Source organism: Solanum dulcamara, chromosome 4 (assembly GCF_947179165.1).
Source record: "Solanum dulcamara chromosome 4, daSolDulc1.2, whole genome shotgun sequence".
NCBI classification, from domain to species: Eukaryota; Viridiplantae; Streptophyta; class Magnoliopsida; order Solanales; family Solanaceae; genus Solanum; species Solanum dulcamara.
This window is the reverse complement of record NC_077240.1, coordinates 24,075,092-24,219,270: the sequence shown is the minus strand read 5'-3', so window position 1 is coordinate 24,219,270 and position 144,179 is coordinate 24,075,092. Positions and strand designations below refer to the sequence as shown.

Genomic DNA, 144,179 nt, shown 5'->3' with positions numbered 1-144,179 from the left:
CACTACCACAAGGTGATCCTATTTCTTCTTTTCTCTTTACTCGTGTCATGGAGGGTCTTAGCAAGATGTTTGTGCAGTGAAGCAGATTGGATCTTGGGTTTTCGAGCGGACGGTAGAGATCATGGGAATCTCCAAGTACCCTTGAAAAGTACTAGTGAAGTATTTGATTCAAACATAGATGAAATTGCTAGAAACCCTTTTCCTTCTTCTTCTTTTTTTTTTGGACAAAAAGAAATTGCTAGAAATATAATAACGGTAAAGAAAGAAAGAAAAGAAGAAATTGCCAGCTGTCCTGTCTCCAATTATAAAGTACTAGCATCTATCACTACCACAAGGTGATCCTATTTCTTCTTTTCTCTTTACTCGTGTCATGGAGGGTCTTAGCAAGATGTTTGTGCAGTGAAGCAGATTGGATCTTGGGTTTTCGAGCGGACGGTAGAGATCATGGGAATCTCCAAATCACTAACATGTTATATGCAGACAATACTTTGACCATCTGTGACTCAGAGGAACATCAGATTTGATTTTGGGGATGATTCTAACTTTTTTGAAGATGTCTTGGGGTTACACATTAACTTCACAAAAAGTTCTCTTTCCAGTAAATAAAGCCAAATATCAGTCAACTTGCCACTGCCTCAATATCAGAACTCTTCCCACGAAGTATTTGGGCTTGCCTCTGGGAGACAAATCTAAATCAGTGACAATATGGAATGAGATGATTGAGAATATGGATAAGATGTTGGCAAGCTGGAAGCAGCAGTATATTTCATTAGGGGGCAGAATCTCTTTGATCAACAGTGTGATCAGCGCACTTCCTATGTACACAATATTTCCCTTCCTGGCTCATTCCTCGGTTCTGAAATGATTGGACAAATTGAGATGAGACTTCTTTTGGCAAGGAAATAAACAATCTTATTTGTTTTGGCTTGTGAATTGGAAATGAGTGACCCGACACAAAAGGAAAGGAGGACTGGTATCAAGAACCTAAAGAATCATAATGAAAGCATGTTGATGAAATGGCAATGAAGATTCAACAAGGAGGTGAATGCACTTTGGAGGAGTATTTTGGTAGGAAAAATCACACTTGGAGCACCAAAATCTCTACAGCACCTCATGGTACCGGACTACGGAAACATATCTGAGGATATCAGAACAAATTAGAGCCACATATGGGCTTTACTCTTGGTAATAGGAGGAAAATCAGATTCTAGGAAGATGCATGATTGGGTCAGGCTCCCCTAAAAGACCTCTCACGGATATTTTCAGCAAATTGCAGTACTTAGTTCAACACCAGGGTGGAATCTCTTTCTCAGAAGGAATAATAGTGATTGGAAAGTGGAAGGACTATACCTTTTGCTCCAGATATTAAGCAATATAATTTTAGATGAGAACAAAACAGACTCCAACAGTTGGAAAAGACATCATAAGGGTCTCTTTTCAGCAAGAAGTTATTACTACATGCTAATTTCTAGCATAGACAGGGTTTTATGACCTTGGAAAAGATATGGAGAAACAAGGCACCTTTGAAGGTCTCTTGTTTTTCCTGGATCATTGCTTGGGAGGCTTGTCTCACCTAAGCAAACCTGCAAAAGAGGGGATTTCAGTTTGCAGCAGATGGCCACTGTGTCAAGAGCATTCTGAAGGAGTTTGCCTCCTCTTCCTGCATTTTAGGGTCACTAGCCAGTTGTGGAACATGTTTTTGGTAATAGTTGGCATGGGTTGACCCGTGCCAAAATCCATTATTGAGTTCTTGCAAGGATGGAAAGAGATCTCTAAAGACTTGGAATACTAACCTCTGGCCATTTGGTGGACTATCTGGCTTGAAAGAAATAGCAAAAAAAAAATTAAGGCAAAAGAGAAACATTTACAGTTTTAAACAGAGATGTTTTCTTCTTAGCTTTTTGGTTCAATCTGGTGTTGCCCTTGAACTAGATGCAATGCTAGACACTACAGAGGATGCAAAAAACTGTAATTATGCTTTATTCATTGGCTTAGTGCAAAGATTATTTTGAGAAAGGACTTAGTGCAAAGATTTATAAGATCTTTTCTTACTGATAAGAAAAGGCATCTACAACTTACAAAAATAGGCACGGAACACATGGTGAGAATCTTCAAATAATTGAAAGCTAACCAAAATAAAGTGTTTTACAATTACTTATTTCATATAATTGTTCCTGTCTCAGTTAATAGAAGAAAGCACAAGAAAAGAGAAACTTAAAGAGGAAAGATTCCAGATGCTTACATCTATTTTAATTTTAAATTGTGTGCTGATGTTCTCAACTAACTTCCTGGATCGTGACCTGAAAATATAATGGCACAAATTTCAATGAGTCCACAAGAAAAAATAATAGCCAATTAAACATCCGTTCAAAAATATAAGTACAAAAAAGTTAAAGATCTTCACATCAAGGATGTCTTTTTTACTGCATTTGCTAATTTTCTGGTCATCCTGGATTTTTTCTTCTCTTTATTTTGAGGGAACAGGCATGGGGGAGGGGGTGCATTTGGGAAATAAAAAGGAGAGCTAAATGACTGCAACTTTAATAATATTGTTCTCATGTCACTACTTTTACTTAATAATAGCAGATGAAAACAGCACGCTCTAGACATTACTGTATCTGAATGGTTACTCCCTTAATCAGCAAAGTTTCAAGGATATATATGAAATAACCAATAGCCTGAGGACAAATCAATCTTTGCTTTCTCTGAGCAAATAAACTGCTATATATTTATATAGATATCCTTCCTTTTAATATTCAGTATATACAGTACTTGATCAAGAAAAAGTCAGTAGTTTTTTTTCTACTTCCTTATTACCACAGCAAGGTTGCGATGCTACTAGATCACCTTTCAAATTAGCAGCAAGCCAAAAACAGCTTTACTAAGGTTCAATCTGTTTACAGAACTAAGTGATAGGGAGAGTCAAATATAAAAGCTGGAAGAAACTTGGAGCTGGATCAGAATTATTTTTTATTTTCTCTTGAAATTGGTAACATGAGCGGATCCAAAATTTAATCCATAGAGATTGCCATCTCCAGAGAACCAGGTATACGGTTGAATGCCGATATATAAGATTTTTAAACTAATAGGATAAGTGACACACAAGGCTTCAGCAGATAACCTGAATATGAGCTTTGTGAACTTTATATCACCACATTTGTGGTCTAAGAACACATGAGAAACAGAAATAAATTGTAATAGTGCTTAGATAAGTGGCAAACCATCACAATAATACTGGGTTTTTTTTAATATGGTGGTCAGGTCTAGGCCTTTTATGCGCACTTCGACTATTTCACCGAGTATCTGCTGGGATTTAAATCTTGGTCTCCGAGGTTTGCACCCACTTTATTGACCACTAGGTCACACCCTCAGGCCTCAAGTGTCACAATAATACTGATGGTAAACCAAAATTGTTGTCAAAAATGAACAAATTGAAGCTTACTTACCCTCGAGAAGTAAACTGCTCCCGATCATCTAATATCAAAACTACTTCATAAACATCTTTAAATTGCTCGCCATTGACCAATGGTGGCGCCGCCAAGAGATTGGATCTAGTTTCCAGACATGGTATTTCCTCATCAACAAGCTGAACACACAATTGAACGAACATATTAAAAACAGGAAACAACCTAATATTTTTTATGCATCTCTTTAATCTTCAGTAATACATCTTAATGTGTCATTTAACTCAGATAAAAGCTAGTATCACTCTGCACTTACAGTGGATGAACAAGCTCTCAAAGTATTTGAACAATGTGCAAAACCAGCACGACAAGAAGGCTTTGCACTATTTGCTGTTCCATTGAAAGTAGACTCGGATAGTCTATCTTCAACTCTAGTACTGCCAACTTGACCTGGTCATTGAGAGGCACTAAAGTCATGAAAAAGGACACTTAATTATAACTGTTTTATTCAGCACCTCTAACAATCCAAACTATGAATTCTTAAATCCCAGTATTAACTATATAATCAACACGAACTTATCTAAAGAGAGTCAGAAAACAAACCATAAACTTGCTCTTCTCGAAGACGACACAGAACAGATGGCCAGATTAACGATATATCTTTGTTCTGTGATGTTTCTAACACTTCAGAGTAAGCCTGAATTACTTGTTCCTTGGAGAATCCCATTTGAACAAACTACAAGAACTCAATCAACATCAGCTGCCCAGAACAAAAGACTAAGAACAAATTGATAATAAAATAAGTTCAACAAATGCCAGCATTACTTCAAAAAGAATCTTAAAATAAGAAAATGAAACAACTTTGAAGCATCTTAAAGTAGAACTCAAGGAACAACTTTCAATGGAAATAATAAAAAAGGTTGCTGAAAGCAAATAGTTGTGTATAATAGAATAGGCTAGAGATGCCATATCACTGACTGGATGATGATAGATACACAGCCTTTGTCTTTCAACCCTCTCAAAGAGATAATCAAGGATGAGGACTGTCATCAAATATTGGACCTTTAGATCTGCTTGGAGGTATGCCTAAGATAAAGATGCTACAGTAATTTGGTGAATCGTTCTAAGATCACAGAAATTAATATTTACTCAGTCATTTTCCAATTTTTATGAGAACTCCGTACTAATACATCAACAACTCCAAGACTTGAACAGGTGGAAGGACTTACTTAGTAGTGAAAATATAATAAGGATTGAATTCTTTAACGCATTCAAACATAATTTTTGAGTGGAAAAAAAGGGGATATCTGGATGCTCAATGCTTAGAAAACAACTTTTACTGCCTCTGCAGCAAACAATAGCCAAAAACAGACCTAATATTAGCAGGATACAGGAATTGCTTTACTTAGTCTAAAATGGTAGTGGCAATGATGCTGCAGCCATCACCTTAGACCATAAAAATCGCATAGAACATGAACCAGATTTGGCAACTAGCAAGCATTAAATAGAACGGTTTGATGTTTACATATTTATGTTTATCATGAAGACTGATGAAAGCAATAAATCCAGGTTGCTGCTAAACGAGACACCTAGATGTAAGAGAATTTAGGGACTCAATAGTTGAGATGGAGCATTTTTTCAGAAGAGGGTGGCAGGTCTTAATATCAGCCTTATGAAATATGCAGTCTCAGAAAATGAACTATCAAGGGATATGCCCCCTTCTCTTTTCTGTAGAGAAGTTCCGTTTACAATAGCAGAAAGCAATAATTCTATGTAAACATGACTCTCTTCAGGGCTTTGAAGTTCCATTACATTAAAAACAGTTCAAAGTTTTGGTGCATGCTCTTAAAATGTACTCAAAGCTCATTCATAGTAACCATACCGTGATGCAAAACTAAAGAAGATCCTTTTTACAGAGTACTTTCTTATGGGAACACCAGTGGAACTAAAATTCACAAGAAGATCATAAACTCACTCTCGCTCCTTTGTTTCTGTTTACTCAATTACTTAATGTGTTAGATATTTCTATTAACATATGTGAGAGAGTGTAGCGATCAAAGTATTCGTAATGAGTGATGACTGGTCAATCAGTGATCAAACAAATCATAGCAGGATCTGCCAGTCTACGCAATGGAATACCCATACTAGTACATCTCTGCACTTTCTGAAGCTTTTGACGTCACTATGGCAGCAGTGAAAATGACAAGTGAGGCTCTGATGGAAGAAAATTATTACTAAAACATAACAAGGGGTATTAAACTACCCATTGCTATTATTATAAATTTAAGAATCATTGATCCAAAGTAGCACTTTTAAAACAGATATAGTACCCTGTCAAGAGATTCAGATGGAATGACATTCATTTTCTTTTTGCCAGTTGATTGAGATAATGGCACTGCCCTTTCTCTCACATTGTCAGATGATTGAGATAATGGTACTGCCCTTTCTCTCACTGAAGTAGTATATCGAACTTCCATATTTGATAAGTTGCTAGTTGTCGCCTTATCTGGCTTGTCCCTTTTATTCAAATTCGAAAATCCCATCAAAGATGCCGATATTTCTTTGGATTCAGCATTTCCTGACCTCAAAAGACACTCCTGCGCAATCTCTTTGCCTTCTTCTGTCAGCATATATCTGCACTTGTTGACAAAGGATGCCTGGTTATTACTAAGTCAAAAGATCAGGAAAATAAATTGATTGAGCATGCAAGGATACACACTTGCATAGCAACTAAAGCACAATATGACTGTGTTTATAAGATGATGGTTCCTGTAATATGGCTGCAAAGTAGTGCCTTTACATATCTACAAAGTTAGCAGGGTAGATCTCAATACATCTCGTTTTATTAATGAGTGCAATTGATTAACCATTAGGAACGCTATTTACCCCTCACCCCTATAACCAAGAAAATCTCTCATGTGTTTGATTTTATTTTATAAGATAAATAATTTTATTGACAATTGTGGGAACCTTGTATACAAACCATATACCAAAAGAAGAGAATCTACACCAAAATACGATTCTCAACAAAAAAGGCTCGATCCTCTATACAAATAGGGACCTCGTGAGTACATCAAAAAGAAACTAGAGACAAAAACTACTTTGTACTTTTACAAAAACTTGCTCCACCCCTTCAAAGACGCTCCTATTTCTCTTTCCAAATAACCCACATGATTGCTAGGGGTGCACACTCCATTCCCTTGGGCTTCTCTTCTCCCTCATATGAGTCCAACTTTGCAAAGCCTCCTTCACTATGCCCAGCATCACACATTGCAACCCAAACAAGTTAACAACCACCCTCCATAATTGATAAGCCACTTTGCATAAAATGATCTACATATTTGCTCCGACTTTTGCACATAAAGCACCAACTACCATAAGTGATCATCCTCTTTCCCAGGCGTTCCGATGTTAAAATCACACCCTTTGCCGCTAATTTACCAATCAGACAAAGAAACACACCTTTCTCAGAGCTCTAGGGATCCAAATGGAGTTATGAAGGAAAGAACACTCCCCTCACAAGCAAACTCTTATAAAAAGAACTGACAGTAAATAAATGCCCGCTGTCCCCCCAACTCCATGCATCCAATATGTTGTTTGATGTATCCAACCCATAAAAAAAATTCAACCAAATTGTGAAATTCTTCCATCTCCCAAAAGGTTTCTTTTGAATCTCAAGTACTAGACTCCCAGTGAATTACCCTTCGTAGACCTATAAATTTATTTGGATTGTCATCTCTCTTTGACAGAAAACACGACATAAATTAGGAAAGGCTTCCCTCAACTTGTTCTCCTCGCACCACTTATGTGCCTAAAAACTAATTCTGCTTAGAAGTATGTCCATTAAAGTCTTCCTTGCCCCTTCATAATACTCCTCCACACTCCACACCCAAAAGGTGTTGTAATATTTTTAGTCTTCCATCAAACTTCCATGACCCCATACTTTTCTGCTACCACCCCCTCCAAAATGCATTCTCCTATAGCCCAAATCTCCATATCCACCTCTCTAGTAGAGCTTTTTTCAACATCTTGAGATCTTTCACTCCAAGTCCTCTCCATTCCTTTGGAGATGTGACAACTCTCCAATTTACTAGATTATACTTCATATATCTTTCCGTTGTGTCCCATAAAAAGTTATGTTAGAAGTATTTCCAACCTTTTAGTCATTTTTCCAAAGGTCTGGAAGAGTGATATGAAATATGTAGGAAATGCCAGAAAGGGTATTTTTTATCAGTACATCCTTAGCCTCTTTCAACAAGTACCTCTTTTACCAGCTCACTAGTCGTTTCTCCACTCTCTCAAGTCTCAATCATTGAATTCCACACTGCGAGATCTCTGCTTGAAGCACCCCAAAGGTAATCCCACATAGGTAGTAGGTAGAGTACCCAACTTGCAATTCAACACATGTTCCATCTCCTCAATACTATCCACTACTCTCACCGCTATAATCTTATGTTTTCTAAGGTTGACCCTAGGGCCGGACACAACCTAGAACCAAATAAGAATTTGTCTCGATTGATCTACCTGGGACACATCTACATCACAAAAGAACAACATGACATTCGCAAATAATAAATGAGTAATTGTCACATTGTTATGCCCTCTAATAGACGCATCAAAACCCTTCAATTGCTCTCCATTGATCATCTTATCCATCATCTTGCTCAAAACTTTTATCACCAAGATAAATAGCATAAAGGATAAAGTATTCGCTTGTCTCAAACCCTCGAGCTCCAAAGAAGCTGCAAGGACTCCCAAACCTCTCATGTGTTTGATCTAGGAGAGGTACACACTCTTTGGAAGGCCTCATTGCTTCAAGTTTCAGTCGATCAATTATACAACTCCGGGAACTTTCTTTCCATTCTCATTGGAGGGGGGGACTACAATTGTCACTTTGCCTTAAGGTTGTGAATTATGGAGGAATATTTTGAAGGGACGGGATGATTTTAGCAAAAGCATGGCTTTTAGGGTAAGGGGAGGAAGGAAAGTAAGCATTTGAGGCACAAGAGTTGTGGGTACAAAACTTTGAAAAAAAAACATATATATCTACAGAATTTTATACCAAAAGGAGATGAAGTTCAATGTTTGGAGGCTACAAGATGTAGCTTCTGAGACTTGAGGTTTAGAAGGAACTTTCAATATTGGGAGGTATCTAAGTTCCAAAGCGTGATCAATTTGCTTTATAAACAAAGAACTTCACAAGGTAGCCACAATGTATGGAGGTGGGATGTCATGAATAAAGGAGTTTTTTCAGTTAAATCATTATGAGAAGCTTTTGAATAAGGAGGTGGTTGAATTCCATATAAAACGGTTGGACTAATAAGATTTTGAGGATGGTGTTATTTCACTTGACTAGCAACTAGAAGAGTGATCTTGACGGTTGAGAATATGTGGAAGAGCGAGGCCACTTATGTTAGTTGGTGCTTTAGTTTCAAGGGACCGGGTGAAGATGTCAACCATCTCTTTCTACATTGTCGAGGTTGCTTAAAGGTTATGATGAGAAGTTCTTAACTGGTTTGGAACTATTTGGGCGATACCAGGCACTGTGAAAGAGGTAATATTCCGTTGTAATTGTGGTCGAATGATTAAAAGGCGTAGGACTTAGTGTGTTACTCCACAAGCACTTGTGTGGATTGATTGGAAAGAAAGAAATAGGAGCACTTTTGAAGATGTAGAGACGCACTGTGCACATTTGATTAGTTGCTTTCCATCTCTTGTTTCGTTTTGATGCACCCATGAGGTCCCTTGTTGTATAGAAGATTGAGTGCTGCTCATAAAAGATCATATCTTTGTGTATGTTTTCTGCATTTTGTTATGTTTATTGCATACAGGCTTCTTTGTCCAAATAATGAAACTTATTTAAAGGATACTTTAAAACTCACAAGGGTTATGTGCAACAGAATCCAAACTGATGGAGGTAACCCATAGGTCCCTTCTAAAGTTAAACATGACTTTCAGATCTTAAAGCAAGCTGAAATTTCCTAACATGCACATAAACTACCTTACAGGAAATGAAATGGCCATTTACATTTGAAATCTAAGTAAAGCAGTCAACCAGAGTTCCAGAAAAGAGCATAATCAAAGACATGGCAAGCATACTTTGCAGGGCAGCTCGACTTAGCAACAAGTCCTTTGCTTATTAAATTTGCCATGCAGCTCCATCCGCTGTACCAGTCCCTTGGTGAGTTAAATTGTCCAGGTTTTCCTTTCCCTTTCTCGGGTCTAATTCATTGGCATATAGCATGGAGAAAAGAGCACAAAATCCACTTAGTACATACTAAATTATATGCTGAACGAAAAAGGGATTAAGTTAAGCAGCAACAGGCATACCCTACAGGTGCACGAGAAAGGCCACTAGCTTCAGTAGCATCAATAAGCTCCTGCTTATGCATAAATTTTTCACCGTTTGTTGTACTCCTAGATCAGGAAATTTTCATTGCTGAAACAGCAATTTATTGAAACAAAGCAAGACAGACAGCATAAATTAGTTTTTCACCTGTACAGTGTGATCAGTAAGGCATAGGCCACAGAATTCTTCTGAGGCATGTAACGCTTTGTCCCCTTGTTTTTCTTCCCTGCAGATACGGGAAAGAATTTAATAACTTCCAATTGATCCAACATTCATATCCACCATCAGAATGCAAAAAAGATCAGATAAATAAAGTAATTAACTAAGAAAACTCAACTCCACGTACACAAAGTCTTGCATTGTTATGTTCTACTCAATTATTGATGTTTTATTTCAGAAAACCACCAGAACAGTCAATCAGTAAGCCAATAAACAATGGGTCTAATTATCACGCATACAAATGTAAGCTAATTTGGCCGTTAACTAAAATTGCTGAGTTCATAAGCAGAATCTATAGTCAATCAGTTTATTATGAAAACTCGTGTGAATTCAATAAATCGGTTAAACAACCAAACGCATTTGAAAAGACAAAGGAGCATAAGCTAATTTTCTCAAGAATACACTACAATAGCGTTACAAAGGCTCCATCTTTATACGTTCTACTATCACTACAAAGACTACACCTTTATACACTCTACTATCACTACAAAGACTCCACCTTTTTCCGCTAAGTAGTGCAATGATCATACATGATAATAGGCAGAAAACAAAAAATAACTTCAAGATTTACCTTTCTCGGTGGAGTCATCACTCTCCTCGGACGACGAAGCACCGTGATCATCAGCTTCAAAAAACCCTTTCATTAGCCTCACCAACCATTTTCCAACACCCCTAGAATTGAAAGCAAGTCAAATAATAAACACATTCCAATGTTAACTCATTTCATTAACTCAAATGGGGCAAATGGGTTTTAAGATTTTACTCACTTGATCTCAGAGAACTCTTTGAGAGTCTTAATCGGGGTTTTGGACTTGCAGAGATTGGTATATGCTTTTTGGAGAGTCATCGAGATATTTTCCGAAATACCATTAGGGCTTTGCTCCATTTCTTGCTTTTTATTCCACATGTACACTGCTAACTCTTCGTTCTCCGAACACACCACTTTCTTTTGATTCTCCATGTTTGTTTCTTCAAGCCAAGAAGACGACTTGTTCAACCTAGGGTTTTGGGTCTTTTCCAATGCAAATTCAGAAGATTTTGATGGAATTTTTCATTCCAATGTTCTGTAATTTGTGTTCAAACGATAGGTTTTGGGGATATTGATTTTTTCTCTTGGTGATTTGTGATTTGTGATTTGTGATAGGAGGAGGAGTTGAAATGGCGCCAGGACTCGATTTCAAAAGCTGAAATTAACACTGTAGGTTCGATATCCACATTCCCCAAACAAAATATCTATAAATGTCATATTCAAATATTTTGTAAGAAATATATTATGTATAAAATATTAAAATATTTATAATAATCATCATTTATCTCATGAACATAGTAAATTTCAAATACTAATAGCTAAAATATATATATATATATATATATATATATATATATATATATATATATATAAATATTTAATTAGTGACCAAACATCAATAGTTTTTTCTCGCGAAATTAAGACTATATATTTAATTGGTGCTCGTAAGTTATATACAATCTCAACTTCGTAAGGAAAGGCTATTATTGGTTGCATTTTTTTTTTACGTATACTCTTTTAGTTTTACATAATTTTATTTATAATAGCTTAATGAGATCTAAATATTAAATATCAATATACATATATAACAATGCCTCACTATAGCATAACTAAAATTTCTAGACAAATATTATCAGCTATAAAAAAGATCTCACTAATCTATCTTTTACAATATGAAGAATAGTCATTTGGGTCCTTGGGTTGTTGGTTCTTCTGTTGTCCTTGTGATATATGATTTGACATATTTTTTTAATATTAAAATGTGTTCTTTTAATCTTTTCATATATAAAAATACATTATATTTTACTATTAATATAATTATATTATTGTCAAATAAAAAGTAGCTACACGAATTAACATAGCACGTGATTTTATTTTATTTTTTGGTTAATAATTTTTTTTTATTACCAAGTATGAAATGGTACAAGTCAAAAGTTTAACAAGATGGACATGCCCAACTCTTGAATATCCAAAATCACGTATCATCATCTAACAGTACATACTAGGAATAACAGTTTAATATATAATGTCTATTTAGTGGTTTTAAGACCTCATTTGTTTGTACTTAATATTATAAAAAATAGATATTTATATTTTTTAAATTAGTATATTTTAATTAATTTAATTATAAAGCTAAAAGTATAAGATTTTTATGAACATCATGAAATGTATGTTTGACAAAAATGTTAATATTATAAATATACTGTCATAAAATTATTAAAACATTTGACAAAAAAATAATCTATCAAGTTTAATTAAAAAATAAATGATTTGCAATGTGAAATATCAAGTCAATACTACTAAAATAAATAAAATTGAAAATATGACATAAATTCTAAATTTAAAATAAAAAATTTAACATAATATTCTTATATCAAATTTCAACACAATGTACATAAATATGATTTAAAAGAAAAGAAAAACATAAGTCTATAACCTTATTTAATAATAAATTTTACTTTAATTTAAAAATTAGAATACTAACAAAATTACGCAAATAAAAAATAGAATAATAAATAAATAAATAATATAAAAATTGCATGAAATCACATGAAAAAATAAAGATTGGGAATGAGAAGAAAATGAAATATAAAAAATAAAAAAATATATATAGGCGATTTCAGGGTTGGTTGTATTAAACTATTAAACTTATTCCCATTTTATTTTAATTTAATTTTTGCTATTTTAATTTTAATAGTAATAATAATTGAAAATAAAAAATATATATTGAAAAAATAAATAAAATAGGACAAGTTTTGGTTGTTCTAAAGAGTTGGTATAACTGATGAAGAGAATCATGTTAAACAAACAAACAAATATATGTCATAAGGGCACATGATATCACCAAATGATAACACGTTGTGTAGCCTTTATACACTATTCGTGTTGAAAGTGTTATAAGTTTTGAATAAAAAATATTAGAATAATAAAAATATTTTATAAATAATAGAAATAAAAAATAAATAAAAATGAAAAAATATAAATATAAATAAAAGTAGAATTTTAAAAAGTTTCATGTAATTACATAGTGTAATTACACCAATTTCTTACCCTTTCTTGGGAATTAAAGAGTGTAATTACTCTCCTTCAATTACACTCAATTCTCTCTTACCAAGTAATTACTTGGTCTACCAAACATATCAAAGTGTGTAATTACACCCAATTACATCGTGGTTTTTCAAACAGGCCCTAAGTGTATTTCTTTTCATAAAGATTTTAAGCATTTAATGGATTTGAATAGTTCTTAATCATTAAGATCTAGAGCATGGTCTTAATATCATTAAGAGATATTATTGTGTTGATAATATTCACCATCACTTTATCTACACTTATCAGTCATCACCATCATTACCGTCATCTATCACCAACCACCTCTGTCATCACAATCATCGTCGTTGCTAACTATTACTGTTAGTTGCTACCACACTTACCTCCTCCATTGCCACTATCACTGTCTCTGTAGCCGATGCCACATCCATCACCACTATTACTATTTTAGTCAATTCGTACTATTAAATAACTCGGCCATCACAACTAGCACCACCGCCAACTACCACCATACATTATTCGATCATCACCACCATTGCCACTTCCACCACCGCCATCAGTTACTACCATACTGTAGTCAATCTCTATTATCAACCACCTTTATCATCATAACTAGCGTTGTTACCTACTACCACAAACCTATCACCACACATTCTTCAGTCACCACCATCAACACCACCAACTACTAATATTAACCAATTTCATTATTATAACCACTAACACCACTATCAATCGTCGTCATAATAATAGTCATCACAACACCAACCACCTCTACCGCCACAATGATCACCACTATTACTACATATCTCCACCATCACTAGCAAGTATAAATGTTTTATTTCTTAAAATAAAATAATAATTTTATTTTATTGATTCTTTTTAATATTTAACTAATTTCTATTTGAATTGTGTATTAATTATGTACTTTCAGATATTGAAAAATAAATAATCTTAATCATTCAATGTTTAAATCTAGAAATAACATCTTAATTATTCAGATGTTATTCAGATTCAAACGTCTAAATCATAATAAAAACAAATGAGGCCTAAGTGTACCCTTGTCACGACCCAAATTCAGGTGTGATGCTACCTGTCCTTTCCCATCGAAAAAGTCAATTGAAAACCTAATATTTCAATAAATAAAGCAAAAATAGTCTAAATAAGTAAATAATAAATAAAAGCGGAAGTCTTTCAACTTAAATACCCCCAAAGATTGATTGTCACATTTACAAGCCGCTAAAGAAAAGAAAACTGAAATGAAATACAAGTTTTAGTATGTCTTCAACTCTCAAGTAGAGTAAAACATAAAAGTATAGGAAATCTGAGAGTATGTTGAATGTCAATAGTTACCTCTCCCAAAAATCTTGAAAGCCTCGAATGATCAGAAAGAGACGGTGATCAAAGTCCACGCTCAGAACCTACACAAGTGTAGAAGCAAGGGTGAGTACCAAACAATGCGGTACCCAGCAAGCTAACCAGAAAAACTAAGTAAATCTAATAGAATACACAAACTCTTTTTCCAACCCAACCGAACCTCAGAGTATCTGGGATTTACTAGCGAAAACGAAAGTATATTCAGACTTAAAACAAGCTCACAATCATCAAAACATTGAAACTAATTCAAGTTCTTGAAAACCCCAATTTCTCCAATTCAAAAACCTCAATTTCATGGTAAAAAACTTAAATAATCAATGGGTAATCAATATTTGATATTAGAATCACTTACCCCAAAGTTTTCCCGCAAAATCTCCTCAGAAAATTACCTCTCCGAGCTCCAAAATCACCCAAAATGGTGAAATAGGCTAAACCCCGAACGCGGATCACTAACTCCGCGAACGCGAAGACTAATGTCGCAACCCTCCACGAACGGGATCTCCACTCCACGAACTCAGAAAATAAAACCACTACACCCCGCGAACGCGGCCAAGGTTCCACGAACGTGGCGAAGGAATTTCTTTCCCTCCGCGAACATTGCCAAGGCTCCGCGAACGCGGAGCAGAAACTCCCAGGCACCAGATATTAGCAACTCTACTAAGTCCAAAAATCTCGAAATCAACCCTCGAAAATCATTCAGAATCCCGTATAGACAAACCTTATATGCAACCCTACTAAACTCAACATTTCGGATTCAACGGACATCAGAATTCGATTTCAAGGCCTCCTTGACCCGAAAACCAAAAAGTCGCAACTAAATCAATATTATACCTCATAAGACTAAAATGTCCACGAAGCTTTTGAAAAATACACAGGAACTCTCCCTAGGCATAAAAATCACCCTCCGAATCCAAGGAGTTGTCGAAATTCAATTCCAAGCGTCCGATCCTCAAATGTTGACCAAAGTCAAACCTATGGCCAAAAATTCAACTATTTCCAACTCAACACATCAAATCTATGATATGACCCTGAATATGATTCTGTCAACTTTCCTAGACCAATTTCAACGTTACAGAATTGATGGAATCGACGGAATTCCGTTTCGAGACTCAAAACTTCAAATGACCTCAAATATCACTTTTGAGTCATTCTAAACCTCTAAAACTCAACTTTTCAAGAAAACTACTGAACCAACATCAGATATCAATCAAATATGACTCGGAGAAACTATCGAAAAGGGTAAAATAGTCGTTTTATAAAAAATTTCAAAAATGACCTTTAGAATCATTAAAGCCCTTAAATAAATCTATTCGACAATTTGCTCGGGAACAACTTTAATTCTTTGTCAGCATAGTATAACTAGATATGGATTTATTAGAATTGTACTAGTCTTTTTAATTTTTAATTAATGAATTATGAAAATCAATTGAGATTTTAAATTTAGCAAGTATTTTTATTTTCCTATATAACATAAAAAGTATAGAAAAAATATAATTTTGCATACTTTTATTTATAACAATCAAATGAACTCTAAATATCAAATATTTAGTATACATATATAACAACACGTCATTATAGCAGACATAAAATTTCGAAACAAATATTGCCACCATAAAGATATTTTATTGTAGTTGACTTTATTTTTGATACACTTCTAGTATATAAAATTCAAACACTTCTACTATGAAAATCCTATATTTACACGCATTTAAAATGAAAATTTTACACTTACCCTTTACGAGGCATATCCAATTACAAATATTTTAAAAGAAAACTATAAGTATTTTTTTTAATGCAATTTAAGATAATTTTAAAGCGGAAAAATAAATAAACAAATTAAATTAAATGAGAAATTAATATATAATAAAACATTACAATCAATAAAAATGCAAATATTTTACATGTTTAAAGTGTAGAGAAATTACTACTACTAATTGATATATCTTATTAAGTAATTTGTATATTTTACTTTATTTCTATTTTGTTAGTCAAAATACTTTTTTAATAATATATATATATATATATATATATATATATATATGCGCAAACGGTTTATAAACTTTTTTGTGATTTTTTAAAAATAGTCCTTTATCTTTCAGTTATGACTCAAATCATTCTTATTTTTTTCACATGGATTATTAGTTTTGTCATAATTTAGTATATAGAATATTCACTCATTTTTTTCATGCTTAGTAAAAGCACTTCATGTGACACAAGGTAGAAAGAAAAGTGCTCCTTGTTTTATTCAGTCCAAATATTATTTTAATTAAATCAAGAATCTATTAGCCCGTTTGGATTGACTTATTTTTAAGTAGCTTATAAGTTAAAAACTGCTTATAAGTTTAAAAAAAAGTAGGTGCAGGCAACTTTTTTTTTTTGACTTATAAGCTGTTTTCAACTTATAAACTGCTTAAAATAAGTTCATCCAAATAAACTCAACTATTTATTGGGGCTTATTTTAAGCACAAAATGACTTTAAGTTGGTCAGTCAAACACTCAAAAAAAAACTGAAAACAGCTTATAAGCAGCTTATAAGCCAATCCAAACGGCCTCTATATTTAGTTTTAGAATTATATTAATTTACGAAAAAGGCATAAATATCCTTTGAAGTTGTAACGAAAAGTCACTTATACACTTTAACTACTGAGGTGATCCATTACACACCTATACTATCCAAAAGTGTAATTATTTACCCCTTCCTACACCCAACCCCAAGCACGTTTCAGACAACATTTATTAGCGCGTCACTAGCGATTTTTTATTTTTTATTTAATTAAAATGGTCCTCCAACGGTACTTTCTTTGATCGCAATGTTAAAACCCTTGACCCTAATTTTTAACCAAAAAATAAAGAACCCTAAATTTCTTCAAAGCTTAGTTCAAGCCCCAAATTAAGATCAAACTCAGTTCTTTTCAATGAGAATCAAAAGTAACTTTTTATTCTTTTCTCTCTTTTCCATTTTAATTCAATCCTCTCTTTTCCGTAAAATTTATAATTTTTTTGATACTGAGTTGGATGAATTTTTTGGTATTGAGTTGCTATAGTTTTTTTTTTTATTGAAGGTGCTATAATGACTCGAATAAACCTGACTAAGTTGAGTATGCAAGAGGAAAATCATGAATTGGAAGTGGTGCGATGAAAATATGGATTTGTTCTACCTTTGTTGACCTCTTGGACCATAAAAAATCTTGGTAGAAAATAATGGAGTTGTCCTTACTATGGGATAAGTTAAAAAAAAAAATTAATATTTGATCTTCAAGAGTCATAGATTGACACAGATGGAGCATGCAGAAGAAACCCAAATGAAAACACATATAGTTTCTGTATAAAAAATGAATATGGGAATCTAGTATATGAAGAAGCAAAGAGGATAGGAATTGGTACAAACATGGAGGTAGAAACTATAGCTATTCTGAAAGCTATGAGATTTTGCAAGACCAATAACTTCCAAGGAGTATTATTAGAATCAGATTCTCTAACACTCACAAAAATGATCAGAAAGGAATGGAAGGTTCCATGGCAACAAGTAAAACAAATAAAAGAAATTCAACAAAGCATGATATTCATACAATCAGAGATAAAACATATATTCAGGGAGTCGAACAAATTAGCAGATAAATTGGCAAATGAGGCATACAATCAAGAAGAAATAATCCAAGTTCAAGTCTACAATCAATTATCAGCAGAGTGCAAACACATACTAATTGCTGACAAGTCTCAAATACCCACATTGAGAATTAGAATAAGAAAGATCAGGGTTGAGGAACATCAACATGACCAAAAGCAATATTTACAAGAGATTTAACATTAGAGAGTACCACAGCTATGCTATCTATAGAAAGAGTTGGTACCACCTATGGATATACACATCTGTGATAACTAAGCTACCTCGCCTAAGCTATGTCAGCTTACAAAAATTGATACCAGCAAAAGACGAGGGCCTAAGAGTTAGAAAAGAAAATAAGGAGCAGTGGCTCGGAAAGAGCTTTACATGGAAGGTCAAAATCACCATAACCACTCCTCAACATCAACATCTGAGGAAAAATGAAACAAGTCACAAAAAAGGGCAAGGCAAAAATCGAAATAGGCACAGGAGGAAACTCTTACAGAGTGCTGCTTTCTAAGCTCACTTGACTTGGCACCTCTATTGATTCCACCTAGGAATCCATTATATCTACAAGAATGCACCTCTACAAGGAAGAAATAGAAGCTTAGAGACATAAATAAGGAAGAAGCAAAAAGTTAAAACGAAAGTGGTGATACACTCTTGTGAGCTGAATCGGAAAGGAACCACCAACTTCATAGTATGTGTTAATGACCCAAAGCACGAGGAAACGGAAGAACAAGCTGAACAAGCTGGCCAAAGCTCCGAACGGCGCCATTTTTGCTAATTGGACAAGAGCTCAAAAAGGAAAACCTTACTTTGTAGGAAACTTTATAGAAGAATACAAAGATTGGACTACATTGGTCAATACTTTAGGCTTTTTGTTTTGTTTGGTTTTTTCGGTCTGTTAGGATCATTTTGTACAGCTCATTTTATTGAATAAAAGGGAGCTTTGAGCTCCAACAATTAATTAAAGACAAAAAACAAGAGTCATAAATTGATTTGCTTTGTTATTTTTTTTCACTTTAGAATACTAGATCATGCAATTTTTAACTTTGAAAGAATGACTATATTGATCCAAGATTCAAATTTGTGATTCCAAAATTGTTGGAAAGAATTGTTGAGCTTGAAGAAAGAGTTGAAACTTTAGAAAAGGTTGACAACAAGTTTACTAGGTCGACCAACTCTGTGGAAAGCAAAATAGATATGAACAAGATAGAGTCGAAGCTGAACAATTTTGATGATGATTTGAAGAAGAAGAAAGTAACTGAGAAGAAATGGAAAAACAAATTGGCCAAGTCTAAGAAAAGGGAGAAACAACTTTGGATTGCTCTCATGTGTGTTTGTATTTTAGGTATAAGTTTTGTATTTCAAAACATATTTCCCCTGAAAGGAGATTCAAGGAAGTTTTCATGATCAATTTGTGCAATTGTATTTGCAATGTTGTAAGGGGTTACAGGTTAAGGTTTTGTAATGAACATTTCCATTTATGTAATAAATATTCCCTTTTGTATAATGAACATCTCCTTTTATCCAGATTTGTGTCATATATGTTGGGATCCCCTATTTGATTTTGTAAAGAAGTGAGGTCTCATAATAACCTGTCTAAAACATCCCAAATAACTTGTACATTTAGGTTATGTAGTGAGATCTTATACTAAGATGTAGTCACAACTACCATCAAACTAAATAAAAAAAAGTCATTGTTAAATAAAGGAAAGTCATAGCTGCATAATATTAACCAAAAAAGAAGTTAAAGTTGTTACAATCATAACTACCATCAAACTAAATTAAAATGCAGTCACAACTGTCAAAAAATTCAAACTAAATTAAAATGCAGTCATAACTGCCAATTCATTGTCCTACACACTATCACAAATGTAGTCGCAACTGTCAATTCATTATCCAAAACACCATCACAAATGCATTCACAGCTGTCAATTCAATGTCGTAAAATACAATCACAGTTACTAACTAAATATAGTGTAAGATTGCATTAGATGCTGTTGGGTTGAGAATTGGAGCTCTCTTAGCTCAAATGTCCAGCCTTGGACCTTGTCTCACTTTGCTTTTTCCCCCTCATTTCTTCAAGTTGCCTTGAGGTCATAGCTTGTTTTCCCTTTCAATTCATACCACTTGTTGGTTTATACCTAAGATTTCTAGTGATAAATGTTGAAAACTTCACATTTTTAAATCTTTCACTGGACATTCCAGGCTGCACAAATGAATACAAATAATCTTAGTTTGTGTTAATAAAAGATAATAAAAGACAATAAACGATATGTAAGTATAGAATATTTATATTAATAATAATTGCACCATTTTGTGTATGTAGTACCTCCATTCCAACCATTCTTGATCTCTTAGTAGCATAATCCTAAAAAAATCAATGAAATTTAGGTAAAATAACTGATTTAAAACTTATACATGAAGTAAAACTATATCACCTTTTCTGTTGAACCCCTTGGTCTTTCTCTTCTAGATGGAGAATTAGGTGTTGAACTTGAGAGAGGAGTAGGTGTTGATCTTATGGGAGCATTAGGTGTGGAACTTGGACAAGCAACAGAAATAGAACTTAGGCCAGCAGCAGGTGTTGAACTTGGGCCAGCAGCAGGTGTGGAACTTTGTCCAACAAAGCTTGCACTTGTGCCAGAAGCAGGAGCACCAGCAGGACACTTTCTTTTATTGTGACCTTTGCTATGACAAGTGTTGCATGACATCTCAAGCCCTTTTTTGAATAGTTTTCCAATTTTGTTACTTTCACCTTGCTCTTTCCTCCTAGTTTTGATAGGCCTTCCCGGCATCTTCCTAACATGAGGTGGTATAACAAAGATGTTTTGTGATTCTGGCCATATTTTCATATTCTGAACTGGTTGAATGAAGTAGTTGTATGTCTTTAGGTAAGTTTCTCTGTTATACCAATGAGAAATGTAGTCAATTGGTTCCAATTTTATGTGGTGATGAGCATCTATTGCATGAGGACATGGTATGCCTTTCAACATCCATGCTCTCCAACTACAGGTTTGTCTATCAATATCCACAACATGTTTGTATGCTCCATGAAATACCTCATACCTTGTGTTTGAATTTCATTCAATGTTGCATTTCATAAACTTAACAGTGTTCTTTTGCAAAACTTTCATTGCCATTAGAGAAATGTTACTGATCCAACTATTACAAAACTCTCTCATCTGTCCTATTCTTTTTATTATTTTTACCCTAATTTCTTCAAGCATAGTAATTATAGTCTTGTGCCTTGCTGCTAATATTCATGCATTAAAATATTCAGCTATGTTATTGTCTACAATGTCATATTTTGTGGTGAAATTAAAGTAAACCTTGCTCCATCTTTTTGGGTTATAATACAACAAATCATCAACTATCTTATTTTCCAACCTTTTCATATAGTTAATGTTATCCTTTGACTCAGCCTAAAAAATAGACCTTACACACCTCTAGAAATAATTTTTTCTCTCAATATCTCTTCAAGTCTTGGACCAGTTGGCAAGAATGTGTCCAGCACACATTCTATGCTCAACATTTGGTAAATGAATACCTATTGCATTTTCAAGATCCTATAATAGTCATAATGCAAGAATCAAACTAGTAGTCATAAAGCAAAACTAACAAACATAAACCAAGAATCATAAACCAATAAACCAAATAGTCATAGACCAAGAATGAAACTAACAGTCATAAAGCAATACTAATAGTCATAAAACAAGAATAAATCAATCTTAAAGCAATAAATCAAAACTATCATAAATAAATATTTAGTTATAAACCAAGAATAAACCAAGAATGAAATTAACCCTTTGAATATCTGTTATGACTGTGATATTTGTTTCCTCATTAAGCTTGACTACACATGTACTACCTGGATTAGTTCTTAGCAACTTATCTCTATAGTCTAAGATCCTTCCAAACTCAAGAACATAGTCACCCATTAACTCTTGTAAAACTTTGTTTCTTGCTCTCTTATGTTGACACCCAATTTTGATCATCCACAATGAAAATTAGCTATCGAGTTTCTTTGAATTCGAATATTTTGAAATAATTAGCTTTTATAAAATATAAATATATATATATATATATATATATATATATATATTCATATTATTCTTAACTATTTTTATCTTTATATAAATTTTAGTATAATATACATATTTCTATATAAATATATCTTTGATTACTATTTATGTGATTATTCGAAAATTATCTCAAAAGATTTTATTTTTTACTAAATACAATTTTAGTTAGGTTAGTTTAATTATGGTTTGTATTTTTAAATTTTTTAGTTTTTTCTAAAAAAAAAAAAAAAACTAAAAATGCACTTCTCCCACATCGAAAATACATGGAAAATTTGGGGTTTTTGGAGCCTACATAAAGGCTCATATTCTCATTAGGAAGAGGAGGAGGTGGGAGGTTTTTTTAGCCACCCCAAAGTTAGAAATTTTCTTAACTTGGTTAAGATTTTGGACTCTTGTCCCCAGCCTTAAAGTTATGAAAATTTCTAGCTTTCAATCTATATTTTTCTTCAAGGAAAATAGGAGATTGAAGTCAAAAATTAGGCTAAGAACAATGTTCTTATAACGTCGAACCCACGAAGGTTCGAGTCTAAATTTTTAATTTTTTTGTAGATTGGAGTTTCATCAAGCTCTTGGGTGGTGGTGAAGTTGCCTTCCGCTCATCGTCTTCAGTCTTGTTGCCCGAAAAGAGGTAAAATATTTCTCAGCTTTATTCTATTTAATTATTTCATATTTTATATTTAGTTGATTCGTAGTCTTATTTTTTTTAGTTAGTATGTATATAAGAATAATTAGATTAATGATATAAATTTGTTATAGTTAGCATGTGTTAGGATTAATTAGCTAGAATATGTTAGGATTATTTAATGAAAGCACTTAGTTTTATTCATTATTTTTCCAAGTAGTTTGACACTATTATTATTATTATTATTATTATTATTGTTGTTGTTGTTGTTGTTGTTGTTGTTGTTCTTATTATTGTTGTTGTTGATTACTATTATTAATATTATTATTATTATTATTATTATTATTGTTGTTGTTGTTGTTGTTGTTATTATTGTTGTTGTTGATTACTATTATTATTATTATTATTATTATTATTGTTGTTGTTGTTGTTGTTGTTGTTGTTGTTGTTGTTGTTGTTGTTGTTGTTGTTGTTGTTCTTATTATTATTATTATTATTATTATTATTATTGTTGTTGTTGTTGTTGTTGTTGTTCTTGTTGTTGTTCTTATTGTTGTTGTTGTTGTTGTTGTTGTTGTTGTTGTTGTTGTTATTATTATTATTATTATTATTATTATTATTATTGTTGTTGTTGTTGTTGTTGTTATTATTATCGTTGTTCTCATTATTGTTGTTCTTCTTATTGTTGTTGTTGTTGTTGTTCTTATTATTGTTGTTGTTGTTGTTATTATTATTATTATTGTTGTTCTTATTATTATTATTATTGTTGTTCTTATTATTTATTGTTGTTCATGTATTATTTATTGTATTTATATTGATTCGGGTTGTAATAATTTAGTTACTTATGTCAGTTATACTTTCTTAGATATTAATTTTAATTTGTTTTAACCTAATTAGATTCCCCTAAAGATAAACCAATTCATGTTAATTTTGCTCTTTAAATGATTTTCTACCTTTACTTAGTTATTTGATAAACTTTTACTTTTTTTTATATACATCTATATTATTTTCAATGTTTAAGTTTAATCATTTTTTCTAAAAAATAATTCTAAAGTCTTCATTTCATTTTAAATTAATATTTTTAAAAGTTAGTCAAATAATTTTTTAAATCGTCGGATAACCGCGCGTTAGCGGCCACTTTGAATGCTTAACACCTTCTCAAAGTGGAAATAAGAACCTCGTACCTTTTTCTCTGAATTTTTAAGACTTAAATCTGTTAGGGTCTTTTAAATTAAGTTTTTTTAATTTCTTTAAAAAATTAAGTGGCGACTCTTCTTTTACTAAAATTAATTTTTTCTTATAAAGATGAAATTAATTTTACACTTTGTCCATTTTTCGACATAACATCCTACACATTGTTCTTCCAACATATAAATACAATTCTTTTTTAATAATCTATTGAAACTCAAAAATTTTAATATTGGGTTGTTCCTTTATCCTCTTATTGTAGTGACTGGATAGAAAATTGCTATTATAAAGCTTATTCCTATTGGTGGGGCCATATTTGTGAACTAGATTATAGATTTTCAAAACAAAATTATATGATCTAGAATCAAAGCTAGTAAATAGCAGCCAAGGACAGCCAACTGTACACCTAACCCTTACCCTAGTTGGTTCATTAATATACATTTCAATAGCAATATGCTCATCAACAGTATATTTGGTAGCAACAGTTCTAAATTCATTAACACTTTCAAATACAAGACCCAATTTCCACAATATTTTCAGTGAGGTTGTATCAAATACAACTCTTTTCAACTTCTTTCTCCTTCTTGCTTTAACTCCATGCTGAACCTCTCCCTCATCATCACTGTAATCATCTGGATATGTTTTAAAGTTGGCAGCTTCATCTGATGGATAGTAACGCTCATAACGCTCCTTCTAAGTTGTTTCTATTTTCACCAGTAGATTCATCTACCCAGCACCAGGCCCTTTTTCTGTTCCTAACTTCACAATGGAGCATTTTCTTCTCTTTCTTTTTCTTTTTTCCTCCCTAAAAATTCTTAGCTCCTCATCTACATCACTCTCATCATCTAATCCTCCATTTAATGACTTTATATCAGAATCTTGTGCAGTAAAAGGATTGATAGGGGTAGGAGTTGGATCAATAGAAGGATTGTCAGGGGTACGAGTTGGATCAGTAAAAGGATGGTCAGGGGTAGGAGTTGGACCAGTAAAAGGATGGTCAGGGGTAGGAGTTGGATCAGTATAAGGAGGAATATCTGGAGCAGTAAAAGAGTGTACAAGAGAAGAAGTATTTAAAGCAGAAAGGTTAGGGTTTGCAACATTTTCTTGGGCCTTGTTGACACCCAATTTTAACCGACCTATAACTACTTTTGGATTGCTATCCTACAAAGTAGCATTTTTCAAAACTTATTCCTTTTATTAAGTAAATGAGTTTACATTTAGTTTTATCCAATAAACCGCATATTTTGACATTTATATTCTACGACATTTTGTTATTGTTATTATTATTATTATTACTTTTATCTTTACTATTGGTATTCTTAATTAAAAAATTAAAGTAACAAGCTTCATACGTTTAAATATTTTTACGTGCCTATTTAGTATATATTACATATGTGTGTGTATTTTCTTTATATAAGAAATATTACTTAACTAAGTATATTTTATTAATTTACTTATTCATATTAATATGTGCACGTTGCATATCTATTTTAATACGTCTTATATACATGTGCATATAAAGTTATTACTTAATTAAGTTTATTATATATTTTAGTTAATATATATGTTATACATCTATTTTAGTATGTATTATATATATACGTGCATCATATATATATATTTGCATAGTATATACATAAGTATTTACTTTATATATAAAAATTATTACTTGATAAGTTTATGATTTTACTTATTCAATATATATATATATATTATGGTTATTAATTAGATAACAATCTATTCAATTTTTCTCCATTTTTATTTTAAGCATAGTCCTCTTTATCCAATTTATTAAAATTCTAGCCAACTAGATTCCAATTCATTTCAACTCTAGCCTAATTAAATTCAATGTGGCCTAATTTTAAATCTCTCTTTTAATCACATTCGTTCATTTATAATAATCAATGACCACGATTTAATCCATCCTTATTCCCCTATTTCTAATTACCAAACCCTGAAAACGCTTTCATTTTTTTTCTTCTCAAAAGAGAAGAGGACCACGACTCTTTGAGGCTGTTTGGATGGGCTTAAAAAAATATAAATTTTATGTATGAAGTGCTTTTAGAACTTTAAAGTGCTAAAAGTTATTTTTATAAATAAGTAGTTAAGTGTTTGGTTAAAAGTGCTTATGCCGAAGAAATGAGGAAAATAATGTGAATTTTAGGGTTAAAAGAATAAAAAGGGTAGTTTGGAACTTAGTTAAAATATAAGGGATATAAAAGTAATTTTCATGGTCAAAGAAAATGACTTTAAGCACTTATAAAAAAAAAGTTAAGAATTCTAACTTTTCATTTTTGGCTGACTTTAAGAACTTTATGGCTTAAAGTTACCATTAGACAAACACCACAATAAGCTAAAAAGGGCTTATAAGCCCATCCAAAGGGGATATCTCTCTCTACTCTTCATCTTCTCCGAAAGAAAAGAACAAGCAGCGCCGCCTCCTCATCGACACCCTCACTACACGCCACCTCTTTCTTCTCTCCACATCGCATCTCTCTCATCACCGTCTCTCCTTTTTCAATGAAGTCTCTCCATGGAGACGAACATCGGCGAACAACCACACACTACCAACCGCCTCCATCTCCAGCGAACTGCTATCCAGCGACAGCTCCTCAACACCAACGCCGTTGCAACCTAAAGACAGCAGCAACATCTAGCGGCGGCTCCAACTAGTAGCTCCGCTGCAACCTGCAACCAACAACAACAGCAACACATCAGCCACAATGAACAACAACCACGACGAACAACAACCACGGCGAACAACAACATCACCCAACGGCTACAGCAGCAAGACAACCACCATCTCACCTCCATGCAGCGGACGCAGCAGCCACGGCAAACATCAACCTAAAGACAGCAGCGTTGACAATAATACAAAACCCGGCAGCAGTCAAACGACCTTTCGAAGCTTGATATTTGGGCATATATATTTTGGATCTAATCGGTTCAGAGACGGATAGGGTATATTCTATTTCATCTTTTTATTTCTTGGTAATTTTAAGATTCATAGATGTCTACTCATTTTTAGCATGCTAAAATTGGAATTTTTTTTACTAAAGTGTGCTTATATTGTAGCTTGTGTTTGCATAATTATGTTCAAATTATCTGCATATGTGACTATGAAGGTTTGACAGTAACTTTTACCATTGTTGGAAGGTTCAAGTGTTTGGCTCGACATTTGGCTTCAAAATGTTTGATAGGTTCTATTGATTTTGATACATAATTTGATATTAGCAAATGTCACTTCTCTTTAAATTAATTATGTAGTTTGATTTTAGAGGTAAGGATGATTTTAGTATGCATAATCACACTCTAATTGGTTCAATTATTTGCCTTCTTGATGTTCCTTAGTTAAATTCGAATTTAGTTTTGTTAACTATTAATCTGGATGTCTGTTTGATTAGTTAATTGATAAATGATATCTTGTTTTCTCGATTAGATTTGGGAAAGGTTTAATGTTTCACTGATTGTGGCATAATTTTTTGATTGAAATGCTTGATTGATGGGAAATAATTTTAGTAATTAATATTTTCTTAATTTGCTAGCATGTAGTAATTGTTTTGGCATTTATCATAATTAATCTTGCCCTTTATTAAAATTAAATAAAGTTAGTACCCACTACTTTAAAATAAAGTTTAAAATAGTTTTATTACTATAATTATTGGGATGGATGATTACATGTCTACTACTTACGTAATATAATTTTATTTTGTCCTTGAAATTTAGCTTTCCTCATTTTCAAGTAACTTGTTGTTGCAATTTAAACAAATTTTTATTTTGGATTTTATAGTAGTTTTTGTTTAATTTTTTTTTAATTTAGTCTCTATTCGTTTAAGAAAATAATTCTTTCACATTTATTGATAATGGTCTCTCTTGCCATAATTTTAGGTCTTTGTTTTGTTGTGCTTCTTAACTTTTTGACCAATTTTTGAATTATTTGACCAAACAATTAATTGATTTGGTTGTTGAAAATCTTGACAGATTTGTTGTTGAATATTGCTTGATTTTGTTGTTGAAATTTGGGTATCCCTTGGTGATTTTTGGCTCCTCTTATTGACTATTTTGGGAAAAGGTCTAACTAAAAGTAGTAGATTTCTTGCTTCATGATTGTTTTGATTATTATAAATGAGTCTGACTAAAAGTAGTAGATTTCTTGCTTCATGATTGTTTTGATTATTATAATTGAGACTACATTTTCCTTTTAAAAAAAGATATAGACAGATACAGATACACACAGATAGAGTGAAGGATATACACACAAAGAATAATACAAGAACACAAACACAAAAAGTAGGGAAAGAAAATAACGAAAATATTTTTGCTTTACATTTTCTTAGCACCCAAAACGAAAAGAAAAACAAAAAGAAAAGGTTTCTTCTATACTTTAATATTCTGTTTCTAGTTCTTGGTATCGCTGTTTAGATTTTTATTTGCTTGTTCCTCCTAACCGAAATATTCAGGTTAGTCCCAACTTTTTTCTTTACATGTATGCATCTATTATTTTTGAAATGTATTCTTATCTTTATTTGATTGCTTTGTTAAGATAAAATTGTATAATTATGGTATACCTCTATATTATTAGTATACTACTTGTAATTTTTTTTATGCTTCGACAGGGTTTGAACTTCAACGTTCAAGACATGAAGAGTTACCAACGAAAGTTTAAGACGTCATTATTTCGTTTACATATTTTGTATTATTTTATTCACTTACCTTTTATTTTAGTTTGTAATAATCTTGTAAATTATACTCTCTATAATTATAAATTAATTGGGGACTACCTAAGGGGGTGATGAATCTATGTGCTACTTGTATTTATTTTTAAGTTGTCCTGATCTATGTGTGTGTGTCGGATAAATATGGATTAATTGATCATAGTTATTAAAGTCATGCTATTTCATCATTTAAACTTAAATAATAATTTATATGTGATTTAATAGACTTTGTTTATAAGCATACACTTAACTGTCTATCATGCCTCTTTAAAATGGGATAAGTCTAACTTCAAATGGCCTAAGAATATATTAGTGAACTGTTAAATTCTTATATGTTCTTCTTTGTTTTGCCGAATTCTATGTTTTGTTCCAAAAATGAGATAATCAGTTGTAGTGACATTACTAATTTTCACGTGCATAAAATTGATAAATATTATTAATACATTAATTCATATAAAAGGTCATGTCTTTAAGATCTACTTACCTTAACACACTCAGCATATTAAGCATATCAGTAAACAAGTTTGTAGGAATTATTCAATATTTCGGTGTGTCTTAGATAGAAGTCATGCCTATAGACTATTTATATAAATATTTTAGTACGTTCTTGAAAATTAGATACCATACCTATAGGTAGGGTCTGCATCGGTCGGTTCGGTTCAGTTTTATGTATTATCAGTTTAGTTTTTGATTTTTAAATACGCTAAATCAATAACAAACTAATAAGATATTTTTACAGGTTTTCGGTTTATCGGTTTTTGGTCGTTAACGATTTACCCAATAAGAAAATGCTCATAAAATAAATGTATGACTTCACATTTCTCTAATATTTTCTGGTAATCCTATAAATGCTTTGATATACTGAAACAAAAAAGATAATGAGAAATTACATCAATGAGAGCATATGTAGTACGAAGACTACAATTACATGTTACAATCAAAATATAATATGAATTTCTGATGTTAATCAAATTACATACGTTTACGAACTTGCAAAAGGTACAATTACAAAGTAAAACTAAAAGTAAAACCAAGCAGTCAAACAAGACAATCTTTAATCTTTAGATTTTGTGTAAAGACTAAAGCGGCATAGTGTAAAGTAGAAGTACTGTGAAGACTGTATCATACTATTATATTAAATTATTACTAATATTTAATATTTATGAAGAGTAAAGTAGTACAATACTATATCTTAATGGGTTATCGGTTTACCCAATAACACAATACTAAAAATCGATAATGAACCGATAACCTGATAATTTTTTTTTATAAAATCATTAAGAACTCATTAATCCAATAACTCAATAGCAATAACCCAATAACATTTTTTTCGATTCGATTTAGTGGTCGATTTGATTTTTGCACACCCCTACCTATAGGGTTGACATATTATAAAATAATATCAGAAACCACACCCCCTTAAGTGTCATATAATATTTTTCAGCATGATAAAAAAAAATATTATCTTAATATGTTTTATCAAATCTGAGGTATAAAAATCGTGTATGTAAAATCTCATCGGTTTCAAAAATCAAAGCAAAGTTTACATTTATAATTTTTTTTAAAAATAGGTTTCCTAATATTTTCTTTAAAATTAGGTGGCGAATCTAAATATTTTTCAACATCAAAGGCATAGTTATTGTATGTTGCGAACTATTTTGACTAGTTCGAAAATAGGGTGCAATAGGCCTCATGGGCTGGTTAAGCATCAAAAAACACATTAGGGGGGCCACTCTTTTGAGATGCTCCCTCACCTCCAATTACTACACATTCCCTTTGTAAATATTCTAATTCAGGTGGGACTAAAATAGGATCTCCAACTAAGTGACATACAAATGCCTCCAAAATATCTCCATTAGTCAAACATTCAGAAATTATATTAGTATCATAGTCTGATTTAATATCTAAAATAGCAGTACTCTTAGGTAGTCTCACATTTAGTAGGCATTGTGTCACGACCCAACCCCGTAGGCCGCGACTGGGGTCCGACTTGAACCCATGTATATACGTTTATCAGTTGTGGTCAAGTCGAACTATAAATAAAATCATACCATGTAACAGAACCATATTGGGTGATAATATTTTCATAAACTTGTAGCCTCTTTCATTTGCATCACACCATGAAATGGCACGCAAGCTGATACGACTGCCATAATATAACAACTCGTACCATATATCATAAAGACCCAGCTGAACCAAACTGACATACACAACCCACATATACATGTCTGCAGACCTCTAAAAATATTGATGACAACATATGGTGGGACAAGGCCCTCGTCGTACCCCTGAATAACAAAATAATGATATACATCAGCGGCCAATGCCAAAAACTAGGCTCCGATATAATGGAGCCTTTTCCAGCCGAGCTGAATGGAATCGTAAGCTGATGGACTCCCAAAACCTGTATTTGTACCTGCGGGCATGAAATGCAGTCCCCCCCCCCCGAAAAAAGGGGGTCAGTATGACATATGTACTAAGTATGTAAAATATAACATAATTCAACTGGAAGTATATCTAAAATAGAGAAGTAAGGGATAAAATATCAAATCAAAAACTTGTACCTGTATCATGTGAATCATAAAAGTATGCATGCTCAAATTATACAATATAGCCGGCCCTATCTAGGATCCGATGAATATATCTGTAGGACCATCATAGGCCCAGCGCCATCACCACCTTATTACAACACATCATCATATATATACATACATGCCCGGCCCTCTAGTGAGGGACTCAGTGAGTTTTTCATGTCATTGCATTATTATGTCCTCGTATAGTGTATCGGTCCCTTTAGTGAGGGACTCGGTGGATAATGCAGTAAACTGCGCACGTCTACGTACCCAGCCCGGGATTCGATGATAGAAGGATTATAGTATGCACGAGTAGAGTAGTGAGTAACCATATGCAATTTAAAACGTTATCAGAGACTTGACCGTATAAGAAAATTAAACTTTCATCTAAGGAACCGAGTAGTAGTGTAATCATCTCGAGTGTGCTCTAAATACCATTATGGGCTATATCAACTGTAATCTCGGGAACCTTAGACATGTATTAACATAGGGCCAAATCGTTTATGGAATCAGAAACACTTGGTATCATATAGTTTGTACTTCCCTTCATGTGGTCATCCTGTACATATCTCGTACCCGGCCCATCCTGGGGCTCGGTGAACAACTATGGCATCATAAACTCACTTTTATACCAAGTACATATCAAAAAAAGGAGAGATATATTTCCACACCTATGCCAAAAATATGCCAAGAGAAAGCTTCACATACCTCTTACAAGTTACTCTTTATCACGTTCGCCTCGTCGTCCTTTGAACCTATTCAACACGAAAGCAATACGAATATCAACCATCCCTGACTTTTCATCATCTTAAGTTGCACACGAGTATTCATAGAACTCATTTCCTCGCTCGTCTTCTCAACTAGTTCTTTAACTAGTTAAGGAGTTAACGAAAATCGGGCAACACCTCCCCTATAACATGCCCTATACGAATTTACAATTAGATCCCCAATCACTACAGCCAACCAACAACAACAACCTGCATCTCATATACAAAAAAAACATGGCAACATTACACAACATAATCTCCAAACAACTTGCCAAAAATTACGATACCAAAATAGGGTTTCTAGTCTTTATTTCGCAAAACCTTTAATTATATGAAACGAGGGGTCATGTGGCTAAAAAAAGCTGCACCCACACCTCTTTTAGAATAATTTTAGGCCCTGTAACACACCCCCACACACCTGCAGCAGCACGCCATAAGCACAACACCTTGCTTCGACTACAATTTAACTATAGCGACTCCAATTTAGATTGTCTTCAACGTCAAGCATTTCTATGACATTTGCACATTTCCAGCCACCTATAGGGAGTGTAACACACTCCATAACAACACCATAAAGTCCAAATTGAAAGGAGAAACCTTACCTTATCCGAAATTGGCCAAAACTGCCAAATTATGACTCGGAACTTCTCTAAACGTGCTGAAATTGAGCGGACTGTTTGTACCACTTCCTTGCTGCCCCCAAATGGAATTTTATTTTATCAAACACCATTATATAACTGTGTAATACCTTAAATAATTAATTCATGAAATAAAATTGGGCCTTACCTTTTTCTTGAACCAAACTTGTAGCCTTTCTTTCTTGCCCCTAGCATTTTTCTCTTTTCCTTTCTCACTTTACTAGGCGTAAAACTGAAGAAATGATTCCGTAGACATCGTAAGATGCATATATACATCTCTATGTGCTTGAGGAACATCGTAGATAATTAATTCATGGAGGAAAATTGGAGAACTTACCTTAGTTTCTCCAAGCTGCCTCTATTTTCTTCTTCACGTTTTTTCCTCTCTTTGGCTGAAGTTTTGGAAAACAAATGAGACTAAGAGTCATTTAACATATAGATATATGTTGCCTTAGAGGGTGACATGTATCAGCGCCTAAGGGCTACACGTGTCCAGTGGGACAACACATAGTTAATTAGGGGCTGCCACATGGTAGTGGGGTCCAACCCCCCCCCCCCAAGCAGGCAGGTGGGTCAGCTGCTTGCTTCAGCTACTGCAACATATCACCTCCTCCTACTGCCATGTGTCAGCTTCCTCGAGGGTTCGTAATCTCGTCTTATTTTAAGAACTCGTATAATTCTTTCTACGTAAGCTTGGTATATACTCAAGTTGCTTAGGTATGGATGACTTCTAAGTTAGTAGCTTACGTAGGTAATTTGAGTCCCACGACTCGTTACTTGGCCTCTAACTTCCTCCGGATTCTTATAATCGTATTTCCAACCTTCCCTACCACGGGGTATCGCATTCTTCTTTACTTACAGTTGTTTGATAGTGTGGTAGATTATCCGACTCACTTGATAACTTCTAAGAAGCCTAAGAGACACTCCGAGCTCAGGAGTGTGGGGCGTAACACATTGTGCAGGTTCATAGCATAATTCTTTCACATAATCCCTCAATTCAAAATAAGACAACCTATCTATATCAACAACTAAGAAGTCAATAACTTGTCCACCATCATATGAATTTTTCCCTTCAACTCCCTTTTTCCCAACCTTCATAACACCACTGTGGTAAAATATCAAATTAATTAATTCAAAAGACATTTTAATAACCTGAAAATAGTATTAATAAGTTAATTTTTCAATCACAGTTGACCTTCGACCGTGAAAAATACATACAACAACAAAGAGTCATACTAAGCTAGGTTAAATCATATGAAATACTGTAAACTTGAAAACAAAAACTGAAGACGAAAACAAACCCTAGGTTAAATCGTATGAAATATTGTAAACTTGAAAAAAAAATAAACTAATGACGAAAATAAACCCTAGACTAAATCGTATGAAAATAGAAGTTTTGGAAAGCCATGAGTTTTTCGCAATGGATGCTCCACCAAACCCTAGAAACCACTGATTTTCTTCCATCACATGAACCGATGAACTCATCAATTGCAACAACCAACTGCCAATATGACAGTGGAACCACGATTAAACGATTAAAACTAGACAAACACTATAAAATTGAAGAAATCTTTAGCAATTTCTTCGATTTACAATAGAAATTGTCCACTTCTTCGATTTTGGCGTTCTTCATTTTTGTCAATTAGGGCTTTCATCGATTAGGAAACTGAATGAGTATGGGTGAAGTGAATGGGTATGGGTGAAATGAGTGGGTTTGGGTGAAAAGAAATGGGTATGGGTGATAGAATCGGGTTGGAGTTCATTTAATACGTGGCATCATTAGGGGGCGGGTTGCTCTCACTCACTAGATAATATCTGGGGTTGGGTATAGGAAGGAATAAACACTTTTGGGTAGTATAGGTATGTAATGGGTCGCCTCAGTAGTTAAAGTATGTAAGTGACTTTTCGCTACAACTTCAGGGGTATTTATGCTTTTTTCCTATTAATTTATTATAAAAAATTTAACATTGTAAAAAAACTATATTGTTACATATAAAATTTGGCATGATAAACGTCTCAATTAGGGGTGTTCATGGGTCGGTTTTTTTGGTCAAATTCAAATCACTTTAATCGATTTAATCGATTTTTATTCGTTTTAGTTCGGTTATTAATCATATATTAAAATAAAATAAACAACTCATTTTAAAAAGGAAAAAATAGACAACTATTCATTCAAAAATAAAAATAAAAATGAAATGGTTAATACAATTTTAGATCGTAGAACTTGCTTGGATTGACTTTTGGCTTTTGACTTTTAGCGTATAAGTTAAAATTCATAAGTTAGGATTTCTAACTAATAATTTTTGGCTTAGAGCAATATTTTTTTTTTATCTAAATACTACAAAAATGCTTAAAAGTTATTTTAATTTAAAAGCACTTAAAATAATTCAATGCAAACAAACTCTTATAATTTTTATACAGAACTTTAATAATGTTTAATTGCATAGTGCCACTCAATCTCGCAAAACACCATTCATCTTCAAAAACTAGCACCATTATTTTTCGTATTTGCTAGCTTATTTTATCAACAATTAGTCAACCCAATATGAATATATAACATTTTTTTGTTCTTTTGCTAACTTTTTATTTTGATCTTTTTTAATTTCATAAATAAATTTTAATGAATATATATATGATACTTAAAAGTGTTCATAAAAAACCAAAATATTATGTACATATAATTATAAAAAAATATGCATATGATTTATCGGTGTTATGTCGAGAAAATGATGGAGTTTAAAATTGATTTTAGGAAAAACCAACTTAAAAAGGAATTGCCACTTAATTTTTTTAAAAGTAATTAAGAAAACTTTAATTTAAAAGACTTTAATAGAAATAAGTTTTAAAAATTAGAGAAAAAGGTACGAGGTTCATATTGCTATTTTAAGAAGGATTTAGCACTTAAAATAACCGCTAAAATGCAGTTATCCAACGATGTACATCATCTGGCTATTTAAAAAAATATTTAAAGAAAAGATACTTTAGGGTAATTAAAAACAAACAAGTATAGAAATGATTATAAGCAAATGATACAATTACAAGGAAAGATATAAAAGAAAATTCTAAATCTTCAAACGTATTATATCTTGATAGCATATGAGTTGATCAGCAATTTGGTAATGGACAAATCGATGTCTAACCGTAGTATATTATCATACAAATGTATCGATGTATTGTCTAAGCAAATTGATGAATTTTCTCTTCTGAGTCTCTGTCAAGTGGACATAGATTCGAATGTCTTGGACACATTCTTCGTGCTCCCAGATTCATGATTTCAATCTAATCTAGATTCGGCTTATCTTGACTTTCGTCCTGCTTCAATTCTTCGGCGAGGTGTTCGGAGACAATCTCATTGTATCCTTTGAACTCACCGTCATTCACCTCATTTTGTTCATTCAGCTTGTGACTTGACATGATATTGATAGATTTTAGATTATTTTTACTTAAATCATAAACAAAGACTATTAGATAGAAAAATTAAAGCAACGAAAACAAATTTTTGCAATTAAAGAGGCTTTCATTTGAAATAAAGAAATATGAACTTTGGCCAAGGTCATGGACCAATTTGCCTTTTTTCAAAATATTACGAGGGGATTAAAGCATAACAAGGTAAAATTGAAATAAAGGGAGGGTCTCGGGCCTCATCTAAACTACTACTGATTTTAGAAATAACATAAAATTCGTCTTTATTTATCAAGATGAGCGGGGAATCAAGAGCGGAGTGGTGGTCCAATTAGGTACTTTCTCCTTCAGCTTGGCGTCTCGTATGCCTGGTGTCTCGATCATCACTTTAAGCACAGCATCAGCATCTTCGAAAAGATTCCCGATTCCTTTTTCTAAACCATCATCATAGTCACATTTTGCACTAAAAAAACTGATACAGGTGGGGCAAAGGCTTTGACGAAGCATGATCGACCTTCTGCTTGCTCTGATCCTCTTTAAGCACTAAAGCAAAAGTATGATGGGGTTCCATGATCACAAATTTGGGTTTCTCACTTATGCTCAGTGAAGCTACAATTTTCTCAATCCAATCAAGGTTGGCTTGAATTATAGCTTTATCCACACACCAATCTTTTTCGACTTCAATCATATTAATAGTTACCCCTCCATGATTTGGCAGGGGTTACTATTGAATTGGAAGCGGCAATTTCAAGAATGACGACCTTTTGATCTATCAAGTCTTGAATTTTATTCTTTAAGTTGATACAGTCCTCAGTGGTGTGTCCAGCACCTCCTGAATGACAAGCATAATAAACATATGGTCTGTAAAGTTTGGTATTGACATTGATATTCTTTGGATCAATTATTTGTATCATGCCAGCCGCTATCAACCTTTCGAAATGTTGTGTTCGGTTTTCAACCAAATGAGTAAAGACTCGAGAAGGTTTCTTCTTAATGTTTAAGCGGGGAGGATTGTATCTATTCCGTGGAGGTAGGCACTTGACGGTAGTTTGGAACATTCTGGTGAGTAGGTGTTGGCGTATAAAAATTTGGGTATTGTGGAGCTTGATAGCTTTGAGGAGAACTTTTATAATATAGCAATGAAGTTTGGTAATTCGAGTGGGCGTTTGGGTAATTTGTTGATGGAGCTTGGTAATTCGATTGGATATTTGCATAACTTGGTGTGGAGCTTGGTAATTCGATTGCACATAAAAGATGGGATAATGATTTTGTGGAGCTACGTGGTAAGTTTTGGGTGGAGAAGACTTTTGGACTTTGAATCCAGCATGCCTCTTTGATTTTGACCTCGATTCAACCAAAATAGAGGAAACGTCTTTCCTCTTCCTCCTTAACAACTTTAAGGATTCAGCTTGGGCAGCTACTCGGGCGATCTTTCTGATTTTGAGACCATCCTCAACTTTGACTATCTCAGCGAATTTTGCTCCTGCCATAAGAAATATCCTCTCGTAGTACTCTAGCTCTTACATGCACATAAAAACTTCGATGATCTCTTCCTTGGTCATTGGAGGCTTGACCTTTGCGTCCTCTTTTCTCCAACGATAGGCATATTCTTGGTAGCTTTCAGTAGACTTCTGTTTGATTCACTCTAAAGAGTGTCAATCGGGAATGATTTCCATATTGTAAGCAAATCTTTTGATGAAGTCCTTAGTCAAGGCATTCCAACTTGGCCATTGTTTCATTTCTTGAGAAGTAAACCATTCCAATGCTTCTCCGCTCAGACTTCGGCTAAAAAGTCGTATCAACTACGCCTCATTTTTTTGAACTTCTATAAGATGGTCGCAATAAACCCTCACATGAACTAGGGTATTTCCAAATCTACTAAAAATATTAAATTTTGGTACTTTGAACCCTTCTGGAAGATCCAAATTCGGATAAATGCTCAAGTCTTCATAATTGATCCCCATAACATCTGGGGTGTAATGAAACTCTTTTATTGCTTTTGCAATTTCGTCCCTCATGTTCTACTGAGTCATATCTTCTTTGGCCCTCCACTCTTTCTCCTTCTCCTCATAGTGGTTGGTTTCGAGATATGTGGTGAAGGAAAGGTATGGTTCTGATAGCATTGGGTCATGAAAATTGGCTTTTAAATATATGGGTTGAATGATGGATAAGGTTTGAATGCCTTGAATAGGGGTTTGATATGCGAAAGGGAAGTTTAGAAGATGCCGGCATTTGGGTTTTAGGAAGAGGTGGCTTCTGGTATGAACAGCTAGCCTGATGTGGGTTAGAGATAGTTAAATCGATAGTGGGAGGTTGGAAGATTGTTGTAGTGGGTGGATTATTTGGGGACTGTTCAGGTATTGGATTTCGAGTAGGCAAATGAAGTGGAGACCTTTCATTGCTTGGAACAAGAGTGTTAGTGGCGATAGCTAGTTTTGTCAAATCTCGGGTCTTTTGCATCTCAACCTTCATTTTTGTAATCTGTTACATTAGTTGTGCAATCAACTTAATTTGCTCAGCGATGACAGGGTCTACCACAATAATTTCAGTCAAATAAGTGTCCTCACAATTTTTAGTCACTTTATCTTTGTCTTTTGACAGACTTTGGTCGGATAAGAAATCTTTGGGATCTTTAGACCTCATGAAGTATGGATGTTCGGCCATTTCTCAACACAGATCAGTTCTAATTACCTGTAAGTAAGAATAACTCAAAAGGTAAACATGTTAGTCTCTAGAGATGATAAATAATACAAGATATCACACACAAAGTAACAACCACACAAGCGTCGCTTCATTCGAAGATAAATTAGCCCAAAAGTATAGAAAATGAATAAATTGACAGGATTTTGCCAATTCGGTTTGAGATTTATAAATTAGGAAGGTTGATTATTGTTGAATCGAGGTTTTGTTGCATTTTTACGATGTATCTCGACATCTATTGGTGTGAAATTTGTATTTTCTTGTAAAAAAATAAAGGGTGGAAAAATAAACTTTTGAAAAAAAGAGATCGGGCCTTGAACGGTTGCCTACGTATCTCATTAAGGAGAATTCAGGTCCTACGTAGTTCGAATAGCTTGGATCTATTTCCGAATAAAAAATCAATCCTTTTGAGATGAAAGAGAACATGATTTGAGATTTGAAAGTAAAGTTCGAATTTTATTGGGAAACTTAAGACTTGACAAGTGTTTGGATGAACTTTTGATAGTGACTTGATATTTGTCCATATGAGGCTGTGGAAAAATTTTGAAAAAAACTGACTAGCATGTCTCCAAATGAAGCAACACATTCACAAAAATAGTTATAACATATAGTAGATAACAGTTATTGCGATTCCTACACAGATATGTGACCCTTTTGTGCCAAGGGTAGACCTAGCGATTTGAAGAATTTATAATGTCATTTAAAACGTTCTATTGCCCCAAAACTCATATTTATACAAACTTTATGAATAAACTGAACGGGAATACATAATAGGAAAATGGATATAAATAATCAGTCTCACACAGGGGTATAATTCTAAACTAAGACTTCGTAAAAGATACTTCATTCTCAAAAAGCCAACGCCTTTTGCATAGATTAGAAGCTTGAAAAGATCCTTCTTCGTCTGGACTAGGCTATTAAAATTTCAACCCCGAGGGATAATGGTTTTCCAAATGATGTATACAACCTTCAAATTTAAACACATAAGTATGATCGTCTGTTTAGGCCGAGGGCTGTTTTGGACTCAAAGTGGTCTTTCTAATGGACCCGACATACCTTCGGTATTGGGTCGACTTAGGTCAATGTTTAAATAAGGATTTAGCTTCGCTCTACGCTAGGTGGTCTAAAGTGGGTTTTTGATTCCAAATTGAGAGAAATGCCTATTGTACCCTCTTTAAATTCTACTAATTCACCCGCCATTACTTTACATTTTCAAGAAGATCCTGGGCTCGATCTGGTTTAGTATCAAGGTGATTCTTTTTCTGTTTCTATATATATGCTAATAAGGGCGTGTTTTTTCTTTATACGATATTTTTAGTTAGATGAAAATAGGGCTCTTAAACTGGTGGGAAATAAAGGTGCCGACGACATTTAGGGATGGATGTAGACCCATCGGGCAGAAAGATGTTATTTGTGTGGTCCGTTCTAGTGACAATTCTGGTCTAGGTGTGGGAGATCTTTACCATATAGTATAGTAGCCCTGTCCTTCTGATAAGAGCAGTTACGCCGCTGAACTAATAATAATGAATAGAAGTCAGTCTTTTAGTAAACATATATAAGCAGATCTTTGAATGAATACGCTCTTGGTCCACTGGAATATCATCTCTCTCTGTCTATTCAAAGTTGAATAACTTGAATCTTGAGAATGAGAATGTAGGGATTGTTGTATTTGGTAGTGATACTTCAATTAAATAAGGAGATCTTGTCAAGCGCACTGGATCTATTGTGGATGTTCCTGCGGGGAAGGCTATGCTACGGTGTGTGGTCAATGGCTTGGGAGTCCCTATTGATGGAAGGGGGGCTCTAAGCGATCACCATTAGAGAGTTTGAAATCACTGAATCCTGATTCTGTACTTATTAGATTGAACTTCATCTTATATAACAACACTTTATGGTGTTTACGGGGTTCTGAGATTTTTTTTAGTTTGTATAAAGTCAGTGAAGGCTCAAGTATACCTATAAAAAAGAAATGCACGGCAACTTTTGGATTTCCGATCAGTCTTTCTGAATTGGAAGACTCCATTTCGACACCAACGAATATTCAACTTAAAGTTCACAAAAATATTGTGATCTTTGGCTAATTCCATACGAATCAGTACTGCGAAGCATGTACCCATCACTCCAGCAATGGCACCGAAGGAAAAACTCGTGATTGGTGTAGAGGAGAAGATTTGTTTATGATATAGTTCAAGAAAGAGTCGTCTCATTGAAAAGAAATCGGGTACCTGAGTCGAAAAAACTGCGGGGTGATTATAATAAACGGCGTAGGACGACCACGAATCAACTACTCATTTATTACTTCAAGAAATAAATGATTATTTTCTGAAAGAACAGCCGCGGATAACCATGTAACCGTCCTTATTCCTAATGCAAATTATTTGTCATTTGGCGGAATTCAATGTCATGAAGTGCAACAGTTATAATTTACAAAAATTAAACAAATAATAACAAATAAACATTATTACATGGCCAAATAATCACATCTAATGGTTAGAACCTATTAAATTTCCCAACGGAGTCGTCATTTCTGTTATGTCGAGAAAAAAGACGGGGTTTAAAATTGATTTTAGGAAAAAACAACTTAAAAAGGAGTCACCACTTAATTTTTTATAAAGAAATTAAGAAAATTTTAATTTAAAAGACTTTAACAAAAATAAGTCTTAAAAATTAAAAAAAAGGATACGAAGTTCATATTATTATTTTAAAAAGGTTTTAGTCCTTAAAATAACCGCTAACGTGCGATTATCTAACATATAAATTATTTGGCTATTTAAAAAAATATTGAAAGAAAAGATACTATAGTTCATTTGAACAATTTATTTGAAATAGTTTGAAATATTTTGAAAGGAGGACTTTTGGCCAAAAATGACTAACTAAAAGATATCGCTTAGGTAAAATCATTTCAAAGGATAAAATTAGTCATAAAAAAATGGTTCCTTTTTAGGAGAATTTAAGAAGTTAAACCTAACTAACAATTAATAACTAAACAAAATAAATAGCATAAATACAAAAATAAATTATTACAAACAAAAATAAATATAAATGAATAAAGTAATGAAAATCTAACCCAAAACTTAGTTTCTATACGCCTAAACTAAGTTGTTGGACCACCTGTAGTTTGGGTTTTAGGCCCATTTATCCTGTATATAAAAAAGGGCAGCCCGGTGCACTTAAGCTCCCGCTATGCGCAGGGTCCGGGGAAGGGCCCGACCACAAGGGTCTATTGTACGCAGCCTTACCTTGCATTTCTGCCAGAGGCTTATCCTGTATATAAGTAATTATATTAATTGTATATCATCCGCTTTTCATTGTACTGACATGTATATCTCTGTATATCAGCTTCCATTTCAACTTCGTTGGATCGATGAAGAACTTGATGCAATGGGAGCCATGATGGCTCAAGTCGAAATGCAAAGGGGAGAAGAGTCCATGATGGACTCGGATGGAGTTTCACATGATACAGAAAATGAAGACAAAAATTAGCACCCGAACTAAACATAGTAATAGTGCATTTAAATATTTGTAAAGCAATTGCTAAATGATAAAGAATATGAAGCAAAAATTTATCAACGAATAAAATAATCCTAAAATAGTAGAATCACTCAAGTTTAAGCTACTGTTCTAGTCAAAGTTAACCACTAGTAAGAATTATTCCCTTGCTCAACGGATTCAGATGATTTCCAAGTAAGGTGGACGGTAAAGATGGATAGAACCCTTTTGAAGCTCTAAGTGGCGAAATCATCACTATTGGAACGGCTACGCTTGTACTGTTGTCGGGCCTGTTGTGAGGAAGAAGAATACGAGATATACGCCTGTGTATGTATGCGTAGGTTTGGGTGTATTGTATCGGTGGATTCTTTTTGGAATTGTTGGTGGGCTATTGGAGAGTGTAATGCTAAGTATATGGTGTATGATGTATTGTTGTTGGAATTAGTACTATATGTTGTAGTTGTATGGTTGTATAATATTGGAAATAGTTGTGGCAGGAGTATATATATTACATATATATATTGTAGTGGCTTGGCAAAATGTTTCCACGTGTAAGGATATAGGGTAGGTTATATGTTGGTTAGTGTGTAGTCTAGTTGTATATAGGAATGGAAAGTGGGGTGGGGTTGTCACGTGTAATATAGGTGTAAGCAGGGGCGGACCCATGTGCAATTCAGGGGGTTCCGAACCCCCTTCGTTAAAAAATTACACTGTATATATAAGATAAATTTTTTAATTTATGTGTATATATTTAACATTGAACCCCCTGAGCATAAGCCAAAGGACTAGCTCAGTGGCAAATGAAGTTCAATATTTTGCCTTAGTTTGTCTCAGCTCGCGGGTTCGAATCCGAATAAGCACTTTTTTTTTTTCTGATTAGCATGTTTAATTTTTTTTTTGAACCCCCTTCATAAAATTTCTGGGTCCGCCACTGGGTGTAAGGGTGTGTTGCATGTATTGCTTTGGATTGGGTTGGAAATTGAGTGGGGTTTGGGAGATTAAAAATGGTTACATTTGGAATTAAGAAAAGGGCCACATGGTTTCAATTATAGACAAAAAATTAAGAATCTAGTCGATTGAGTTTAATTAGGAAATTCAGCTAAAATTAAAATAAGACGAATAAACATCAATTAATTAATAAGCTTCTTAATTATAACAAGATAAAATAATTAACTTAATTAATTTAAAAATATAATCTACTAATTTACGAAATAAATAATAAAATTAAAATCTTTTTGAGATGATTTTTCGAATAATCACAAAATAGTAATTAAGGATATACTATATATATCCTAAGATTATAAAATGACAAAATTAATTAAGAAAAACATGAAAATATTTTAATTTTTTATAAAAGCTAATTATTTAAAATGTTCAAAATTGAAGAAGCTCGATAACTAATTTGTGTTGTAGATGATCAAAATTGGGTGTCAACAATCGATTCGGCTCAATTTTTTCTTCGATTTTTGAAAATGAAATCAAAATCAAACTATATAATATTAATTTTTAAAAATATAAAATTAAACCAAATAAATGTTAATTTAATTTTCCAATTTGAATCATTTTTTGCCCAAACCAAGAACATGTACTATCAATGTAATAAAAGACAAAATTTAAAGTCAAACCAAATGTATACTAATATTTTGAGAGTCTGTTTGACTTAGCTCATCTAAAATAACTAAGTCAAATATGTTCAATTATTTTTTGGAAGGATTACACAAATTTCATAGTGGTGTATCCGACGTTTCGATATTCACATAAAGTGATGTATTCGATCCGATACACTGCGTAAAGTAATGTGTCCGATGTCCCAAAACATCACATAAAGTGATATATCCGATCTATACATCGCATAAAGTGATGTATCCGACAATAGAATAGAGTAAAGTTTTTATAATTTTTCCAAATGGTAATTTTTTTTAAAAAATATGATAAAACAAGTTATATATTTAAATAACTTTTTCTTTTTTTAAGCTTATTTTAAGCACAACTTTAATGGTTTATTTAGAAAACCACCTAGTAATTAGAATTGATGTAATCATTAGGGTAGTAATTACCAAGCTAGTAATTACACAACCTAGTAATTACTCTGATTTGTTTGTTGTCACAATGTAATTACAAGTGTGTTGTTTGGCTGCACCAGTGTAATTACAAGATTATATTAGATTTTAAAAATAAAAATTAATTATCTAAAATTAAAAATTTATATTAGACAAATAAGAGTATTTATAAATAATATTAAATTAAATATTTAAGATATATATTATCTTTTGAAAATATATTAATTAGTAAACATATGTTCTTAACTAATATTATAAAAAATCAATTTATATTTTTCCAATTAATATATTTTAATTAAATTAATTATGAAAACTAAAATAAAATATTTATACGAACATCATGAAATGCATGTTTGACAAAAATATTAAATATTAAAAATATAATATCATAGTAAAGTTATTAAAATAATTGACAAAAAGACAATCTATCAAATCTAATTAAAAAATAAATGGCCTGTAATATTAAATACCAAGTCAATACTACTAAAAGAAAGAAAACTAAAAATATAACATAAGTTCTAAATTCAAAATAAAAATTTAACATAATACTGGTATGTCAAATTTCAACATAACGTACATAAATATGATTTAAAAAGAAAAAAACATAAGTTTATAACTCTATTCAAAAATGAATTCAACTTTAATTTAAAAATTAGAATACTAATAAAATCATTCAAATGAAAAAAATAAATATAAATAAATAAAAAAGATAATATGAAAAATTGCATGGAATCACATGAAGTAAATGTGGAGAATGAGAAGGAAATGAAAAATAAATATTATAAAATAAAATATATTTTAAAATAGAATAATAAAAATAAAAAGAATTTATAATAATAAAAATAAAAAAATTAATTAAAAATAAAAATTGAAATAAAAAAAAAATCAAAAGTAATCAACATGTAATTACATCATATAATTACCAGCAATTCACAACCTCCCATTGTGAATTGGATAGTGTAATTACACCTGCTTACATGTTGATCAAGTAACACCTAATTACACCAAATTCAATTACCAGGGTGACTTTCCAAAAAGATCCTAAGTTAGTTAGCCAAACATTCAAAAGTAATCTCTACGGGCTCTGAGTCCAAAGTCCAAACTAAAAAATAAAGGACTATCTTAAGCCTAAAAACTTGTTTGGACGGTGGTTTTTAGTGGTATAGTATGGTACGGTTAATAAGAAAATTATGTTTGTTTTAATTGTTTCTTTAATTATATGGTTAGGTTTCATGGTTCTGTAACCATAAAAATCCTTATTTTTTGAAACCACCAATTTAGTGGTATCCCATGTTTTATTTCTTTATTTTTTAATTATATTCTTATTTAATTTTAAATAATTTTAATTTATCCTTTATTTTTTATTAAACGTTACCATAATATATCTACTGCTTTCATTATCGTATTACTCATTCTCTTCCGCAATAATTTTTGAAGTTTTTAGGGATCTCAAATTAAAATTTTCTCTTCAATTGTGCTCATTATCTCTTCAATTAAAGGTTCTAGGGATTTCAAATTGAAATTATCTCTTCAATTATTATTGGCGGAATGACCTGAGATACCCTTATACTTGGCTCCGTTTGTAAGTTGGACCCTTATACTTATGAGTTTATCAACTGAACCATTCAACTCACCAAAACACAATATTTCAAACCCCTCTAATCATTGACTGAACTTGCGTGGCACTAATGTTGTTGAGTTGAAAAAATGCGTCATTACACGTATTTTAAAGCGAGTGATATTAAATATTTTACATTAACAAATTATTAAAATTAAAAAAAATTGAAAAAAATTGTAATTAAAAAAATAATCACACGTCCAACCCTCGCCCCCGCCTAGGGCTGGGCGTTCGGTATTCGGTTCGGTATTTTCAAAATGTAGATTCGATAATTCGGTAATCGGTAATTCAAAGTATATACCAAATACCAAACTTTCAAACTTCGGTTTGGTAATTCGGTAATCGGTAAATAAAAATTTGGTTCGATACGGTATTCGGTAATACCCAAATTTCTGCATTTTATAAGATCAACACAAATGCAAGCACATTTTTTACAAGATAAGTAGACACAAACCATCTTAAAATAAAACCTAAAACTAAAAGGCAACAACAGCAACAAAGTGCTTCAGCTGCAACACACAACAACAAACATAAGATGCAACACTACACCTGCTGCATGCTGCAACAGCAGCACACTACACACAAAAACACCACCACCTGCAGCAGCTTCCTACAACAGCCACCAAAACAGCAACAACCTGCAACAACAACACGGCAACACCTGCAGCAGCACAAAATTGGCAGGAGCAACACAACAACAGCACCTGCAACAGCATACAACATGCAACAACAGCAACAAAATACTTCAGCTGCAACACTAGCACCTTATTCACCAAAACAGAGTACTTGGCTCTTGCAGTTGAGATACAAAATTTAATCGATCTTAACCATCTCTCCTCAAATCCTGTGTGTCTCAACATATTGATCAAATAGGACCAACTCACTTTGTCAAAAGCTTTTTCAATAACCAATTTAAACAGCACCCCTGGCTTTCCAACTTTGAGTCTCCAGTCCACTGCCTCGTTAGCAATAAGGATTGCATCAGTGATTTGCCTTCCCTTGACAAAGGCGTTCTGGCTACCAGAGACTAGCTTCAAATAGCAGTTTTAAGTCTTTTTGCCAAAAGCTTAGAAGCAATTTTGTAAACACTGCTAATAAGGCTGATTTCTCTGTAATCCTTGAGCTCAACTGCCCCAATCTTTTTAGGAATCAAAGCAATGAATGAGGTATTAACATATTTAACCATATGATAGTTGTGGTGAAAATGAATCATAGCCTCAATGACCTCCTTTTTAATTATTTCCCAAGCCTCTTGAAAGAAGGCCATAGTGAATCCATTAGTTCCAGGGGCTTTGTCGGCAGTGCACATTTTGATGGTATCATAGAATTCCTCCTCTTCACTTATAGTATATAAAAAATGAAACCTGCTCAATCTTAAGACATAAATTAACAATCATTCAAAACAGACAAAAAATATGCAGAATCACAAAAATAAAATAAAAAATTCACATTCCCATATACAAAAATTAAGAGTAGTTATTAGAAGGAGGGATGGCATGACTTACAGTTAGGAGGCAAGTGTTGTGTCTTGTGTGAGTCTTGGTTCAGAAAATGTCAATACAACAAATATGTGAGTCTTGGTTCAGAAAATGTCAATACAACAAATATGTGAGTCTTGGTTCAGAACACACAAGTCAGTGTGGTATTTTGCTGAGTGAGAAGCAATTCGTATATGGGTTTAGATTTCAGAACACACAAGTCAGAAATCGTGGTGTATAGATATATTTGTCCACTTTTTTTAACTAAACTCAAAAAAGGACAAAAACTTCATAATCTATTTGAAATGGAATTTAGGGTACGCGTATTATTTGGGGAGAAATAGAGACAGAATGTGAAGGAAGACTGGAAGAGGAAGAGGAAGAGAAGAAGCAAAGAGAACTTACCTTCAAGTGAAGCGGATGGCGGCGTGAAGCGGTGAAGGTGAAGCTGAAGGGCTGAGTTGGAAAGTCGTCGTGCTGTTACTCTCAACTTGCAATGGAAGCAACTTGAAGAACACTTTCATGGGCTTCAGAAGTCCTTGAAGAGGCGTTTCACTGAACTGGAAGACCAAGAGAAGGAGTTTGAGACAAAAATTGTTCAATCTACAGAGATGTTGGAGAAGCATCAAGCAACTGTTATTGCTAAAGAGCATGCTTCACTTCAGAGGCTCCAGGAGAAAAGAGATGCAGTCGTTTCTGCCATTTCTATTGCTGTAGAGAAGCATAGGAAGTTAGGAACCCTTGTTCAATTGGGCTAGATGTAGTGAATGAAAAACTACTTAATTGGGCTGTTAAACTGGGCTGGACTTCAAGTTAAATTATAGGAATGGGCCTGTAGCCTTTATGTTTAAAAGTCATCTTTTAAGGGGCCCAACAGAAATAATTTCGGTATTCGGTAAATATCGAATACCGAACGGGAAAATTATAAATACCGAAACCGAAACCGAAACCGAAATACCGAAATATTAAATTTCGGTACCGAATACCGAACCGAAGTACCGAATACCGAATACCGAAATACCGAAATCGTCGGTTCGATTCGATAATTCGGTTTCCGGTATTTTATGCCCACCCCTACCCCCACCCCCCATACACACGCTTACACCCTCAGCTTTCTTCTTCCCAGCCCTCTTTTTCTTCTTCTATGGATCCACCCATCATATCCACCCCTTCTTCATCTTCTTAACATTAACCCCCCCTTTCTCTCCCAACCAAACTTTTTATCCCTATCTCTGAATGCTTTTTCATTTTTTTTTTCTACAATCAATGCCTTCCTTGATCATTTTTTGTTACGCCACGTTTTCATTCTTGAAAGTTTTAATTTTGTGAGTATCTTTTGAATCTTGTTTGTATAATGTGAAAGGTGATATTGAATATTGAAAAATTTCATTGATAAGCTTGAGGAAGCTTGAAGAACAATAAATGTGTTTTGTTAATTTATGAAATTAATTCAAAATTGTAATGAGAATTTGTTGGGTTTGTATTTGTGAATTTGTAATGTAAAATTCAAGTCAAATAGACAAGAATTTGATCTATTTAGCATGAATTTGATTCTTAATTTGGGAGAAAATATGAAGAACATAATGTTCAACATTTTCAGAATTTAGAAAAGTATACTTTTCTTTTAACATTTAATATCTTATGTGTCACTAAAAATAACATGGAATTCCACTTGTAAAACGAGTTTACTATACTTGCATGCATCGAATGAGAAAGGGGTTTAAAATATTATGTTTCGGTGAGTTTAATAGTTCAGTTGACAAAGTCATAAGTACAAGGATCCAACTTACAAACGAAACCAAATATAAGAGCTCATTCTGCTATTATTGTTAATATTTATAATAATTATAGATATTTTCGTAAATTTATTAGTTGTGATATAATCAAACCAAACAATAAAATTATCATTAAAAAATAAATAAGAAAACCAGCATTCAAATGGAGTGTAAATCCTTGTCGAAGTGCCGATAAAAAGAGAAAATTGTTAAACCTTAGCAGTAAGCATCGGCCGCCGGCAGAAAAGATATGGGAAGGGGAGGACGCGGCAGCGGTGGTGGTGGAAGGAGGTCACTTTCGTCGTCGTTCGATCGAGAGCTTCGCGGCCACATTGAGTCCTGTAAGAACAATTATCTATCCGTTGAAGATCTCGTCAACCACCTCCGTTCATCTTATCACAAGTATTCCCGCGAAAAGTTACTGCCGTTTACTAAACGGGTCCAAGATGTTCTACAGTTCCAGACCTCTAACCCTAACTCAATTGAAGAAGTAACGCCTCCGAAAAAGAAGCCAAAAAGAGACAGCAGCGAGCAGCGTTTGCAGCTCCTTGAGAAGAAACACATAGTGAATAGCCAAAAAAAAAAGCAGGAAGGGGACGGTTCGTCGTCAACGACTCTCGCCAGTACCTCCGATAGTGATGATTCTTACTCTTCTTCGTCTTCCGATGCTATTTACGGAGAGAAATTGGAAGAAAAGCCCGATTTAATGAAGTCTATGCTTCGGCATACCTACAATCAACAGGTGAATAATACTCCCCAGTCAAAAAAGATTGAATACGAGATGGTTCATGACAATAATAATGAAAAAAGGAAGAATGATATGTCTAAAGGAGGACAACGAAGAAACAGAGCCACTAGGGATTTAGGAGGAGGAGGACGAGAGGGGGAAAGGTTTGGGGATAGTGATGGGAATGTTGATGGGCCAAGGTTTAAGGATTTAGGAGGAATGGATGGAGTGTTGGAGGAATTGAAAATGGAGGTGATTGTTCCATTGTACCATCCTCAGCTGACTAAGCATCTTGGAGTTAGGCCTATGTCAGGGATACTCTTACACGGCCCACCAGGCTGTGGTAAAACAAAGCTAGCTCATGCTATCGCCAATGAGACTCGAGTTCCATTCTACAAACTTTCTGCTACTGAGTTGGTCTCTGGAGTTTCAGGTGAAACTGATTCTTTGATCTTCTTATAATCGTTCACATCATGATTCTATCTTTGCAAGCGTAATTTATCACATAATTGGTTTCTGGAATTACAGGTGAAGCTAACTGTTTGATGTTTGATTTTGTTTTACGTTACTAATTTTCTATTAGCAGGCATTTTGTAGCATGGAGTTACTAATAATATTTGAGGTGTGTTCCCCCTTAGAAAATGAGTATGCGAGTATATTCTAGGAATCCGTAAGCCTGTTATTTTAGCAGCAATTATGATGCATCATTAAGTATTATGACAGTCTTGAGTGTTCTAAGAAGGAGTGGGTGCGCGTTTCCTTATTGCTTTCAATTAAGGGGATTTTAATTGGGTAGTTCTCCATTTCAGGTGCATCAGAAGAGAACATAAGGGAACTGTTCTCAAAAGCATACCGGACAGCACCTTCTATTGTGTTTATTGATGAGATTGATGCAATTGCTGCCAAAAGAGAAAATTTACAGAGAGAAATGGAGCGGCGTATTGTAACACAGCTGATGACGTGCATGGATGAGTCACATAGACTTGTAAAACCTGATGAAGCAGAGGGAACTGCTCTACCCACTGATAAAAGAAATAGTGAAGCAAAATCAGATGGATCTAATGGTGGACCTGGCTATGTCCTAGTAATTGGGGCCACAAATAGACCTGACGCTATTGACCCAGCATTGAGGAGGCCTGGACGATTTGACCGTGAAATCGCCTTGGGTATTCCAGATGAAAATGCTAGGGTGCAAATTTTGTCTGTGCTTACTCGTAACCTAAGAGTTGAAGGTGCGTTTGATCTCATGAAGATAGCTAGCTCAACCCCAGGATTTGTTGGAGCAGACTTGGCTGCTCTAACTAACAAGGCAGGTAACTTGGCAATGAAGAGGATAATAGACGTGAGGAAGGCTGAGCTTTCAAGAGAATTGTCAGATGGTGAGGATACCGAAGAATGGTGGAGAAAGCCATGGTCACCTGAAGAGATGGAAAAGCTCAGCATTTTTATGGCTGATTTTGAGGTATGATGCAGAGAATCTTGATTTATCTTTATGAGAAAAAATATTAGGTTGTGACTTGTGACCCTTAATTGCTGTATGTAATTGTCATTTGACATTTTATATCCTGTCGCTTAAACTACAGATGAACCATGGGTTTCTGTTTACATGCATCTTCAAAAGCCACCTTTTCTACTGTCTCATAATTGTAGTGGTTGGTTTTGAGTTTCACAGTTTAATATTCTATAATAAATTGCTTTACCCGTGTTTTTAATTCACTTAATGTTTAGAAGCTTCACATGGTAATGCTCTTAAAGGATGATGCATCCTCCTTTTAGACTTAGAAATTCCAGATCAAGTTTGGCAGTCTAAAAAGGAGGGCACATCATCCTTTAAGAGCATTATCACATGAAACTCGTACATGTTAAGAGAATTAAACAATACATATATGGGTAAGGCGATCAAGGATATAACCTAGGGTTCATGACCAGGGTTCAAGTTCCAACAAAGGCACAAAAGAGTTAGTTGATTTCTTCCATTTTTCTAAGTCTTTGGTGTATGGAGTTACCCCGGAACTTAACTTGTGGAAGTAGCAGGTAACCAGTGAACTAATCAGGTGCAAGAAGTTGTCTCGAACACCGCCCTTATCGAAAAAGGGGATTAAGTTTGGCATGTTTAATATATATTTAGTTGTTTAGTGATCTAGTATCTGATACTCTCTTTCTGGGTATGAGATTATCTTCCATGTAAAATCTGAAACAAGGTATTTCATGCAGCATGCTAATACTCATTTGATAATATGCAGGAAGCAGCTAAATTGGTTCAACCTTCATCTAGAAGAGAAGGTTTCTCCGCTATCCCAAATGTAAAGTGGGAAGATGTTGGAGGCCTTGATTCGTTAAGACATGACTTTGACCGTTACATTGTCAGGCGTATAAAGAATCCTAAAGATTACATGGTCAGTAATTCTCTTAAATTATGTTGAATATTAAGATATAAATACCACACTGGTTTGTCAGCTGATTGGCATGATAATTTTCATTTAAGACCTCCTTATGTGATGCTTTTTTCCTTTCACTTTATCTCATGTTGGGTGCTTTTATATATTTGTTTATTTTGTCCATCTTCTTTCTTTGGGCATTCATCTCCTTCTTTGGCCAAGTTTAAGCTGGCTGTTTATTCCATTGCAGATGATCTTTAAATTATCAATGTTAAGGTGGAGTTTTGTTGCCATCCTTATAGAACTTCTCTGCGGCATGGAATACCAGAGTTGTACTGTTACATATCTTTTTTAACTAGTGAAGAGCTTTCCATCATCTTCTCCACACTCCTGAGCATAATGTGCTGGAGGACTATGTGTTCTTTTTGGTGTGATCACTTATACTTTCTCTTAACTATATAATTGTATCCTTGGTCCTACCAATGCGCCCAACTTTGTCACAACTGTAGCTGCAAATGTCCGATGGGACTTATGTTCATCGGGAACACTGCTACTAGGTCGGGAGGATTCACCAACAAATAAATGCTTGCCCTTTGGACAGGACTTAGTAAAATTCATGCATTTCCTTTAGCAAGCATCCTTTGTGTTACAAGTTTAGTAAGCTATCAGTTGATGATTGCAAAGGTCGTTGGGAGGATTCACTAACAAATAAATACTTGCCCTTTGGTTGTAAAATTCATGCATTTCCTTTAGCAAGCATCCTCTGTGTTACAAGTTTAGTAAGCTATTAGTTGTTGATTGTAAAAGTCCAAGTTAGGACCAGTTATGTGCTGGCTTCTAGTGCCTTAACCTCAAATTGTTTGTTAATTTTTCCTATGAGTACACCGAGTATAAAACTTCTAAAAGTTGTTTCATATTCAGGGTTTTGGAGTGGACTTGGAAACAGGATTCTTGCTTTATGGCCCCCCAGGATGCGGTAAAACATTAATTGCCAAGGCTGTTGCTAATGAAGCTGGAGCAAATTTTATACACATTAAGGTTCCTGCAAATTTCTATGTTCTTAATGACTCTTTTGTTCAAATGTTTTGCACGACTGAGGCATGTCATGTTTTCTTATGCTTATCTCCATCCAGGGACCTGAAATTTTGAACAAGTATGTTGGTGAAAGTGAGCTAACTATTCGGACATTATTTACCCGTGCAAGGACATGTGCTCCATGCATTCTATTCTTCGATGAGGTGCTTGTCACTCTTTCCAACTTAAACACACTTAGCTCTGTCATCTTCTCATTTTATTAGTCCGTCCACCTCCAAAAGTACTGCAGAAGCTTTTACTCATTTTTATTTCCTTCGAAAATTTACCTGCATCTGTAAGATGCTTGCTACAAAGTCTAACACATAGTACAGTGTGTTCAGATATGAGAGTGTTTACAGTGTTGCTTCAGTACCCAAATTAATTTAATAGAATAGACAAAGATAGAAACTTTCAAAATCTAGTGCACTTATAAGATGCTTGCCACAAAGTCTAATACATAGTACAGTGTTCAAATACGAGTGCGAAGTTTTGTCGTGAGGTTTGATTACACAAAAAAATTACTCCTTGTGTCCCTGTTTGACTTGTCACACCCCTTAAGACACAATAAATAAAATGGTAATTTTACTATATCACCCTTATTGTAAGTCATCCTCACTCATTTGGGAAATGAATTGGAAATGATTAGTACTTAATAGTAAGGGTAAAAAAGGTATAAAATGTTAAATTGTCTCTTGGTTTTCCAAACCGGACAAGTAAAAGCGGACATCTGTTTTAGTATAGTAGACAAGTAAAAGTGGACGGAGTGAGTAATAATAGAAAAAGGAAAAATAGAACTTTTGTGGAAAATACATGATTGTCAACCTTTTTTTCCTTCTCTTTTACATCTGTTTTTATCCTTTCATATTTTACAGATGGATGCCTTGACAACTAAGCGTGGTAAGGAAGGAGGTTGGGTCGTTGAAAGGCTTTTGAATCAGGTTTGAATGATTGGGCATATGTTCTTGTCAAAAGTTGACATTATATTCTTCTTAACCTATGCAAATGTAACTTCTCTAATTATTGCAGCTACTAATAGAACTAGATGGTGCCGATCAGCGAAAAGGTGTTTATGTGATTGGTGCCACAAATAGGTATTTTTCATTCTTCTAGATATTGTGACTTTGGTTTTTGAAATGAAGATTGGAAGTCATCACATCCTATTTTGGTTCTTATTTATGTTATCATGTTTGCAGGCCTGAAGTCATGGACCAAGCTATTCTTCGACCTGGAAGGCTAGGGAGACTCCTATATGTCCCTCTACCTAGTCCAGATGAGCGTGTACTAATTTTAAAAGCTCTTGCCCGGAAAAAACCTATAGATTCTAGTGTCGACTTGATGACCATTGGAAGAGATGATGCCTGCAAAAATTTTAGTGGAGCAGACCTAGCAGCACTGGTTTGTTCATCTTTTGTCTTAACATGCTTGCTTTACCTGCCTTTACTATATTCCCCTTTATCCCCCCCCCCCCAAATAAATAAATAAATAAATAATAATAATAATAAATGAAACCTATGGAACTTGTCATGGTTGGTACTTTATCGATGGTGCGTTTCCTTTATTGACTTTTAGTAATCGCTTAAATGTGCTAGATGAATGAAGCTGCAATGGTTGCACTTGAAGATAAATTGACAGCCATGGCCACAAGTTGTGGTGACACATCATCGATTATTAAGGAGTCACATTTCAAACGCGCTCTGGAAAAAGTTTCTCCATCTGTCTCCGACGAGGTACATCTGATTCCGTGACCTGGTATCATTTATGATTGTATGGTAAATCCTATCATGGTCTCTTTTTTTACTGCTTCTGTTTTTTCTTCTTGGGGTGGATGCAGCAAATAAAATACTATCAGAAATTATCAAAAGACTTCAGAGCAGCATGAAAGCCTTGGTGAAGGGAGTGGAAAGAAGATGCTTAGGGTGGTGGTCATATGGAGCACCTCTAGCCATGGCAGAAGTTGCACGAGAAATATTTTGGATATTGCTGTTTCTTTTTGGTCGTCTTGTGAATATCCTTGAGCTATAGTGCGGTGGGAGCAACAGAGTGGAGAGGGGGGAGCAGAAAAGTCTTTAAATCTTTCCTCTCTCTTTTTTTTTTTTGGTTCTCTCTCCTTTTTTGTGGTTTTGGTTGGATGGAGTTTGCAATTAAAGAGAAGCTCTCAGTGTCCGTGGAGAGTTCAATGGAGTAATGTAAAAGAGGAACTTCTTTTGTGGTTAGTTCCTTTTTCTTTTATTATTTTAGCAACATAATTCTTTTTACTTGGCAATTATGCTATCATAAAGTTGACAGTTATCTAATGAAGCAATAGAGACATTGGATTTATTGTCCTCTGGCCATTTTGGATGCAGTTGAATTGAATAAAACAATCTCTCATACTTGAGTTAAAGTAAAAATGATATGAGATATTGTATTTTTTTTGGGGTCTATGTTAGCTCAATAACAGAGCTTAAATCACAGGATATGAAGAAGAGTTGGAACTTGGAAATAGGGGCGTGCGGTACTTCGGTTGGGTATTTCGATTTTTTGGAGCGTACCGAAACTTCGGTTCAGTATTTCGGATTAAACCATCAATCTTCGAATTGTTGCTCCAATTGTAGTATTAACTTTTGGTTCAATTTTTCCGTTTCAACACGTGCATTAGATTGATTAATGACATAACTACTCCTCAAATCCCTATCAAGATATTTTCCATTTTCCAAAGCTAAAGAATGTGGAGGATATTTTTCTAAACAAATATTTAGTTATTTGTTATTTTTAATACATTAAATCAAATAGTATATAAGAAGTAATATTAGCATAACTAATAACAACATTACTAATACACCTTTCAGTATTATATTTATACACTTTATCAAATGACTTCTTAATGTGGTACACAAGTTGGAACAAGGAGGAAATTGTATCCATGGATCTTAAGCAAATTTTGATTTTTTTTATAAGACAACAATAGGTTTTGCATGCAAAGATTTATCTATTTGGGAGACTTCTAAAATTCAATAATAATAAAAGAACAAGAATAGTGAAAAGAGAGAATGAAAAAGATAAGTATAAGAATAACATTATGTACTCACTATTCGGGTAAAAAGATACTACCATTATCTAAAAACTATTTCATTCTCCAATTATTCCAACAATCCCCATAATAAAAGGTAAAGAGTTGACAAGAGAGAGTTGTTCCGATGGTAAGCACCCCTCACTTTCAATCTTAAAGTTGTGAAGTCGAAGTGAGAGCTTCGAGAAAAGGGTAAAAAAAATAATCAAAAAAGGTAATAATTAAAAAATTATCGTGCTTTCTCTCACAAATTTAATAGTACAATTTTCTGAGTACACATAATTTTCTCTTAATAATATATATATATACTCTATGGTTAACAAAAAGTGAATAAAACAAAAAATAATAATAAGAGATTCAAGGGTTCACACTTCACACATCACCGTCTTTCATTTGAAGCTAAAGAAAAATTCTGATCTGTCATAAAAATGAACAGAATATTTATCCACTTTTAGCCTATGAAGATTTTCGTTTTTATGCTATCTGCGAGTGATATTAACACACAAACTTTTCCACTATAATATAAAAGACCAATAAAGTTTAAAAGAAAGAAGATGCAGAAAAGGAAAATCTTATATACAATTGTAGAAATATATTGACGTTGAACTGAGATTTCCTAAATCAAACTTAAAACAAAGATAGTAATTACATTATTTTATCTTTTTCCTTCCACATAATTTTAAATGAGTAAGAGAATATTTGTGATAGGTTTAACAATATTTTTAGCCCCCAAATTATTAGGAAATTATAATTTTAATCGTTGTCATATTTGACTATGCATATTTAATCTTCTATTAGCTGAAATATACACGTTTGATCCTTTTGCCTGTCAATATACACAAATTTTTCACAAATGTTAATCATTTCATCATTTAATTATCCACGTGTTATGTTAAATTTGTATTGTTACTTTAATATTTGATGGTAATATACTTTTAGAAATAGTCCAAATATGACATATTTTAAAAAGCACACATTTTATAATTAAAGTAAAATATACTAAATCATATATCACAAGCATCAAAATCAAAATGTATCAATAACTTAAATACCAAACGTGCTATTATCCTTTATGTTTTTATGCTTTCTATATTTAAAACACATAAAAAAAGTTAGTCACAAAAAACTTCGTTCAAGTCTCAAAATTCAAAAATTGTCGAATAAATTTACACTGAGGGAGTAATAATTATTTTTTGGAACTCCATTATAAATTCACACCACTTCCCTCTAAATGTGCATTTGGTAAACTCACTCATATGTAATAACTCACAAATTATATATGAGACGTAAACTGCACTAGACAAATTTGATACAACAAACTCCACTGAAAAAATATTGACAAAGAGAAATAATCCGACATCTCATAAAATATCATTTGTTATACCAATTCAGTTATCACTTGACCTGATTTTTTTTATTTCAAAATAATTTCATTGTTAATTTACTTTTCATAGATTGTAAACTAACCCAAAACGTTTCGGATTAGTGTTCTATAACCTCCCAAAAATGATTAAGCTACTCTGTAACCTACCAAATATGAAATATGATTATACTTTATTACTACTAATTAAGTTAATTAATTCACCTCCCATTATTAATTTAAAAATAATTACAGCTGTAAATCAATTAATGTAGCAATTATAATTACCAAAAGAACCAAAAGAACAAAGCCAATCCCTTTTCCTCTTTCTTTTATACTTACCAATAAAAGTCCGTTTCAGTATTTAACTCTGTTTTAATACTCTTTCTGTTCTGATTTTTATAGCAACAACCTACGGGGAGGGCTGATTTGCGGATGAGGAATTAGCATACCGACTCGCTTTCATCCTTCCCGCCAATCTCCTTCTTCCTGATCTTATTGGCCTTACAGTGGGCCTAAGATGATGGTTCAGGGAGGGAAGGCGCAGTGCAGACTTGGTTAATCATGTAAAAATTTATTCTTTATACGATATTTTTAGTTAGATGAAAAGATGGCTCTGAAACCGATGAGGAGGAAATCTTAATTAAAAAGAATAAAACAAACATTCATCACGTAATTTTATATGATAAATTTTAAAAATCTTTCTTTTTCAAATTTTATTCGTCGAACTACATCGTGTAAATTAGAACTGAGAAAAGATTATATATTTTCCCTATCTTTTCTGATTTCTCTTCCTTAGCAAAACCAAAAAACACCCCTCTGTCTCTCTCACGCAGGTAATCTTCCAAAAAAGGGTCATCTCAGTCAGCTTTCTTTTTTTCTTTCTCTATCTCATTCTATATTAGTGATACACATTCAAAAGTTTCAAAGTCATCAGTTCCTGACACTGTTACTCTGTTTTTTTTACAGTTTCAAGAATTCAAAGCTCTGTTTTTTTTATTTTTTATTAAGGTTAGTGTTTCTTGTGAAGAATGTGTTTAGGCATGACTGTTCTTGTTTTTTTTTCCTTTTAGTGTGTTAATGGTTGTTGCAGTTTGATCTAGAAAATTGTGTTATTTTGATTAAGGTGCTGAAAGATGGATTCAGGGGATGGCTCTGTTCCAAAGAGGTGTAGGACTAGACAACAGTTTATGAAATATTTTGTTGATTTTATTGAGAAAAGGAACAGGTCCTGTCAAAATGGTGGTAATACTCCGTCTTCTTCGGCTTGTTCTGTTAATATTGGAGAAGAGAAGGGTGTGAGTTGTGGGAGGAAAAGAAAAACGGTGGAGAAAAACATAGTTTCTAAAGGTGACAAGAGAAAAATGGGAAAATGGTCAGAAGATGGAAGTGTGTTAAGAAATCTTGAGAAAGGAAAAAAAAAAGTGGACAATGGGAGGAGCAGGTTCAGTCCAGGAACTTGTGAGTCCATCACGAAACAACCATTTGTCGAGGAAATATCTGATGATGATGGTGATGATGATTCATCAGATGATTCGGAGGAGGAGGAGTGTGATCCTGATGATGTTGTTTTTATTGGAGAGGAGGAGGCTGTAAATAGCTCTGTTGGGTTAAGGAGTCCTATATTGAATGCAATAGATGAGGAGGTTGTTTCATCTACCTCAAGTATGTGTTGTAGGACAATGGGGAGATCGGAGGAAGTGTTTACTGATTCGACATCATCTTCTGAGTCTGAGTCGGATTCTGAAGCTTCAAGTGATGAGGATAATGATGACCCCGAAGATAAGAATTATCGGTTGATTGAATCATCAAGTTCTAGCCAATCTGATGATGTAACAAGTGATTCTGATGTTACGGAATCAGAAGACGAAAAGAATGAAGAAAGAAAAAAAGAGTCGAATAGGGGGTTACTACCTCCTCAGCTTGTTGTTGAAGGTGAAAAGCACAAGAAAGGCCGAGCATATCTTCTTCGTCCACGTTCACTTTCTAAGTACAAAAAGAAGAAGTTAAACAATGGAAATTATAGTAGTAGCCCAATTCTTCTTACTGATGGCTCGGAGTCTGATGGCTCGGAGGCTAAATCCTTGTCTGAAGAGGATTGCGAGGTTGATGACTCGGTGAAGAATGTTGTTCAAAAGGATGCTGTTCCAAAGGATAGGAAGACTCGGAAGAAAATTCTTAAAGATTCTGAATTCTTGAAGTTCGTTGTGGATTCTATCATAAATGTTGATGATCATGATAAACTTTCTCCTTTTGAAGAGAAGGAAGAGGTTCCTGTTAAAGAAACACTTCCTTTAGTGTTCCGGTTTGAAGACGAGGTACCTTTTCCCTATGAGAAAGAAGAATGGGAAAAGGGGGTTGAAGATCTTTTTATTGAAATGGAGATGTGTATCTTAGAATCACATATTGGCTTTACAAATCCATCTGTTTCGCCGACACTGAGTGGAAATTTAAGTGACTGTCAGATGGGGAACCACCAACTTGTTCTAGATGAACAAATTGGACTTATCTGTAAAGTTTGTTCCCATGTGCATTTGGAGATCAAGTACATCTATCCTTCTTTTGTAAGTATACAAATTTTGTCCAGTCAAGCACTTTTCTTTTCAATTAGGAACACAATTTCAAGATCTGTTGTTTTATCTTAATGACTCTGTGTAGTAGTTTTTTCTTTACTTATGCATGTTAAATTATTTATTTTGTTCTGCTGCACACATGTTCTGCTAAATCTAAATTCATGGCAGTGTTGTCTATAGCTTGAGGTACTGATTGTTAGAGGCTAGGTTAATTGAGAACTGAAGTAACTAGCTGGGCTACAGTGACTTAACAAACTGTCACGCGCGACTCAGGTGACAATTAACTGAACTAACTACTTCTATATTCCAACTGAAATCTGGAGTCTTATTCATTGGCACATATCAAATAAGTTTTGAATATGAAAATTTTGTCAGTTTGCTATGGCCTAATGTTTTCTCTTTTAATTAATCGAATATGTTAAAAAATTACAGCAGTTAACACAATTAGTTAATGTTTTCTCTTTCAATTAATAGGACATGCTAAAAGATTATAGCAGTTAATGGAATTAGTTTGTGAGGTTTCTTAGTCCATAAATATATATTTATACTTGATAGCACTGGTTACATGTTCTTTTGCCATCCTTATATTTGATTTTATAATCTCTGCTCTCCAATTTATTTTTGGTTCATTCTTAAATTCTTGAACTTCTGTCATCTGCAGGCTCAGAGAACTCGAGGGAGGTATGAAAGAAAATATTTAGGAGAGTCACCATCACTCTTGGATGTTGACGGCTTCAGATTTTCTGATTCTTCTGCAGTCCAGGATTCTCTTAGTTATGAAGAAGGAACTGTGTGGAATTTAGTTCACCGAAGTGCCAAAGAGACAATGTATCCTCATCAGCGTGGAGGATTTGAGTTCATGTGGAAAAACGTTGCTGGAGATATAACTCTTGAGAGGTTGAGACAGCCCCTAGGTGATAGTAAGGGAGGATGCATAATCTCACATCCACCTGGCACTGGAAAAACCCGTCTCACCATAGTATTTCTTCAATCATATTTGAAGCTGTTTCCAAAGTCTCGGCCTGTAATCATAGCTCCTTCCAATTTGCTTCTTAACTGGGAAGCTGAGTTCCAGAAATGGGAGGTGGACATTCCTTTCCACAACCTGAACAGCAAAGATTTCTTATTACAGGAAGATGAAGCTACTCTGAGTGTCTTTCGCTGTTTATCCCATGTGGGAAAAAGAAATCCACACCTTATACGTATGGTGAAGCTGAGATCCTGGGCTAAAAGTGCGAGTGTTTTGGGAATCAGCTATGACTTGTTCAGGATTCTCACAGGAGATGATGGAGACAGCTATGCCAAACAGATTAGAGAAATCCTTCTGAAATTACCAGGTCTTCTGGTCCTTGAAGAAGGGCACACTGCTCGGAATGAGCAAAGCCTTGTCTGGAAAGCTTTGAAAAAGGTTGAAACAGAGAAGCGCATAGTTTTGTCTGGAACTCCCTTCCAGAATAACATCAAAGAGTTGTACAACACTCTCTGTGTAGTCAGTCCAAAGTTTGCTGCAGATTTGGAGGAGAAATGGGCTTCTCTTAGCAGTTCCATTGACAAGAATGCCCGAGCATTGGAAGAGCTTAGGGATATTATTTCACCACTTGTCCATAAGTGTAGTGAAAATGTAAAGAAGGTAAGCCTTCCGGGTATAAGGGACACTGTAATTCACTTGAAACCCACAGATTTGCAGAAGGAGTTGCTTAGAAGGATTCCAGAGAATCCAGGCTCCTTTTATGAACAAAATCTTGTGTCTCTTATCTCTGTTCATCCTTCATTAGTGGCCAAGAGGAAGGAATTCTCTGACTTAGAAAGTCAGCTAAAAGAAAGAGGCTGCCGGTTGGATCCAGATACTGGAGTAAAAATGAAATTTGTTGTTGAGCTAATCAGACTTTGTGGTGGGCAGAAAGAGAGAGTTATAATATTTAGCCAGTTACTTGATCCTCTGAATCTGATCAAGGAGCAACTCAATTCTCTCATTGGCTGGACTTTAGGACGGGAGATTCTCTATATGGATGGGAAACTTGATGTGAAGCAGCGGCAAATATCAATAAATTCTCTTAATGATCCTAAGAGTGATGTAAAAGTGCTTCTTGCATCGATAAAAGCCTGTTCAGAAGGAATAAGTCTTATTGGGGCCTCAAGAGTGGTTTTGCTTGACGTTCTCTGGAATCCCTCTGTAGAACAACAAGCCATCAGTCGAGCCTACAGGAATGGTCAGACTAAATTTGTGCATGTTTACTGTCCAGTGACATCCAAATGGGAGGTTGACAAGATTGAACAGCAGAGGAGAAAAAAGTACCATTCAGATGTACTTTTGTCTAGGAATCATGAAGTCAAGATAGATCCTTCATGTTCTGTGTCAGAGGATAGCATACTAGAATCCATGGTTAAGCATGAGGGCCTCCGTCATATTTTTGAAAAACTATCTCATGCACCACGTGTGGTTCTGCCTACTACATGCTTTAATTCTTGTAGCCAACCTTCAAAACCGAGCAGTTAGGTTAGTATGTGCTTTCTTCTGGTTTGCTGGTACATGAAGCAGTCAGACTTGTTTAGTGTATTTTGTTTACTGCCTGTCTTTTTAAAATTGCTCAAATGCTTTATCTCTTTCTTGTCAGGTCAGTTGGAGCCTTTTTTGGGTTGCGAAGGACACTTGTTAGAAGATTTTTTGAAGTCTCCTTCATGGCAGGTACACTACCATACCATCAGTAAGCATTTTTCTGAAGATTGTAAATGAAGTATGTGTTGAATACCCAGGACACAACAGTCTGTGAAGCTTTTCCTAATTTGAAATACACTCAAATGCACGATTTATATTCAAGGTAAATGATGGACTCTTATAAAGAGCTAATGAATTAACTTGGGAGTTACAAACATTCAAGGTAAATGATGGCCTTTTATATAGGCATCCAAGACCATGTATGTGCCTCATACTTGTTACTAACACAACAAACCTACTAAGCATAAAAAATAGGAATAACTTCTACTACTAAGCTGGAGTTGGTCTTTTAACATTCTCCCTCAACTCCTGCTTCTTTCCTTTTAATGACCCGAGCTGATGACAGAAGTTTCCAAGCTTTCTGCTGAAGGTTTTTGTGAATATATTGGCAACTTGATTTTTTTTTTGACCTGCACCATTTCCACTTCTTCTTCAAGAACTTTTTCATGAAGAAATGGTAATGTACCTCCACATGCTTAGTCCTAGCATGAAACTCTGGATTCTCTGCCAAGCATATCGCTGACTGGTTGTCACAATACAATGGAATTGAATACTTCATTGGCTGATGCAAATCCTTCAGCAACTGAATAAACCAAGTGATCTCCTGAGCTGCCATCGCCGCTGCTCAGTATTCCGCTTCTGTTGTTGACAACACAGTTGGTTGCCTCTTGCTTACAAATGAAGCTTCTTTGGATTTTGCATGTATGGACTCATCAGACCAACTGCGTAAGAGATGTCGGGTCTAGTTAAAGTTAAGTAGATCAGACTACCCACTAATTGTCGATACATTGTTGCACCTTCCAACTCTTTCCCTTCATAAGCACATATCTTAGCATTTGGCTCCAGTGGTGTTGAGATTGGTTTGCAATTGAGCATTCCAAACCTCTTCAGAAAATCTTTGGAATACTTTTGCTGATGCAGACAGATTCCTTCTTCAGTGCATTCAACCTCCAAAACAAGAAAATGGTTGAGTTGTCCAAGTTCCTTAATTAGGAAGCGAACTGAAAAATTTTCCTTTGTTTGGAGAATTTCTTCCTCACAATCTCCTGTCAGGATAAGGTCATCCACATATACTAGCGCAATAGCTAGTTTTCTGCCAACAGTTTTTTCAAAAATAAACTGGAAACTGCTGGTGCTACCGAATTACCAATATGAGTAAGAAATTCAGATATCTTACCATACCACGCTTTAATCCACACAGTGCCTTTCAAAGCTTACACACATGCTCGGGATGATCTTCACCCTGGAAACCCATCGATTGACACATGTAGATCTCCTTATCCAACTCTCCATGCAGAAATGCATTTTTCACATCCATTTGTCACATGTTCCAATCCTTACTAGCAGCAAGTGCAGTAGGACTCTGTAACACCTCAAAAATTTCTATGCCAAGACCTGAACCATTCTTCATGTGCGTGTGGGATCGAAATCGGTGACTTCTAGTTGTATATATGAGTTAGGATCAATTCCTAAGTATTTGAAGTGTATTAGATGTGTTTTAGGGTCATAAGGGATCTCTAACACCAAGCCGAGTCCAAAGAATTTCTATCGGCTAAGTTTTCCGATGAGTCCGTATAAGGGTCAACTTCAAATGATCATATCTCCTAACATATAATGAATTGGGTGGCCCATGACCTATCAAATTAAAGGTCTTTGAATCTTTTTTCCAACTCCACCAAGTTTGCAATTTTTGGAGTTCGGAGTAAAAAGTTAGGTTCTCTTAACCAGAAGGGTGTGCGATAAGTCCGCGTCGCGGATTTGTCCAGTTTTTGCTTCAACTTGAAATTTCGAAAAAAAATGAACTAAGATTAAACACCTCCGCGACGCGGACCTGCTCCCAGTTAGTTCAAAATTTCCAGATTTTAGAAAGGGCAACTTGGGCAAGTACCTAAACAAATATATATTAACTTAGACGCGTTTTTGGGCATTTTTGCAGTCTTCCACCTTCTCAAAACTCCAAAACTTCATCCTCTTCTCTCTCAAATCATCTCCAACAAAATCCTCTCAAACTCAAGGATTCAAGCTTCCATTTAAGACCTAACATCCAGATTTCTTCAAGTTCTACTCTAAGGTATGTAAGGCTACTCATACCATGGATTGAATTCACCCATGTGCCCTACATCTTCTTTGAGTTGAATGTTCATAGGAATTGAGTTTTCTTGATAGATTTATGTCCTAATGAATTTTTACATCTACTAACTTGATTTTTTTTATGTTGATGTTGATAAGTTGAGAAATTGATAAATACTTCATGTCTTCATTCCCATGAACCTGAATTGATTCCTATATTACAATATTCTTATACTATGGTTGGGTCTAAGAGTTTGGTATGATTTGTTATACATATTTTTGTTATAAACTTAAATATTTTGAGCATCTTTAATTGTTGATTTGGAGTCTTGGTGAGTCATGATTTAGCCCCAAAAGATTGGCTAAATGGATGGAGAGATGATTGGATAGGATTAAATGTTGTCATATATGCATATCTAAATTACTCTTGGAAAAATGTGATTGGGATTGATTGGATATTATCGGTCGAGAGGTTTGATTGTGATAGGATTGATGAATTGATAAGGGTCCAAATGAGACTTGCCGAAATGACTAGATTGAACTGATTGGATAGAGTTTTACGAGCATTGAGTCTTGGGAGGAGTATCGAGCACCGAATTGGGTAAGAGTAAGTAATAACTCGAATCCAATAATTACGTTGCCAAACGAAGAAGGGGATTGAACCGTTAAAGTCGAATGTTTCCCAAATTACTGTCCTGATATGATAGGACATGATTGGTTATGGATCCATGATTGTTGATTCGTTCTTACCCTGGCAAGGTAGAAACGGACGTGGCAACAACGTCGGTTTGTTGTACTACCACTGGCTCATAAGTGATAGTTGTCGGATAAGAGAAACTCCCATATAAGTCTTGATAGTACTCTGAGTCGGATTGGAATGGATTGGATAGGGTAGTATATGATTGGTCTTGTCTAAATCATATTCTTATTTTAACTTAGGACATCTTGATTTAGTTGTTCCTTCTTTGGAGTTGAGATTTTGAGTTGATTTGATCCTACCCTGATGCATGTTTCATTCTGCCATTTTACATACTCGTACATTTCACGTACTGACGCCATTTGGCCTGCATCATTTCATGATGCAAAGACAGGTACTAGAGATCATCAACAGGCGCACCATTGAGGATCTATTCGCTTCCAGCTAGTTGGTGAGTCCTCCCTGTTTCCGGAGGATACTGCAGTTATCTTTTCAGCTTTGAGTTAGTTTTCCTTTATTTGATTTGTGGTAGCCATGAACCTGTCATTGGCACCTCTTAGATTGTTGATAGAGGCTTCATAGACTATAGTGTAGATGATGTTGATTTGTTTCGTTTTGACTAGTTTCATTCTTACTAGTTGTTAATTGGATATGTGGTTGGTCTTTGGCCTTATTTATGAATAATATTCTTGTGAGTTGAGCCTTCCACTAATAGAATGTGGCTGAATGAAAGTGTGATTGGACCAAGTGGTTCGCTTTAAGGCTATCAATGGTTTTCGAGTGCCTGTCACGTCTAGGGTACCCTCCCAGGGCGTGACAGACTCTTACCACTGGACTAAACATTTCATCGTAGTCTAGTCCATATTGCTGAGAAAAACCCCGAGCTACAAGACAGACGTTGTACCTTTTAATTGATCCATCTGTGTGACACTTTATCTTTTAGACCCATTTAGTAGAAATAGGTTTGACATCCTTTGGCTTTGTCACAAGCTCCCAAGTTTGATTTCGTTCTAGCGCATAGCAATTTCCTCCTCCTCCTCCTCCATAGCTTCAATCCACTTCGGATTCTGAAATGCTTCCTCGAAAGTCTCTGGTTCTTTTAATTTGCTTCTTCTGCTATGGCAGCATTAGCATACTTGGAATTTTGTTTTCTGGTTCTTGTTGACCTTCAAAGTGGACATGGTGAATCTGCTTCACTAGGCTCTCCTGCTCCACCTAGTTGTTGGTAAAAACACCAGTTTGCCAAGGACTTTGAGTCACGTCTTCTTTAACATTATTTTCAATAGATGCACCTTCAGCTTCATCTGGACTCAACTGGATCTGGGACGAATGCAACATACCTTTGTAAACATTTGAGTCTGGTAACGCTTCCTTATTGGAAAACCACCATGAAGAAGCTTCATCAAATTCCACATTCCAAGAACTAAGAAGTATAGCACTTCCCCGTTTTAGGATCACAACATCACCACCCTTTTCTTTGTCTGTCATATCCTACAAAGATACACCTAATAGCCTTCTTGTCCATCTTGCTACGTAAGTGATCAGCTACAAATACATAGCATACACATCCAAAGACTCTAAAATAACTAACAGTAGGCTTCATGATCCATAATTTTTCACAAGGTGAGAGGAAAACATAACCTTTGCTGAGGAAGTCTATTGATCACAAATGCAGCCATACTCATCGCTTCTGCCGAAACCTCCCAGGAACATTCTTAGCATGAAACATACTACGACATATTTTAGCCAAGCGCCTATTCTTCCTTTCTACCACACCATTTTGTTGTGGTGTACTCGCATGTGAACTCTCGGTGTATTCTATACTCCAGAAGAAAATCTGAGAATTCATCTGAGATGTATTCTCCTCCATTGTCAGTGCGAAGACTACAAACTCTTCTATCAACTTCCGCTTCTGTTTCAGCTTTCTCTTTGAACTCTTTGAACTTTGAAAGTGACTCAGATTTTTCCTTCATAAAGTAAACCCATGAATACTCGGCCATTTGCTTGGCCAAGGCTTCCTGATCTGCTAGCAAATTCTCGGATTCTACAAGTGATGGCTGATTTTGCCTAAGAATAATAGTGGTATTACATGCTAAGGAACAAGTAACTGACTAAGCAGGGAAAAATCAAACTAAACATCTAAAGACTCTACTCTCAAGCACAAAATAAAAACAAGGAGCTGGAGTTGGGTCTTTTAATAGTATTCACAAGAACTACTGTATTTATTTCCTCATTACTGATACGATGAATGATCCCAGGACATTCGAAAGCTTCAGTAGTAACTAGTGTCTTGCCTATTTTGATAAGCAAACTAGTTAATTCATATTACTATCATAAACTGGTGGCTGCAAACAGCCTCATGTAGAAATGCAAGGTAAGACTTGTGGTCCAGTCACTTAGTATGATTAACCGGAGAAAACACTTAAACCAAATTATTACTGCTATAAGTTCCATTTAACACTACTGTGTTGCAAATGAGCTGTTTATACCCAATAAAAACATCACGAATGCTGCTTTTTAAGACAGGAAAGATCTTATCTTTTGTAACATTTTCATCTTTTTCTTATTCCTTTCCACCTGGTTTCAGGTACTTTGATGCAACTCTATGATTTTGCTTTTTAAAAAAGAGATGCAAGAATGTGCAGATTCACACATGGTTTATGAAGAATGCAGATAAGATAGGAGTTTTCATCACCCACAGAATGTTCTTGCAACTGTAAAAACATTGTTTCATGCCTATTTATATAGAGGAAATCATTTATTATTTGTACCCAATACTCTTAGCAAGATCTTTTGCCTATTGTAGAGTCAATCAAGAATATCATTTATAAGAAAGTGCGTGTTTAGTTGTTCAACTTTGCAGGTCCAGATAATATCTAATTACTTATCGCTCATCAATTAATCGTTCATTAATTTCAGATTGTATTTTCCACTTTAAATTTATGTTACTCATTACACTTCAGTTTATATATAATTCATATTATATAAACTACTTGAATGGGAGACGCGTGTCAGAAACTAGTACATATATAATCATATACATTTATACACAATAAATGAGTTACGAGTAGTGAGTACTTTTCTAAAGCTTAATTCTAACTTATTACTTTGATAGATTTAGGAGAGAATTGTGAATTCTAAGAAACTGTAGAGTTCTAGGATTAGAGCTTAGTATAAATGAATTGTAATTATTCCATATTATCATAAACAATATACCTCAATTAGTAGGGTGTACGTATTCTTGCTTTATTGGTCCAAACCTCCTTCAAAGTTCAAAAATCCCATGCAACAATTCCAAATTCTTTCGTGTGTTTCTATCTTTGGCTCTCTCTTATTTATAGTTAGGGAGCCTTATGATTCACTCAGGACAAGAGCCCTTTGGAGCATGTCAAAGTTGGCCTTCTCATAATGGACTTGTCATTGCAAGACTCATTGACCTGCCTAGGTGAGCTTTTTACAATATCTTCATGATTGACCATACATGTATTTTCCCTTGTATCTCTTACCTAGGATTTTGCCTTCTCGCAGTAGGTTCACATCATGAGCCTTTTTGAATTGGTAAAGTTGAATTTTCTCACGAGACTTATATACTTGTATGGGACACACGTGCAATGCACGTGCCAAAAACTAGCTCATATACAATCATTTATACACAATAAATGTTTTGTGAGTAGTGGATATTTGTTTGAAGCTTAGTTCTAACTTTTATGAATTTGATAGATTTAGAAGAGAATTGTAGATTCTAAAGAAAATGTAGAGTTCTAGGATTAGGGCTAAGCATAAATGAATTGTAATTATTCTAGATTATCATAAACAACATACCTCAATTAGTAGGGTCCAGTCTTTCTTATATGGTCCAAACCTCCATCAAAGATCAAAATCCTATGCACTAACTCCAAATTCTTTCATCCGTTTCCGTCTCTAGCTCTCCCTTCTATTAGCTCTTATAATTCACTCTCTACAAGAGCTCTAGGGGCTTGATCAAGTTGGCCTTCTCATGATGAGCTTGTAATTGCGAGACCCATTGACCTGCCTAGGTGAGCTTTTCAAGATATCTTCTTGATTGGCCATATATGTATTTTCCTTGACCTTTCTCTTGCCTAGGCTTTTGCTTTCTTGCAATAGGCTCACATTATGAGCCTTCTTAAATTGGTAATGTTGGATTTTCTCACGAGACTTAATTTACTTTTACAATCCTCTTAATTTAGTTACTTGATGAGCTAGAGCTGATTCATAGCATCATATGGATAAGGAGAAGTATCTGGCAAGGAAATTTCTGAGGAATCGCCATACAATACACTGAACCAGAGAAGTATATCCTTTATAGGCCAACTTCATTTTAAAGCTCTTTGTTATTTTCCTACATGTTTACTCATAAAAAAATTGGACATTGTTTGAACTTGTAGTGTTTTCATGTGTTACACCTGTGGGAAAAAAAAAATAGTTACTTGGATTATTGTATCACAAAATCAGCAACAGTTCTACACTTATGCTTAAATCATATTTATCGTTAGCTAAAGTTGTTCATTTCTTTTATTAAATTACAAAAAGTAATAGTGTTTGATCACGACAGAGCAATCAAATCATTAAAGTGGAACATAAATCAAGAATATCATTTATAAGAAAGGAAAAGTTAGTTGTTCAAATTTGCAGGTTCAGATAATATCGTGTCGCTCAATAATTAATCATACATTAATTTTATGTTGTAATTTTTCACTTTAAATTTTATGTTACTCATTACGCTTTAGTTTTAATATAATTGATATCTTATATACTTCTAAGCGAGACACACGTGCAATACACTTGAGACAAACTAGTACATATATAATCATATACATTTATACACAATATATGAGTTACGAATGGTGGGTATTTTTATGAAGCTTAATTCTAGCTTTTACCACTTTGATAGATTTATGTGATAATTGTGAATTCTAAAAAAGGTAGAGTTTTAAGTTTAGGGTTAGCATAAATGTATTGTAATTACTTTATATTATCAAAAACAACATACCTCAATTAGCATAATCCATTCTTAATTTTTTGGTCCAAAACTCTTTCATAGTTCAAAATTCCATGCACTAACTCCAAATTCTTTCACCGTTTCTGTATCTGGCTCTCTCTAATTTATAGCTAGGGAGTCCTTATATGAATTAATCTTGACAATAGCTCTAGGGGCTTGACCAAGTTGGTTTTTTCTTGATGAACTTGTAATTGCGTGGCCCATTGACCTGTCTAGAGGTGCTTTTCACGATATCTTTGTGACTAACCATATATATGTATTTTCCTTCTCTCTTGATTAGGGTTTTGCCTTCTCGCAATAGGCTCACATTATGAGTCTTCTTGAATTGATTAATTTGAATTTTCTCAGGAGACTTAATTTACTGTTACAATCCTTTTGATTTAATAACTTGGATTATTGCATCACAAAATTAGTAAAAGTTCTACTTTTATACTTAAGTCATACATTCTGTTAGCAAAAGTTGTTCATTTTTTAAAATTGAATCAATAGTGTCTGATCTTGACAGAGCAATCGAATCATCAAAGTGGAACATAAATCAAGAATAACATTTATAAGACAGTGTGTGTTAGGTGTTCAAATTTGCATGTCCAACTAATATCTAATCACTTATCGCTGAAACAATTAATTTTGGATTATATTTTATCCTCTAAATTTTATGTTATTCATTACACTTCAGTTTTAATATAATTTATATTGTACATACTACTTGCACGGGACACACGTGTCAAAAAAGTAGTATATACATAACCATATATATATTTACTCAATAAATGAGTTACGAGTGATGGGTACTTTTCTGTAGCTTAATTCTAACTTTTATCAATTTGATTGATTTAGCGATAATTTTTTATTCTAAAGAGAAGAGTTTTAGAATTAGGGCTCGCATAAATGAATTGTAATTACTATAGATTATAATTATAAAAAAACATACCTTAATTAGTGTGATCCATTCTTGCATTTTTGGTTCAAGTCTCCACCCACTAACTTTAAATTCTTTCGTTTGATTTTGTTTTTGGCTCTCTCTAATTTATCGTTAAGGAGCCTTATGATTCACTTTCGACAATAATCCTTGGGGCCTGACCAAGTTGATCTTCTCGTGATGCGCTTTTCATTGCGAGGCCCAATGACCTACTTAGGTGAGCTTTTTACGATATCTTCGTAAGTGACCATATATGTATTTCCCCTTGTCCTTATCTCTTACCTAGGATTTTGCCTTCTAGCAATAGGCTCACATTATGAGCCTTCTTGAATTGGTAAAGTTGGATTTTCTCACGAGAGTTATATACTACTTGCATGGGACACACGGGCAACGCACGTGTCGAAAACTAACTCATATACAATCATATATTTTTATACACAATAAATGATTTGTGAGAGTGAATACTTTTTTGAAGCTTAGTTCTAACTTTTACGAATTAAATAGATTTAGGAGAGAGTCAATTCTAAGAAAATGTAGAGTTCTAGGATTAGGGCTATAGCGTAAATAAATTGTAATTACTCTAGATTATCATAAACAACATACCTCAATTAGTAGGGTCCATTTTTTCCTTTTTATCCAAATCTCCTTCAAAGATCAAAATCTTATACACTAACTCATATGTTTCCTTCTAGCTCTCCCTTCTTTGATTTATAGTCAGGGAACCCTTATAATTCGCTCTCGACAAGAGCTTTAGGGGCTTGACCAAGTTGGCCTTCTCATGATGGGTTTGTCATTGCGAGACCATTGACATGCATAGGTGAGATTTTGAAGATATCTTCGTGATTGACCAGATATATATTTTCCCTTGTCCTTTCTCTTGCCTAGGCTTTTGCCTTCTCGCAATAGGCTCACATTATGAGCCTTCTTAAATTGATAGTGTTGGATTTTATCACGAAACTTAATTTACTTTTACAATCCCTTTTAATTTAGTTACTTGATGAGCTAGAGTTGATTCAAAGCAATTTTCAAGAATCAAGAACGAGTTGTAATTTTACAAGACAAAGACAGTCATTGTATGGATAAGAAAGTATCTGGCAAGGAAATTCATGAGGAAGTGACTTGGGTGTCACCAATCGCCGTACAAATACTATGAACCAGAGAATTAGTTTTGGATTGTATTTTCTCCACTTCAAATTTTATGTTATTCATTACACTTCAGTTCCAATATAATTCATGATATATATATTACTTGGCGCTTGCATGGACATACGTGCAACACACGTGTCTAAAAAATAGTATATATATAATCATTTACATTTTCACTCAATAAATGAGTTACGAGTGGTGGGTATTTTTTGTAGTTTAATTTTAACTCTTACAACTTTGATAGATTTAGGTGATAATTGTAGATTCTAAAGAAAATGTAAAGTTCTAGGATTAGAGCTAGCATAAATGAATTGTAATTACTCTAGATTATCATTAAAAAAACAGACCTTAATTATTAGGGTCCATTCTTTCCTTCTCGGTTCAAGCCTCCTTCAAAGTTCAAAATTCCATGCACTAACTTCAAATTCTTTCGTCCGGTTTTGTCTCTAGCTCTCTCTAATTTATAATTAGGGAGCCTTATGATTCACTTTCGACAATAGTCCTTGGGGCCTGACCAAGTTGATCTTCTCATGATGCGCTTGTCATTGCAAGTCCCATTGACCTGCCTAGGTGAGCTTGTCACGATACCTTTGCCTGACCAAGTTGATCTTCTCATGATGCGCTTGTCATTGCAAGGCTCATTGACTTGCCTAGGTGAGCTTGTCACGATACCTTTGTGATTAAACATATATGTATTTTCCTTGTCTATCTCTCTTTGCTAAGCTTTTGGCTTCTCACAATAGGCTCACATTATGAGCCTTTTTGAATTGGATTTTTCGCAGTTCTCACGTGACCTAATTTAGAGTTACAATCTTTTTTAATTTCGTTACTTGGATTATTGCATCACAAATTTTGTAACAGCTCTCCCTCTATGCTTAAATCATACATAGAGCTAGTTAAAGTTACTCATTTTTCAATTAAATCACAAAAAATAATAGTGTATGATCATGATAGGGTAATCAGACGGAACATAAATTAAGAACATCATTATTTAGAAAGTGTTAGATAGTTGTTCAAATTCCAGCTCCAGTTAATATCTAATCTTTTGGCGCTCAACAATTAATCATACATTTAGTTTAGATTGTATTTTCCCACTTTTAATTTTACCTTACTCCTTACACTTCATTTTTAATATAATTCATATGGTATATATCTTCATGATTGACTATATATGTACTTCCCTTGTCCTTCTCTCTTGCATAGGCTTTTGCCTTCTCGTAATAGCCTCACATTAGGGTTGTTCACAGTTTTGGTTAAAACCAAAATCAAATCGAAAATTTAACCAAATCGAATAAAATAATCGACATTTGGTTTAGTTTGGTTTGGTTTGATTTTAAATTTGAATAACTGATAATATTTGGTTTGGTTATGATTATAGGAAAAAATAACTGAATAAATAACTGAACCAAACCGATAATTATATACATAAAATTTATAATTATTTATATGTATAATATTAATTTTTTATAAATAATTAAAGATATTTTATACCTTTTAATTATTAATTTAATATTAATCTACTTATTTTTAAGGCCCAACAATCCAAGCCCAACCCTCAAGCCCAATTATAAATTCTAATAAATACTAAACAGCAGTCCAAGTCCAATAATCCAAGTCCATTAGTGTCACGACCCAAAAATCGAGGTCATGATGGCACACATCTCAAAACTCAATCTGATGTGTAACCCTAAAAATAAAACTCATACCAGACTCCCAAAGGGGAAAGTGATGCCACAATTTAAATAAAAAGAAAAATAATAAAGAGAAAATTATCCCAAAACCTGGTGTCATAAGTATAAAGAGCATCTAATACAAGGTTCGAATCTGAAGATACAACATAAGTCTTTGAATGATACAAAAGACTGAAAATAAGGATAGACTAGTGACGATCTGAATTCTGGGACCTCACCACTAATCTGAGAATACACAATCCGCTAGAATATCAACTGCCACATGAGGTACCCCAACTAGTATCTGCATCAAAAAGGGATACAGAAGTAGGGATGAGTACAATTCACATGTATTCAGTAGGTTTTAGCTGACTGAGTATAAGGAATTAATCAAACCTATGAAATAAACTAACGAACGCTTCCAACTGCATACAGAAAAGTTCCACTTCGGCATCGGTGCCGTCAGTTTATATATATAGTGGCGCGAGTAAAATAGACCCGTAATAACAGATCATAATCATAATTAATCAGATAATTCAAGCAGAACAGATATCAATGCAATGCAATATGATGATGCAATGATGTGGTGGTACGGTGGAATCAAGACTGTCGCACAGCCTGTCGTATACACCTACCGAGTTGTGCTACCAAGCAAGACCCATGGGGTTTCACAGACCATATACCTCAATCACAATATCTCATTATCCTTACCACCTCCTCGTGGCCAAGGGATCACAATGCATCCACTACCCTGCCGTAATACTGCCTCGGACAGGGACTCAAGATACAAAGGTTTAAAGGTGTTTCATTTTCTTTCTCAAAAAGAATTTCCATATTTCTCAACTTCTATGATGAATAAGGATGGATGCATCAAAACACATATGACATGAAAGTAATATTCAACTCACATGTGGTAGAAGGTTCAAAGTTCTCAAAACTTAACCTGCACATGATATTCACCCTCAATAAATAGTAATAGGAATATTCATCCCTTTCTCAACAATATTTCAATACTCAAGCATTCTCAAAACCCCCAACTCAACCTCTCAAGCGAGCATCACAAGTCAAATAATATACTCAAGCCTCTCTCTTAGGCAAATCACGAATCGCATGCTCTCAAAGCAAATAAGATAACAAATAAGGCCTCCACACAAGCTATGTAATACAAATAAACCCCCACATGGCAATACATTAATAAATAAGCCCCCCACGGGCATCACAATATATATAACATTCTCAAATCATACTACGACCTCATCCCAAAGTCTATAACATATGAATGACTAATTACCCCATCTCAATCTTAAAGAAGGATAGTCAAACCTACCTCAATTGCCGAAACCGCACTCGAACACCTCCACCGAACAAGCAACTCTCGAATTCAATGCCCGGACTGACAACCCACTATCAACAATAAAACATACACATCACAAGGAGTCCAATGACACCCATATTGATAGGTTTCGGAATCGGGGGTAATGGTCCAAATATTAATTATTTTTGAAAAATATCAAATCTGGAAATTTATTGGACAATCACATTCTACTTGTAATAAGGAACTCATGATTGAAAAACTCATAAAAATAGAGCTCAAAATGAGTTAGAAATCACCATTTTCCTTAAATTCGAATTAGGGAAAAAACAAAAAATTTTGGGGTTTGAAACTAAACTTTAGGGGTTAAAATCATCAAAAACTTAATGAAAATGGAAGGTTTTAGGTCAAAAATTACTTACCCAACACTTTGCCTTAAAAATCTCTTGTCAAATCACCTCAAGGAGTTCAAGAACTCAAACAATTGATGAAAATATTAAAATGGGAAGAAAGGGGCATTTTCTGCCCAAAAAATTACTGTTCACGTGTGTTACTGTTTACGCGTGTTACTGTTCACGCGTGTTTTGTACAAATTTTCAAAAATCACCCTCAAGGTCATTACAATTAGCCCAACTCTCAAGCCCAATTCTAAATCCTAAATTCCTAATAAGCACTTAAACAGCAGGCAACAACATAAGGTAAAAGTTAAAACTTTAAAACCCTAGTATCTGTTTTCCTTTTACATTTTTGTTCCTCTCACGTTGGTTTCTCACAAAGTCACATACTCACAGTCATAGACTAACAGTGAAGGCTCAAGAGAAACCTCAACTCCTCAACCCCAAGTACAAGATTGTCAAATTTTGAGAAGGTTTGTAAGAAATGTTTCAAATTTTAAATTGATTTTAAGTTATTTTCTTTTTTGTTTCGAATGTTTAAGTTGTTTCCTTTTATGTTTCGAACCTCTGTAGGCCGTGAGAAAAAAAGAGCTTCGTAAGAATTTGAAGAATGTAGATAGAGAATATTTGAATTATCTCGGCTAGTCATAAACCGAATAACCGAACCAAATCGATAATAACCCAATCCGTGGATATTATTTTACTTGGTTTGGTTATGATTTTAGACATTTAATAACCGATTAAATTGGTTTGGTTATGGTTTTAATCAATAACCGATCCAAACCAAACAATGAACACCCCTACCTCACATTATGAGCCTTCTTCTATTGGAAACATTGAATTTTCTCTGATTCTCACGTGATTTATCTAGTTGTATTGTAACTTGTGTTATGTTGGAAAAAAACGGTTTAAAATTAATTTCAACTTTTAAAAGAAAAAATCAATTTTAAAAAAAAGAGTCGTCACTTAATTTTTAAGGAAAATCAAGAAACCTTAATTTTAAAGACGCTAACAGATTTAAGTCTTAAAATTAGAGAAAATGAGTAAGGGTTCAAATTTCCACTTTGAGAAGGTATTAGCATTCAAAGTGACCGCTAACACGTGCTTATCCGACGATTTGAAAATTATTTGACTAACTTTTGAAAATATTAATTTAAAAGGAAATAAAGACTTTAAAACTATTTTTGAAAAAATAGTCAAGCTTTTACATTGAAAATAATATGAAAAGAAAGTAAAGTTTATCAAAATTGCTAAATAAAGGTAGAAAACCATTTAAAAAGTAATCTAACATGAAATGGTTTATCTTTATGAGAATCTAATTAAGTGAAACTAAACTAAGATTAATATCTAAGCAATCATAAACAACATAAGTAAATCAATTATTACAAACCGAATCAATAAAAATAAATAGTAAATAACATATGAAAATATAGCCCGACACTTAGTTTCTGTACTACTGGACTAAACTGTTGGGCCACTTATGTTTTGGGCTTTTGGCCCAATTTTACTATATATCACAGTTATATATATAGTGTATATCGGTATAGTATATACAATATTATTTCTGTATATCAAAATATATACCACCTGTTTGTTTTCTGTATCTGTTGTATATCACTGTATATCAGAATATATATACATTATATATCAATATATACAACATTGTTTTCTTGCATATCGAACTGTATATATACTGTACATCAGTGTATACAACACTGTTTTCCACCTGTATTCTATGTATAAAGCCCAATATCAATATTCAAAACATGTATATTAACTTCCTTTTCATGTATCAACTTTCCAGCAATTCGAGCAAGATGATGGGAGACTCAAAACTCAACAATATGCAAGGATGGAGTTCAAAGATGAACTCGAATCGATATCACATGCACCAAAATAAAATTACATAAGCATCTACTCATTTTAAGCTAAACCAAAAAATATATCATGATATTTTAAGATATCAAATTGATGGATATCCTACAGGTGACTAACAACATATATATATGTAGACAAAGAAAAGTAAAGGAAAAAAGAAATATATTCAAGTAACTAAAGGACACGGAATTAATATATACGTTATACTAACTCAAATTTTAAAGAGAGAATTAAATCAATTAGATCATAAAAGTTCTAACTAAATAATAACTTAAGCATGTTTTTGTTATCTAAATCGTGTTAAAAGAAAAAATTGAAAACATGAAAATCTATATCGTTAAAGAAAACTACTTGAAAAAATAATGAACAAAACTAAGAGTTTTCATTAAATAATTCTAACACATGCTAGCTAATTAATCCTAACACATGCTAACTATAAGAAATTTCTATCATTAATCTAATTATTCTCAATACATGCTAACTAAAAAAGAACAAGATTACGAATCAACTAAATATAAAACATGAAATAATTAAATAAAATAAAATTGAGAAAGAAGATTTTACCTCTTTTCGGGCAGCGAGATTGAAGACGACTTCACTACCACCCAAGAGCTTGACGGAACTCCAATCAACAAAAGAAAAAAAATGAAAATTTAGACTCAAACTTTCGTGGGTTCAACGATATAAGAACTCTGTTCTTAGCCTAAATTTTGACTTCAATCTCCTATTTTCCTCAAAGAAAAATATAGATTGAAAGGTAGAAATTTTCACAACTTTTAAACTGGGACAAGAGTCCAAAATTCTAGCCAAGTAAGGAAAAATTCTAACTTTGGGGTGACTAAAATACCTCCACTTCTTCCATCTTCTTAATGAGAATATAGACCTTTATATAAGCTCCAAAAACCCCAAATCCCTCAAGGATTTTCGATGTGGAAGATTGAAATTTTTAAATTTTTTTTTTAGAAAAAACTAAAAATTTTAAAAATACAAACTATAATTAAACTAACCTAACTAACATTGTATTTAGTTAAAAATAAAATCTTTTTGAGATGATTTTTAAATAACCACATAAATAGTAATCAAAGATATAGTTAGATAGAAATATGTATATTATACTAAAATTTATAAAAAGATAAAAATAGTTAAGAATAACATGAAAATATCTTTGTTTTTATAAAAGCTAATTATTTTTGAAATATTCGAAATTTAAAAAAACTCGATAGCTAATTTGCATTATGGAAGATCAAAATTGAGTGTCGTGTTTTAATATCTTCTTGTGATGATGACACAAGCTTATCATGAGCCTAGTAAATTTCTTTTAATTTCCAGTCTTCATTTGACTATATATTGAAACGGGTTCCATAAATAATTTCAGACATCTTTTTATATCATGAGAGAATTATAAAGAGATAATAGAATCACGAATGACATTTTTTTTAGTAGTTTCTTTAATAAAATTTTTGATGCTAAAATGATTTTTATATACATGATAATTTAATGGGAAAATGACACGGACTAACAAACATATATTAGTTAATTAATATATATAGTTATAGTTTAAGTTAATTTCTACTCCCCACTAATCTTTTCCAGTAATTAATATATATAACAATAGTTATCAAGAATTTTTATAATTAAGCTCCCTATTGTATAAATTCAGAATTTATTTATATAAAGTCAGAATTTCTTAATTGAATAAATCCAAATTTTGTATATGCTTACCCTAGCATGTATATAATTATAATATCAATATATTTGATTTTATAAGTTCTGAAAAATTCCTAAAATGTATAAATACAGAATTTGTATATACTTATCATGTTTGTATATTGCCAGCGAATTGTAAAATGAATTTTTATATTCGTAGCGAATTATACAAATGGATATACGAATTATACAAACAACTGCTTTAGCTACAGTTACGGAATATAATTACCTAAACTGTAGCTATTTTGGCCTATTAAATTTTAGGACTAAGCTATTTATGAAAATTCTACTAATTTAATTAAGATATTACACTTTATTTAGACGTATAAACAAAATTAATTATTGTATAAATATATAATATATTAATCTTTTAACAACCACACGAAGTGCGAAGAACTTCACTTGTACGATATAAAATTATCATCCCTACCCAAAAACTACAATTTTCATGACTTTTAAGAATACAAATTAATTTGATAAATTAAATTTTACTCTTCTATCAAACTAAAAATTCATTTGCTACTTAATTTTGGTGAGAATAATGTGTAAATAGAGGGCAATAATACTTGAAACCAAGCTAAAATAGCAGAGAATGACACTAATGATTAGACATTTCAGACTTGTCAAGCTTCCAATTAAATGATACCAAAATATGGTAAAAAGTTTTTGTTTTTTTTTGAAAATGGAATCTTAAAATCACTTCGAAAAAAGAAAAAAAATTATTGACGTAGTTATTTATTGTTTCATCAATATTTTAGTATGAATTTAACTTATAAAGTTATTTTTAGTAAGAAATTAAAATAAAGTACTTCGAATCAAAATACTCCTCAAATATACTTTTCGAAATTGAAGTTGAAATAAGGGTCTCTTCTCGATATATAGGGGCAACAAAAATGATCACATGTATATGTAATATATCGATATAGTTTAAATAGTGTATACCATGTATACTTGAAGAAACTTTAATGGCTAATGAAATCTTTGAATCCTGATCAACTCAAAATCATTTCTAAAAAGTTAGATATGAACTTATTTCGATGTTTCAAGTCTTTTAATATATAATTCACTCATAACGATTCACATTTGTGGCACGTCAAAATTTAAAATCGAGCTTTAAGCATGGAATAATAATAATAATAAGGAAAACAACAAAGAAATGAAGAAAAAGAAGAAAGATAATAAGAAGTCATTAACGGCGGAAAGAGGAAGATCAAAGAAGAAAAGGGATAACAATAGCGAAAAATACGTTGCGTTTGAAATTGAAAGTGGCCAAATGATCATTTTATGTAATTAATAATAATTGAGTTATTTTGAATAATTTTTTTTGACCCAGTATCAAATTTCACGAAACAGTTAACAACATCGAAAAATTTGAAGTTGTATTCATGGACAAATATTGAAAGGAAATTGGATCATATTGTAAATTTAGAAACTTTGGGGGTGTACACCGGAACGTATAACAAAATAGAGGGGTATTTCAAAAGAAATTTATCTCTCCATATATGAGCTTCAACAGCTTTATACCTCTGAATTCCAATGGCGACCGTTCTTTCACTGAACTGGACCCGGTTCGCTTCTCAAGTTCCTCGTTGTTTTTCCTTTCCAGTTCTTCGTAAGCACCGTCAATTCCTCAGATTATACCGGAGCTTCCGGTTTTCCGGTAGCTTCTGCACTTTGTACTCCTCCTCTAGCCGCCCTTACACTGTCGTAGCTTCCAGTTCTCAGTCTAATGGTAAGTAGAAACATGTCGTTCTTCATTTTATTACTGTTGAAACAAAAATAGCTATAAGTTCAATTTGAAAGCTCAGTTAGTTGATTGGTTTTACTTTCACTTGGCTGACGAGATTCGATTCCCCATCTTGTAATCCCATAATTTGTTGAAAAAGAAGACTTAGTTCATTTAAATTTCTCGTGACTTATAAATAAATCTGCATCATTAATAACAACTAGTTTTTGATTGGTTGAACTATTACTATCGTAAAGCAAATATGTAATGAAGGAGAATTGTATTGATATGGGGAAGTGTGATCATATGCATTGATGTAGGAGTTCATCTCCTTCCTTACAACAAACCTTAGAAATAAAAGGAAAATAAAGAAGGGAGGGAGGTTCCAGAATTAGTCTAACGAAACAACGACGAAAATAAGGATACAAGTTCATAGCATAAGCCTAATGAAATATCTCCTCTTGTATAGTGCACATGCTCCTTAACCAGGGTCCCAAATGTATTTTGACAGCTTCCTTGGTGGAGGCTTGGGCGTGCTTCTCTTTCTAATGGGTCCAATTTCACTAAATTTACTATCTTGTGCCTTATTCATAACAAGATAGTTCGCAGACAATTTGATAATCGAAACCAGACATGTCACTAGTGCCTTTCAGTCATATTTTCTGCCGAAGACGTCTGATGAATTATCAAAAATTTGTCAGGCTTGAGTAGTTATACTGAGGTCGGTGATGAAAGATATGATGTGATTGTGGTGGGAGGAGGCCATGCAGGATGTGAAGCTGCCCTGGCTTCAGCACGATTAGGGGCAAAAACACTGCTTCTTACTCTTAATATTGACCGCATCGCATGGCAGGTAATGGGAACTCGTCTTTTCTAGTTTTTGGATTAATTCCATTACGTGCAATGTACTTTCTATTCCTTGGTGTTTTTTTATTGCTAACATTTTAAGTTGTATTTGTTGGAATTCCACATCGGTGGGATAATGGGCACTTGGTCTCATTTTATGGTCTTGGGCAATCCTCCCTCATGAGCTAGCTTTTGGGGTTGAGTTATGACTAAAGTCAATTTCTTTAACAGTGTTCTTTGTCCATTTTTTAAATGAGGATAGTTGTGAAATAGGAATATGAAACTTTAATTTTAGAAAAATGATTTGATCTAATCTTAGTTAGATCCACAAAATGGTCAAACTGAAAATCGATAAGCACAAAGTGGCAAATAAGTTAGAACAGAAGGACTTGGATTGCTGCTTCACAAGGGATAATTTGTAAATTTGTGATCCCAAGACCCTTCAGACTGTACAATCAACTACGTAATCAGCAGGCTTTTCAAAAGGTGGTTCATAGTAACCGCTCACACTATGTATGGGGTATGGAGGAAACTTCAACTGATTGAACTAATGGCTACCCAAATGAATAGAAACCTCACAAACCTGGAGAGGAGAGCTGAGGAATTACAGGAGCAGCTTGGTATCACTGCACAGTTCCAGTCTATCCTATTCCATCCAGGACTAATCAGTAAAGAGAGACAATTGTTAAACCAGTTGGAAGACTAGTCCAACATTCATGAGAGGGTGCTAGGACAAAGATCCAAAGCCACTTGGATCTCCTATGGAGATTCTATACCAAGTTCTTTCATGTCTTCATGAAAGCAAGGCAGGCCAAAAACAAGGTATCCAACATCGGTAGTGAGCTTGGACACATGTTAATAGATCCACTGCAGATACAATAGGAATTCCTGAAGTTCTTCAAGGGCTTTCTGGGAACAAATGCAACTGCAATGCCGAGTATTGACCTAACAATCGCCAGAGATGGCCCTGCCTTACACCTGATTATCAAAGATAATTGGTACAGGAGGTAAGCAGGGAGGTAGTACTGCTGTCCCTCAAAGATATATCTTCTGACAAGGCTCCAGGTATTGATGGCTTCCCAGCTGAGTATTTTAGGGAGGAGGTGATGGAAGCTGTGTTACAATTCTTTGAAAATGCAAAGCTCTTAACTGGGATAACCTGTACTACAGTGACATTGGTGCCCAAAGTTCCCAATCCCACCTATGTCAAAGAGTTTAGACCCATTGCCTGTTGTATCACTATCTACAAACTGATAGCTAAGGTGCTTCCAGACTTTAACTTGTGGTGGACTACTTGGTGGGTTCCTCACAGTCAGCTTTTATAGAAGGGAGGAACATTCTTGACAATGTGATTATAGTTCATGAACTGGTCAAAGGATACTCTCAATAGGAGTATCTCTTGGTGCATAGTGAAGGTAGATATCAGAAAAGCTTATCAGTTGAGTGGGGTTTCTTAAGAATGGTTCTTCTTGAGTTTGGCTTTCCTCTAAAGTTTTTGAATTTGGTAATGGAGTGTGTGACCGCAGTACAATATGCCTTTATCATTAATGGCGATCAAGTTCCAAGCAAAAAAAGGACTAAGACAAGGTGACCTACACCTTATCTCTTTGTGTTAGCTATGGAGTGTTTAAACAGATCATTGAAACAACTAAGACACAATCTTGATTTTAACTACCATCCCAGGAGTGAGAGACTCAAGCTAGTACGCATCTGCTTTGCAGATGATCTTTGATGTGTTGCAGAGCTGGCAATGTGTCTATTCAGTTGATAAGTTGATGCTACAGGCTTTTGATCACTTCTCCATTACATGCTAATTTAGAGAAGAGCTCTATCTATCTGGCAGGAGTTTCAAAGAGCAAGTCCTTGCTGAAATGCAGTTTTCTAATGGTGAGATGCCATTTAGGTACTTGGGAGTGCCTCTCTCATCAAGGAAGCTGAGTGTTCAACAATGGATGTCACTTGTAGAGTAGATGATAGCAAGAGTGAAATGTTGGACCACTAAATTTCTGTTCTACAGTGGAAGTTTGCAACTAATAAAGAGTGTCTTGTTTGAGATGCATACTTACTGGGCTCAGGTTTTCCTCCTACCAAAGAAGATCACTGAACTGGTTACTAGTATTTGTAGGACTTTCCTATGGGCAGGCAGTGGTGAGGCATCAAGAAAAGCACTGATTGCCTGTGACAAAGTGTGTCTACCAAGATTAGTAAGAGGCCTTAACATCATTGATGTGTATAAATGGAACAAAGAAGCTATTTGTAAATTGCTATGGGTACTGGATGAAGAGAAGGATACTCTATGGATTCAATGGGTACGCAACTTCTATATCAAAGACAAGGACGTGACTGAACTACAAACTCCTAGCCAAGCAAGCTGGATTGTTAGGAAATCGTTTGATGCAAGAAAAACGTGTTCACGGTAGCCTGATGACACAGTTGCAAAGTCGTTGCGGGAAAGACAAATTCAGTATAAAGAAGGCATAAATAGCACTGATTCCACAAAGCTCTAAGGTCCCATGGAAGAGCATCACCATGGGATCTATGCCTAGACACCAATTTATTACATGGCTGGCTATGGATGCTAAGCTGTCCAAAGTGGATAGAATGGAAAAAATGGGGTGTCCATGTCTCAAAGGACTGTTCTGTGCAATGGAGGAGTAGAAGAGACACTGTGCATCTTTTCTTTGAGCGCACATACTCAAAACATATATGTAAGTCCTTACTGACCTGGATGGGTGAAAATAGACTGATAAGTAACAAGCTGGGAAAATGAGGTCACCTGGCTGGCCAAACGTATGAAGAACAATGGAGTCAACGGATCGTAGATACAGTAAGTAAAATAGTAAGTGCAACAGAGTAAACTTACTGGAATAACAGAGCTGAATGATTTTATTGATGAAGCGGAAGCATTACATACATGATTATAGACGAGCAAGACTAAGAGAAATTTGTAGTGTAAATTTTCTGATGCCTTGTAATGAAATGATACAAGTCTTTATATAGACTAGAAGAGATAATGAAAATCCAAAAGGCCTTCTTCTGATTGGCTGTTGAGGATTACCTTATCTTTAAGAGGGGTCCATTGGTTGGTGGACGTCTTTCTTCAGGGGTCCGCTTCTTTTGAGTGGTCAAAAAGCTTGTCGGGAGCTTGTCTTCTTTTCCGAATAAGTTAAATAACTTTCGGTGTGGTGGGGTCCATTTTGATTAAATCAAAAGATATTCCATCTCTTTTAGAGATTCATCTTTTCTTCCATAATAATTCTGATACTTTGTATCTCTATTTGGAAGACTAATTATTCCGTGTTTTAAAACACTCAATTAGGATTTTAATCAAATGGATTTAGATAGGCCCTGGCAATTCCTTTGGGATTTAACATGTCCCCATTGTCGTCACTTTGAGATGAGGCTTCTTCAAGAAGCTGAAGGACTTCGTCTTCATTACTGTTTTCCAATTCTGATAAGGCCTTTTCAAGTCTTTTCTTTAGATCACTCTTTGGTGATTTATGAATAATAGAAGAACTTCTCAAGGAAGTTGATTGAGTTTCTTTAGGGGCCGGAGACCAACCTTTGATAAGGATTTCTTTGGATAAATATTTAATTCTTTCAAATTCACTGATTTTAAAAGTCCAACTTAAAATGTATGAAATTCTTTTTTGAATAAAATATTTACACAATTGAATGTGCTCTGGTAAAGTAGAAATACCTTGATCAATTTGAAATTGATTGAATTTTTCTGAAAATAATTTTGGTAAAGTTTGGTGGTTTCCTCCGAAACACTGCCACCATTCATAGAACCATCTGGGGATGACGGATCTGGCTAATTCAGGGCTATACTTTACAAACCATGTATGTGATGAAGGTCGTAAGTACATAAAGTTAAACCAAGCTTGTTTATAGTCCCACCAGTTGTAAGTCTGGGGCCTATGTTCTCTGGAGAAATTGATGGGTGTATGTAGATGATCAACCTACCATTCAAAAGGGGTTAGAATCCTTTTAATAGTGAATTTTGAATAGGCGATGCTATCCGGATTGTTTTTATCAGCTAGTTCATGTTCTATCTCAATAGATCCAGTGTCTACTAAGATGAATTCATAGAATAATCTGGTTTTAAGAGGACTTTCAGTATCCACATAGTTCCTGTTTGTATACAGAGGTTTCAGGAGATGTTTGATTTCAAAGTTCTCGTACTCCTTATCCAGGGCCAAGATTGGGATAACCTGTAAAGAAATAAGATTGAATTTTTCTTTTTCTTTGGTTTTAGAAGGAGAAGCGGTTGAGGTTACTGCTTCAGCAAAGCTCTCAGGAGTTTTCATGGTATAACTGTCTTTGGTTTGTGTTTGGGAAAATCTTTGTTTTCCTGAAGGAGAGATGGAGCTTGGCTCTAGTGTTTGAGCAAAAGGTTTCTTCATAACAAGCATGTTTGAAGATGTGCTTGGAGGTAATGGAGGGAATACAAAAGGATTTATAGGCGGTAGTTGGGCTAAAGCTGAATAACGATTGGAAGATCCTGTTATTTCAGGTCGGATGTTGAAAGGTTTAGCCGTAGTAGGTTTAACGGCTACTTCTTTCCCTTTAAAGGGTCCTTTAGCTACTGGATGCTCCAGGCCTCATGTTTTACCCTGCAAAAATTCTCTGGTTAGAAAATCTGGGAGAGAATTATCTTCTCCCTTAAGATATTCAATCTGGAAATCAAAGCTAGATAGTAATGCCTGCCATCTGGCAAAGATTTGTTTTGAGACAAGATTTTTAACATCCTTTTGCAGAATATCTTTAGCAGATTTACAATCTACTCTAAGCAAAAAATCTTTATTAATAAGATCATCTTGAAACTTGGTGACGCATAGAACTATGGCCAAAACTTCTTTTTTGACAGTACTATAATTTTTTTGTGCGGAATTCCAGATGTATATCTTACTAATTGTTCAGGTGTTTCTGGGGATCTTCTTTGTTTAAGAATTCCTCCATAGCCATTATCAGAGGCGTCAGTTTCTACAATCATAAAATAACTAGGATTGGGAATTCCTAGACATGGAAGGGTTTTCACCGTTCTTTTAATATTAACAACAACTGTAGTCTGTTCTTTGTTCCAAGGAACTGGATTCTTTTTCAACCTGTCATATAAAGGTTTACAAATTTGTCTAACTTTAGGGATAAAGTCAGCAATATAATTAAGACTTCCAAGGAATCTTTGTAACTGAGTTTTATCAGTGATAATATCAGGAAATTTGTCGGAGAACTCGATGGCTCTACAGATAGGTTTATAAGTCCTTTTCAAAAGATCTCTTTTGTTAGGAATAGGATACCTGATCCATTTTAAAGCTGTGTTAAGAGGTTTGTAGTTGATAACCAGTCTAGGAGATCCTCTTTCTTTTTCAGCTGCATTGTTAACATAAAAGGCTGAACAACTCCAAGGAGATTTAGAGGGTCTAATAATTTTATTAGCCAGCAGAGTATTAATTTCTTTTTTACAAATTTCCATTAATTCATGGTTCATTTGAATCGGCCTAGCTTTCGTAGAAATGGCCTTTTCATTAAATCCATCAATATATGAAAGTTCAATCATGTGGGATTTTCTATCCCAAAAGGTATTAGGGAAATCAGAGCAAATTTCTTTTTCAAAAGTCTTTTGTAGGTTGGCAATCTTAGTTACCATTCCCGGAGTTTTTAAAATTTGCTCAATTTGCTTAATTTTTATTTCTTCTTTAAGAAAACAAATCTGCTGAGAAATAAGATTTATTTTAAAAGATGTTTGTTTATGAAGAAGTTTACTTTCTTCCTGAGAAAGGGTTTTGAAAAAAGGAAATGCAATTTCTTTTCCCAAGATTTTTGTCCGTATGGCATCAAAATCTGAAAGATATGGTTTGATTTGAGTAATAAAAGGTATTCCCAAAATAATATCTTCATTAATGTTTTTTGTAATAACAAAATCATTAGAAAGACAAATGCCATTATTGCAAATATGGGCATCGGAGAGCTTAAGTTTTTAAGATCCAACTCTTACAGTCAAGCTTCTTCAAGTAGAAGAATGTCTTCGGCCAGACCTTCTTCCTTTTGCCCCCGGGAGGAAAAAGATGATTCTTCTTCCAATGAACCTATTGAGCAAGGAAAAGTCCATGGAGTAGACTTCTCTGGAACTATCCCAAAGGTCTATTATGAAACTACTGCTCCTGACAGCCACACCTTTAGCGAAATGAAACCAGACCATAAGAGAAAAGAATCTCTAGGTGTCCTAACCTCCGATGATACCTTTGTTCCTGACAAAAGAAAGCTTAACAAGTGGTGGAAACTTCCTAAACACCAAAAGAATGTTGACTGGTACAAAGCCACTTATTCTTTAGAACAAAGAACCTCCTTTAGAGATAAATGGTTTAAAGACATGGAAAGATTCAAGACTGAAATTGAATTTTTCAAGTGGTTTGAACATTCGGGACAAATAGATGACACCAAATCATCCCTCCAAGTCCTCGTTAACAAATGGTACACTAGAGAACAGGTGATAGAAAGTGTCACTCCTCCTCTAGAAGGACTTAGTATTCCCTATAGGAAAAATATCCTCAAAGCTTCTCCCTTCAAAAAACCTATTGAAAAGGATACCTCTCTTCCCACAGGGGCTGATATCAACAGCATTTACGAGCAAAATAACTACACCAATCAGGTTCTTCACATAGTATCAAGACAAATAGAAGAATCCAAAAGTAGCAGTTACAAAGGAATTTCCCAGATAGGAAACAAACCTAGTACTTCTTACAATAATCCTCAAATTGAGACTAACCCCATATTTAAGATCCCAGAATTTTCTAGGGAAGACTTTCCTAAACTAGAAAATCCTCTTAGTCAATCCAATGACATTCTTGAAAAAATCAATGACCAGCTCTCCAAACTCAATATCACCAAAGGAGACCAAGTCAAAGCCATCACTCTGAATTCTTATGAGAGTAGATATCCCAATAGAAGGAATTACTACTCTAGGCCCTCTTTTCCTGATATGCAGTTCGAAGAAGACACTCTCCACCCTTCAGGGGCCACAGACGGCCATGGAATTCAAGAATGGAACATTGACGGAATGGCAGAAGGCCAAATCTACAATAGACTCCAAGAAATGGGGATGAATATCACTGCGTACAAAATGAAAGGTTGCACTGATAGAAATGCAGCCGTTCGTCTTGTTGCCGATTTCACAAGAACTTTGAAATGTTGGTGGGATAATTATCTCACTGAGCAAAACAAAGCTGAAATCTTCAACGCAGTCACTACTAAAAGAACTGTTAAAATAGAAAATGGAGTAGAAACTGCTTCAGAAACGGTCGTAGAAGATGCTACAGCCACCCTCGTTTACTGCATTGCAAAACACTTTGTAGGAGAACCTAAACTCTTCCAAGATAGGAGCCTTGAAATCCTTAACAATCTTTATTGTAAAAAACTGACTGACTTTAGATGGTACAAAGACATGTTTATCAACAAAGTCATGATCAGATCAGATTGCAATAATGATTATTGGAAAGAAAGATTTCTCAGTGGTCTACCCCCACACTTTGCTGAAAAGGTAAGATCCAAAATCAGAGATAGATGCGAAGGAAAAATCCCCTATCCTCATCTCTCCTATGGAGATCTCATTAGCCTCATAAATGTTACAGCTATGGAACTCTGCACAGATCTTAAGTTAAGAGCACAACTTAAGAAAGAACAGAAAACCTACTCCTCAGAACTAGGTAGTTTCTGTCAAGATTTTGGATTCCCAGCATTAACACCCCCTTCCTCCAAAAAATTAGGAAAAAGGGAAAGAACTTCTTCTAGTAACTCTAGAGGAGAAGATCCTTCAAGAAAAGAGAACATAGAGATAAACCTAAGAGAAGGTTCAAGAAAAGAACCTCTAAAGGATCATCTTCTGAAGATACCTGCTGGACATGTGGAAAGAAAGGACATAGATCTAGTGAATATCCCAGAAACAAGAAGAAGAAAAACAAAGTAAATCTACTAGAAGTAGATGAAGAAACTAAGAAAAAACTCTTCTCCATTATAGAAGAAGAAGAATCTGAGTCTGGCTCAAACTACTCCTCTGAAGGAGAGAGTGATGACGAATTTTTGAATATAGCCCACGATAGTCAGACAGAAGAAGATTCAGAATGCAACTGCAATGGAGCATTTTGCATGTGTGATAACAAATCTCTCAATGTGATATCTGAGAACTCAATAGAAACCCTATTTTCCACCATCGAACATATTCAAGATGAAGATGCTAGGAGAAAGTATCTCCTCGAACTACAAAAATTAGTTACCAGGCAAAAAGAAGAAAGACCTGAAGTAACTCCTTTTAGCATGAAACAAATCATGGGGAGATTTGAAACAAAGAAGGAAGAACCTTCTGTAGAATTATTAAGAGGAGAAGTAAAAATTCTCAAAAATGAAATCAGAGAAGTCAAAGCAAGACTTCACAAAATAGAGATTGACAATCTCTCTAATCAGCTTCAAAAGGAGTCTACCAGCCAAGAAAAAACTTCGAAAGCTATTCTCACAGAAGATACTGATGATGAAGATATTGAAACAGATTCTCACAAATCTGACTCCAACACCGACGCAGGTTTGAAAGCTATTACTAAAATAAGACCTCAGAGTTCCCATATACTAATAAAACTTGTTATAAACAATGATTTCATTCTTAACAAAATTGCCTTGTTAGACAGTGGTGCTGATAGAAACTGCATTGTTAAAGGATTGATACCTACAAAATCCCTTACTAAGGGAACTACAAAATTATACAGCGCCACATGTGAGCGTATTTTGATTAATTATAAACTCTCCGATGCCCATATTTGCAATAATGGCATTTGTCTTTCTAATGATTTTGTTATTACAAAAAACATTAATGAAGATATTATTTTGGGAATACCTTTTATTACTCAAATCAAACCATATCTTTCAGATTTTGATGTCATACGGACAAAAACCCTTTCTCAGGAAGAAAGTAAACTTCTTCATAAACAAACAGCTTTTAAAATAAATCTTATTTCTCAGCAGATTTGTTTTCTTAAAGAAGAAATAAAAATTAAGCAAATTGAGCAAATTTTAAAAACTCCGGGAATGGTAACTAAGATTGCCAACCTACAAAAGACTTTTGAAAAAGAAATTTGCTCTGATTTCCCTAATACCTTTTGGGATAGAAAATCCCACATGATTGAACTTCCATATATTGATGGATTTAATGAAAAGGCCATTTCTACGAAAGCTAGGCCGATTCAAATGAACCATGAATTAATGGAAATTTGTAAAAAAGAAATTAATACTCTGCTGGCTAATAAAATTATTAGACCCTCTAAATCTCCTTGGAGTTGTTCAGCCTTTTATGTTAACAATGCAGCTGAAAAAGAAAGAGGATCTCCTAGACTGGTTATCAACTACAAACCTCTTAACACAGCTTTAAAATGGATCAGGTATCCTATTCCTAACAAAAGAGATCTTTTGAAAAGGACTTATAAACCTATCTGTAGAGCCATCGAGTTCTCCGACAAATTTCCTGATATTATCACTGATAAAACTCAGTTACAAAGATTCCTTGGAAGTCTTAATTATATTGCTGACTTTATCCCTAAAGTTAGACAAATTTGTAAACCTTTATATGACAGGTTGAAAAAGAATCCAGTTCCTTGGAACAAAGAACAGACTACAGTTGTTGTTAATATTAAAAGAACGGTGAAAACCCTTCCATGTCTAGGAATTCCCAATCCTAGTTATTTTATGATTGTAGAAACTGACGCCTCTGATAATGGCTATGGAGGAATTCTTAAACAAAGAAGATCCCCAGAAACACCTGAACAATTAGTAAGATATACATCTGGAATTCCGCACAAAAAAATTATAGTACTGTCAAAAAAGAAGTTTTGGCCATAGTTCTATGCGTCACCAAGTTTCAAGATGATCTTATTAATAAAGATTTTTTGCTTAGAGTAGATTGTAAATCTGCTAAAGATATTCTGCAAAAGGATGTTAAAAATCTTGTCTCAAAACAAATCTTTGCCAGATGGCAGGCATTACTATCTAGCTTTGATTTCCAGATTGAATATCTTAAGGGAGAAGATAATTCTCTCCCAGATTTTCTAACCAGAGAATTTTTGCAGGGTAAAACATGAGGCCTGGAGCATCCAGTAGCTAAAGGACCCTTTAAAGGGAAAGAAGTAGCCGTTAAACCTACTACGGCTAAACCTTTCAACATCCGACCTGAAATAACAGGATCTTCCAATCGTTATTCAGCTTTAGCCCAACTACCGCCTATAAATCCTTTTGTATTCCCTCCATTACCTCCAAGCACATCTTCAAACATGCTTGTTATGAAGAAACCTTTTGCTCAAACACTAGAGCCAAGCTCCATCTCTCCTTCAGGAAAACAAAGATTTTCCCAAACACAAACCAAAGACAGTTATACCATGAAAACTCCTGAGAGCTTTGCTGAAGCAGTAACCTCAACCGCTTCTCCTTCTAAAACCAAAGAAAAAGAAAAATTCAATCTTATTTCTTTACAGGTTATCCCAATCTTGGCCCTGGATAAGGAGTACGAGAACTTTGAAATCAAACATCTCCTGAAACCTCTGTATACAAACAGGAACTATGTGGATACTGAAAGTCCTCTTAAAACCAGATTATTCTATGAATTCATCTTAGTAGACACTGGATCTATTGAGATAGAACATGAACTAGCTGATAAAAACAATCCGGATAGCATCGCCTATTCAAAATTCACTATTAAAAGGATTCTAACCCCTTTTGAATGGTAGGTTGATCATCTACATACACCCATCAATTTCTCCAGAGAACATAGGCCCCAGACTTACAACTGGTGGGACTATAAACAAGCTTGGTTTAACTTTATGTACTTACGACCTTCATCACATACATGGTTTGTAAAGTATAGCCCTGAATTAGCCAGATCCGTCATCCCCAGATGGTTCTATGAATGGTGGCAGTGTTTCGGAGGAAACCACCAAACTTTACCAAAATTATTTTCAGAAAAATTCAATCAATTTCAAATTGATCAAGGTATTTCTACTTTACCAGAGCACATTCAATTGTGTAAATATTTTATTCAAAAAAGAATTTCATACATTTTAAGTTGGACTTTTAAAATCAGTGAATTTGAAAGAATTAAATATTTATCCAAAGAAATCCTTATCAAAGGTTGGTCTCCGGCCCCTAAAGAAACTCAATCAACTTCCTTGAGAAGTTCTTCTATTATTCATAAATCACCAAAGAGTGATCTAAAGAAAAGACTTGAAAAGGCCTTATCAGAAAATTTACACTACAAATTTCTCTTAGTCTTGCTCGTCTATAATCATGTATGTAATGCTTCCGCTTTATCAATAAAATCATTCAACTCTGTTATTTCAGTAAGTTTACTCTGTTGCACTTACTATTTTACTTACTGTATCTACGATCCGTTTTATGGTTGAAGTTCTTATTTGCTGCATCAATTTACCATATGTGGATTGAGCGCAATGCAAAAAGATTTCACGGCATCCAGAGGGAGAGTAGAGACAAAGTTAGAGAGAGTATAATTCAATTACATCTCAGAGGGAACCAACAACCGCGATGGGGAAGGATTTTAGAGCAGACCGGAGTTTATTTTTGTATATTATATGGATGATCCGATCCGGTCAAGAGTCCAAATAGAATCAACTTGAATTTGAGACCGCTATTCGAAATCTTAATGAAACACTGAATTTCTTAATCTCAATTTCAATTGGAAGAATAAGTTGAATGAAAAGTTGTTGATTCCTCTATCAATAGGCAGACAACACTAACAAAGATAAAGTGTCAGACATACAAACGTAATTGATTCATCATCTGTAACATCCTACCTAAGAATAGTTTTTTCATGTTTTTGTCTTATTCTTAATGCAGCAAGAGGTTATTTTTGAGAAATAGTTCGAGAGTCTAAAGAACTAGCAGCTTTGTAAATATTTCACTTGGTTGAATACACTTGTTACTTTTCGACCAACAAAACAAAACATGTAAATTTGTGATGTTATGCTTCAATTGCTGCTTACAAAGAACAGCATGCAAATTTGTTAATAAGTCACTGTGAAAGTTATTGTGTAGAAAATTATGGAATTGAAGAGAGAAGGAAAAACTTTCCTCAGGACCACTCGTTGTACGATTTTTGAATTACGGTGTTCTTTTTTACAGTGCTTTTTACTATGGTACTTTATGTTTCTCTTTTTATTTTTTGGTGGTTTTCTGTGAACTCCATTAAGCTATAATTCAAGGACTATTAAGTTTCCAACCCAAGGTTGGTTCTTATATTTGAATCTGCTTTCATCTCATGATTGTAGTCTTACTAATCAAAATTTATGCAGCCATCTAAAGAACTAGCAGCTTTGTAAATATTTCACTTGGTTGAATACACTTGTTACTTTTCGACCAACAAAACAAAACATGTAAATTTGTGATGTTATGCTTCAATTGCTGCTTACAAAGAACAGCATGCAAATTTGTTAATAAGTCACTGTGAAAGTTATTGTGTAGAAAATTATGGAATTGAAGAGAGAAGGAAAAACTTTCCTCAGGACCACTCGTTGTACGATTTTTGAATTACGGTGTTCTTTTTTACAGTGCTTTTTACTATGGTACTTTATGTTTCTCTTTTTATTTTTTGGTGGTTTTCTGTGAACTCCATTAAGCTATAATTCAAGGACTATTAAGTTTCCAACCCAAGGTTGGTTCTTATATTTGAATCTGCTTTCATCTCATGATTGTAGTCTTACTAATCAAAATTTATGCAGCCATCTAAAGAACTAGCAGCTTTGTAAATATTTCACTTGGTTGAATACACTTGTTACTTTTCGACCAACAAAACAAAACATGTAAATTTGTGATGTTATGCTTCAATTGCTGCTTACAAAGAACAGCATGCAAATTTGTTAATAAGTCACTGTGAAAGTTATTGTGTAGAAAATTATGGAATTGAAGAGAGAAGGAAAAACTTTCCTCAGGACCACTCGTTGTACGATTTTTGAATTACGGTGTTCTTTTTTACAGTGCTTTTTACTATGGTACTTTATGTTTCTCTTTTTATTTTTTGGTGGTTTTCTGTGAACTCCATTAAGCTATAATTCAAGGACTATTAAGTTTCCAACCCAAGGTTGGTTCTTATATTTGAATCTGCTTTCATCTCATGATTGTAGTCTTACTAATCAAAATTTATGCAGCCATCTAAAGAACTAGCAGCTTTGTAAATATTTCACTTGGTTGAATACACTTGTTACTTTTCGACCAACAAAACAAAACATGTAAATTTGTGATGTTATGCTTCAATTGCTGCTTACAAGAACAGCATGCAAATTTGTTAATAAGTCACTGTGAAAGTTATTGTGTAGAAAATTATGGAATTGAAGAGAGAAGGAAAAACTTTCCTCAGGACCACTCTTTGTACGATTTTTGAATTACGGTGTTCTTTTTTACAGTGCTTTTTACTATGGTACTTTATGTTTCTCTTTTTATTTTTTGGTGGTTTTCTGTGAACTCCATTAAGCTATAATTCAAGGACTATTAAGTTTCCAACCCAAGGTTGGTTCTTATATTTGAATCTGCTTTCATCTCATGATTGTAGTCTTGCTAATCAAAATTTATGCAGCCATGTAATCCCGCAGTTGGTGGACCTGCAAAGTCTCAGTTGGTGCATGAAGTCGATGCACTGGGTGGTGAAATTGGAAAAATAGCGGATAGGTAAACTTTAGTACTCCAGCTGCTATTGAAAAGTTCATCTAGTCTTGTTTGGTAACTAGGTCAGTGGAAGCATTGTTGTTTTCAACTATGAAAAATAGGAAACAAAACCATGTTTGTCTTTTAAAAGGAAACTAATGAGATTTGGCATCAATTTTGTTCTTAGAAAAATATAGGGGGCAAGAATACTATAAATAGCGTGCGGGCTTACAAATTTATGTGCGTCTGAAAGAAAGAATAACTGAAGAACTATGATATCCGAATAGGGGGAAAAAGAAACAAATGAACAAAGTAGCTTGCAAGCATGAAAACATCTTTGGAACAAGTTTGGCAAGAAAATTGAGAGGGTGTGGGACGAGATAAATCTAGGTGGAGAAAAATAGCTTGGGCTTTTTTATGTTGTATGGTATTCGATATTCTTGGAGTTATATTTTCTTAAATCCATCTATCATTATACAGGAGACTGATGAAAGCTTCTTTTTCCAATAGGTGCTATTTGCAGAAACGTGTTCTTAACATCTCTAGGGGTCCTGCTGTTTGGGCATTACGTGCACAGACAGATAAGAGAGAATATGCTCTTGAAATGAAAAAGATTGTTGAGAGGTAAGTTAATTGTCCCAACGTAGAATACAGTTGTTATCAAGAATGACTTGTGCTCATGAGTAAGCTGCTCAAAGGTTTTACCATGTGGGGCAGATGTTCTTTTTAAGATATTTTATAAATTTTATGAAAACAGGGGCAGATAAATTTCATTAAGGCCAACAATACATTCAGTAACTTGTCTTTGTCACTACTGCAATTACCACTTTCCCCGTGTTTCATTTTGACCTACACAGTGAAATAAGTATTTTATGAGTGCTATATAAATCCTGTTTTGTATGATTATGTACTTATTTCATAAGCTTTGATCTATTGTTCTTGGAGAGATAAAGATGAAAGCTTAGTAATTTCTTTTCCATGCTATTGCTGTTCATGGATCACTTATATACTAGGCTGGCATCTCGGATACTTATCTTTCTAGTTAAACTTTATATGTTTTAAAAATGTTACAAACACGGGGCTGGTAAATTTCATGAAGTCCATAATACATTCAGTAACTTGTCACTCTCATGCTACTGCAGTTACGATTTATCCTGTGTTTCATTTTGAACTACACAGTGACATAAGTATTTTATTTGTGCTAAATATGTGTTTTTTATATGATTATATACTTTTCTTAAGCTTTGATCTATTATTCCTGGAGAAATAAAGATGGAAAGCTTTGTAATTTCTGGTCCACACTATAGAGGTTCATGGACCGCTTATACTAGACTGGCATCTTGGATGCTCTTTCTAGCAAATCTTATGTACTTCTCAGTTAAAGTTGTGCATCGTCTCCATTTAACAAACTATTTGAAATATATTTACCTGTACCCTGCAAGAAGTTGGACTGCTCGGGTCCTTTGGGGTATGATGGTCATCTTTTCTTTATTACATTACAAAGTGCTATGACTCACCTCAGGTAACTGGGATGATTGCTGTGCTGATGTAATTTTCACCTTTTATTCTGAGCCGAACTAAATCCATTTCTCTCGCCTCCTTCTAAATTAATTTGTTTCTTCTTTTTCTTTTTTGTATAAAAAGGACAAAAGAGCTGAGCAATAAACATCTATTTACTTACCTGAAAACTAAGTATAGAGAAATTCAATTAATTCCTTGTGCATTTATGTATGTCTTTGCAAGTCCATTTGTTAAAATTATGTATCTCAAACATATTGGTGGTCCTCACATCTTCTGAGCCTAACTTGTGGCTCCCCTTTCCAGCACCCCAAACCTTTTTATCAGAGAGGCAATGGTAACAGATATTTTGTTGGGGAAAAATGACAACGTTGAGGGAGTCTGTACTTTCTTTGGAATGAACTTCTATGCACCTTCGGTGATTCTGACGACAGGGACCTTTATGAGTGGGAAAATTTGGATTGGTAGAACTTCAATGCCAGCAGGAAGAGCTGGTGAATCAGCTTCTGTTGGTCTAACAGAAAACTTGCAGCGCCTTGGCTTTGAGACTGATAGGCTAAAAACTGGAACCCCTGCACGTGTGGACTCTCGTACTATAGATTTCTCAGGATTGGAGCCCCAATATGGAGATGAAGAGGTCCTTCTGCTTATTCTTAATATGTAGGTTCTGTAGACTTAACTGTATCTATGATCGCTAACCATGTTGAACTACTTGTGCAATCCAATAGCATATTTTTTACGAAAATGTATTTTGTGTATGAGTTGCAAATATTGGACGTCTCTGGATGAGTTTCGTTTATTAAGTATGTTATATGAGTTAGAATTACTTCCAAGTTCATGCTATCTTTATTTGAGTTGTCTCATGGAGAAACTTACTTGTCCTTTCGAAATGCTCTGGATCTCTCTGAGCCTATATCTGATTTAGGATTTCTTCCAAAAGTACTCTGATAGTCTATAGCTAATACTCTTTTTCCCTTATTTCTTGATTTTTACTGATAATAATAGATGTTAAGATTGTCTGATCAGAAAACCAATTTATTATGAGCAACTTTATATCTAAATACGAAACTGCAAGCATGTGTTTCTGGGTGCTATGTGCTATAGAATACAAGTTACACGATGTCCAGCTCCCCCTTTCCTCTTCCTCTGGGATAGATCATAGAGAACATTATATACATCGTGAGGGGCTTGTGTTCTTGATAGTTAGCTAATTGTAGAGCTTTTATTTTGTGTGTTGCCTTCATTTTATCTCATGAAGGTTTAATATTTGGAGAGTTGAAACTCCCTTTAAAGTGTGCTATGTATTTGTTGGTAAGGTTCACTTACAAAAAAGTAAATTTTCTTTATCACTAATTTATATTGTATACATGTTCATGCCTCTACATTCATATGTTCTAACATTTATCATTGTTCCTCAGGTAAGCTGGTTCAGTTTTGATGCTAATTACCATATAGAAAGGGAACAAATGTGTTGCTACCTTACACGTACCACAAAAAGTACTCATCAGCTAATTAGAGATAATTTGCATGAAACTCCTACTTATGGAGGTTGGGTGGAAGCTAGGGGCCCTCGATATTGCCCCTCCATTGAGGATAAGGTATTGTATGATGTTGCAGCATATGGAGCTTCTCTCTGGTTTTGAGGCATCTCATACTAAATTCTACATTCTAGCTCTATCTTCTTGTTAATGTCACCTAATGCCCGGAATGCTTGCGTTTACTGATGTGAGAATGCTGCACGTTTCTTAACCAAAAATGTGAAACGAAAACTATTAATCTTACTTCCAACTTTACTTTCCCTCTAGAGACAAATTTATATCAGCATGACGATTTCAACTATAGTACAGAAAAGTTTGGAACTTTGGATTTTTCATCTCCAAGAGTGTTGTTCTATGTTGTCAAATACTCTGTTAAGAGGGTGCAATTGTTAAAACAGGCTACTATTATGTTATTTCCCAAGCATGAAAGCTTGGAATTATATACACTTGAGCTATGTTTTGAACCTATTAGTGATCATGATTTCAATTAAGTGTTAATGTTGTCCCGTTTTGTTCTCCCTGCAAAAGAGTTATATCCTGATATTTCAATGAGAGGCAATTTATACCTATTTGAATTTGTTAGTAGTTATTAATTATTATATAACTTGGAAACACCTTGTGCTATTGGAAGGAAAAGACAGTAAGTGGAGGGAAAATTTAATTCCATATGATACTAGAATCTGCTAATGTTACTAATAGTTCTTCTATCGAGTGGAGGGTATCCCTGCTTGTAAAAAAGTATGTTGTGGCGAGTGTTAGTTGATGTAAATTTAGTAATCCTTCATTCAAATATCATGGCTCCAGATTGGAAAACTTAGTTCAAATTTTCTTTTTATTTCTCCCACGTGAAGTATGATTATCTTTTTGACTATTTCAGATTGTAAGATTTCAAGATAAAGAGTCTCATCAAATATTCCTTGAACCTGAGGGTCGAAGTGTTCCTGAGATCTATGTGCAGGTTTGCTGAATCTTTGGTTTTGGTTTCACTCTGAGTTAATATAATTACTGCCTTACTCTTACTGGAGGAACAAAGCTTTTCGTTGACTGTTGTTACGGTGTTCTGGTATGAATTCTCTACATTGAAGCAGTATTATTAATTGATCATCTAGGGGTCATCGCCTCATGGGTGAAGCGGTGTGCATTGTAGAATATACATTCTGGGAACAGTGAGGTACAAAGTGATCCCAGCTAGAAGCAGCAAAAAAATTGATTTTGTCTATGAAAGTTACATTTTCAAAAAAGACTTAAAAAAGTGTCTTTGCCTTTTGAGCTCAAGGTCCTAGGATTACTCCCCACATACACTGCAGCTTTAGCACTCTATTTTTCTTTGTTTTCTTCTTCTCAGCTTTACCAGGCCTTTCCTACTGGTACCTTTCTTTGCCTACTTTGAATTTACTTATTATTTTTCTTCTTCAAGTGAGTCACTTTTTATGCAACTCATCTTCAACCCTTTCAGTTACCAGAGTAATTGAACATGAATTGTTTGTTGCAGATTGATTCTTTATATGAATTATTAACTGAAACTCAATAATTTAATTTTGCGATGGGAGCAACTTTAGAATGTTTTTGTGAAAATGTTTTACCTTGGGAAATCATTTCCCACATCATGTTCCCGTTTTTGGCTGTGTTCTAGTTAATGTATGATAAGCGTGAAGGTGGAGGATTGTGTATGATGACTGTGTTTGGATGATATTTTAGTAATAATGGTTAATAACAATGTTAGAGGAGAAAAAAGAACATTAGAGGCAGAGTTAACAATGTCTAACTGTTATCCACCAAGTTTTGAACTGTGCAAGTGATATTGCAACTTCTCCCTGTAAAGGGAAGACTTAGGTTTCTCCCTTTCAAGAAAACTATTTTCCTTATGTAACCTTATCGAGAAAAAATATTTTTGTTGAAGAAACATTTTTTTCTTGAGAAGGGTGGAGAAACATTTTCAACAAGTCAAAGTAACCAAATACTCATAAACATTTCATCAAGAAAACATATTAAGAAAAGTATCCTTGGTCATACCAATCACACCCTTAACGATGTCATTTATTATATTTAGATGCTGAATTTAGTAAATCAATTGTGATTTGATTTACAGGTGCTAAATCCATACATATTAGGTATTTTTTGTATTTTCGGAAAATTGGGTGTTTTACTTTGAACTTCGAAGAAGTGTCCATTCTTAGGGTCTTGTCGGCTTTTTGTGGTTCTCTTTTTAAAAGATTGCGTTCAAGATTGTTACCTATTTCTAAGTATAAAGAGCTAAGGTTATGCCAGTTAGCGATATCCTTGAAATTTATTTTAATTTGCTACGACTTGGTCATTTATGGAGATGTGCTGGTAAGAAGATATGTAGTCTACTTAAAATTCTCTGCTGACTAATTTCTTGAAGTTAAAATTCATTTTCTTAGTTCCCTCTCTCTTGGAAATGAAATACTCTGATGCGATATGCCACCGTATTGCTGTAAAATGCGCCTTTGCTATTTGCAGTGTAATGATTCGTTTATCTATAGGGATTTTCTACTGGTTTGCCGGAGAAACTACAGTTGCCACTTTTACGAACATTACCCGGACTTGAGAACTGTACAATGCTGAGACCAGCCTATGCTGTAGAGTATGATTACTTGCCTGCTTATCAGTGCTCCAGATCCCTAATGACTAAAAAAATTGAGGGCCTTTTCTTCTCTGGCCAGATAAATGGGACAACAGGCTATGAAGAAGCTGCTGCCCAGGTTTTTATATTCCAATGATTCTCACTTCAGCTTCTGTATTTTTATCTATGTATCCAAAAATATAGGAATGTTTATACTAGTTCCTACTTTTAAATTAACCGTTATGATTATTATCTAATAAGGTCTTCTAAGCCTCTTTTGGTAAATTTTCCTGATGTAGGGGATCATATCTGGAATTAATGCAGCTAGACACTCAGATGGAAAGCAACTTATTGTTCTTGAGAGAGAAAGTAGTTTTATAGGGACTCTGATCGATGATCTTGCAACCAAAGATCTTCGAGAGCCTTATCGCATGTTAACAAGGTGAAGTGACGTAAGAATGGTCATGCCATAGCTATGACCTCTTTTCTTTTTGATTAGGCAACATGCAATAGCTATGGTTTGCTTACTGTTAAGTTCGCTAATGATACCACAATATACTTGTGGTTGCATTATTGTCCAAATTAAAAGAATGTTGTTTAAGTGATTTTCTGTTTAACCTTTATTTAACAGTATTGACCAGCAATATAACCTTAGCAATTAGTTAGGAGATATGCAATACCATTTTGTGGATAATTGACAACCTTCTTTTTCCGAGCTGGTCTATGCCTTAGATTTGTGTTTTTTACCTTCTCCTCTTTCCATGTTGCTATTGGCCAAGCCATTTCCTATTCGTCATCATTTAGATACCCAATTTTATCTTTGGAACTTCTGTAAGCCGGTTGCATCTTTCCTTGTGTTTGTAGACCTCAATGCTCTAATCCTTGGGCAAGACATGCATGAGTGGAAACAAAATGAAGAAAAAGATTAAAGAAATAGTGACGCCTTTGGCGTTGTTGTAGACTTTGATTAGTTCCATTAGCCTTCTGGTGAAGTATTTTTCATGTTTAAGTACAACTGTTGTTTTCCTACCAACTTTTTGTTTTTTTATTTTTGAAAAGTACTTACTGACTGATGTTTTAGATTTATATTTCCAGTTCATGTAATTGCATGGAAGTTCTTTAAAAAATAATGTACAACTGTTGTTTTCCTACCAACTTTTTGTTTTTTTATTTTTGAAAAGTACTTACTGACTGATGTTTTAGATTTATATTTCCAGTTCATGTAATTGCATGGAAGTTCTTTAAAAAATAATCTTTGCTAATGGCTTTGTTTAGACTAAAACCTATGTCATTGAACATAGGAAATCCAATATATTTCTTTCTGCCATTCTTTTGACAAGTCAAATCAAAATTTTCTTTGCACTTATTGTTGGCTGAAAAAAGGGGATGATGGGCCCAACTCAATTCCAAGAGCTACCTCATGAGGTGAGGATTGTCCAAGAACATATAAGAGGATAATGGATGTTGGGCCTAACTCAATTGCAAGAGATACCTCATGATGTGAAGATTGTCCAAAACATGGACAATTGTCATTCCCATTTCCCTCTACAATGGAGGACACTTCGCACTCCTAGGGTTAGACATTTAGTGCGTGGACAATATTACATGGAAGCTTATAAGGAAAACAAGAATATAGAGATGAATCTGGCTCTAATACTATTGGAAGATGACAGCCTTTTGTTTTTCTTTTGATAACTGAGAAATACCTGCGGCCCTGTGGCACAAGGTTCCGAACTTGATGGATAACGGGCCTGCCCCTTTACCCTTCCCCCAAGAATTTTAGAAAAGAAAAGAAGATGAAAACCTATTGTCTAGGCGCATGACCTGTTATTAACGTTACTGAGAAATCTTGACTAATTGTCTATGATAGTTCTCATCTTTCTGTGTCAATCTTTTTGATGATAACTAAGTGCATAACCTGTTTTTAACCTTACTAACAAATATTGTCTAATTGTAGATGATGGTACTTATCTGTCTGTGTAAGTCTACTTGCTAATAGTCTAATATGCCTTCAGCCGCTCAGAACATCGTCTGCTTCTGCGGTCTGATAATGCAGATAGCCGTCTCACCCCACTTGGTCGTGAAATTGGTTTAATAGACGATAGAAGGTGGATGATGTACCGGGAGAAGCAAGCTCGTATCATGGAGGAGAAAAAGCGGTTGAAAGTGGTTAGAGTTTCAGGTCAACATTGTTTCTTTCCATTGTCCCTATGCTCGTTGGTGGACACAAATTACTTGTGCTTATATGGAAATCATAATTGTAGAAGTAAATATCTGAAGTCTTTTGTTCGTTCATTTCCTTTCAAACTCAATGCTTGTTTCTGTTGCTTCCAGGTGGAGAGTTGGCCGCTGAAGTTACTCTTCTCTCTGGTCAGCCAGTCAGGGATTCATCAACACTAGAGAGCCTGCTTAAGAAACCACATATACAATACAAAGTTTTTGATAAGCACGGGCTTGGAAATTCCACTCTGTCTAGGGTGGAGAAACAGTGCGTAGAGATTGATATCAAATATGAAGGCTTCATTGTGCGCCAGCAGAGCCAACTTCAACAGGTAAACAGTGATGCAACAGGCCTTATTTACTAAAACTAGAATAGGGGACTCTGTTGTATCTGCACCCTCATTGGTCTTCTGATCCTCCATCTCTCCGCTTTCAAAAGCCCTCTGTCTCTAATGGACCGACATCTCATATCTTTGCGGCATTGACTTTCTGCTTGTAGATGGTTCATCAACAGCACAAACCAATTCCTGAGGGCATAGATTATTATGCAATGACGACTTTGTCACTCGAAGCACGTGAAAAACTGTCAAAGGTATTTTCTGCCTCATTTGCATAGCACTGCAGTCTTCTTGCACACACAAACTTCTATTTCCTTATACTTTTCACAAGATCAATGGTTTAGATCATTCTGTACAAAGATGACATACTGTGCCTAAATATTCTCTTTATTAAAATTTCTATGGTACAATTTCTTTTTTGAAATGTTCTAACATGTTTGATACTATATTCTCTTTATTAAAATTTCTATAGTACAAAGTCTTTTTTGAGATGTTCCAACATGTTTGATACCATCCACCAATAGTATAAGTAAAAAGAACACTTGTACCTCAAAAAGGGAAACTATTTACAAGCAGCTACCCTCTTACTTTCATACCCCTGTTTTTAACTGCTTGATATCATCGAAGTATATATATGCTCTGATGGTAGCAAAGAAAAGTAGAGAACACTACTCAGTTACTCCTTGATCCCATTAGAGTATATATATAACAAACAATGTTTCAGTGAGAAGGTTATTCAATTACTGCTTGATACCATCAAAGTATATAGATGCCATCAGAGTATACATATATTCCGATGGTATCAAGGATGAAGAAGCAGTGGTTCAGTGAATAGAACAAGGGGGCAGACAGGTAAATAGTTTGGGTTGTGGGTTCAACTCTGGTAAATAGTTTAGGTTGAGTCTAATTTGGATAGATATTTTGCCTAATTAGTCCAATTTGTGTTGTTTTCCCATAATATAATTGGATACAACTTCCAAAGTTCTAATAATCCAATTCATTTTACAAATTAAATTGAATGTTGATGTTTTTCTCCATCAAGTTAACTTTCAACTGGTTACTTCAATTGTTATTTATACAAGTTAGACTAATATTTTATGCACCTACGCCAAGTTACGTAATGGAGGGAGTGGTAGTAAGTACTTGGTGTAAGTTCAACTTTTCTAGTAATGCTGGCAAAAATGATGTTCTGATCCTCTTTTCTTTCTTCTCTTAGTTCATAGGCATTGCTGGATTTTGTGTTGTCATCTGGAGAAATGCAGAAAGGAAGAGAGAGAGAGAGAGAAAGAGAGAGAGAGAGAGAGAGAGAGAGAGAGAAGGTGGCGTGGGGGGGGGGGGGGGTAGGAGTTGGTTATTGGTTGTGGGATTGAGTCCTTTTGCCAGTTGCATAACATTTACCATGATTGTATCTTCTTGATGTACGTACAGGTTAGGCCGCAAACAATTGGACAAGCGAGTAGAGTTGGGGGAGTTAATCCTGCTGACATTACAGCTCTCCTTATCATTCTTGAATCAAACAGGAGGAAAGCCAAGGAGCAGAGTAGAGAACAAGCAGTACTTCCGTGAAGGATATGGATGAACAACTTAAAAGTCCCCTTTGAAAGACAGTCCTCTATTAAAACCAGCAGCCGTTCTTGTCTGTATCATCGTTATCAATGAAATTAAGTCCTTATTTAGCCTGCTGGATATCCTTAACAAAGGAACCATCACCACCTAGGATGATATTGCATGATATAATCTTCCTGTTTTCATTTGAGATTCTTTTAGTGAAAACAAAACCAAAGGTTATATGTACACGAGTTGTAAGATCAAAAGCATGTCGACAGCTAAATCAAGCTTGTCTCGTCCCCATCCTCAAACTCAAAGCAAAAAGAAGTTGAGAGTTTCCTGTATACTAAAAGATTCATATCCTTTGTAATTAGGCAAGATGTTGGGTAGTTATGGACTTTCCAGTTGGTCTTATTTAAATACAGTTCTACCAAGCCATTTATATGGTTTCTTTGTGTGTTGTTTCTGCAGTTTTAACAGACATGTCAATTGGTGTGTTTAACATATATACTTGACATGTATTTCCCAAAAGGCATCAGTAAATAATATACTTGCATAATTATGCAGAAATTTATGTATAATTTTATGGCATGATAGAATATGAAATAATAATGTGGGTATTAATAATATATAAATTAGAAATATTATAATGACAAAACTAACCATGATCAAACTTTTACCTTTGTTTTTCAAAAGAGAATTATATTATACATAATAGACTAATTTGTGATATGTCAAAGTAAATAATCCCTCTGCATGACAATCCTAGCATAAAATCGGGGGTGACTCAAAGCTGAGGCTAGTAAAAATTTTGTTTTAGCACCCAAAACTTTGACCCCCAAAAAAACTAATAATGAATTTTATGATATTAATTTCACTTAAAATGATACAGAAAATTGTAATAAAAAAGTACAAATTTATATTAAAAAGAAAGAAAGAAAAAAACTATCTACTTTTTACTAGAAATATTTTAAAATTTTGAATTAAACAACTTAAATCTTCATATTAATAAATAAAGTTTTTACAACAACATCCAAATGTAATGTATTGCAAGCAAATGGCTAACATCTTACTAAATAGAATTAATCCTTACTTTTATAAATAATACTACACTAAGAACGAAAAAAATAACTCTAAATTATTATTATATAAAATTTCTTATTAAAATTTAATTTTAGACCACTAATTTTATTGAGACGCGTTTGCACAAAATGTCTCTAGACCAAACAATTTCTTATGTGTTTTCTTGTTACCATTTCGATTGTGGACATAATTTACATGATATAGAAATGATAAGTGTATTCATCCCATTTTTCTTGGAAATGATAAAATGTTTTTTCACAGAGAAAAGTGTATTAGCTCTGCAAAGGTGATTGCTAAACCAATATTTATACTCTGCATATGTTCTTATGTTTCTTGACTGTCTTCTTATTTGTAAGTTCTACTTCTTTTTTAAAGGTGATTTCTATATCATGTAAATTATGTTGTGATATCTTTCCATTCATTGTATTTGCTATCGACTCATTTATTCTGAGCACTTTCCTCACTCTAGAATAAATGTTGGTGTTGCTCTTACAAATAAATACACTATGTCTTTTTTGAGAAAGCTAATTAATAGTTTAATCTTTTCCATTCACTTATTTTTTTTTCCTTTTTAACTCCTCTCATTATAAGCAGAACATTAATAAAGCTAAATAGAAAATGTAGTTATCCTGCATTTGAGACTTTTAGTTATAGGAAGGGGTCAATATTTCAGGAGGCTCTCCGTCTTGTTGAGTAGGTAAATCCCCCTTAATTAACAATCATATAACTTGCACAATTATGCAGGAACTTATCTATTACTTCATATTAGGATAGAGTGTAAATGACCCGGAGCTTCCGCTGGTTTTCAGATAGAAACTCCAATTTCTCTTTCTGCTCGTTGGGGGATGACTTACAAAAACTAAATTACAAAATCTTACATTGATCAAACTTTTACTTTATTTTTAAAAAGCACACATATTTCATAGTATACATTATTATACAATTTATGATACATCAAAGTAAATAATTCGCCATTGCAATTCTTACATTACTAACATAAAATGTCTCTTAACCAAACGACATATTAGGGGCCGTTTGGTTACTGGAATTATAGGGATATTCTGATATAAAATTTGGGGTTAAATTTATCCCGTATTCGATGGTTTGTTTTAATTAAGAACTCTAATAATTTTTTTAATTAAAAACAAAACAAAATGTCCACTACAATCATGTTTATTTATCTTACATAGAAGATGACATTATCTATTCCAATTATGATCTCAGTTTAGGACAATTTGGGATCGTTTGATAGTTGGTTTAGAAGCTGATTATATTTATAATAATCTCTATATTACTAATGCGAGAAAATAATCAAAATGGTTCTTAATGTATGGATAATGCTTTATTTTAGTGCTTAATATATTTCAATTAATTGAAATGAAACTCTAACTAGGCATCATAGGTTTTTTTTGAAATTCAAATTGTCGACTCCAAAGCGGGAATAATAATAGAAGGCAAGGAGCAGAGTACTCGCGTTTTCTTCTCCATTGTGCAGAAAGCCAGAAACTCACTGCTCAGCAACAATGTCGAAACCCCAGCAGCATCAACCTCGAAGCCTTAATCAACGACATAATCAGATTCTCATAAACCTTTCCGCTTCCCATTCTAAACCCCCTCCTGGTACTCAGTATTCTACTTTATCTTCTATTTTCTAGCTTCTTTGAATCTGCTAATCATTCATTGATGCTTATTTGTTTTATGTAGATGATATGACAAAATTGGAAGCTAGACGATGTTTCAATCAGAATGATGGCCTTCCCACTTTCTCTTTTACCACTGATTCCGATTCTTCTCCTTCTCCCGGTATTTCTTTACCTACATATGCTTATTTTTCTTCTAAAGTCAATTTCCCCTCCTTTTTTCTGAATTTTTCAAGCTGATTTATACATATTTTTGGTCTGTGTGGGGTGTAGTTCGATTTTCTTCAAATGGTATAGGAAACGACGCCGTTCCTAGTTTCTCTGGGATTGCTGATTTCAGTCCTGATTCTGCTACATATTCGCCTTCTGGTATTCTTTTACCTATGTAGTTTTATTTTTCTGCTAATTTCTTCAAAAGCTTGAGATTTTCTTCAAATGGTATAGGAGAGGTAGAAGAGATTGATGATGAATCGAAGATTAACAATATTAGTGAATTTGAGAACGACGCCGTTCCTAATTTCTCAGACATTGCTGATTTTAGTCCAGATTATGCTAAATCTTCTCCTTTAGGTATTCTTCTGTCATAAATCTCCTTTTTTTTATACCTATGCTATTCCTAATCATCTGGAATTGCTGATTTCAGTCCCGATTCTGCTACATATTCTCCTTTTGGTATTCTTTTACGTATGTATCCTTATTTTTCTGCCCAGGCTATTTTTTTTTTTCAAAAGCTGATTTTATTTTTGGTGTGGGTATACTTTGATATTCTTCAAATGGTATAGGAGAGGCAGAAGAGACTGATGATCAATCAAAGATAAAAAAAACTTTTGCTTTTGAGAACGAAGACGTTCCTAATTTCTCAGCCATTGCTGATTTCAGTCCAGATTCTGCTAAATCTTCTCCTTTTGGCAGAATTCCTCTGCCATAACTCTCCTTTTTGTTTAAACCTAAGTTACTCCTAATTTTGAGTTCTTCTTTTTGTCAAAAACAGGAGCTAAAATGCCCTTGTTTTAATCTCTATTTGTATTTGTTTTCCTTTTAACTATTGCGCAGGGGAAAAGGAGATTGATGAATACAAGCATGAAATTCAAGAGGAATTAAGTGACCAAACCGAGGATTCTTTCGATTATCAGAGTTCTGGAGCCGGTAAATGTTGATTGCTCGTAATTACTAGTGTGTCTCCAATTCTTTTTGCAGTCCTCAATATATACGGGACCATTATTGTAATTTAATTTTTTACAACATACTATTTACCCCCCACAGGGAGTACACTGCTTATGTTGTTGTTGCATCAGGAAAAGTTAAAACTTATCATAGCAGGTTATTTATAATTTATTTCCCTTCAATAACCTTAAGTGGCATGATTGTGTAGGGGAAAAGGAGATTGATGAACCCAAGAAAGGAATTCAAGAGGAATTAAATAACCCACCTGAGAATTCTTTTGATTCTCACTGCTCTGAGATCAGTTATCTTGATAGCTCATCTTATTCTGGTAATTACTAGGGTCTCTCAAATTCCTTTTTTTTGGTTGCTGAAACTAAGATTATGTGCTTCCTTATGTCTCTATTACAGGCTTTCCTTGTTGTGCTACTTAACTTTTTTTTTGTTTTGAATATCTGAATTTGTGCAGAGGAAAAGGAGATTGATCAACCAACGAGTGGAACCAAAGAGGACCCACTATTATCTAAAATTGATGATAACAGTTCTTCCCTATCTGGTAGATAAACTAAGACCTATCTATATATTCCTCTCCCTGTTTAATCTTGAGTGATTTCCAGCATGTTTCTTTCTCCATATTAATCAGTAAACAATGCTGCAGTGGATATGGAACAGTTCAAAGATGTGCGTGAAAACTCTAAACTCTCTCAGGAAGGCCAGAAGGATTACGAGAAAACATCAAATGAAGGTAATGTCTGTCCCTTTGAGAAATGATATGCTTGTGTCCAAAATTTTGATATGTATGCAGAGAATTTTGAGCACTTCTAATTATTGTCGAGGATGGTTTGACAGGAGGGGAGAAAATAATGAAGGTGAAGATCAAAGGTCGTCGCCGCCTTTGTAAAATTTCAGAGGATAACAATGACAGTGAGGAAATGAAGCTAAAGGATAATGAAGAGTCCGGATTTCTCGAGATAACAGATTTTGATTCACCTCCTCCCCAGGTGAAAAATGCAGTTCAGAATGAACACAGTAGTTGTGGGAACGAAATAAGGGATATCCTGAATGATTTAAGTTCAAGACTTGAGATTTTGTCCATTGAGAAAAAGAGGGCACCGAAGCCCCGTGATTTGACTAAGAATGAAATTCTGGAATACCAAAGTGCTGGTTCCTCCTTTTCACTTTCTTCTGGTTCCTCATCTGATTCAACCAAGGAATCTAGGATTGGAGGAGAAATTCACAAGGAGTGTTTTAACGAGATCGATTCAGGGGATGAAATTAAGAACGACTGTGTCGTCCGGAAGTTCAATGATACAAGATCTTATGTTGGAGCACCAAAGAGGAAAGAAGTTAAGCAGGTGGTTGGAAAATCACAGCCCATGAAGAACTCTATTTCTGCCTACAAATTTCTGGAAGAAGGAGATACTAATGACAGTGATGGTGATTGTGTGGTTGTTGGTGACAAGAGTGCTGTCACTCAAGTGGGAAGACATAACAGGAAGGTTAGACATGAGCGTAAATGTTCAGATGACTTGGATTCACATGATTTTGTTTCAGAGGAGGATCACACTTACACACTCAGTGGACCAAAGTTTAATTATGGGTTACCTGGTAAAATTGCCAAAATGTTGTATCCTCACCAACGTGAGGGTTTGAAGTGGCTTTGGTCTCTTCACTGTCTGGGTAAGGGTGGTATTTTAGGCGATGACATGGGTTTGGGGAAGACCATGCAGGTAAAAGTCAAGGTTCCGAAAGTAATATGTTCCACAAAATAATTTCTGAAGTAACTTTTTCTACTTTTACCATGTTTTAGATATGTGGCTACTTAGCTGGATTGTTTTATTCAAAGTTGATAAGGAGAGTGTTGATTGTTGCTCCCAAAACTTTGTTGCCCCATTGGATCAAGGAATTAACTGCTGTAGGGCTTTCTCAGAAAATAAGGGAGTAAGGCGTCTTGTTTTTATGTTAGTCTTATTGATTTCAACTTTTCCTTCAACTGGTAGTATGAAATGATAAGTGTTCATGGTACTTTCTTGTTGCAGATATTTTGCGACGAGTGCGAAACTCCGAAATTATGAGCTTCAATACGTTCTTCAGGTTTCATCTTCTATACTCATTAAAGCTTTGCAAGCTCATCGCGTTTATTCTGTTTCATACTGGACGTATATAAAATAGGGATTTCATACCATGCTAATGTTCCATCAACTGCTTGTGCAGATAGAAATTATCTTAATCGTAATGCAATTTGTTAGGACTGCATGCAAAAAGGAGAAAAGAAGAGTCTACTACTTGCATTTGCTTCAATTCTCTCTTCCTCTCTCCTTTTCTATTATTTTATACCTTTTAATATACAGATGAGTATTTGATGTTACCTTTATAAAAAAAAAGTGTATAAAGATGAGTATTTGACACAGTTTCATGCATTTTGTATAATTGTAGATGTATGTTTGGAACTTTTGACTTGACATATAACTGTTGGATATTTAAAGCTTCAATGGACTTCCATATGCTGGGTTATATTATGTCTCTTGGCATGGTCTAATCTATGGTTACTTCTTCCCTACTTGTAATTTCTTTTTTCATTTATACAGGACAAAGGTATTCTCCTCACAACATACGACATTGTAAGAAATAATGTGAAGTCCTTATGTGGTGATCAGTATTACGAAGACAGAGATGGGGAGTTGACATGGGATTATATGATTCTTGATGAGGTACTTCTTGATTCCTGTAGGCTTGATTGTTGCACTGATCATATCTCCTGGAAAACATGATTTGACCCGCTTCCTAGACCTATAACTTGGGAAGGGTGCATCCAGATCTGATCTTAGTTGCTTGAACATTCATAACTGCTGCTGCTGCAGCAAGTTCATAGGCCATATTTAAATATGCCATGACCTACCTTTGAGTATTTGGAGGTTGTGTTCGACCTTAATCTTTTTACTTGACATTGAAGAAGTGTTAAATTTAATTTAAATTGTTTAGATCATTTGCATTAAAGCTTTGATTTTTATTGATTGACTTCTTTTTTTGAAAAGAAAGAGTATATGCATGGATGGCAAATACATATCCTTGTGGTTTTATTACAAGTTTCAAGGTGTGAATGTGTATAAGTCTCTTAAAGTAGCTTTTGAATTACTAGGGGCATCTCATAAAGAATCCCAGTACACAGAGGGCTAAAAGTTTGCATGAGATTCCTTGTGCACATCGTATCATAATAAGTGGAACGCCTCTTCAAAACAACCTAAAGGTGTGTATACTTTTACCCTTTGTTATGTCAATCATGCTATTGATGTCAGTTGAAATTATAGAATCAAGTTAAATGTTGTGTTTTTTCCTTTATTCCTATCCCTCCTTACCCCAAACAGGAGTTATGGGCTCTATTTAACTTCTGCTGCCCTGGGCTGCTGGGCGACAAACAATGGTATACCAACATGTTCAAATCCAATCTGCTTATATTAAAACATCGGGCTTGAATAACATGAAGCTACTTCTTTTCTGAAGGTTCAAAGAGAAATATGAGCATCTCATTCTTCGTGGAAATGATAAAAATGCTTATGACAGAGACAAGCGTATTGGCTCAGCAGTTGCAAAGGTGATTACTAAACCATTTTTTTATACTATGCGTATGCCAGTTTCTTCTGTGTTCTTATGTTTCTTGATTGGCTTCTTCTTTTTAAGGTTCAATATTTACACCATTTAAATTATATGTTGATATAGAAACTAGACCCAGCATTCTTCTCAGTTCTTGGCTTAACAGCTAAACTGGTCAGTCATGTCTGAGTGGTACAAATTAATATTCGCCGTTTTTGGATATAAAAGAGAAGCAACTTCTACTCAACACATGCTTCCTCTTTTGAATTAGTTTCTGTGAAAGAAGAGAAAAGTGGAGAGAAATCTACTTTTCATGATGAATAAACTTACAAAATGGCTTCTTATATTGGAGTTTGTAGCTTTTTCTTATAAGGTGAGTTATCTTTCATACAAAATCCTATAATTTCAACAATGTTCTGCTGCATGATTCTGTAGAACTAATCTGGACATATTTTGACACTCCTTCAAAAACTGGAGCATATAGATTAGAGGCTCTTAAGCTTGCCACATTTATGCTTGTTTGTCAGATCAGTGCCTTGATGAGCTTATCTGCCTTCATTTGAACGAAAAACATCAAACAAGATGAGTCTAGACTGGGGGTTTTTCACGAATTAAATGACAATTAATCAAAATATATCTTCATTCTCCAAGAAATACCAAGCTTGAAATCATAGGGGTATTTTCTTTTTACCCATTAAAGGAAACTCAGAAGAAGATTCCTATCAACAAGGTAATGAGATACATGATTCTAGCTCTGTCACAATGTATGAGAATACCCATAGGAAGGATTTTTGTATTAATAAGTGCACATATTTTGAATCAATATTGCATAATATGGTTTATGAATTGTGTAATTTCCTGGTATTGGGTCAATTTATGCTTTTGTCATCTATGTTTGATTTCATTTTTTGGCTGTATCTCTGTTTCTGAAATCCATGTGGGGTTATTGGCTTGTAGCAGATGCTTAATCCCACTAAAATTTGTTACCGTACGTTGTGCAGGAATTGAGGGAACACATTCAGCCATATTTTCTGCGACGTCTCAAGAGTGAGGTATTTTCTGATGATTCCTCTACCAGCACAAAACTTTCCAAGAAAAATGAGATCATTGTGTGGCTTAAATTGACAAATTGTCAGGTATTAGTTTGTTTCCATCACTTAAACAGTTTGTCATTGATTTGTCTCTCAAAGTAGCTTGTTCTGTTACTGTTTCACATAAACTATTTAGAGTTTTTCCTAATATTGTACCTTACTTCATTGTTCAGCGGCAACTCTACACTGCTTTCTTGAAGAGTGAGATTGTCCTGTCAGCCTTTGATAGGTCCCCACTGGCTGCACTTACTGTAATGTTCCAGATGAACTTTCTTCCATACCTATTCTCTCTCATTATTTCATAAGTTTTTACTGGATATATGCAACATGATCAGTAGTTATATTTCCATCTGGAATTTGCTTTATGTAATCATCTCTTTCTATTGCTTATAAAGATTAAAGAATGCTAACCACATTAATATTTGTACCTCGACCTTGAAACCCTAGATTAAGTAGACTCAGCTTCCAAATCAACTTTTTCCTCGTTTCTTGTTGTTAACACCTCATTCATATCTCCAACTTTTTCTCTTCTCTTGTAAAAGAACAGATCTGCAAAAAATTGAAGTTACTATTATTCTAAAGAATTACTTTGCAAGCGTACTTGGCATTTCAGTTTCTACCTATTGCCGACTGTTATTCTTCACAATTTAAAGATGAGAAGTTCTATTGAAGAAGCATACGAAACACAGCTGACTTGTCAGGCAACAACTCTAATTTGAATTATTAATTGGAGACACGTATACCTCTAATCCCCTTTTAGAAGCCAGATTTTGGGGTCAAAACTCATTGTTGCAATACAAAATCAAAATGAAAAAGGCAGGTCAGGCTAGTTACTCTATCCTTTATCAAGAGAAAGAGAGAGAGAGAGAAACATAAACCCATTGTTCTTGCCTACCTAACAATTAGGTGACTTGAAATTTGAGCCTGTAAAGAGTTTGTTGATGCATCTTTTCATCCCTAACAATTGTTTTGGTTGTTTATATCCCTACTCCAGTTTCATTTGGCACTTCTCAATTTGTAATGCGTGAATTTCGAGCTCCTAATCACTTTACCTTTTCCATAGTTATCTTTTCTCTTTCATCTCTAGGTACATCTCTCTTCTTTTCACCTGCATATATAAATTGTATCTATTTCTTTGGGTCCACCTAGGCTTCATTAAGGGATAGAGGCTTGTTCTTAAACTCTTGTTAGGGGATTTTGTAGTAGAATCGGACTAGCTTATAAATAATGTACACTCATGTAGCATTGATGCTTCTTGCATGTTGTTTGTGTAGCTGTAGGAAGTAAAACCTATTACATTTTTCTCTATCAATTACAGACAAGAGTTATCATTGTAGGATAGAGACTTCATTTTCACTTACGATTCTTTTTTTTTTTAACTTACCAGTTTAAAAAAAAAAGATTCTTTTTTTTTTTTGCTTTTCAAATTTTGTTGTACGATGGCCCTTCTTAGGACCTCAACCCATAATCACTGCACTAAAGTATGCTTTCCTCTGATAATAGAATCCTCTCTATTCAAATATACCTTTTTCATATATACAGATGTTTTCATCACTTCACCGGTATTCTCTTTATCAATCTAGTTTTCCTTTGCTGGCCATCATGGCCACCACATTTTAATTGTGTGGTGTTAAATACTGATTGCGTCCCTTATATAACCCGTTATGAAAATCTACACGTAACTCTCCCTAATCTTTCAAAAATTGAGGCTGGTGGTCTATTTTTGTAATTTGATGTTCATTCTGGAGTCTGGTTCAAAGCAAGCTTGTAGCTTTTATGTCTTAGTCTTGCACAAGACATCTTCATGCCTTTTTGTCAAATCTGACATGACACTCAATTTATATGGAACAGATCTTAAAGAAAATATGTGACCATCCACTACTACTAACAAAGAGGGCAGCGGAAGAAGTTCTTGAAGAGATGGATTCAACATCAAACCAGGATGACCGTGCTGTGGCAGAGAAATTGGTTATGCAAATGGCAAATGTCACTGAGAAACTTGACGAGGAAGTATCACATGATGTTTCCTGCAAGATAACATTTATACTGGCTTTGTTGGTGAGATATCAATAGCATAATTGATGTTCTACCTACCTTAGCAACTGCTTGTCTTTATAATTCAAATTCTTCTTCATGCAGGACAAGTTAATTCCCGGTGGGCACAATGTGCTTATCTTTTCTCAAACACGCAAGATGCTTAATCACCTCCAAGATGCTTTAATATCCAATGGTTTCCAGTTCATGAGGATAGATGGAACCACCAAAGCCACTGATAGACTGAAGATTGTTAATGTTTGTCTTCTTCTTGTTGTTGATATTTAATTCTCTATATAATTTTACATTCTGATTTTTTATGCCAAATTTATAGGATTTCCAAGAGGGTCCCGGTGCTCCAATATTTCTTTTAACTTCTCAAGTTGGCGGTCTAGGTCTTACACTCACTAGAGCAGATCGAGTGATTGTTGTTGATCCAGCATGGAATCCAAGGTACATTCTCGGAATGACTTTTTAATATCTTCTTAGAGTTTCCTGATGACTGACATGTGTTTAATTATCTTGTAGTTGGATAACATTACTGTTTTAGACTACCCAGAGAATTTTCAGTCTTCCACTTCCCATTTGATGATGTCCAATAATTTTGTTTAAACTTAATATTTTTCTTATGCAAGTGAGGCTCTGTCTTCAAATTTCTACCAATTTCTGGTCCTCTTTTCTTTAGATCCTGAAAACTTATGCCAGTAGTTCAGTACCCAAAAACCATCTCGGTGAAAAATGACGCCATTAAGAATGGCACTTTTATATCTAGATTGTTTATAATGCCATAATCTATTTTGGTTGGGTTTTGATACATATTCTTAATCAAGGGAAAATAATTCATTGCATAGATTTTTAGTTTTATTTTAATTGAAGAGTAAGGTCATCCTGTGCCTTCTTTTTTAGTAAGATCATAACCCAGGAATTACATGCTCTCGCTTATGCCACATACTAATCAGAATATATTCTTCAATGAAAAGTTTGGATTGTTCTTACCAGACATTACTAAATGGCTACATGCAGATAATAAAGCTTCTTTGTGACAATGTTCCTAGTGCCTTTTATGAGTAGTATGAGCTCTGGTAGTTAAACTGTATGCTATCTATATTATAGATACTATTTGTTATTATTGTTGGATTTCGATTGTGAATTGGTTCTACTTCTTTTCACCTGTTTAACATTTTAATTTTTTTTTTAAAAAAAGCTTCTTTTCAAATGTGTTTTCTTTAAAAACTGTTCATACTTCAGTTTCATGTCAAAGTGTGTTACTGCCTCCATGCCCTCTTAGATAAATGTGTTTGTCCGGGAATTGAATCTAAGATTGTAATTTGACTCTTATATTGTGTTAATGGTAGTAGAAGTAATTCTCCTATTACAAAAAGAATGATGGGGTTGGGAGTAGAGGGTCAAACAATTCAATTTTGGATCTCAATTGGACAGCGATTTTTTATTTACTTTTTTAAAAAAGAAAATTTACACATTTAGAATCTATCATGGGACCAGGCAGGAAAAGAGAAGTAGTTTCGAAAAACCAAATTCCGAAGATTACGACTACAATTCCAATCCTAGACATTCAGGATTATTTTTATCTTGTAAGGTGAGTGTTGCGTCCAAACGCACACGCAAGTGTACGTGTTCTCAACAGTAATATAGTGACCCTTTTTAAGAGTCGGATATCAAACCCACAGTAAAATTTAATTAGGTGTTGGTTAGCTTTTCAATGAATCAAATTATTCATACATGTTTTCAAAGAGTTGAGTTCATTTATATCTAAAATGATTATACCAAAAATGATATAAGAAAATGATTCAAAGATATTAGAGAAATTTTATCAATTTAAGGAAGAGTCTCAGGTTGTAGCACTTATAGATTTCTGGTCTAACATCCTTTACTTTGATATCCAATGGGTTCGATTACTGATTTACAGGGTTGCTTTTACAATTATGATCTTCCGACCTCTGATTGCCTACTTTTGTTGACAGCATAACTACATCATTGAGCGGGGATAAGCATGAACCAGCAAAAATGCATTAATCATATCATCCTATTTAGTAACCAAACATGATGTATAGATATGTGTCACAGTCATTCTATACACGAATTATTCTAGACAATTCTAGGATAAACATGCTCCCTATATTCTAGTGTTCTATCCCCTTTCCGTCTTCCGAGTTCCGGGTGGACAACAAATTTGTTCTAATGGTGATCAAGCATTAAAACAATCAAAACAAGAATATAGGAGTAATCACATACAAAAACCCATTTTCAACCAAAGAAAATAAGATTTAAACCTTCATCTTGTGGCTACAACCCAAGATCATGGTGATTTAGCCACTCAATCATTTGTAACATAATTACATAAATCATTAATAACATAAAAACTTGAATTCAATTGAAAGAAAAGAAGAAAATATCACCCAAAAGTAGTTCGTCCTTCGTCTCCTTCAGTCCAAATCTGACAGTCTGATCTACTTTTTAATAAAGTATGTAAAGGTGCTATTTATAGCTCCAAAAACGCGGAGTTAAAGTAAGCACACTGAAGTCCGCAACGTGGACTTGGTTCAATTTAGTGCAATTCGTGATTTTCTCTGTCGGTGAAAATTTGTTCTATCCACAACTAGGTCCGCGACGCGGACCTGGCGCGCACCACAGTGTTGTTCCAAGTGTTGGAATTAAATCACTGAAGCTCAGTGCGCGATGCGGACACACTTCTTTGTGATGCATTTTCTTCAAATTTTGTTCCCAACTTCTCCTTTGAGCTCCACTTTCCATCCAATCATGTTTTGAATGTCCATTCTTTCTCAATTAGCCCTGAAAGTGTCTAATCATGTTGGTTGGTTACAACAATACACAAATATGCGAAAGTATGGGTTTATTTGCTATTGGGCACATAAATGTACCCAAGATCAGTGAGGATGTAGTCACAATCAAATGAGCACTTACCAATAGGAATCTCATTTGACCAGATTGATGAACCAAATGACACTTGACATATTTCCTCTACTTGTGTTAATATTGGTTAAAATCCAGGATGCACATTATTTGAAAAACTTTGTTGCTCCATATTCTGCTACTAATTATTGTATCAAGCCTATAATAGATATCTAAGTGTTCATTATAAAGTGCTTCTTCTTTCTGTTCTTCCCATACTCTTAATCTTTTGTTAGGGATTACATTATAGCCATTTACTTTCAAACTTGCAGCACGGATAATCAAAGTGTTGACCGCGCCTACAGAATTGGGCAGACGAAGGATGTTGTTGTTTATAGATTGATGACTTGTGGCACAGTTGAAGAGAAGATTTATAGGAAGCAGGTATATATTTGTATTTATGCTTGAATGAGTTGTGGTAAATATACAATTGGTTAATGATGAATGAGTGATCGTTAATAGTTGTGACCCTTAAATATTTAATACATCAACTGTTATGTGTGGTTGGCTATCTTGAGAAGTATGATAAACAGATAGAAGTTACTAAACTAATGCCTATTCTGATGGAGTGTAGGCGGCTGACATTGTAGTCTCTATAGCTAACTGCATGGTCCTTGTGTCATGAAGAGCTCTAAATTCAAAGATCTGATTTGTTATTTGTGTAAAATGAGAGAGACGAAAAGAGATTCCTATTGAAATTGGTCGTTCACAAAAGGGTCGCTTGCGTTTATACAACCTCTTTAGTCTATGCATAAAATAAGTAATTACTTTTTATTTCAATAGTACAGATCATTATTCTTCTAAAATTAAGTATAGAATATCTTATGAAGTATTCTACATAATATTTTCCTACGTATAAATGGATCTCGATATATTGTGAATGTAATACACATTTTAAACTTTTAATTTTGTTTATTCTCTTGAATTATATTCAAGTTAATTCTAAGACCAAGAGAAAGGCAATTCAGAATTGTGATAAACGTAGAATTCCTCGATTTGAGGATCTGACCCGCTTTTAAGAAACTTCAATACTTTTATTAATGTGTGAGGTTACATCCTTTGGCAGAAGGCAATTGTTTGGTTATTTTATCTTCCCTATAACGCACATTATCTAATACTTATGGTTCAGGTATACAAAGGGGGATTGTTCAAAACAGCAACTGAGCACAAAGAACAAATCCGTTATTTCAGTCAACAGGTATATGTATGGTTAGGTGGATATTCTAAAAGTTATATTTGGTATATCTAGCTGCCAATATGAACTGTGCTGATTGGCTTGTGTTGTCTACTTTTCAGGATCTTAGGGAACTCTTCAGCCTTCCTAAAGATGGTGGCTTTGACATATCAAATACTCAAAAACAGTTGAATGAAGAGCATGATCATGAGCACAAAATGTAATGTGTTTATATCTCATATAATTCTGAGTGATTGTTCTCCTGTCTAGCTTTGATAGGATTTCAGATTATTTCTCAAGGCTTGTGCCCTTAAAATCAGCAATAGTTTATGATGACCATAAGCCAAGTGGTGCTTTTGTTGTCGACTAGTTTTTACAATGATACTCATTTTGCTGCAGGGAAGAGACTTTGAAGGCCCATGTAAAGTTTTTGGAGACTCTGGGTATAGCAGGAGTTAGCAGCCATAGTCTGCTTTTCTCAAAGACAGCGCCTGTGCAAGCTGTCCAAGATGAGGACGAAGTGAAAATGTAAGTTCTACGATTTTTTCTATTTGGATCATGCCAGAGTGTTTGACACTATTTCACAGATGATACTATTTTATATTCTCTTCATCCTACACGAATTTGCAATATACTATTGGAGGAGTGGAACTAGCTTTTTTATTCGTCAATTATGACTTTTTCAAACATTTTTAAATATTCATAGTTGTAATATGTTAATTTCCTACCTAAAATTAAGATATCTATGTCCAGATTCACGTAGAAGCCTTGGACTCCTAACTGCGTTAGAATTTTTTTGCAATGCAGAAAATATAGTTTGACTACTTGCAATAATTCAGCTTCATTTAACTAATAAAGTTTTGAACTTAATAATTCTATAACCAAACATTTAATATATTCTTTCTCTTGTACCAATATAATACACAATTCCGACTAATAGATTAAACTCCATGTTCAGTCGAACGACATAAAAGGGATAGAGTATGTGGAATCTTACTCAGCTTTATTGCCTCCCTTGCCTCACCACATGTGAAATGTATAATCCTACTTAGCTTCATGCCTCACTACACATGCACGTATGCTCCTAACTCACGGACATGAAAGCAGTGATAAGATTATAGTAAATCTTTAAGTATTATGGGGAAGTAAGAACACTCGTTTTTAGGCGGGAACAACTGTTTAGTTGAAGCACACAAGGACCCACAAAACCATAGCAACTAATTTTTCTGTGCCTTCTTATGATCAGTTTTACTGGCGTATTAACTTAAGACATTACACTCATCTGACAATTGGAGACTCAGCTTGAAACTTGCTAGGCCTTCAAGGGAAACTTAGATACAATGCTATTATAACTCGTGTCTTCTCACGGGTGAAGTTTTGCAATTTTGAGGAAGTGCATGCTTCATATTGTTAGTAACAAAGCAATCCAAGCAAGAAATGATCATTTGTCTTTACTGTTGTTGTTTTTTACTTCTATAATTTGCAATAACTCTAGTTTTTCTACTTGCGTTTCTATGCTTTCCTAATTTGTTTTCCCTGTCTTATTCTTGGTGACTCTTTCATACATGTGACTCTTGCTTCTTTTTACTGATTTCTGATTATACCAACAAAAAAATGACTCTTGCAATAGTATAATTATTAAGTTAAAGTAATTAATATGGTACTGGATGTTTCAAATTAATCATTTTATGGCTGATCAAGTCGAAAAGAAGAAACTCATTATACGATTTGTAATTTTCCTGTTGGCTTGTGCAACTTACAGTTTAATGTTTTTACTCTGCGTTGGAATTTACGTAGTATAACGTAGTTACTGTGAACTTACATCCTATAGATTGTATTATTGGTATGCTTCACTTTGCTTTAAGCTACAGGAATCTTCTTGTTTTATTTTTAAAAAAAATTGCTTTTTGCTGTAAAAATTAATCTGAATCCATGAGTTTATTCTAATAAGCATGTGCAAGCTTTGCCTTCTTTTTTTTCAGGATCTTGAAGATCAGTGACTTGAGCTCATTAACAGTGTCCCTTTTTATTGGTGCTAGTGTGCTACAACATCATCTTTTTTCCTTTCTTTCCCAACTAAAAGATTGTCACTATGCCCTGGCTTATTTTTGGACCATTCTTAGTGTGCACTCTGAAAGTAGCTGTGTTTTTCCATCTGTGTTGTTACCATCACCTTCTAAGAGTTTTTGTTTTCTACCTGTATGTAGTGCACGAGAGAGGATGACATACGCTGGGAACTCATCATCGCACTCATCAGTTGAACGTGCTGTTGATGCGTATGACTCATATAAACCTCAATTAGTAACTGCAACTCTATCTATTGTCTTTTGATTTAGTTCCTTTGTTGTTCTTCCAGGAGTCAGTATGCTTTTAAGCCAAAGGACGTGAAATTACAGGAAAAGAAGTCTGTACCTACTAGAGTTGGTCCTACAGAAGCTGATATCAAGGACAGAATCAGGCGGGTTTATCTACTTTTAGCGAAGAAGGTATATGATGAAAGCTTATAATTTGTACTTGTATGATATTGTCTAGTATCTCTTACTTCATCTTTTTAACCTTTTCAGGATATGATTTCCAAGTTATCTGATAAAGGGCAGAACTTACAAAGACAACTTGCTGAACTGCATAAGGAGCTGGAGATTATTGAAATGGAAAAGGAAAACAAGGATGAAATTATTGACTTAGATGACATCTCTGGACAATTCCACAGGACTGTAAATGTGTAAATATTGCTCATGTCATTTTTGACACTACAAAGTGGGAGCATTTTTTGCCACAAAAAAAATAAAAAAATCTTGCAATGTGGCCTCTTTGTTTACTTTTTGGGTAAACAGATACCTGTAATTAGTTTGACATATTTTTAGTTAGTTCCATTAACCTTTTGGGAGATATTCCTTTTTGGTCGTCAAAATTGGATTAACGTTGAAGTTAATCGGGTTAATTTAAACCAGTAACATGGGGAAAGAAAAATCTAATTTTCTACAGGAAGTGAAGTTTCTTTTAAAAATTAATAAAAACAATAACAAAATGTAAGAACACTTTAAGCTATAGAATATTTTCAAAAATGTACCGTCCAACATAATATATTGCACCCACATTACCATGTTTTCAGTTTATTCACACAGCAAACTTTGTTTCTACAACGGTATTATTCACGATATACAATATTATATATTTACTAAAGAGAATTGTATTAACCTTACATAAAAATGTATAATAGTGTTAAGATGTATTTATACACAATTTTATAATATAAAATTATGCAAAAAAAATGAATTTCGCCTCCAATGATTTTAAACTTACGAAACTCCAGAGTCAAAAACATCATCAATAGCTCAAATCTTCATCGAATACATTAAATTTTAACCGAAACTTTAAACATCCAGAAAATTCAGTTTATTAGGATGATGGAACCACCAAAAAGTTCTTACAGATCCAAGATTGCTATGGTTTGTCTTTTCTTTGGTCTTGATATTTTATCCTCCATAAAATTTTATATTCTAATCTTTTATGCCAATTTATAGGATTTCCAAGAGGGTTGAAGTCAAAGGCGGAACTAGGGACGCAAGGGGTTCAAATTGTTAAAAAATTACATTGTATATAAGGTAAAAAAAAAATTTATGTATATATAGAGATTTTAATTTCCCTAAAGACAAAGGCTAAAGGTCAGCTTAGTAATTTAGGGGGTTTAAAATCACTAGAGGTTTCCAAGTTAAAATATTTTATGTTTTGCTTTGAATGTTTGGAGAAGATCCTATGAATCTGAGCTTTCGGTTACTACCTAATTATCCACTATAATGCTATACAAAATATGATAACACACATTAAATTAGTTGTACTTAAAGTAGTAATAATATGATACGACAATTAACAACCATCCAAATAAAAAACCTAGGAAAAATTATATCATACATGCATTTAAGAATAAATATTACAAGTTTTAAATATAGTCTAAAGTATTTATAATTTGTCACATTTTATTCTCAGATCTTAACATATCTCTATTTATTTAAAATTAATTTAAATTAAATACTTTATAATTTTTTTTCTCTCTCCACATAATTAATGAGAGATAATTGCATGGAGAGAGATGAATAAAATCTGACGACGCATTAATGGGTGAAAATCAAATCACTGTAACTCGGTTACCACACTCACACGCCTAAATCTTTTTCCACCCTTTTTCGTGTGCTTTCAAGTTTGTTTTTCTCTTTCTACCTCACCTTCTCTCTTCAACTTAATTCAAAACACCTTCCACTCTATTTCAAAACCTCTTTGTTCGTGCGATTTCAACCTCTATTCAACAAGATTTCAATCGTTTTACACGATGAACAAAAATCAAATACATCGTCAGACACCAAGAAAAAGTCCAAGATTTGTTGAACATCAACAAATAGTCGAAATCGAGCCACCAACATTCAACATTTTAACACAATCACCCGTCAAAAAGAATACCATACCGGCGAAGAAGAAATTTTAAATTGTGACAGTAATTTCTAACGTTTAGGTTGTAACAATAAAAAACTTTCAAGTTATAACAGATTTAAAAATAATATTCATTAATTAAAGTATTAAAAAATGAAATAAAAAGGGCACTTTGTTCAGTTACCATAAAAGTTGGGATTACTATAGATCCTCAACATTAAAAGCCTCAATTTTCCCAATAAGTTGATTTGTTGTAACAGTAAAACGAATTTACTGTCCTTAAATTACTCAATTAATTGATGCACTTAGATATATTTGTTTCTGATAATTTTTTTTTTGAAACTCTTTAATCTCCTTCTTTCTTACCAACTAAGATGATTTTTTGTGTGGGTTTTACAATCGAATTTAGTTGGTATTCAAATGAAAAATGAAAGATTGGTGTCGATATTGGTGCAACACGGTGGTACGTTGTTCAGGTTGGTTATCCATTCAATTTTTTTCCGTGTTTTTTTTTCGAAACTCTGTCATCTCAATTTTCTTACAGTTTCAAACAAGTCATTAGTTTATGTAATTTTTACTCAAATAATTGCGTTTTTATAATGTGATTCTATGGTTGAACGTATTTTTGATATGAAAATCTTTCCATTTTAAATTATACTAAGATGCAATATTTGTTGTTGTGTGTATAAATATGATGCGAAATTTGTATAATTTTTAATATTTATAAGCAAATTTTAATTATTTTTTGTTATATTTTTTGTCTGTAAATGTTGGTAAAAGCAAATTGATCTGTGAGTAAATGAACGTTATGAGTAGTAGGGATGTACAGGGCAAATCGATAAACCGCACCAAACCGACAAACCGAACCAAACCGGAAAAAAAACCCGACTAGTGGTTTGGTTTGACTTGGTTTGGTGTTTGGAAAAAAAAACCGACCATTATAGGGTTGGTTTGGTTTTAACTAAAAAAAGTCAAACCGAACCCAAACCAACCCGATTATAGATATACTACTTTTAAATTATGTTATACATAAAAATATTTATTAAAATGTAATTTATAAATATTTTTTAAAATTTTTTCATAATTTTTGTTTTCTTTCTTACATTTAGATTTGGATTTGAGAAGCTCATCTAAATAATATACAAAAAAAGCTCATCTTATAAAGTTATATTATAAAGTTAAAACTTCAAACAGTGTTCTGCCTCCATCTTATATGTTGATATTTTGTACTAGAATTCTTTTTAAGAAGTACTGCTCTGTGCTTTTTATTAGATACTATGAAAAACCCAAAAAACCCAAAAAAACCCGAAAAACCCGAAAAAACCCGAAAAACCCGAGAAAAATTGATATCGAAAAACTCGACTTTTATTGGTTTGGTTTGGTTTATAGATTTAATAACCCGACACAAATGGTTTGGTTTGGTTTGTAAAAAATTCGAACCAACCCGGTCCATGTACACCCCTAATGAGTAGTATGAAGATTGTATAGTTTGGCTATATATGACATATTTTTTATGTGTACTACATTTGACTGAAAATAATAAAATAGTGTATGAATATTGAATGAATTTTATATAATAATTGTATAAGTCATTACAGTTGTATGAAATGTGGATATATATATATATATATATTAAAAGATTTTTTAAAAAAAGTCATGTGTGAATACATGATCATTTAGAGTTGTATAAAATTTGTATAATTTGGATATGTGTGGAATGATTTATATGTGGACTAAGATGGATTCAAGTCTAAAATTACTTTGTTTGAATTTGGAATGAAGTGTATATAATTGATTTTTTTGTCCATTAAAACTGGTAAAAACAATTTATTTGTGAGTACGTGATAATTTATAGTTGTATGAACTTTGTATAGCTTGGATATGTGTAGCATTATTTGTGTTTGTATTAAATTATAATGTATTTAAATAATTGTGTACGAACTTTGTATGAAATTAGTATGATAATTGTATAACTCAACTGATTGATTTTATTACGAAAGCAGGGAAATATGTAGGCTTCCAAATGGAGGGCATCATATATGAGTCTAGTACTCTATTTTTTGGACTGATTAAGATACGACTGACAACAAAATTGAGATTAAGTATATTGTGAACAAACGTTGTCCACCCATTTGCATACACAATGATGTGGGTGTAAGAATATACTTGGATCAAAAGAAATGTAATGCTGATTTTTTTGTCAAGTTTCTGTTGTGCGTAATAGTGAAAGACCGAGCTATAGAAAATTTTGAAAGTGATTTTATGATCGAGCAAGTTGAACGTGTTGTTGGAGAACCACGCACTGAAATTAATTTGTACTCGACTAATTCAGTCTGATTGATAGGAATGGATACAGTAGAAAAAATCAATGAATTAGACGATGAAAGTTCTGCTATAATTAGTGACAAAACGAATCATTTGGTGGAAGCTAAACAAGTTTACAATAACAAAGATACACTTATGTCAGTCATGAGATATTATGCATTAGTGTATTAGTGCACTATGCACTATTCATTAGTGCTCATTTGGTTGAATTCCTTGTTATTTGTGCATAGTGCACTAATGCATAGTGCCTCATGCCTGTCATAACAATGTATTAGTGCACTAATGCATAGTGCACAAATAACAATGATATTCATATATTAGGGATTTGTGCACTAATGCATAGTGCCTCATGACTGCCACAAGTGTATCCTTGTTATTGTAAACTTGTTTAGCTTTCACCAACAGATTTGTTTTGTCACTAATTATAACAAAACTTTCATCCTCTAATTCGTCGACTTCTTCTACTTTATTCATTCCTATCAACCGGACTGAATTAGTCGAGTACAAATCAATTTCAATGCGTGGTCTTTCAATAACACGTTCAAATTGCTCGATCATACAATCACTTTCGAAATTTTCTATAGCTTGATCTTTCACTGTTACGCACAACGAAAACTTGATGAAAAATCAGCATTACATTTGTTTTGATCCAAGTATACTCTTACACTCAAATCATTGTGTATGCAAATGGGTGGACAACGTTTGTTCACAATATACTTAATATCAATTTCGTTGACAGTCAAGTTTACTCCCAGTTGTGCAGCAATTGCATTAACCAGTCCAACAAACAGAGTACTAGACTCGTATATGATGCCCTCCATTTGGAAGCCTACATATTTTCCTGCTTTCATGATAAAATTAGTTAGTTGAGTTATACAATTGTCATACTAATTTCATACAAAGTTCATACACAATTATTTAAATCCATTATAATTTAATGCAAACACAAACCATGTCACACATATCCAAGCTATATAAAGTTCATACAGCTATAAATTATCACGTACTCACACATGAATTATTATTTTTACCAGTTTTAAAGGGCAAAAAAAAATTAATTATACAAACTTCATTTCAAATTCAGACAAAGTAATTTAATTTAGACTTGAATCCATCTTAATCCACATACAAACCATGCCACACATATCCAAATTTTACAAATTTTATACAACTCGAAATGATCACATACTCACACATGAGTTTTTAAAAAATATTTAAAAAAACAAAAAAAAAACATATCCACATTTCATACAACTGTAATGACTTATACAATTATTATACAAAATTCATTCAATATTAATACACTATTTTATTACTTTCGATCAAATGTACTACACATAAAAAAACATGTCATGTGTAGCCAAACTATACAATCTTCATACTACTCATAACGTTCATCTACTCACAAATAAATTTGCTTTTACCAACTTTTATAGACAAAAATATACAAAAAAATATTAAAATCTGCTTTTAAATATTGAAAATTATCAAGATTTTGCACCATATTTATACACACAACAACAAACATTGCATCTCAGTATAATTTAACGGAAAGATTTTTATATTAAAAACACATTCAACCACAGAATCACATTATAAAAATGCAACTATTTAAGTAAAAATTACATAAACTAATGACACATTTGGAACTGTAAGAAAATTGAGATGACACAGTTTCGGAAAAAAAATGCGAAAAAACTGAATGGATAACCAACCTGAACAATCTCATCTACCACCGTGTTGCACCAATATCGACATCAATCTTTCACTTTTAATTTGAATACCAACTGAATTCGATTATTAAATCCACACAAAAAATCCTCTAAATTGGTAAGAAAGAAGGAGATTAAAAAGTTTCAAAAAAAAATAAAAAAATTATCAAAAACGAATATATCTAACCGCATCAACTAATTGAGTAATTTAAGGACAGTAAATTAGTTTTTACGATTACAAAAAATCAACTGAGAAAATTGAGGCATTTAATGTTGAGGATTGATGGTAATCCCAACTTTTATGGTAACTAAACAAAATGTCTTTTTTATTCCCTTTTTTATTAACTAGTTAAGTATACGCACTTTGCACGTGTGTATCGCGTTAATTAATAATAAATATATAAAAAAAAATATCGTGTATGCATTATATCATTAAGTACAATTTTTTTTTAAAATAACATAAATTTTTAAAATAAAAGTGTACTTAAAGAGGAGCATGATAACTCACCATCACACTAACAATTAAAGAGCAAAATTGAATGTAATGAACTAAATTTTGTCATTGTTATCAAAAATAAAAATTATATTGGTATTGATACACAAAAATACACTCTAAACAATAAGGTAAAAGAAAAACAATTTACATTGTATATGAGCATAATAATATAACGCAACTACTTGTAACAAATTAATAATGAAAAAAATAATTATGGTAAACAAAAGATGACGACCTAAGTTGCGATGAAAGTCATCTACCAAGAGACTTAACATTATATGTGGTATATATAAATTGATATACTTACCTTAGATTTAATCTTTCATCCAACTTGGCTTCCATAAATAATAGTGTCACATAAAAAATACTAATGAAAAATAATTTTTTTAAAAATCAACTGAAAAGTAAAAATGACAGAATATAAAATAAAATAATATCATTTCACCATATTTTTCGAATCTTATCTAATATTAAGTAACTTAGTAATCAAAAGAAATACATACATGTTGATGAGAAAAATTAAAATCTTAGAATTCTTACCATTTATATTATCTCTTTCTATATATTTTACGACTCGTTAAATTTTTAAATAAATTTTTCTCTTTCCATATTATTTTACGACTCCTTAATTATTAATTTTTCTAATACCTCTTACCATATATTTCCCTGTTACCCTATATTTTAGGACTCCTTAAGTTTTAAATATATTTTCCTCTTACCATAAATTCAATAACTCTTTAATTACTAATTCTCCTAATACATCTTATCATATTTTTTCAGCTTACCATATATTTTAAAACTCCTTAATTATTAAGTTTTCCTCATACCTCTTACCATATATTTTAATACTCCTTAATTTTTAAAATATATCTTTCTTTTAAACTTAAATTCTGGTTATTAAATATTTCCTTATTATAAGAAACTCCTATTGAGAATTTAAATTTAAAAATCAGTAAGTTATTCCTTATATAAATCCTTTCCGTAGAAGGTTATTTATTAAAATATATTTAATATTCCACACTTTGACTTTGTTAGATTTTTTTTACTAAATAAACATACGAAATTTTAGTTTAAGTGTAAAAATCCTTATGATTACAAATTGAAATTAGGATTTGCTTCGAATAAAATAAGAAAATATTTAAAAACCAAAATTTCAGTTAATTTTATATTAGTAAATATTAGGAGTTCTTCTCTTTTTATAATAAGTAAAGATTTTTAATTAATTTCAAAGTTTTAAATATTATAATAATAATTAAATAAAAATTATTTGAGAAAAAAATAGTAAATGATAGATGAGTTTCGCAAGACTGAGCTTCACCCATGGCTTCCGTATTGTTTGTTTCTGTTGGTAGGGAACCAAAGAAAAATTATATAACAAATTCATTTTTTTTAAAATAAAATATTATTTAAATTAATTGTATTATAGATCTGTCGAATTCTCAACATGGGATAAAAGGACCTTACATCCATTTGGTTACCAAACAACAATTTTTTCACATCTTCCTCTTTAATTGAAAGGAATTTATGTAAAAAGGCACCCAATTGCTAAGTTAAGAAAATAAACAGTGTTGCTAAACCATGAAGATAACCTAAAGTTAGCAAGAATGCTAAAATCTTCAAAGAATTTAATCATAGATAAAGGAAAAAGGGCAGGGAATTGATGGGTACAATATAAATTATATTTATTACAATAGAGCATAAAATCAACCTCATGTCCGTGTGATGAGTTCTCATCGTCAACCATCTTCAAGATATCTACAAAAATCAATGCAAAATAAATTAAATATTTTAAATATAATTTTCTGACGTAAAAAAATAAAAAGAACCATCTAATATTTGGGAAGAACACGTAATAAATATACATAGATGAAGAATTCTAGATAGGAACAAAATTGATCACATACACGTATTAAATTTTTTAGTAAGCGTTTAGTTGTCATTACTTTTTAATTTAATGTTTGTTAACTTGACTCCATATATATAGATTAAATATATACGAAAATTATGGAGAGAAATTTTACAAGGTATATTTTAATAGAGTCCTAAATATTGACATTTTCTATCTAAATCAAATAATGATTAATTTAAGAAGTCAAATTGTAGTTTATTTTAAAGTCTAAATATTAGGAGTTCTTACCTTTTATAAATAATAAAGATTTAATAGCTATAACTCTAATTATTTTTAAAATTTTAAATATTAGGATAATAATTAAATGATAATTATTTGAGAAAAATATTGAAAAGAATGGTAATTATTTGAGAAAAATATTGAAAAGAATATTTTGTCTAAAGCGGAGTCTTTTAATGAAGTGAAAAAAGTTTAATCAACATTATTATTAAGGACCTTCGTGCTTTTAATATAGTATAGATTATGTATATTTCATTTTTTAATAATTTAATTAATGTATATTATTTTTAAATCTGTTATAACTTGGAAGTTTTTTATTGCTACAACCTAAAAGTTAGAAACTACTGTCACAATTCGAAATTTCTTATATTAAATATGACATTTAAAAAAAAATCCAATAAATTATAGACTTGGCTTTTACCTTCTTTTTTTTTTATTGTTAATTACTCCTTCCATTCATATTTACTTGTCATATTTGGATACACTTTATAAAAAGCACGCATAATGATTTTATTATGTCACTAACAAGTTTGAAAAATAAATAGAACTTGATGATAAAAATAAAATAGGTATGAAATGATAATTACCTTTTGATTTTTTGTAAATAAACAAGTAAAAAGTAAACAGGAGGTACTTTGTAAACCACTGATCTCTCATTATAATTTTCAGTCTTTCAGATATCATAATTTGTAAATTATATAAAATCCTTGAAATAAGCAGACACTCACGAAAAAATAAAAATATGTAATATTAGAATTTAGGAGGAGGAAAAAACACTTCTCTACAAAGTAAAAATTAAGGTTGCAATACAGGTCAAAGGGTAGAATTTCCAGAATTTGTTAAAGCTCTCTATTGACAACTAAAGTAATTTTCTTCCAACTAAATATGAAAGATGTTTAATTACACCTCAACTTTGGATTTGATTTACAATAACTCAGCTTGAAGCATCTGCAGCATTTGTTACTACACCCCAAAAAAGAAACTGTGGAAAAAGGCCATAGTTGAAGCAAAAATCAGCCCAGGCTAGGCAAGGAGGAGGTCAATGGTTTGAAACCTCTCGTACCAGGACCCAGCGATGGGGATATCAATCAAGAAGGAAAGCTCGGTATTTACAGAAAAAGGGTTACTTGTTATAGCCATAGACACCTATCATAGGAATGGTTAATCGAAACTTGAAGACCGACTAAACCTCCCTTGCAAATAATCCTCCACAGAAATGGTTGGTCCCGTGCTGTTACATGAAAGTGAGGACTCATCCTCCAAATTCAGCAATGCAAGATTAATAAAGGATTGTATGTTTGAGGGTGGTTGTTCACCATCGACAGCATCTACTTCTTCTAAAGCTTTGCCTTCTTCCATCGCCCACTTAATTGTTTCAGACTCACCTTGGAGGAGTTTAACCACCTGTTTTTTTAAGAAAATTTAATACCGTTAAATATTATAAATGCAAGGGGGCAACAGATTTATAGTACAAAATAACCTCAACTTGAGTGGCTAACAAAGTTCACTCACAATGTCAATTTGAGGTCTAATTCCAGGAGCTCGTCTGATGCACAGTGATGCTGCCAAAACCATTCTCTCAAACTGATCATGATCATAAGTGTCAATCAAGCTTGGATCTAGCAACTCCTTCATGTTCCCACCCTTCAGAACTTGTTTCGCCTGAAAATCGTTATCAACAATTTGAAAAGCACAATCTAAAATGCAGCAGGAAGAAAAAAGGATATTTTATTCACAATTTGTAAAGACAACAACTTACCCACATGACTAAGCTTTCCTGACCTTTCCCGTTGCCATTATCAATTGGCTTTTTACCAGACAAAAGCTCAAGGAGAACAACACCAAATGCATACACATCAATCTTTTCAGTTATCTTTCCATGCATAAAGTACTCAGGAGCCAAGTAGCTGCAAATATAATATCAGTTATGGACTGAACAAAGGCTCCTTTTTTTGATGAAGTGATGTAGACAAATGTTATTTGAACTCAAAATGAAAAAATTAAGTTACCCAAATGTTCCAGCAACATCAATGCTATCTAAATGATTTGAACAGCTTGAGGCCAACGTTGCAAGTCCAAAATCTGAAAGCTGAATGAAAAACAGCAGTTAATACTAATTATTCACCGAAAGACGTAACTTAAAAAGAAGAATGAACTACCTGCGGCTCAGAATCATCGGACAGGAGAATGTTTGAAGATTTCACATCCCGGTGGATTATGGGGCCATCAACTGCATTGTGTAGGTGGTCCAGTGCCTCAGCAACACCCAAAGCAACCTTGTATCTATCTACCCAGCTAAATGAATTTTCATCCTTTTTGGAACCTAGTAGTTTACATTGTTGTCAGTACAGCGAATCAGGAAAAATAGCGTAAGCCTCCAAACAAGCAGGAAATATCTAGTTATGATACCATGGAGATTCTCTTCTAAGCTTCCTCTGGATAACAGATCATAAACCAGTAAAAGGTTGTTCGCCTCTAAACAAAACCCAAACAGTGATATTATGTGCTTGTGATGAAGAGTTGTGAGTATCTCTATCTCCGAACGGAATTGCTGTGCCACAGCTTCAGATGGCTTCAATATCTTCACAGCCAGTTGCATTCCACCAGCAAGGTGCCCTTTGTAAACCTTACTGCTGCCTCCTTTTCCAATCAAATTCTCTACAGATATAGTTACATTTAGTGAAATGTAAGGAAGTTATGCTCATAATTGCAAAATTCAGAAAGGTGGGGACTTACCGGGCAGGAAATCAGATGTTGCTGAACAAAGCTCCTGGTAATTGAACAATCTGCAAATTGATGAGTACCTTTCAGAAAGACCCTCCAGTTCCCCAGGAAGGATAACAAAGCATTCATCTGAAATTGGATTAGCATCACTTCCAACAGGAATAATTGCCCCCTTCTCTTCATCCAAGTTTGTACGATGAGGCTCATCCTTGTCAGATACACTCTGTTTATGATCAGGGTAGATAGCTGCAAAAGATTGCCGACTTGGTCGTTTCCAAACCCATTGCATCACAGATGACCTTTTCGCAGGAAATTTATCAGGTGCCACGAAGTTGTGAAGAAACACTCGTCGAAGCAGTGTCCAGCGAGACTTTGACTCCCAGACTTCAATAGGCTTAACAACCAATGCCATGTGATTGTTCTCTGGTGTACAAGAGTTTTCTTCCACGGCTTTCTTAGGCACTAAGCTCAGAGGACTTTTGGTCAGTGTCTTCCTCCTCTTGAATCTTGATTTGGGCACATCTGAATCACTAGATTCATCTCCATCTGAAGCACTTGCTTCCCTTTGATAAACAATCTTGCCATTGTCAACAGCAATAACAGAGATGCTCTTTGTCACTTTCCTAGCACAGTATTTTGCAAGTGACACTGATGACCGAATGGCATGATGGCTGCCTGAAGTCCCAATAATCAAATTTATAGCACTTTCCAATTTTGCTTCACGAGCAAGAACTTTACGAACTGGTGATCCTCGGCAGACTTTAAGCTTCAAATGCACCTAAACAAAGTTCATCCAAATCCAGATTTTAAAAAAATGGATTTGGCTCTCCTCTAACTAGGCAGCAGACAAACAGAAAAAGGAAATATGCAAATCCCAAATCTAGTTTACTGTAATTAAACAAATTCAGATCTAAATTTACGAAATTCCACAAGAGAGAACTGATCCACTAAATATACCACAACATTGTGAATTAGAAATCCCAGTCCACAATAAATTATGAATTTTCACCTCCTAAATCCAAAAACTCGCATACAGCATAAGTGATAATGATAGTAATCTAGGCACTGTCAAAATTCTCCTACATAATTTTGGTGCAAGGAAACCAAACAATCATTTGAGAAACCAAAATCCTGAATCCTGATGCAGAACCAATGACTAAGTACTTCTGTTGAAAAAGAAAAAGATTGTTCAGGCCCTCAAAGCAACAACGGTTTCAGATTCTGTGAATGTTTTGCTAGCAGAGATTTTTACCTATTTCCTCTTCTGCTTTATAGATAGTAATCTCAATAAAGTTTATCCATAATGAAATGAAGAAAAAGGGTTGTATGAATAAACCTGCTTTAAATTGCAGAATCCCTCATAAGCAGACAGCATCGAGTCAAATGACTTCACCAGTGAAAGCGGTTCTGATTTTTCTTCAACAAGATCAAAATTAAAACAAATGAGAGCACATTAAAACTGAATAAAAAAGTGAGAAAGGGAACACCATGAAATCAACCACTGCAAGTTAAATGAGAAAGTCCTCCTACCTATTGTCTAGTTTACAAATCATAGATCCAAAAAATTCCTCGACTTTGCACAAGATTCATCAGTAATGAAATCCAGAAAATGTATAGATAACCCAAACAGTGAAGAAATGACACAAAAAAAATTGTCAATTATTACATCATCAAATGAGCCGTTGTGTGTGAAACTGAGACAATTGCATACTACTCACAGAGCAGAAAATAAAAAAATTAACAGAGAAAACTGAAACAAATTGCGAAAGCAAAATCAAAGAAGAGAAATTCCCATAACTATTACCACCAAATCAACGACTAAAATGAAACAGAAATTTATACTATCTAATACCCATTGCACAAATAACAGTAGGGTTATCTGCAGAAAATTGTTTTAAAAACTCAGCAATTTCCAAACGATTAAACCATCAAAACCCTTCCACTGCGTGTATACAGAATACCCACAACATAAACAGTAAAAAAAATGGAAAAAAGGGAAGAACTGACAACACTGAAGAACACCCATTACACAAAAAGCAAAAAAAAAACGTTCCAACTTCTGGCATGAATTTTACCAGAATTTGGATCCAGGACATGTACAGCCACAACATGATCTCCAGGCTGAGCAACCTTAACCAAAGCCCAAGTGAGTAACTCTTTACTTCTGGAATCTAACTTCACTCCCACCACCGCTACCACCCTTCCACCCACTTCTCCGGCGCCGTCATCACCACTAATACCAACACTACTACTAGTAGTAGTAGTATCTCTATTGTCACTTTCGACTGTGCAACTACAGTCTCCAGTTGACACTTTCATTGCTCCGATTTGTAGCAAAAAAGAGTGCAGTATTTGTGTAAAATGGCAGTTTTCCTCTTCCTCTCTCTCACTAGAAATTCATTGGGGTCTTTGAGAGAGAGAATCCACACTGCCCTGCCCTTTGTGTGTGTGTGTAATATTGGGGAATTGGTATGACTCCGTTACATATTAGTTGTCCACTTTTTTTATCTTTAAAAAATTATAAACAAAATAATGTTACTATGATATCAATAATAATATATTCAATAAGAAGATAGAGTATACGTAAATTTCATCACTAAATCAAAGTGATAAAAATTATTTATGAAAGATAATCGGCTTAAATATATCTAAACCTCAAGTATAAAAAGAAGAAAATAATGAATATAATAAAACAATGTGATAATCAAAACACAATAAATGACATGTTTTTATATTTAATAATGATTTAACTTTTTATTTTTTAAAAATAATTTATAATTATACTAATATTTATAATTTATTTTAGATCGTAACTTTAAAAGAAAAATTCTTATATTTTGTATCAAATCACAACATCATCATATAAATTTAAATAAATAATTATTTTTTAATAATATAAATAATTAATATGGGAGAGAAGAGTATTAGCGAAAAGGGAAATAATGGAGAATTAATTATTACATATATAACTGATTTTGTCAGAAAGGATGCTGTTTTTAATGTGTGTGATCGGAAATTACGGGGTCTGTAACTTACGTTAGGCATCTTTTTTGTCGTTTTTTAATTTATAGTGATAATAGTAAAATATATCCATAAACAATGTAATTTGTTTTACTATATTAGTGTAATTTTACATTTTACAATATGAAATATTAATTAAATTACTTTTCTGCTCCAAAACATGAATCCGTTCTATTCAAATCAAATTTGAACGAAATAAGTATTGTATTACTTTAGACCAGAGAAAAAAAAAAGTTTGTAAGAATCAAGAGATGCCAATTATTATTATTTTTAAAAAAAAATCGTTTATTTTTATTTATTTAGTGTTAATTTGGCAGACATGTTAAGGAGCAATAAATTGAATTATAATTGTGTTATATCATTTTTAATTATTCATTTTTTTCGTTTTAATTTATGTGATACCCTTTTGAATTGACACAAAATTTTAAAAAGAAAGAAAAACTTTTCAGACATGTAGTCTAAAACACTCCTTGACTATTTGTTAAATAATTTCAATAAGGATAAAAAAAAGAGTTATAAAAAGAAATTCTTAAAAGTTATATTCTATTTTAGAATGAACTAAATGAAAAGCGTATCACATAAATCGCGCGTACTAAATATCTAGTGTTGGAAAATGAATTAGAAATAATTAAAGCATTCATAACAAGGGTAGAAATAGGGTATAAAATGATAAAGCATTTTTTGAATTTCTAAATTAAACAAGTAAAATTTATATCTATTTTAGTATAATAAACATACAAAAGTGGACGAAGAAAATATATTCTTACCCATTGAATGGTCGAGACAAAGGAAATTATGGGAAGATATAAAAAGTAATTTAATCAAATAACTCTTATAATTAATATTACTAATGATTTTGTAATTAATGTATCAAAGCTGATTAAAAATTTTTTTATAAAAAAACAACTTAAAATAGTAGTACCTTATTTATGGGTGTAGACTCAAAGTCATCTTATCTTTTTATATATGAAACACTAATAGCTCTTCGAGTTTATAATTTTGGTTCACTTTGAATTGTTCCTTAAATTTTCATCTCTTTGTTGATGTCGAGAGATTTATCATCTAATATTTCACGTGTAAAAGTATTTTAAAAATTCATGCAATGTTATTTATCTACAATAAATTACTTTCTCCACGTTAAAAATATAATTGATGTACACATATAACTAACTTGAATAAGCCTGGCAATATTAATAATTCTAAATTATTATTTTTCTCCCCTAATATCCTCAATGGTATGTATTTTACTAAAAAAAAAATTCTTAATCAAATTGGATTCAAACACGAAAAGAAGTAATTGCTTTGCTAGTTGCCTTATTAAAATCTTATCATAAAGAATTCAATGGAACAAAATTTTTGTTGTTTTTTTAAAAAAAGAATGCAACGTGTATTTTATTCCATCTAATTAAAGCATTGCATAATTTTTAAATATGATGTATTTCAATTTTGTATAATAGCTTATCACGCATCGAAATCAACAATGTTTTTGTGATTAAATTTGTCAAATTGTCTGGTTGATAATCTGTATCTTGATAAAGTTATATCGTCATCGATCATATATTATTATTGGGGTCACAACCTAGTATATTATTAACTTGCTTTATAAGTTATTGTTATCTTTACATGATTTGAATGACATGCAGAATAAAATGGTATGACAATGATTTCTATGGGAATATATAACATATCTAGATCGATCAAATGAACGTCTTGTATAACAAAAATTGCTAATATTTATTAGGATAAACACATTTTTATTTGGACTTTCATGTGCAATATGCAATTGATCTTATTTTAATATCTCCATGTAGGAGTAAAAATATATCATGTTTATAGTTATTGCAAGATATATAAATGCATCAATTGCACAAAGATATGATACTTTGAGATCAAACAATTCTCCAAATTTCTCTTTTTCAACTTCTTCCGATAGACAATCTACTATTTTTGAAAACTTTTCAAAAGTTTTAATAGCATTCGAATCATCGACTTGCACAATAATATGACAAATTCTAATTTTCATAAAACAAGGGGGTACACATAGTCATTTTTGTACCCTACTTTATAAATACTCATTAATACGTACTATTATAGTACATCAACTTTGTTTGGTTTAATATATACAGAGATTATAAACAAGTTTTTTAACTTGTATATGTTTTAAACATATTGAATTCTTTAGGAATTGTGACGTCAATGCCACAACTTGTTATCCTCCTTGCAATATAATTTATGAAATATTATAATATAAGAATATAAATTTATATCCAGCAAAAAATTCTATTATAAATAAATTATTCGTTTTGCTCAATCGGTAATATTTGGGTCCAGCCGTCCACCCAATATTCTGCATCCAATGCTGCATACAAGGCATCTACATTGTTACCAACTCCACAAGTAAAATTGGATCATAAAATTAAAATTTTCTATATAAAAGACAACCTAAAAGTATCATAAAGTGGAAAAAAAGGGGAAAATGAGGAAAGGGAGAGGAAAAGAATATAATGATGGACATGTTAAACAATGTTATTGGTGATGACATCAATTTTGTTCTTTTGACCCTACTTTTGGGTCATAAGAATAAAGTTTTTTGGGGGTTTTAAAAAAGAAATGAAGTACATAGAATTAAGATCGGATGGCTAAAGAGGAAAAAAAAAGAAGGTACATACATAATTTAGGGTCATCATTGAAAGTTTGATTTAAAAATAAGTTATGCATAATATAATAATAAATATATTATTTTGCATGTTTATAATATAGAGATTGATAATATGGTAAGAATTGTATAATGATTTCTTTTGTTAAGGACTTGTTTGGCTGTGGATATTATTAATAATATTTGTAATATTTCTTTTGGTAAATATTGTTTAGCGATATAATTTGTCATTATTTGGTAAACAATCCAAATTTCCACATACTAGAGTATTTGGGTCAAATTCTATTGTTTGAGAATTTTTAAAATTTTAACAATTACCTCAAACTTCTATGTTTCCATCATTTATAGTTTTGAACTGAATTTCAATCTTAGTTCGTTGTGCAAAATTATATAGTTATATACATGTTTTTATATAATTTTTATCCAAATTTACTCTCTGAAGTCACTTCCAATTATAAGTAGTAATAGCAGTTTTTCGTATACAAATCAATGTTTCCTTCATCTTTTTTTAGATTCATACTAATTGTGTTCACTGTCATTATTAAATTATAATACAAATGTATGAGTATTTTTAATAGTTTCAAAAACTAATGGGTATAAATGATATTTCTTTAAAAATTAATGGGTATAAAATATTGAATATGCACCGATAGGCAAAGACTTGGGACGGAGCAAAAACTTTATTCTTATGACCCAAAAGCGATACCATCGATCGTTTTATCATGGGATGGTCCTTGCTACACTCATATGTTAACGGTCCAAGGCATACACGGCATAAATTTATTTTAATCAAACACAATATAAATTTAATATCAAACTCAATCTCGAATATCCAACTTATTCTATAAAACTTGAATTATTTTATCTCATCTTTAAAATGAAATGATTTAATCCACAAATTATGATTCAAAAATTATAATTCTGAAATAATTTAATTATTTGCATATCAAATGATCCCGTAAAAGTAATGAGTACCAATGGCTTTTGGTGTAAAAATGAAAGAAAAAAGTCAATCCGTCAAAACTCAAATATAGAGAACCAATTGTGGCACATAATAATTTATAAATACATTATTTTGTGATAGATATAATTATTTTTAAATATCTTACTGATATGGTAATACATGGAAAATTTTTGATATGTACCTAACGAATGTTATCAATAACATATTTATATGGATTCTTAGGCAACAATATTTATATAATTAATTAGTATTAGTTTTTATTTTTATTCTTACTAAATAAATGAAAAGAAAAATTAATATAATAAAAAGAGAGTAGTACTTATTCTCTCTGTTCCTTAATCTTACTAAATAATTTGGTCACATTATATTCTAATTCATTTCTTCTTAAGGAACGTGCACAAAAATATGGCAAGTAAAAATAAATTGGAGGAAGTAATATTGATGAAATAAGTTTTATAAATCCCAAATGAAAAATGTTGTGTAACTATGAGGATTAATTTTTCATTTTTGTAACTTAGAAATGGTTTGAATGGGCTTATTTTAGTTGTTTTTAAATTAAAATATTTTAAAATAATTTTGTAATGTTTGAATAAATTTAGAATATACTTTTAACACTTATTTTAAGTTGAAATAGTAAAAATAATTTATGACTTGATTAGAGATGACAATTGGGTTGGGGAAGGGCAGCGGGGGAAAGGGCAAAGGGTAAACATGATAGGGCAAGACAAATGTTAAATGAGGCTGATCAAAGCTTTAATTTTTAAAATATTTAATAGTCACAAATCAAAGCTTTGAATCATTTATCAATTTTATAGGACTCTGTTATTGCAAGGCATTGAGGCAGGGGCGGAACTATATCTTAGTAAGGGTGATCAGATGAACAATTTTTGTTGAATTTTTTTTGCGTATATATATGTTAAATATCGATATTTTCGGATATATACTAATTGTTGAACAGTTTTGACATAGTAAAAAAAGATAGTTTAATGGTTAAGGTTGTTCAAAGTTTTCTTAATGGCTAGGATTCAAGCCTAAACTTAGATGTTTTGTTTAATTTTTTTTAGTTCCTTTTTTTAACTTAAAGAAGAGAACAAAACTTTTTCAAATTTTTTTACTTATTCTTAAGTATAAACACTTTTGATGAAAAATCTGACTCCGCTACTAATTGAAATTGTATCTTTCTATAGTTATGTATCAAACTTAATTGTGCCCATAGTTGGCTGGGTTTATAACGAGGACCTTGCTAATTTTGACAATCCCTCCCAGCTTTTATTTAAAACTCAACAAATTATTGAAACACGTGAAAAATCATTCACTCAAAAGTTTCTCCTTAGACTTGCATTGGTTGTATAATGCAAGGACTTGGACAAGCATAGAACAATCAAAAAAGGTTTTGAGCAAGTATAGTATCTAAAAATATCTAGTGAAGCGTAACTTACATATAAGTGAATGGGATTAAGAAATCAGAAAGGAATAAGCCACTAATAAAGTATGGGAAAGAATTTTTATTTTTTTTTGATAATAAAGGATTTATTTAATAAAACATATTTAAGAGTCATTACAAAAGGAGTCTAGTCTAGGCAACATAGTGTCCGTTTTGTCTCTATCAAATATAAGAATAATAAAAGTGGGGAGAATGGGGTACATCATTAAGCTTCCAAAAATATCTAATTCGCATCATTTCTTTGCTAATTGGTCCGCTACTCCATTAGCTTCTTTGAAAAACATGCTTGATTGATACCCTTCTTGCCTTAGTTAGTAGGTACCTGCAATCATCAATCAAATTTTGGTGGGAGCAACATTTGTTAGATAGCATGTTAATAAGCTCTTTGCAATCAGTTTCGAGATAGCATGTTAATAAGCTCTTTGCAATCAGTTTCGTGTTTCTACACCTGTTGGTGAGTCTGTGCTAGTTGAGAAAGTGTATAGGTCTTGTCTTGTGACTTTTGTGGGGAGCAGAACTTATGTAGATTTAATTATTCTGGAGATGGTTGACTTTGATGTAATCTTGGGTATGACTTGGCTATCTCCAAATTTTGCTATCTTAGACTGCAATGCTAAGACTGTGACATTAGCCAAGCCTGGGATGGATCAGTTGGTGTGGGAGGGTGACTATATTTCCACCCCAGTTCAGATTATCTCTTTTCTTCGTGCTAAGAGGTTGGTGAGTAAGGGTTGTTTAGCCTTCCTAGCACATCTTAGGGACGATAATTCTGAAGTGCCGACGATTGAATCTATCTCTATAGTTCGTGAGTTTATGGATGTTTTCCCCGCAGACTTACCTGGTATGCCACCTGATAGAGATATAGATTTTTGTATCGACTTAGAGCTCGACACTTGCCCTATTTCCATTCCACCTTATAGAATGGCCCCAGCTGAGTTGAGGGAGTTGAAGGCCCAACTCCAGGAATTGTTGGGTAAAGGGTTTATTAGACCGAGTGCCTCTCCTTGGGGTGCTCCAGTCTTATTTGTAAAGAAGAAGGATGGTAGCCTTCGTATGTGCATAGACTACAGACAGCTGAACAAGGTGACTATTAAAAATAGGTATCCCCTTCCTCGCATTGATGACTTATTTGATCAGTTGGAGGGTGCTTGTGTTTTCTCAAAAATTGATTTGAGGTCTGGTTACCATCAATTGAAAATACGGGCAACAGATGTACCAAAGACGGCTTTTCGAACCAGGTATGGTCACTATGAATTCTTAGTAATGTCTTTTGGGCTTACAAATGCGCCTGCTGCTTTTATGAGTCTGATGAATGGAGTCTTTAAGCCATATTTGGATCTCTTTGTTATTGTCTTTATTGATGATATATTGATCTACTCAAAGAGCAAAGAAGAACATGAAGAGCATCTGAGGATTGTTCTGGGATTGTTAAGGGAGAAGAAGTTATATGCCAAATTCTCCAAGTGTGAGTTCTGGCTTGATTCAGTGTCTTTCTTAGGGCACGTGGTTTCTAAAGATGGAGTGATGGTGGATCCCCAGAAGATTGAAGCAGTGAAGAGTTGGGCAAGTCCCACTAATGTCTCAGAGGTAAGGAGTTTTATTGGTCTGGCTAGTTACTACCGCCGGTTCGTCAAGGGATTTGCTTCTATTGCTTCCCAGCTGACTAATCTGACCAAGCAGAAAGTTCCATTTGTATGGTCGGATGAGTGTGAAAAGAGCTTTCTGAAACTCAAGACCTTATT

The 144,179-nt window shown here is 33.6% G+C and overlaps 6 protein-coding genes across 11 annotated transcripts in view; 4 read left to right on the top strand and 2 right to left on the bottom strand.

Moving 5' to 3' along the window:
- Window positions 1–11,196, bottom strand: part of LOC129887039 (crossover junction endonuclease MUS81) — a 16,768-nt gene extending 5,572 nt beyond the window's left edge. Inside the window, exons 1-11 of one of the 3 annotated variants that reach the window (XM_055961981.1) lie at window positions 10,740–11,196; window positions 10,544–10,644; window positions 9,901–9,979; window positions 9,735–9,821; window positions 9,504–9,626; window positions 5,735–6,038; window positions 4,008–4,140; window positions 3,721–3,854; window positions 3,447–3,586; window positions 2,243–2,300; window positions 1,522–1,583 (exon numbers count right to left, since the gene is read on the bottom strand). In XM_055961981.1, the coding sequence (XP_055817956.1) occupies window positions 1,522–1,583; window positions 2,243–2,300; window positions 3,447–3,586; window positions 3,721–3,854; window positions 4,008–4,140; window positions 5,735–6,038; window positions 9,504–9,626; window positions 9,735–9,821; window positions 9,901–9,979; window positions 10,544–10,644; window positions 10,740–10,933 (1,415 nt within the window). In that variant the 5' untranslated portion in view covers window positions 10,934–11,196. The remainder of the gene's footprint in view (window positions 1–1,521; window positions 1,584–2,242; window positions 2,301–3,446; window positions 3,587–3,720; window positions 3,855–4,007; window positions 4,141–5,734; window positions 6,039–9,503; window positions 9,627–9,734; window positions 9,822–9,900; window positions 9,980–10,543; window positions 10,645–10,739) is intronic. The other 2 variants (XM_055961982.1, XM_055961983.1) reach the window with 2 other exon arrangements.
- Window positions 11,197–49,310: 38,114 nt separating this feature from the next.
- LOC129887038 (cell division control protein 48 homolog C) lies at window positions 49,311–55,966 on the top strand. 2 transcript variants are annotated; one of them, XR_008766282.1, is made up of 11 exons: window positions 49,311–50,302; window positions 50,679–51,331; window positions 52,113–52,265; window positions 53,169–53,285; window positions 53,381–53,485; window positions 54,194–54,259; window positions 54,348–54,412; window positions 54,515–54,716; window positions 54,911–55,048; window positions 55,153–55,530; window positions 55,776–55,966. XR_008766282.1 is itself a non-coding variant. In XM_055961980.1 (10 exons), the coding sequence occupies exons 1-10, from the start codon at window positions 49,393–49,395 to the stop codon at window positions 55,198–55,200; spliced, it is 2,457 nt and encodes an 818-aa protein (XP_055817955.1). In that variant the 5' UTR covers window positions 49,311–49,392; the 3' UTR covers window positions 55,201–55,654. The 2 variants fall into 2 exon arrangements, 1 of the variants encoding a protein (XP_055817955.1); XM_055961980.1 differs by lacking the exon at window positions 55,776–55,966 and having other exon boundaries at window positions 55,153–55,654.
- Window positions 55,967–58,783: 2,817 nt separating this feature from the next.
- Window positions 58,784–68,679, top strand: LOC129884879 (SNF2 domain-containing protein CLASSY 4-like). 2 transcript variants are annotated; one of them, XM_055959153.1, is made up of 4 exons: window positions 58,784–60,294; window positions 60,965–62,800; window positions 62,919–62,989; window positions 68,374–68,679. In XM_055959153.1, exons 1-2 carry the CDS (start codon window positions 58,867–58,869, stop codon window positions 62,798–62,800), a joined length of 3,264 nt encoding a protein of 1,087 aa, XP_055815128.1. In that variant the 5' UTR covers window positions 58,784–58,866; the 3' UTR covers window positions 62,919–62,989; window positions 68,374–68,679. The 2 variants fall into 2 exon arrangements, with proteins under 2 accessions (XP_055815128.1, XP_055815129.1); XM_055959154.1 differs by lacking the exon at window positions 68,374–68,679 and adding an exon at window positions 66,177–66,325.
- Window positions 68,680–81,325: 12,646 nt separating this feature from the next.
- Window positions 81,326–106,286, top strand: LOC129887037 (uncharacterized). The gene is made up of 13 exons (XM_055961979.1): window positions 81,326–81,565; window positions 82,261–82,412; window positions 96,024–96,115; window positions 96,602–96,715; window positions 97,916–98,246; window positions 99,028–99,207; window positions 100,025–100,105; window positions 101,652–101,870; window positions 102,031–102,173; window positions 103,747–103,913; window positions 104,066–104,283; window positions 104,451–104,543; window positions 105,718–106,286. Exons 1-13 carry the CDS (start codon window positions 81,370–81,372, stop codon window positions 105,853–105,855), a joined length of 2,124 nt encoding a protein of 707 aa, XP_055817954.1. The 5' UTR covers window positions 81,326–81,369; the 3' UTR covers window positions 105,856–106,286.
- Window positions 106,287–108,329: 2,043 nt separating this feature from the next.
- LOC129887036 (protein CHROMATIN REMODELING 24) lies at window positions 108,330–123,431 on the top strand. Of its 2 annotated transcripts, XM_055961976.1 has the most exons (27): window positions 108,330–108,540; window positions 108,625–108,723; window positions 108,834–108,929; window positions 109,005–109,130; window positions 109,614–109,706; window positions 109,933–110,052; window positions 110,191–110,277; window positions 110,380–110,466; window positions 110,571–111,451; window positions 111,532–111,662; window positions 111,761–111,815; window positions 112,310–112,432; window positions 112,861–112,968; window positions 113,087–113,142; window positions 113,223–113,313; window positions 114,314–114,448; window positions 114,577–114,654; window positions 116,255–116,461; window positions 116,543–116,695; window positions 116,772–116,890; window positions 119,641–119,752; window positions 120,498–120,566; window positions 120,665–120,762; window positions 120,942–121,070; window positions 122,750–122,818; window positions 122,899–123,028; window positions 123,107–123,431. In XM_055961976.1, exons 1-27 carry the CDS (start codon window positions 108,444–108,446, stop codon window positions 123,266–123,268), a joined length of 3,711 nt encoding a protein of 1,236 aa, XP_055817951.1. In that variant the 5' UTR covers window positions 108,330–108,443; the 3' UTR covers window positions 123,269–123,431. The 2 variants fall into 2 exon arrangements, with proteins under 2 accessions (XP_055817951.1, XP_055817953.1); XM_055961978.1 differs by lacking the exon at window positions 109,005–109,130.
- An 8,919-nt stretch (window positions 123,432–132,350) lies between these two features.
- Window positions 132,351–136,807, bottom strand: LOC129887035 (protein kinase STUNTED-like). Its single transcript, XM_055961975.1, has 9 exons — window positions 136,428–136,807; window positions 135,689–135,768; window positions 134,365–135,130; window positions 134,038–134,286; window positions 133,788–133,951; window positions 133,638–133,717; window positions 133,388–133,535; window positions 133,141–133,290; window positions 132,351–133,032 (listed from the first exon to the last, which is right to left on the bottom strand). Exons 1-9 carry the CDS (start codon window positions 136,669–136,671, stop codon window positions 132,790–132,792), a joined length of 2,124 nt encoding a protein of 707 aa, XP_055817950.1. The 5' UTR covers window positions 136,672–136,807; the 3' UTR covers window positions 132,351–132,789.
- Window positions 136,808–144,179: the final 7,372 nt, after the last annotated feature.

Coding starts and splice junctions, on each gene's coding strand:
- LOC129887038 (XM_055961980.1), top strand. CDS start 49,393: ATGGGAAGGGGAGGACGCGGCAGCGGTGGTGGTGGAAGGAGGTCACTT. Junction 51,332..52,112: donor TTTTTATGGCTGATTTTGAG/GTATGATGCAGA, acceptor GATAATATGCAG/GAAGCAGCTAAATTGGTTCA. Junction 52,266..53,168: donor AGAATCCTAAAGATTACATG/GTCAGTAATTCT, acceptor TTTCATATTCAG/GGTTTTGGAGTGGACTTGGA.
- LOC129884879 (XM_055959153.1), top strand. CDS start 58,867: ATGGATTCAGGGGATGGCTCTGTTCCAAAGAGGTGTAGGACTAGACAA. Junction 60,295..60,964: donor AGTACATCTATCCTTCTTTT/GTAAGTATACAA, acceptor TGTCATCTGCAG/GCTCAGAGAACTCGAGGGAG.
- LOC129887037 (XM_055961979.1), top strand. CDS start 81,370: ATGGCGACCGTTCTTTCACTGAACTGGACCCGGTTCGCTTCTCAAGTT. Junction 96,116..96,601: donor ATTGGAAAAATAGCGGATAG/GTAAACTTTAGT, acceptor TTTTTCCAATAG/GTGCTATTTGCAGAAACGTG. Junction 104,544..105,717: donor CACGTGAAAAACTGTCAAAG/GTATTTTCTGCC, acceptor ATGTACGTACAG/GTTAGGCCGCAAACAATTGG.
- LOC129887036 (XM_055961976.1), top strand. CDS start 108,444: ATGTCGAAACCCCAGCAGCATCAACCTCGAAGCCTTAATCAACGACAT. Junction 108,930..109,004: donor TGCTACATATTCGCCTTCTG/GTATTCTTTTAC, acceptor CAAATGGTATAG/GAGAGGTAGAAGAGATTGAT. Junction 119,753..120,497: donor AGAAGATTTATAGGAAGCAG/GTATATATTTGT, acceptor CTTATGGTTCAG/GTATACAAAGGGGGATTGTT.
- LOC129887035 (XM_055961975.1), bottom strand. CDS start 136,671: ATGAAAGTGTCAACTGGAGACTGTAGTTGCACAGTCGAAAGTGACAAT. Junction 135,769..136,427: donor TGTCCTGGATCCAAATTCTG/GTAAAATTCATG, acceptor ATCTTGTTGAAG/AAAAATCAGAACCGCTTTCA. Junction 133,536..133,637: donor GATGTTGCTGGAACATTTGG/GTAACTTAATTT, acceptor TTATATTTGCAG/CTACTTGGCTCCTGAGTACT.